Source organism: Nuphar pumila, chromosome 14 (genome assembly GCF_984573655.1).
Source record: "Nuphar pumila chromosome 14, dmNupPumi1.hap1.1, whole genome shotgun sequence".
Lineage (NCBI taxonomy): Eukaryota > Viridiplantae > Streptophyta > Magnoliopsida > Nymphaeales > Nymphaeaceae > Nuphar > Nuphar pumila.
The window spans coordinates 85,829,118-85,973,296 of NC_143262.1; the positions used below are offsets into that span (position 1 = coordinate 85,829,118).

Genomic DNA, 144,179 nt, shown 5'->3' on the forward strand with positions numbered 1-144,179 from the left:
GAATCTAGTAGGCCTCTCAATCTCTCTTCCACCACCACACTTTTTTCTCTTCCTTTCTTTTCTTTCTTTCTTCTTTCCTTCTTCTTTGCATCTTTCCTCCTCTCCCTCTACTACTACAAATTTAGGTGAAGGCGACCGTTAAAAAGTATATATAGAGAGAGAGAAAGAGAGAAAAAAATTTAGTAGGTACTCAATCCCTGACCATCCATCGTGCACGTGATGTACGATCAGCACACAAAAACAAAAAAATCATGCAAAAAATACACAAAACATTCAAAAAAATCTCTTTAGTGGTGGTGCTTCAAAACACCACTAAAAGCACAAAAATAAAAATATTGCATGTGTTCCCACTTGGCTTTTAGCAGCGTTTTCAAGCACAGTAAAGGGTTAAAAAAAAACATGATTTTGTATTTTTTTGTTCGTTTTTGTGTGTTGACCTTCAGTCACAAGCCTACTGTAGATAGTCAGCACAATTGAGTGTGGGTTGAGCACATATGAATTGAGCAGCTACCAATTTTTATCTACGTAAGCGGGCAGGTCCCAGACCGAGCTGGCACAAAGCACACCTGCTAAACGAGTGTTATTAAGACATGTCAATCATAGATTCCCTGCTCTCATCACTTCACAATGCCCATTAATAGCTATATATATATATATATATATAATTTTCAAATATGAGATTAAAAATGAATTCAGTTTGAGTTTCACTTTTTTTTTTTGTATTAATGAAATTTTTATTGAAAAACCTATGCACTCAAAAAGGAAATGAATGTGAAACATCATGAATATAAGATGGCTTGTAATCTAGCCCTAATGAGGCTCGGGAGACAAACGGGCAGGTCATGGGCTTTGTATTTGTTCCATGTCAATGGGCCGAGCTTGACCAAGTCCGTTGCATTGGCGGTTTTGTCAAGCCCGTCCACTAACCAGGCCAGGCTAACTTGGCTGCCAGCCCTGCATAATAATAATCATGGCATCTTTGGCTGGGGGCGTTGTGCAAATCTTGTAGAATGAGTACTTAGGTCCATGAGGCACTGACCTTGCAAGGTCTAAGTCGAGCTGAGTTTCTCATCCTTGAGGTCAATGCCTACTGGTTCCAGGCGCATATCTAAATTCGGGGCCCACCCCCATTAAATCACATCAATGTGTCGTTTTGATGTGGGGGGGGGGGGGGGGGGGGGGGGTCAAAGCTGCCGAACATTATAATGCCTTGAGAACGAACACCTTAAATTCGTTAGATTTTGACAGATTGGAGGGAAGGTGAGTTGAATATGTAATTGCACATATTTGGTGTGCTCCATCTCCATGGGCTGTTGGGCCCAGTGTTGTGAGAGGCTTACGCCTCAGTACTTGAAGCGTACGCCTCACAGGCGAGGCACACGCTCAAGGTACTGAGGCGCCCCTCAGTACCTGAAGCCAGCCTTCTGGACTTGCTTTGAATACATAATTATCTAAAATAATTTCAAATATAACACTGTTTGGATTGCCCTCACTATGATTTCAGCTAAATGTTTGATGCAAGTTTCAATAGCATTAATAGCTCCCGATTAATTGCGTGGTGGTAAACCACTAAAAATCTTTCATTAGTATAACTAACTTAAATTTACATATATACTTGTATATAAGTAAGAGATCGTGCGCAAAAGTGCATTGCTGAAAAACTATAGTATCATGATAGTTCTATTGCATGTATGCATTTGATATGTCCAAGAAAAAAAATATTTATATGCATCATTAAGATTTTTTTTTGTTTAGGCTGTTTTTGATGGAAACAAATTCAAGGTTATAATTTAAAAAAAATTGGGAGCTATTTATTTTTTAAGTCCTTCAAAAACATTATATTTACTAAATCAACCATCAAACAAACTCATATATGTATATAACAAACTCATATATGTATATTTATATTAAAAAACCATTTACCAGTGCTATTTTATTAATATTATATATTTTATTATTTTGATCATGAAGCTTACGCTTCAACGCCTCGAGGCTTACGCCTCGCTTCATAACATGCTCAATGCCTCGCTTCGCCTCATCGCATTTAACAACCTTGGTTGGGCCCACAGCTGATGGGCTGTATCCCAATGTGATTGCACACTTTTTAGTCTTATTTTAGTAGTAGGTGCAGTCGCAATTGCAGCAATGTGATCTTGATGGGGCTGCTTTATAGCTCATCTCACTTAGAAAACTCTAGAGCCAGGATCGGGTGCCATCACATGGTACACTTTTGAGTGTGCCTCTACACGAAGCTGCCTTCCATCTGCTTTTGAGCCTCAAAGTGTGTCATGTAATGTCACCTGATCCTAGGTCAGGAGTGGGGCCTACACACATCTCCATCAAGTGTCCCCTGCTGTGGTGACAGAATATGATGTTTATGACAATAATTGCTCTCTAAGATTTATTTAAATATTAAAAAATATGATATTTAGGTAAATTCTTTTTTGGATTGTTCACATATGTTGATTTTTCTGTATATATTACGGTGGGCTGTTGATTTTTGAAGCCTTTAAAATCCTACTTACATGTCATTATCACACAATTCAAAATTCATTTTCTGCTAAACAAAAACTAGTGGATCACATTCATAAGGTTAAGGGAAAGTGATCTGTGCCCAATAGTTATGTGCATTTAATAACACCAAATATCAATCCTTTTCTGATGCATCTTTGAGATGTGGACGGTACTGGTTGGTTCCCACGAGCAGGTGCTGAGCCTGAAATGGTGCAATTTGCTTAGAACCAGCCAGTGAAGGTGTGCTTAGAGTTGTTAACCGCATCAAATGGGTATAAAACCCTGGAGTGGGCCCCAATAAAATCTTTATGTCAAAGCACGAAGCTAGCCTAGTGGCCTTTGCCTAACTAAGTCTGTTAATTGCAAAAGATTAGCATTTTGAAGATATTACTTTTCCATGTTGTCCAAATATTTCAATCATCTAGATATAATAAATAAATGGTCTGCATGAGATGCTCTGAATGCGAAGAATCAAGGGACCTTACTTGACAGAGGTGTACAAAAATTTTGGTTTCTGTCTCTGGTTTTTTCCACTCATGATGTTCACACTACATTTCTATGTTCACACACAATTGGGCTCTCTCTCTCTCTCTCTCTCTCTCTCTCTCTCTCTCTCTCTCTCTCATGAGTTATGGTGATTTTGTTTCATAGGAAACATGACCAAGCCCAGGAACTCCAGTATCTCCACTTCTTGTCATGTCAAAACATAACCAAATTCATTAGTTAAAACCTGGTTTATGAGTTCAGCATCCCAAGGGTCTAAATCAGTGAGCCATATAGCAAGACTCAGTTGTTAGGAAAATCACGAGCAAGAAACAACCAAAAGGAAACAAAGAACAAGAATGATCAAACAAAACACAAGATGAACACAAATTTACGTGAAAAAACCTCTCCTCAAATCCGAGAGAGTAAAAAACCATGGCCGCCCAAAGAGAAATCTTATTACTCTTATCCAACAGTTACGAGATGAGAAAAGAAAAGCGAAAATATAAACAAGGCAAGGGCGAACCCCCGGACCACCCTTCCTCGAGGGCAAAAACAATGAATCGAGCTCCACAACTCATCATCAGTATGATACTATTGTGCGTGGCCTTGTTCTGTCTCAAAGCTCTCAGACAAATAATTTTGAAAATGCTGTTTTCATCTTAAGCTCACACTTCATATTATTGACATTTTTTTATTTCCTCTTAATAAGAGATTATTAAGCATGAGTGACCTAGGCCTGAAATGCGTGGTTTTCAAGAAATCCTCTTGTGAGAAGGATTTTATTTGTGTAAAGTAATTTTCATACCTAACGTGTACCTCTAAGATCTATATAATGGAACCTCCTCTCTCTACTACAATTCTTTTCAAAAGGTTGACACTTGAGAGTTTTGGATTATTAGAAAGGTTATCTGCAATGCCTTTTGACTTCAGAAATCTTGGGTGGTGTTTGTTTCTGTAATTAAAAAAAGAGATAAACCAAAGACTGTCTTCATGTGAAGTCCTAACCATCCTTGTTAATTCCAATATTAGATTTCTTAACATACAAGTTGCATTTTGATCCATTTAACAAAGACTAATTGGGTCATGGGAGTGGGGAAGCTATATATTTATCACTAACCACCATAGCTTTTCAAAAGGGTCTTGATTTATCACAACTTCAACAGCTAATGTTTCTTATTTAGAAGATTAGTAGTCTACTAGATGATGATGATGCACTTAACCAAGGTAAGGTACATGAGGTGTCATGGGCTTAGAAGCGAAGGCCCCAGTGTCACAAACATCCTCTCATGTAAAGGTTCCTCGGATTTTTCATCAAACAGGCATCCTGTTGGTCCGTGAGTAGGGGTGACGCTATCCTGATGCATACTGGGGTGGCAGGACAGAGCCATATTCCGGCCCGGCCCGGTTGTAATTGAGCACCGGTCAGCTCATGCCAGGCCCTTTAGGACCTACCAGGTTAACAGGCCGGGCTTGACGGGCCCTGTGCATTTTGCACATGGGCCCGACCTGTTTCAGGCCCGATTAATCAATCTGGCTGGGCCCGGGCTGCATTTTGTAGCCCGAGCCCGACCCAAAATGGGCTGGGTACTCGACAACCTATTGGGCGCCTGGTCCGATGGCCATGCATCCCTAAGTAGGATGTACGTTTGGTAATAAGGAGTTCCTATTCAGAATTCGGTTTGAATCCACATTACCCGATTAATATAAGGAGCTGGGTGAGGTTGATGAAATTTCTTTGTTTTTAGAGAGAGAGAGAGAGAGGGAGTTTAATATCAGACCTGGGTCTAACCCGAGTTATGATTAACGTTCACAAATTTTCATTGAAAATAACATAAAAAGCGTTATTTTATTGTGTGTGCATCAAGTTTGTTTGATGTTAGACCTTATCGGACCTGGGTTTGGTTGCTGTTTTTTCTGCGGTAGGTACAGCCGGACCCGGTAACAGCACCTCAAAGTCAAATCAGGACTGGTCCCACCGAATATGCTAAGGTCGATCTTCCACCGACTACACGTCTACACTTGGCACTAAACAGTCTAAACTCTTTAGTTTCAAGAAACTTCAAAGAAAAGTCTGCTTTGACAAATGGGTACTCTCTATGCTTATATATGCCACCCTTATGCGCCATAGCCACTAGTAATTCATCCATCTCCTCCCTTTCTTGGTGGTGGTGGTGGTGGTGGTGGTAGTGGTGGTGGAAATGAAGAAATGCAAGAGGCCAAAGAGGGGTGATGTTAAGCAGAAAATTTTCTCTGTTATTTTCTGCAAGCTCCTTCCATTGCTCAAGCCATGCCATTAGTTTCATCTGCAGGGTTTGCTACTAGTTAGCACGGACCCAACCACATGATACGGGTTTGTCTTTTAGACCTCCATCATGTGTGACCCGACATGGTCTCGGGCTCATGGATAGTGACCGGCTGACTGCTCTCCGCACCCTGAGTTCAAGTCTCCTTGTGAGCATTTGGAACGACGATCGTAGATATGACAGGCCAACACCACCACAGCCAGGTCTCTCATCCCGAGTGTGGTTTCTTCGTGTAATCAACAGAAAAGACTTCCATGCAATAATGTGCTGAAATGGAATGACTGGTTTTTGCTTGTCTTAGGTGCTAGGTGTATTTTATCAAATTGGCAGCTTTCAGGAATTGGATTGTTAGAACTGAGTGTTATCGACTCATAGATTTATGTGTTCTGCTCTGTTCAGGATAGCATTTGCATTTTTGAAATAATTGTCTTTGCTTTTTCTCTGTGTATATGCAAATATTTTGCTAAATAATAATTCTACGATAAGTAGAAGGGTCTGCTCATCTGGAGATCTAGAGAGAGAGAGAGAGAGATCAGAGGCAGCTGCCTTGGATGTCGTTTATCTTAAAAATGAACGACACCCATCAAAACAGTGAATCAGGTTCATTGTGAACCGTTCATTTTAAGCAAATGCTGTCCATCCGAAAAAAAAAAAGTGGGGCCCATCAAGCAATGGGCAACTTATTCGTGCAGGTTTTGGATGCCATTCATTTTGAGATCAACGGCATCCCGAAGCGCTCAGACAGATTACTGTCAGAGCACACTCTGATCTCATAAAAAAAGGACAACAAAAAGAAAATTGTCACTGTCATCATCTTTTATCATTATTATCACTTGGGCTTGTACGGATTTTTTTTTAAGGTGGCAGACCTCTACTCTACCAGTTATACAAAGATAGCATTGGGATTTGAACTTGCAACACCCCAACACAAGGTGACGTGCACTAGCTGTTCCTACAGACACGGTTGGTGTGTTTGTAGAGAATTGCTAAAACTACATTATGGCCATTAATAGAATATCCCATCTTATCTCATTTGTTTGGATAAGTGTGCATCCAAACACCAACTGAATAGAAATATGGTATCATTCCTATGGGAGAGAACTTGAAACATAATTGACTGCATGTTTGATCTCCTACTTTAAGATCTATAAGACAACCATACAACTTTAGCTTGGCAGAATTGATAACTAGAGATGGTTTGGTGACTTTATAAAATAAATTTTATAAAATCCTGTAACAGAGATAATCAAGATCATATTTCATTATGGACTAAAGGAAATGATCACATAATGCATTAATTGATTACATTAGGGACTACTATAACAAGTATAAATAGTTGAATTCTAGTTTAAGGAACTACAATCAAAATAGAGTCAATCGAGATTAACTGCATTATGGATTAATAAGGCAATGATTTCACAATACAATAGGAACTAAAGCCAAGCGAAGAAAATACATGGACAAGAGGAGGGTGAGGGATATAGCCATCGCTAGCTACCCCTTCAGGGCAAGGCCTGAGACTAGGAGGTCAACACCACGCTTAGTCAACTGAGCCGCATTATGACTGAGGGATCCGCGCTTAACGCACCCCCTCTCGGGCAAGTGAGCCTCATGACTCACTAGTCTTGGCTTCTTCTCCATCCTTGTCTCGACCACCATTTCAAGGGACCAACAAAGAAAGAAGAATCAAGAGAGAGCTGAGAAAGGACGGGGTGGTTTCACTCAGCATTGCGAGCAGGTTGTATGTTCCCCCCGCGAACACGGGGCTGCATGTTCGGGGTCCGAATGAGTGCCACGTTGGCACTCATTCGGGAGTTATGTACGGAGGAATATCTTGGGATCTACAATATTCCTTCGTACACACCCAAACTGACGAATGAGTGCCAACGTGGCACTCATTCGGACCCCCAAACACGCGGCCCCCGTGTTCCACTGGGAACATACACCACCCTCTCCTCAGCATTGGGTGGTCATATACCTAAATAGTCAGGGTAGTTGGCCTATTTCAATGGGATAAAGAACACCATAGGTAACCAACGGGGCTCCGCTTTGTTGGTAGGAGCAGTCAGTGCATGTCTCCTTGTGGTGGGACATCGCAGGTTCAAAACCCAGTGGTACGTTGAATAATAACTGGGGGGTCTCCCTAGCCCCAGCTTGCCTTTCAAAGAAAAAGAACACCATAGGTAGTTAAAATTAGGGATGCAAACCGACCGAATCCAGTATGAAAGTTTTGTGATTTTTGGCTTATTCCAACCCAATTGAGATTTGATTTTTCTATGTATTTAATTGATCTGGATCCGATCCGTTTGCATCCCTAGCCAAATGGCAGCAAGAGGTAACATGTGATATCTTTAGTTGGGCTGGGACAGTCTTCTAGAATGAGTTGTTAGGTCAAGACCAACTTAGGCCCATGGCTTATGTGCAAGGGTTTAGGGTCAAGCTGAGTTCCACCCCCTTGAAGTCAATGCCAACTGGTTCCAGGCGTATATCTGGGGCCGAACTCCACCAGGTCACATCAAAGTATCCTTTTGGTTTTACTTCATGTGGGCTCAGACTGGCGTTTAAGTTTCTAGACACGCCTTTTTTACTTTTGTCATATGCCAACTCACAACAAGTCTTTATGGGCCCACACAACTGCCACACAAGCACCTTAAATGTTGGCTTGGCTTATTGGGCCAAGAAATGTTGAGATCAAGGGGCTTGGGTTTTGAACCTGCAACGTCCCAACACAAGGTGACGTGAGCATGAACTCAGCTTGGTTCATAAGAATGAGTAAAGCTTGAACAATTCAAGTCCAGCTCGTTTACCTAGTGTTGAGCCCCAAATATACATTTTGCTTGGAATGAGCTAATGAAGTAATTAGAGATGTTAACAATTGCATCAAAAGGGAATAGAAACATTCCTTAAAAGAATTTCTATGCAACACACTTCAATAGCCTAAATAGCAACTTTTCTAGTGGCATTTACACAAATTATGTAGGTTGATTGTAAAGGTTTATCATTTAGAAGCGATTCCTTGTGTAAAGTTTTGCATCACCTAATGATAATAGTAAAACGATTTGTACCGGAAGAATGGAATGGACCTTTCCTTGCCAGGTGCACAAAGAGAAGAAAATTTTAGTTTTCCCTTTCTAGTTTTTCCACCCTTGTGATCACACACTCTTTGTTCATTTCTTCTTCCTGCAATTTGTATTCTCTCTCTCTCTCTCTCTCTCTCTCTCTCTCTCTCTACATTAGTAGACACACAAATTGCAACTTATAATCTAAGGAAAGTATTTGCTATATCCTAGTGGGTAAGGAACCCCTAGTTTGAACTCATAGAGAGTTTTTTTTTTTTTACTAAATCTGTCCCCATAGATGTGTTCAACTAGGACAAAATAGTAGAAACCAACCTTTGGATCATAATAAACATGATTTTTTGGGGATTCAAAATTCGGTACTATTATAGTCTGTTGATTTTTCATCACCTGAAAAATCTGACATACACATCAGAAAAATATGATTCAGGACTGGTTTCTACTAAACCCAAACATGTAGAAAAATGCAGTTTTTCACTAGGAGTTCCTTACCTACATGGGTAGCAAATATTACCCCTTCTCAACAATGACTTCAATATAATTTCCTTATTTGGGCTGATGAGACAAGGTTGATAACTCGTAACTTGGATTGGTTTGGCTTGATAATTAGCACATTCAGACTTGTGAGAAACAAAGTTATTAAGTTTGTCATTAGCTTGTAATATAAATGAATGGAGATTTTTGCCTCGATTAGGTTTGCATAAATTTTTATTTTTATTTTTCTGGTTTGCAAGGAAAAACCACCTTACTTTTTTTTATTTTGAAATAAAAATAAGATTATGAAATGACTCTTAAGATGAAAAGAATTACATCTAGGATTCTAAGTGATGAGATATCACTGAGGATGAGATGATAATGCTCACTAGTGGTAAAGAGCCAATAAGATGAAGATTACAATTGTAGACTAAGTACATCTTGAGGTCCTATTCTTTGAACACCTAAGACATGTTGGAGTTCATATTTAGCATCTGGCATACACACTTTTTAGCGCTCTTGAGCACTAGCTTGATAGGGGTAATGAAAAAACCACTTTACTCACTTGCGAGCTCATTATGTAAAACCCAAAGATCCCCTTTGCCCACAAGAAAGTACATCCAACTTTGGCCTGATTATGTTTATATTCCAAATCAGTCGGCTTGGCCTTGTTTTGCATTGTGATTAGGGATGGCAGTGGACCGGGGAAAGCCGGGCCCCGCCCCACCTCGCCCCGTTTGGACTGGGGATGAAGGGTATGAAACGGGGGTGGAGGTGGGGACGAAGGTTAAAATCCATCCCCGTTCGGGGATGGAGGCAGGGATGGACGTACACTTTTCCCTGCCCCGCCCCGCCTCATCCCCGTTTGAACCGGGGATGGAGGACATGAAACGGGGATGATGGCAGGGGTAGAGGTTAAAATCCATCCCTGCCAGGGATGGAGGTTCTAATCTTGAGGCGGGGCGGGGGTGGAGACCTTGTCCCCCACCCCACCCCACTGCCATCCCTAATTGTGATGAATGCCAGTCTCGAACTCCTTTTTTAGTAATTTTAGATAACCAAGGAAAACCACTTATTCATAATATAAAAACCTTAAGTCTCCCTTGCCCACCAAGGAGTATACCCAGAAGTGAAACCTTAACTAAGCATGTTCGGCAGATTTTCGAGTCGTAGATGTGACTGCTCTCCTCTTCATGTACCACTGTGGGGACCAATATCCACCCATGGTGTCTGAAATAGTGCACCAAGTATGACAAAAGCTTCTTATACATACTTTCATGCTAATCTTGGTTACAATTTAACCAAAACTTCTTTAGTGTGCCCTCAATAGTTTCATGGTCCAATGCCCTAGTTTGCATATTTTGGATGTTAAACTGGGAATTGTGAGAAACAGAATAAAAACTCCAATAACTTTCACCACCACCAGTATGGGCAGCAATCATGGTCTGCTTGTTAGGGATTGGATCTTGGATCATGTGCTTTTTTTAACATAAAAGCTGGATTTTAAAACCATAAAACTTTGGTAGCTTGAAAGTTGAAACAACTTTGTTACACATCACAAAACATGAATCAAAATCCATTTCTACTAAATAAATCATGTTGATCATCTCTACATATAGTGTTTGATCTACCAAAACTAAATCTAAAAGGAACAAACAAAACAGATGGATTCTACGAAATAATATCTTGTAGCAAAGACTTTTTTTTTATAGGCATCTTGTAGCAAAGACTTACCACTATAAACATATAAGCTACAAACAGTATGAACTGTGTATCAACTGAGCATTTCTAGTATTTTTTTTTTTTTTTGCAAATGTGACCTGATCCAGCAGATGTGTTCAGCATGCACGCTCCATTTGCAAGGAAAAAACATTTTTTCGCTAAGAGCAAGGAAAAGATACTTGGATTGTATTTTTTCCATGAATAAACACAGCCCTTTGAGGCTTGAATAAATATGAAAAATTCTATGTTATTTATTTTCAAGCCCCAAGAAAACTACTCCATTGTCATAATCCAACAATACAAAAGTAGCCCACAAGGGCTCCGCTCATCCGGTAGGGGCAACTTTTGAAAGCCAATAAATTGATGGGACATCACCAGTTCGAAGCTCATGGGGAGCGTCCCTTGGTCAAAGCTAGGTGTACTCTCCGGTGGGCAGGGGTACCTCAAGGGTTTTATCAACAAGAGGTCGGCCAACCCTTGGCTGGTGAAGGGGGATTTTTCCCTTGGCCAAACCCCAAAAAAATTAAAGTATCACTACAAAATCGCGCATTTAAAACACATTCTCATGGTCAGATTTCATAAAAAATGAAAAAGACCCTTAAAATCCTGGTTTGTAAGGCAGTTTGTAGGATCCAATCATTATATATATATATGAGAACTAAAGTGTGAACGGAGATTTTTATGGGATTTTTTGTTTTTTTTCCTTAAATCTAACTACAGAAATTTTCCGTATTGTATGAAAAATATGACTATCCTGTAATTTTAGTTATTCTCCCGATGTCCAAATTCACAAATATCCAACTTTACTATGACCTTTCTAAACCTCGCATATATATGCGAAACCGGCGAAGTTCACACAATATATCGCTTTGCTTCTCGGGTAACTCAAATATCTGTACGTTTTTTATTACCGACATCATAAAGGTTGCATAAAATTTATGTGCGAACTTCTTGTTAATCTCGAACTTTGAAACATCGCATATACGTCACAAAGTTCGCACATATGTTACAAAGTTCGCAAATAATTTTATGTGAACCTCATTTTACTCTCAATTTTCAGAACATCACAAAATACTTATGAAGTTCGCACATATTTCACGAAGTTCGCAAATAATTTATGTGTGAACTTCGTAAGTGTAAAAATGAAACAATGTAATCCAGAATTTCTAGGGTTATTTATGGTCTTCAACTAGCAGTCCCCAACTAGTGGTCCCATCCTGCTTCCGGATGGTAACTTTTTCAGCAACTATTCCAATGGAACTTCATCCTCAACTATTCTAAAATCTTCGACGGTATTTTTTTTGGTAAGTACATATTTAACTGCTTAACCAGTTTTTTTTAAATAGAATTTGTTAGAAACATGATTTAATGCTAACATGTTATGGATGTTTATATGTATATATTTATTTATGTTTGGTTGTTGTTTTTTATTTTCTTTTTTTTCTTATATTTACCATTTAGAGTTTATTATGTTTATGGTTTTTTTCATATGTATATATATAGAGAGAGTAATGTGTTCCTAAGGCCTCCTTTTTTGTTAGGTCTCATTAGGCTCCTTCAAAATTGTAGTTTTAAATATTTATTCTCATGTCTAACACTGTAGATGTGATCTATAGGTAGGTTTTGTTTAGTGAGAACCAGCTTTTAGATCGTCAAAATCTGGCATGTATACAAGTTTTTTCGATGATCCAAAATCAATGGCTATGAAGGTACTAGTTTTTTTTTCTTATAAAATCATATTTTTTGTCAAAAAACATGATTTAAGAGTCGATTCTCACTAAATTGATCATGCTAAACACATCTAATAGTTCAAATCTATCATAAAATACTTAAAACCTATAGGGAAGAATGGGTCGAGAATTGGGGCCTAATATATTCAGTGATCTCTCTCTCTCTCTCTCAATATATATATATATATATGTGTGTGTGTGTGTGTGTGTGTGTGTGTGTGTGTGTGTGTTTTTCTCACATGCTAGTTTTTTAAGACAAATGATATATGTTTTGTGGTTGTTATAGGCACATAATGATGGCCTCTTAAAGGATTAAAATATACTATTATAGCAATTATTGTCCTACTTGGAGATCGTCTCCAAAAATAGTAGTTATAAGAAATTTGTAGCTTTGATGTCTTTTAAAACCAGATATGTAGAAGAGTGAATTAGCCTTTGATATATGAGAGATGTCAAATTAGATGGCCAACATTTATGGGTAGTTGTCTTGGATGATAGCAATATACAATCCATATTATTTAGTGGCAATGTTTATGTAGTTACTCACAAAATAAAAAAAAAGTTGTTGCTTTGGGAGTTAAACAAGTAGTAGTTAATGAATGGAATGATGGTGATCCTTTGGAAAACATACATCTATTTAAGGCACCATCGATCAAACAAGTCCTTTAGAAAATATGGATTTTTGATGTGCAGGCAATGTAGAACGAACAATTTATATTATGCATGATCAAAGGATCACTACAGAAGATGGAGAACCATATTGGCAAGCTAGTGTTAATGATAAATCTAGGTACAAGTTTTGATTTATACTTAAGATACATGTGCAATTATTGTAATTTTGCATATAAGCTTAATTTGGAATATTGAAAATGCAGGAATATTGAATGCATGGATGGGTTGAAAGCAATAAATATGATGAATCTTGACTTAGTTTGTATAACCAAACAGTCAATTAGTGGTAGTAGTGAAGAATCATATGATATTTATTATGATGACTATATCATATCGATGAGAGGGGATGAAGACGTTGATAACATGAGACAAATAAATTTGGGTGAAAGCGATGCACGAATGACATTTGAGAAGTTGAAGCCTTGGTATATTGTAGAAGTTATATGAACATTTGTTGGCATAAAAACTTTTTATGTTTTTACACTAATGTGACATTGTTCAATAGGTTCTCATTCAATGGATTCTCAGACAATGGAGAGTAACTGAAAATCATTAAAGCAGAGACATCTCATTTATATGAGCAATTGCATAATGAACCATTTAATGATTGTAAACAATTTCAATGGTTAACAATAAGATCAAACAATCGAGAAATTGTTATTAGCAAAAGGTTTAATGATCTTCGGCATTGTTATCAGTCTATGAAAGATTGTGTCATCAGAAATAACTATAAAACAAATTTTTTGAAGAGATGTGATAACAGAGTCATTGTCGTATGCACGAGACCGAACCCGCAGAATACAATTATTTGTCTGTAAAAGATCTATTGTGCAAAGGTACACGAAGCTGGGTTCTTTTAAGTGAAGAAGTATCAAAGCGAGCATACATGTGATGGATCATTGAAGAACCTTGTGGTGGAAAATAATTTTTCCAAGTGAATTTTAAATGTTATTCATAAACGTATATATGATAACCCGAAGATAACTCAAAGAAAAATCATTAATGACATCAGTCGTGAGGAAGGAGCGAATGTCACTTATAAACAAGCATGACATGGACAGGAACAAACTATAGGGGGTGTTTTATGGTTCATTCAAAGAGTCCTTCAAGATGCTTCCCGTCTATTTGGATCACTTGATAAAGGTTAACCGAGGATCACTAGGGTATATTAAGATCAATTGAAAAGATCAATTTCAGTACTTGTTCTTATCCTTTCGGCCAAACATCGATAGGTTTTTTAAAGGATGCCCTTTACTTCTTATGGTGGATGACACTTTCCTAAAATGAAGATATGTTGGTATATTGTTGTCATCACATGATATTGATTCTTGCAGTGAGATATTTTCAGTAGCATTTATAGTTGTTGATAAGGAGTCGACGGATTTATTAACGTAATTTTTGAAGCATATAAATAAAAAACTCATATGCTACGATGAATATAAATATAGAATAGTGCTTATTGTTATCTCTAATAGGCATAAAAGTCTAAAGTATGTTGTCTCCCATACATGACCTACATGTCACGTTGGATATGCATGAAGCATTTGACAAAAAAAATATTAAAAAATTTGGTTCACCACTCAGTGTATTTTGGTGGAGTACATCTCGAGAAGCCATGATACAATAATGCACTTATTTTATTCAAAAAATTTGAGAGCAAGACGAAGTTGCATACAATTATGTTTTCACTGACGTGCACTCGAAACATTGGGCTAATAATCACTTTTCAGTGAAAATATAGTGTTTAATGTCTAATATAGCAAAGAGCTTTAATGCGTGAATTCTTACCATACGTGATAAGCCCCTAATTCTTCTTATTGAAAATCTTTGTCTCATGGTGATGAAACTTTTTAAGAAAAGAAAGAATGCCAGACAAAATATGACAAGCATTGTAGTGCCTAAGGTAAAAGAAAAGCTACATGAACTCTCGAGGAAGGCACAACAAGTTTGTGTGTAAGTAGTGCATTGTCACCGAAAGTGATATGAAGCATGTGACTGATCTAACAGTTACAGTGTTGATCTTCAAAGGCACTTATGCTCTTGTTAAGAGTGGCAGGTTAAAGGGATTTCATGTGAACATGTGCTTGCACGCATTTTGTACGAAAAAAACCTACCAAGAGATTATTGTGATAAGTTCTTCACAGTTGAATCATATCGAGTTGCGTATAATATATTTTCATTCTTTTCTATGGTGAACAATATCTCACGCATTGTTTTATTGACTCTTATACTTGTTTATCCACCAAAAGTGGTTCGTAAAGTAGGGCAACCTAAGGTGAATAAATGAAGAATAGAACACTAGAATGTTATGTCATAAAACTGTAGTGTATGTGATGAGGTTGGTTACAACAGGTGAAAACACGAATAACAATATAAGATTTGTTAAGAGTTGTTTAACGAATTACTTCTTTGTATTTATCTAATATTTTTTAAATGAATTACTCCAATGTATTATGTATTCTATTTATTTGTAGCAGCTTAGAGCAAAAATGTATCAACCTATGAAATGTTTCAAAAAGAAAACCAAATCTCCATCGAGAAAGCAATGAATTGAATCTATGTCTCGAAGCAAGGAACCAATTGTAGTGCCTTTGGTATAATAAATGTGTAGAGTCATGTGTCCATTTGTCCTACTACGAAGATATGTGTTTATATATAATTTTAGTGATGAGATCAAGATAATGAAGAACTAGTTACGCTCATGAAAGACTATGATTTTGATGAAGAAACTCTATTGGCAAGTGACATAAGTGTTAGATTTACTTATTTTTATAGTTCTTACGTCAAACTGATTTGAATATGACATGAATGTAACATATTTTTTTGTTATGTACCATCTAGCAAGATTTGTAGAAAGACTCTAATTAACGAACTTCATGACATGTGTAATACTCCAAAGTTCAAGATTAACAGGAAGTTCGCACATAAATTGTATACAACCTTCATGATGTCCACAAGAAAAAGCATGTAAATCTCCTTTTAAGTGATTGTTTGTGTTACCTGAAGCAAAGTGATATATCATGTGAACTTTGCCAATTTCGCACATGCGAGGGTTAAAAATTGCAAGGCATTTCTGAAAACATGTTATATTTTTCGTACAGTGTGGTCATTTTTCAAATCTAACTGTACAAATGTAATCTACATGCTTGGTTTAAAGGGACTTGCTCTTAAATCATCCAATTGTGGTGAAGGATTTTTAAGGATTGAAAATTGATGGGTCAGAATTTTTGTAAATAAACATGATCCAACGGTCAATTCCTAGAAAATGAACCATTTTGAATAACATTTGGAGGGTCGGATTTACAAAAAAAAAATTAACAAAAACACCTAGTTCACTCTCTAGTTCTCGTATTCTAGTGGTGCACACACACACACACACACACACACACATATATATATATATATATATATATATATATATATATATATATATATATATATATATATATATATATATATATATATATATATATATATATATATATATATATATATATATATAGAGAGAGAGAGAGAGAGAGAGAGAGAGAGAGGTAATTTGATAACTTAAACTTTGCTACTAGAAAATTGGAATATGAAAGTTACATGCATACATTTTGGTATGCTAAAGAAAAAAATCATGAATAGACGTAGTAACACCAAATAGGAATGGAAAACTAATAGCACAAAATAGGAGACTAGAATGTTTATACATGAAAAGCCCACTAACTGATGCCTCTAGGGTCGACCAAACAACTAGGGATGCAATTAATGGTACCACTGATCATGTGCTTTAGAAAGCACAGATTGATGAGAATATCTTACGCCTGATTCACCCCCCCCCCCCCCTTTGGCCCCTTGCTCTTCCCAATTGTCTTTGCTTCTCCCTTGCCTGATAGTGTTGAGGTTTCCCTTTTGTCCATTATAGATTGCAAATAAGAGAAGATATGTAATTGTGGTTATGAGCATACACCTTTAAAGATCAGGGGAGGACACTTTGTTATATATAGATGTTTCATATTGGCCCCCAAGTGGGAAATGCCACCTTCACTTATCTTACCACAGAATTTTGCTAAGAGCATAAATAGCGAGCAACACTCATGTCACTGTCTCGTGCCTAAACGTGGTCTTTCATCTTTTTGAAGTCTCTCACTCACACTCCATTCTCGCGTACTGTTTGATGAAATTCCCATAGAAATTGTCACGTATTTATCTAGCAATACCATTGGAAAGTAAATTCCCAATGAGAAAAAAATGTAAAATTGTGACGTGTCTACAGGTTTTTCAAGAGATTCAAAAGATCAACGGTCCAGAATTCAGATGACAAATAATTTAATTTTCTTAAGCATCAGTGCGTGTAACATGAAATATTTGAGAAGTCCAAAAAGTGTCGGAGAAAGAAGACTGTTCTGTTCAGTTACTAGTTTGATAACATTTAATCTTTATTTCTTTTTCTCACTCATCTTATCTCATTATACTCTTTTTTTGGAACTTAGTGACTTGGTTATTGTCAAAAAAAGGATAATAGAGAGATTAATGTTCACAAGGCTGGTAAGCAGTTAACAATTTGTACAAAAAACTATGAAGATTCAATCACTATTTGAAAGAATAAATTCTCTTGAAAAATTGAAGCACTAATGTAACATGCATTTATGCTGTGTGTGTGTGTGTGTGTGTGTGTGTGTGTGTGTGATACCCTATAGTACCTTCCTAATGAAGAAACAAAGTTTCTGTTGCATGCGTGCATGTGCATGCATAGGTGGGTGTATGTGCGAATGTCTGCATGTATGTGTGAGTGTGTTTGTGTATCTTAAGCCATAATTCCCTTCCTAATAGGCAAAGTTTATGTCGCAGAGGAAGAGGTGTGCACGTGTGCCTGTGCGTACATGCGAGCATACGTGCATGCATGCCTATTACCATAATGTCATATTGCTTCTTTTCAAGTTAAATTAAATGGCAAATTCAAATGAACTTATGCCCTGCATGATTCCACTAACTTGGTGGCACTTCAGCAAATCCTGCACAGGCCGAAATTCTAAAGATTACGGGTTCTAATTGAACTCGAGTTTCAACCCAAGTCAGAATCACTGTCTGTGTGGTTTCTTGAAGCGCCCTTAGAATCCAGCGGTGCACTAGTTGTGTAGATTGTTCCTTGTAACTACAAAACAAGATTGACTTCAGAAGATTATTCATAAAATTTACACAGCAATGTCATTCATAATTATAACTATACAAGCAAACACATTAGTTGCTTATGAAAGCAACGAACTCATGGACATCATAACCATACACCACAAAACAAAGGTCCTTTTTTGGTTATATTTTTTTGGTTATATATAGAGAAATAAATTCATAAGTGTCTGTTATAATGAACTCATCAACGCAAAAAGCAATAGGAAAACTATAGTAACCGAACTGCAGAACCTGCATCAAGATGATCTAGGACTCCTAGATTTTGAAGAAGAGGATTTAGCCTTGGCAAAATCAACCAGATCCTTGAACAGACTGTCTTCAGGCTTGGCTTGCTTGGATGGTGTTGATGATTCCTGTGCACCTGAGGGATTTAGTGACAGATTCTGGGTTTTTCCTACTAATCCAGCACTAGAAAATTCTGAACCATTATGTTTCTGCTGCTGTTCAAAGAACTGCTGTCTCTGACTATGTTTTGAAGGCGGTGGCGGTATGCACTTTGATGGTACCTCCCTCGAAACAACTGGAAGCTTCTCATTGTCCTTCGAGTTCAACTGAGGTTCATTACTGGCCCATGGGTTCACGAATGAAGAATCTGTGTCTGATTCAGTCCCATGAGATGGAAGGGAAGATAGAAATGGTGCTGGTGGGGATTGTGGGCCCGATTTGGGATTGGTGCTGGACGAAGGTGGGCATGGAGCAGGCTGCTGGGGTCGTGTCACTTCTGGTGCTCCATATTTGTACATATCACCACTGAGATAATCAACGGCACTAGCACCAGGTATATTCACCTTCTGAGATGGAGGTGGAGGCAACAGTGGGCTGATCATTTTAGGCTCATTTTTTGCATTGGCAGACCTACTCTGTCCTTGTGCATTGTCTCTTGAAGACCTGGAATAGCCATATTAACAGGCTTTGAAATGGTTTTGTAGATCAGACATAAAGACACTAATTATAAAATATAAGCAAGAAAAGGACAACTGTCCAACAAGTGACATTCAGGAGAAATGAGTACACTTATCAACCCACTAACATCAAAGGTACATTGACCAAGGTATTCAACCTGAGCCACTGTAGTGGGTTTGCTTGCCTTGTATGGAGAATCATGAGCTTGGTTGTTGTGTTTCTATGTACTGATATTACCTATGTGCCAGCTGGGAAAAATCATCATCAAACTCCTCTTCCTCATGGTCAACATTAACAGGAGAGACAGAAGTTTTTGGTGCGTTAGGTCCACTAGGAGTCCCTCTTGCAATCTCATCATGCTTGGATAGCACACGCTGCAACTCATCATTCAACATTAAGCCACGGCCCAGCAGTTCCTCATCTCTGCCAGAATATCATGTTTTTGTGTCAATCACCAAGAATTTTAATCTACTGTTATCAGAGCCAACATGACAGAGATTATCCCTACGATGTGCTGTTTACAAGAATCATGACACGCTTTTGGTAATTACGACACTGTTCAACAAGATCAATGATCACTTCTTGCTTTATTCCCTGCACGTGGAGAAACAAATAAATTAGCACCAGGACATGACATAAAACCAGTGCCTGAGATAAATGACCAGGTGACAAATTGTCTCTCATTCCAATTTTTCACATTAGAGAATGGAAAAAATACTAAAGGAGAAAATTAGTTTAACTTGACTAAAGAGTACACTTGTTTTCTCCTTTAGTATCCTGGACAGGTTGATCCAGTGACTGGAAACGGCCATGACTTTCCTAGTACCATGTCTAAACAGAAAAATGCTGAAAATAGTGGGGAGAAAAGGCAAAGCAACTTGGGCCTTGCATAAGAAATATTAATTTAACTTGTAAGCACACACAAACACGCATAAACATATTGAACAAATAAACCTAGGTTAGTTGGTCCAATATCTGATCAATCTGTGGTGTCTTAGAAAGAGGCTCATGTGAAATTTTTTCTAACTGCAAGTAGTTATTGATCATTAAACACAACTGTGCATTGATAATGACCTCCAAAGCTTCTGTAGGATATACTAAATTGATCAAACTTGGCAAGGAGAATTAACATCAGGCTATAAAAGGAATGGAGTAAACTTTCAGATCCAATAGAAAACTTTAAGAACATAGTAGACAAGATAACCTTAAGAGACAGATATGGTACATGTGATTCCACAAATGTGAAGAAAACAAAAACAACACTAAACAAGATTTTTTTTGTTCAATGCACAATGATATCTTCTCCAAATCTAGTGGATATTGTGCAAATCCCTAATAGACATTATTCAAATTCTATAATATTGACTACAACAATAACTTCAAAATATGTGTTTATACTAAATGGCCTGTAACCAGAGTATGAATGAAAAGACTTTCATCACCAAAGACCTCAAGAGTGATCAACTAATACCAGGAATCTTTTTGAGAAGAGGACAAAGGAAACTGCTACATCAATACAACCGGGAAACAATTAGATTGATTGTGGCACAAATCACAGGTTCTTAAGTAAATCCTGAGTAACGCTTAGGATGGTCATGTGGAGAAATGACATATAATTTGAAATCACTGAATAGAAGTTTTCTACTAATTGGATAGCATGTCACGAATAAAAAGTTGCAGGAACTAGTAATACCGTTATCTAAGTCAGTAATGACCAACGGAGAATTGGCTTATGTGTTCAAACATTCTGATGAACCACTGGTTGCTCATAGAGAAAGCTCAATAGCCAATACCTACCTCAGAATTCTGAGGATCCAATACAGTGAGCATCTCCATTAATACATCAGCAATTCCTTTAGCATTTTGAATTTCTGCCAAGCTGCATTATCATACAATGACAAGATAGTCAAATGCAGGCAGGCTTCAAGAAAACCTCCTCGAAAGAAGAAAGTTTAAACACATTATGTTAAAAGGAGACAACTTCATGTAGGATAACAACAATTTAACTATGGCACAAACAGCGAAGGAATTGGACTAATATTAAGATGCAAAAGGTACTAAGATTTCAAAAGTGACATACTACATTTGCAAGAGTCGTGAAAACTCATAAATATCAAGATGAAATGCATAAAAGACATATGCTTTAAAAGGGATTTATGGCTAAAAATATTGTCTAATGCCAAACATTTTTTTTTCAAATGGCATCACTACATTCAGTATGGCATGTCAGAAGTATGCAATTTATATGGGCACATTCTTTTTAGAAGGCTGAAACCAGATGATTTTTGGAAATAAACACATTCACTACCTATTTAGTAAATGTGCATGTGTATTTAAGTTGAAAATGAATAATAAACATATTTACTACCCATATTTAGTGCATGTACATGTATACTTAAGTACATAACAAGTTATACAAACCAATTCATATTTATTTGGAACACAAAAAGTTGAAAAGTATTTTAATATCCAACATTTCCACTCATAACAGACTAAAAGTGACCAACTTTATGAATACTAACTAATCAATGTGAGTCCTACTACCATTTTATGTAATGTCAGTTCATAAACTGTGGCTGTGCACCAACCTAAATTTGGTATTTCATAACAAATAAGACAAACAGGAGCCTTTTGCTTCATAAATATAAAAGGTGTCATTATATCCATATATTGATTTAACCAGAGTTACCGGAAGCGCCTATGTAGTAGGGGAAGCTCACTTTCCTGATATGCGTTTCGGAAGCGCGAAACATCGTGCTTCCAAAATGCATTTTTGGGGAAGCGCGCTTCCCACTCGCCTCCCTCTTTTTTCATTTTTTTTATTTATTTTTCTTCTTCTTTCGCTTCCCCCTTGCTTCCTAGGTTGCTTTTGAGACGGTTCGTGATTCGCTTCTAAGTCGTCCCATGCTTCCCGCTTCCTAAAATTTTGAAAGTGTCTCGCTTCCCGCTCCCGCTTCCTGTATCGCTTCCCGATCCCGCTTCCTCGATTGGCAACCATGGATTTAACACATCTTTCAGACCGATACTGCTGGCACACAAGCTGAAGGAAACACCACAATCTCAATCTATTACAAAATTTTCTTGAATCATTTCATTGATTTTTCCTTTTTCCCCTGATAGGGGCTGGGGATAACCCCGGGTGGGATTTGAACTTGAAAGTCCTTGGTTAAAGATGGTGAGAATCTACTGGTCCAGCCATCACATCCACCCTATATCATTTACATTTATCACTTTAAAAATCCAAATAGGAAACAAAAATAAAAACTAAGAACATCAAGTACATTTGTCTCATGTCCAATGTAGAGCATGGTTTATGTTGCTTTTTGAGTTTATATTTATTCACTTTTGTGCAAAAAAATTATCAACATACGTGAATCTGATGGAACAATTAATGTAAAGTCCGTAAATTTCTCAAAATTTTGAAATAAATAAAGGGGGAATTTTGTGAACAGTTCTGATATGTAACTTTGATTGAATACCTTTTTCTGGCAAATTATCGGTCAATTAATCAGCAAATTCATTATCAGTTATATTTCAACATTTATTCAAGATTATTAGATGTTAAATCAAGGAAATTTATGAAGTTTTTACAAGGTATTTTATGCTTCAGATCAACCCAAATGGATTTGAGTAGGGTTTAGACCTATATAGGGGTTTAAACCAAACATAGAAAGGATTTGGATCCATTTGAGATCCAAATGGATCTCCTCTAATGTAGAAAGTATTTTGGATCCATTTGAAGATCCAAATGAATGCCACTAAGCAAAGTGAGTTTTGGATCCATTTGGATCTCCAAATGGATCACTCTAAGTAAAAAGTATTTTTTATCCATTTAGAGACCCAAATGGATCCCACTATGAAAATGCAATATTGGATCCACTTGGAGACCCCATTGGATCCCACTAAGAAAAATATATTTTGGATCCATTTGGAGACCCAATTGGATCTCAATACGTAAATAAGGTTTTTGGATCCAATTGAAATCCAAATGGATCCCACGAAGGAAAAATGAATTTGTTTGGATATTGATGCAGCGGAGGGGAAAATCCGAGGTCGGCCTTCACGTAATGGGTACCGGACACGCTTTCGGTGCAACAAAGGGGTCGACACTGATACACTAATGGGGATGACGTTGATGCTACTCGATTAGCACACAACCCACGTTAATGGGTGCCGATGTGCTGCAGTGAGGAGATCGGACTCCAGCGAGGCACCCTGGCAGAGGGTGAGAATCACGACTCTAGTAGGAGATCGAGTTCTGGGATGCACTTGGGTGCAACAAGTAGGGGCACGATCCAACGCAGCGAGGGGTTGACGTGATGTTGGTCTTCCAACACACAGTCAGTCGAGCAGCCACGAGTATTCACAGGAAACATGAACTAGAAAATCGGATCAATCAATCTGAGCGATACTTTATTATGAGATCGGTAAGGGAGCACAATGAATACGACAAGTAATAAGTAAAACTGAAACTTGCGGCTGGAATACCAAATAAACAAAGTGAAGAAAGGTTGCAAAGACTGATGTGAAACTGAAAAGAAACAATGGAAATAATAAACAATAGGGAAGAAATGAAGTAATGACAAAAAGAAGTAAAGGACTGTTGCAAAACTGACGTGACAGAGGAAAATCAAAATAAAGAAAACAGGAAAAAAGTAAAAAGTTGCTGCAATCTGAATATTTTCTTCTTCTCACGCAACCCTAGAATAGGGTATTTAAAAGGTTGCTAACAGATCTGGATCTCGGGTCCAATCCTTGGACCCGAGACAAACCCGATTTTGCTGACGTGCTGAAACGATGTCGAGCTGGAACATTGTTGACGTGCGTGTGCATGCATCAGACCTTCGTTCTGATGAGTCTCCACCATCCCATTGGTGTTGGCCTGGGTCATTCTGTAGAGACCGGACTCGGTTCTGCTCTGCATCATATATGAATCCAAATGCGGACCCAAATAGATCCTACTTAAAAAAAACAAGATTCGGATTCACTTAAGATCCAAATGGATCTCCTTAGTGTACTATGAAATTTGTTTTGATCCACCTAAGGACCAAATAGATCCCACTTGTATGGATATTTGGGTCCACTCAGGACCCAAATGAATCTATATATAGGTTTGATTTGGATTTCATGAGACCCAAATGGGTCTCACCAAAATCCAAATCCAAGTTCATTGGATTTCCCCCTAAAACCAAAAACAAAATTTCCTTTTCCCTCTTCTTTATTTTCACCCCCCCCCCCCCTCCCTTAAAACCAATTTTCAAAACCCAAAAACTTATATAGATTTCAAATTTTGAAAACCCCAAAATGAAATTTTCATTTCTCCCCCAAAAGGCCCTAAGTCACCCCCTCCTAATTTGACTTTCCCCCCTCATTTCCCCCTCTTTTCTCCTATAAAAACCCCCCTCTCATCACATTAACGCATGCCCCATTTCATTCCTTCTCTTCTCACCCACGAAGCCCCCCACCATGCTCTCTCTCCCCTTCCCACCCTCCCTCTATCGCAACACCCATTGCTGCCAGCCACCAGTACTGCCTCCATTTTAGCCACCTTGTCACCATTACCACCACCTAATCTTCACCATCTCTGCCACCACCACCCACTGCCATCACACCACCTTGTTGCTGCCATCTCTGCCACCACCACCCATTGTCATCACCTTGCCAACCCCAGCCACCATCGACACCACCACTGCCTCCACCAGTCTTCCTCTCCGCTGCCACCTGAACTGCGGCTTCTCTCTGCTGTTGCCTGAACCTCATCACCACTGTCGCCACCCTCACCTCCTATAAACACGGCACCCCACGACACACACTAGCAGCCGGCTGCTCCGCATCCATGACCCTGCTATGCGCAGTCACCCAGACGCCATCATCCACCACCTGCTCCCTTTTCCGGCAGTCACAGCAGCAACACCAGCCGCTGCTGCTTGTTTTCCGACAACAGCCCTGCCGCCTGCCATCTCTTCTTCTTCTCCTTTATTTTCCGGTAGGCCACCTGCCGGCCGCTTCTTCCTTTCTGGTTTCTGCTAACAGCAGACCAGCCAAAGCCACCGCCCAGCCAGATCAGCCCAGCCCTGCTTGGCCGAACACAGTTTCAGCCAAAGCCTCAGCCCAGCCCTGCTCAAGCCAAGTTGCAGCCAGTCAAGTGGCCCTCGGCTCAGCCGAGTGCCGGAGAAACCACCGTTCGCATATCTGTTGTCGGACCATCAGCGTACATGACATGCTTACCAAGGAAAATCCCGAAGGGTATTTTGGGATTTCTTCATTTCTCGTAAGATCACACACACACACCGATGTAGGTTTACGATAACTTACATACATGCATAGTTTTGTTAAGATGGATATATTTCTTTGTAGATATATACGTATGTATGCGTGTGTGTGTGTGTGTGTTGACTTCTAGCCGTTGGACCCTCTCCAACTCCTAGAAGGAGCTCTCTTCTCTTTTTACTCTCTTCTCCCTTCTACAAATAAGTGGCATGTGCATATGTAAGGTTTGAGAAAGTGTTGTTAGAACGTCACATGTTATATATATATATATATATATATATATATATATATATATATATATATATAAAGCATATACATATATAAAAAAAATACATTTTGTAATACATCCTTTTAATCTTTTTTATTTTTAGCTTTTTTGTCTTTTTAGTCAAGTCAAAGTCAACATAGTTGACTGTTTGAATAGTCGTTGGGCTGTTCCCAACGGCTTTAATTAGAGTCGTTAGTCTATAAATAAGGGGTCATTACCCCATTGTAAAGTATCTTTTTTTAAGGTTCCTCTCTCAATAATATTTGATATTCTTGTCTTAGTGCACGTTTTGATATTTGTGCCTTAGAGCACTTTGTGTTATTTTCGCCTTAGCGCATTTGATGAATGAATGTTCTTGTCAAGGTTTTTGTAAATTTGATTATTTGTGAGATTCTTCACATGGTATCAAAGCAAGGTTTATAATTACTCATAAAGTGTGCATTGGTGGGCTGCCTCATGGAGTGTGTTCGTAGTTCCTCCTTAGTAGTGGTCATCTTATTCTCTTTGTTCATCATAGGTGAACTCTTCCCGCACAATACAAGTAACTCCAACTTTATTCCGTCATTTAAGCTTGATGAAAGCAATTACATCATTTGGGCAAGACATTTGAAAACATTCATAAAAGGTTAAGGTTTGTGGGGAAACGTGAGAGGTACTATCTTGAACCCACTCCTAAACTTACAATATATGAAAATGGTGTCGAGACAAGTCTCGAAGAAAAGGACAAAGCAATGAAAGAATATTACAAAAAATTAGACGAATAGGACATGAAAAATGCCAATATTCTTTCATTGATGCTAAGTGGTATTGAGACAAAAATTGCCTCAAATCTTTTGTGTTACAAAAAGGCAAATGAAGCATGGGAAAAAGATATGGCTCATAAGTATTATCTCCAAGAAAAAGCTAGAAATATTAAACAAGGAAATAAGAATGTTAGAGATTATTTTATGGAGTTATCATCTATTTGGACTCAACTTGCTCAATTTGAACCCAAATGACAAGGTAAGTGTATTGAGATACGGAGAGTTCAAGTTGACTCTTTGCTTTTCTTTATGGATTGAGACCCGAGTTTGAACAAACTAAAGCTTCCTTGCTATCATCCACATTGTCTCTTCCTATTCATGAGATCCTCACTAAACTTAGTGGAGAAGAGACTAGGCTAAACATGAGTAAGAATAATAGTGTTCTTGTTACCTCTAGCAATGGTCAGGAAGAGGATTGCGCACTTGCCGCCTCCAAACTGGGACATTATATCAAGCCATATAGACCTCATCATTTTAACAAGAATAAAGGAGAGTCAAAAATAATTTGTCATAACTGTCATGAGCCCAACCATATTAGGCCTCAATGTCCTAGATTTAAAAAGGACTATAGACCTCAAGAAAAATGAGTTGTCGCAACCCCGTCAAAACAAGACAAAGCATGTCTTATAGCTATTCATTCATATTTTGAACGATCCTGTTACAATATGGCAAAAAATTTACCTGAATGGGTAAAAGTTATGCACATAGAATTATATGCTCTTGACGGAGCCAACACTCGAGAAATTCTAAATCTATCCATCAGAAAGAAAATCATAGGCTGTAGATGGGTTTTCAAAGTCAAGACAAAAAGTGATGGATCCTTGAAAAGACATAAAGCCAGGTTAATTGCCGAAGGTTATTCTCAAGAATATGGAGTAGATTACGAACAAACATTTGCCCCTGTTGCCAGGATGAGCACTGTTCGAATTGTTGTAGCTATTGTAGATATTAAAAATTAAAATATATTTCAAATGGGTGTTAAAAATGTTTTTTTAAATGAGAATCTCAATGAAGAAGTATACATGAATGTTCCACCTAGATTGATATTTCCTTCAGGTAAAGTGCTTAAATTAAAAAGGGTACTGTATGGTCTCAAATAAGCACCTAAAGCTTGGTTTGACAAATTCAATAATATTATTACAAGATATGGTTTTAAACCATGAGCTTTATTTATTAAGAATTCTTCTCCAGGTATTATAATTTTACTTTTATATGTTGATGATATGTTGATTACAGGAAGTGACAAAGAAGGAATCAAGAAAGTAAAACAGTTTTTAAAAAATTCTTTTGAAATGACTGATCTTGGGTTCCTAACATACTTTCTTGGTATAGAAGTATCATATTCTAACAGAGAGTATATATTGTCGCAAACAAAATTTGCTTTAGATATCATTGACAGGTAAGGATTATCAGATGACAAAGTTGTTGACACTCAAGAGATTGTCGGAATGAAGATGTGATGTAAGTTGATAATGGAGTCCCTTTGGATAAATCAACTCTCTTCAGACAGCTCATGAGATCTCTCATGCATTTGAGTATTATAAGATCAAACATAGCTCATATTGTACATATACAATTTCAACATGCTCCAACATCAGCTCATATAAGTGCAGTCATGAGAATTATCAAATACATCAGAGGCACAATAAACAAGGGAGTTTTTCTATCCTCTTCCTCATTAGATCTTATTGCATACTCAGATGCTGATTGGGGAGGAGATCCAAATAATAAGCGCTCAACAACTGGATTTTGTGTGTTTTTAGATAAATCATTGATTTCATGAAAGTGCAAGAAACAACAAAAGGTGTCACTATCATCTACAAAAGCTGAATATAGAGCAATGACAACTACTACCATGGAAATCGTGTGGCTCAAAAAACTAATTTCAAATATGATAATTCATCTTCAGAATCCTACAAGATTATGTTGTGACAACAAGAGCTTTATATACAATGCTCGAAATTATATGTTTCATGAAATGACTGCATATAGAGATGGACTGTCACTTCGTTCGTGAAGAATACTTAAAGAAGACCATTGATCTTCCCTATATGACATTAGAATATCAACTTGTTGATTTCTTCACCAAGGCACTTTGTTCACCAAGAATCAATTTTCTACTTGACAAACTTTCGGTGATTGCACCATAAGTATAAAGAAGACTGTTAGAACGTCACATGTTCATATATATATATATATATACTCTTTGTAAAATAAGAGTATTTATATATACGAATATATATATATATATGTATTTAAAGTATATATGTATATAAAACAAATACATTTTGTAATACTTTGTTTTCATCTTTTTTATTTTTAGCTTTTTTGTCTTTTTAGTCAAGTCAAAGTCAACATAGTTGATTGTTTGAACATATTTTCAAGTTTATAAATAAGGGGTCATTACCCTATTGTAAAGTATCTTTTTTGTGAGGTTCCTCCCTCAATAATATTTGATATTTTTGTGCCTTAGAGCACTTTGCGTTATTTTTTCCTTAGAGCACTTTGTGTTATTTTCGCCTTAGCGCATTTGATGAATGAATGTTTTTTTGTAAACTTGATTATTTGTGAGATTCTTCACAAGTGTATGGGTAGTTTTTTGTTAAATAATACGTAATAAACTAGGCTAACTAGGAATTACTTTTTTCTTTAGTTTAGTTAGAATAGGATTTTTTTTTCCTTTTTATTTTTTACTTTTTCAGCTTTTTGACTAGTCAACTTTTGACCAAAGTCAAAAAGCAAAGAATCATTGGACTCCCAACGGCTCTAATAGCGTCGTTGGGAGCCCAACGACTCCCTTCTCTAAGCCTTCTATGATGTATATAAATATGGGGCTTTGCCCCCTCTCATATGTATGAATTCAAGGGGTGTTTTCTCATTCAAATAAATATATTTTTTCCTCTTGTTTTGTATACCCTTTTTCGGGTATTGTGTATGAACCTTTGTGGTTCTTGTGAATGATCTTTCTCGGTATTTTGGTTGGAGCTACTTGAAGCTTCGTTTGGTGATAATCCAAGAACTCATCTTCTTACATGATATCCAAGCTTGGTGATCAAGATAAGTTTATTTTTGGTGCATCGGGAAACATGCCATTCAAAATTTGGAAAAGAAGCGAAGTTCTTTTCAAAATCGTGATCGTGTGAAGATCTTGGAGGAGGACTCATACTCATTATCGATGGTGGAGTACTTACTATCATCTCCTTTATCTCTTCTCCCTTTTCTATCTCTCTTCTCTCTTTATTTATTTCTCTCTCAAAACCTTGTAAAATGGATGACAATGATAATGTCACCATTAAACCCATCAAGCTTAACGATTATAACTATGCTACATGGGCTTCAATAATGAAGCACCTCATATGGGGAAAGGGATAGTGGGGATTAGTTGATGGAACAAATTTGGAACCTAAGCTAATCCTTACAAAGGTAGAAGGAGAGAAATAAATACCACTTACAAAGGTTGAGAAAAACAAAGTCATTACCACTTACGAAAAAAAAGTGGAAAGAATGAAGAATGGGACATGCCACGATTATGTCTTGGCTCATAAGTGGTGTCGACATCAAAAAATGTTCAAGTCTTGCAAAATTTGAACATGCTAACGATGTTTGGGACTATCTGAAGCGAATGTATTCTCTTACAGACATTGCACATTTGTGCAACTTACAAGATAAAGTAGAGCATTAGAGAGTACTACAATAATTGGCTCTCCTTGAACCAAAGTGGCATTGTCCACAAGATATAGAACTCCATCAAAATCAAATAATACGGAGCATTTCTTCCAATTTATTAGTGGGTTAAGATCGAAATCTGAATCAACAAAATATGTTCTTCATCGAGGAAAGGTTTCTTCCATATAAGACACAATAGAAGAATTAAACATGGAAGAGAATAGGCTTAAGAAGAGAATTTTCAAGTGTGATGATGACTCGATTCTAGCCGTATCTAAACTGAGAAATCACGTTCGTACATACAAACCTCCACGCTATAGGAGGACAAATGATAAGAGGCAAGGGAACGAAAGGAAAGTCATTTGTTACTATTACCGAGAACTGGAACATGTAAAGACTTATTGTCCAAAATTGAAGAAACCCTATAAAAAAAGGGTTTCTTCTGTCGAATCTCCACAAGAATCAAATGAGTCATTCATTGGAAGCATGTCCTTAACGCAATTAGTGGAGGCACTTCAACCACTACTCAAAAGAGCATCTTCATCCACAGGAGCCGCAGTCTCCTCCGTTGGCATCTCCGATCTCGGTAAATCTCTTTGGCTTCTTGACTCAGGTGTTTTCATATGACACTAAACATAAATATGTTATCCGAATGTCATAACTCAAATAGGTCGAATGTTTTTACCGCTGATGAAACATTTCTTGAAATCAAAGGAATAGGAAATTTCAAAAATATTTGTCAAAACTAAAAAAATTTGTATTCCACAAATTAGATATATTTCTAAACTTAACCTAAATCTTTTATCTATCTCGCAATTATTTGACCATGAGTGTAATGTTTTATTCTCCTCTCGTGGTTGTCGAGTGCAGGATCACTAGTCAGGGAAGCTGATTGGAAAAGGCCATAGAGAAGAAGGTTTGTATTACATGAATTTTTTGAAAATACCCAAGAGTACATTATATTGTAATGTTTAAAAAATGGACTTAGATCTATGGCGCAAGAGACTTGTCCATCCTAGTATATCCAAAATCTCATTTTTTCTAAAAATGATTTTTCTTTTACTTTTGAAACCTTTACATATACAAAATATATTCTTGAAAAAATGAAGAGATTACCTTTTCAAAAAAGAACGTTTGTCTCTTCTCGACAACTTCAGTTAGTACATTCGGATGTATGGGGACCAGCACCTGTTATCTCAAAAGGTGATTTCATGTATTATGTAATTTTTTTAGATGACTTTCCAAGACATACTTGGATTTATTTTCTTAAACATAAATCTGAAGTTTTCTCACAATTTCAAATATTTCATAATTTAGTCAAAAATCAATTTAAGAATGACATTTCAATCCTTCGCACTGACTCAAGGGAAGTGTTTTTATCAAATGAATTTAAAGATTATTTGAACCTATACGGTATTACACATCAAAGATCGTGTCCCTAGACTCCTCAACAAAACAGTTTAGCAGAAATAAAACATAGGCATATTATAAAAACAACAAGAACTTTACTCATTACACATCAAGTACCAAAACTTGTTGGGTCGAAGCCACTCTTACTGTAGTTTATCTTATTAACGGGATGTCTTCCTCTTCACTAAACAATATCTCTTCTGTTGAAAAACTTTTCAAGCAAATTCTAGATTATTCTAGGTTAAGGGTTTTTGGGTGCAAATGCTTTGTTTTTACTGATAAAAATGATAAACTATCTCCTCGTGCTATTCTTTGTGCCTTCTTGGAATATGCAAGTCATCAAAAATGATATAGATGTTTTGACCTTAAAACTAAAAAGTTATATGTATCAAGGAATGTATCATTTTTAGAAAAAGAAAGTTTTTTTAAAGTGAGAACTCTAAAGAAACAGATGAGTATTCTTTTTTGTTGGACTTAGTTCAAAAGATTGATGAAGGTGATATTGATGAAAGTCAAGAAGATCAAAATGACATGATAAGCACAGAACCATTTAATGCTCATCAAGATTGTATTCAATATTCTAGGCGGGGTAATCTAGAAAAACCATGTGCTCTCGAAAAATATACTGAAGAACAGGAACAAGTATCAACTAGAAAGTCAACTAGAGTGTCTAAAGTTTCATGAAAAATTGTGTCCTATGAGTCTTTTTCACCGAAGTAACAAACCTACATTGCCTAGATACACTCCTACGTAAAGCCTTCTAACTATGTTGTTGCAAAGGAACAGTCCGAATGGGTCGAAGTAATGACAGCAAAATTAAAAGCCTTAGAAAAGGCAAATACCTGAACTATCCAAGATATTCCACCAAGCAAAAAGCCTATAAGTTGTCGATGGGTGTACAAACTTAAAACCAAAAGTGACGAAACTCTTGAGAGAATTAAAGTCTGATTAGTTGTCAAAGGCTATTCCAAAGAGTATGGAATAGACTATGAAGAGACTTTTGCTCCAGTTGCTAGAATGACCACAATTAGGATTTTAATAGCCCTTGTCTCTATAAAAAAAAATGGCATACATATCAAATGGATGTTAAAAATGCATTTCTCAATAGAAGCCTAGCCGAAGAAGTGTACATGAAACCACCACCTGGCATTAATATTGTCAAAGAAAAGGTTCTTCGTTTAAATAAGGCTTTGTATGGACTTAAGCAAACCCCAAAAGCTTTGTATGATAAGTTTAGTCAGGTTATACTTGATTTTGGTTTTCAATCTTATTTTACTGACACAACTTTGTTTGGTAAGAATTCTAATGCAGGTATTATTATTCTTCTCCTTTATGTAGACGACATAATCATCACCGAAAATGATAAACAAGGAATTGACAACATTAAAAAGTTTTTCAAAACACATTCTGAAATGAGACTTGGGTTTTTTAAGATTCTTTCTTGGCACAGAAGTTGCTTACTTCTCTAGAGGCTATTTGCTAACTCAATCTAAATTTGCTCTAGATATTGATGATATGTCTGGTATCTCAGATGAAAGACAGGTTGACACTCCCAAAGTTGTAAATGTCAAAATGAAGATTGATGATGGAGAATCGCTTGAAAATCCAACACCTTACAGACAACTTGTCAGGGCACTGTCTTATCTCTCCATTACAAAACCTGGCATTGTGCATGTCATTTACACAGCAAGCCAATTTCAACATGATCCTACCACTGTCCATATGGAAGTTGTTTTACATATTATCAGATATATTAAAACTTTTATTTTTCAAGGATTTTTCTTGCCTGCTTCTTCCTCCTTAGATTTAACTGCTTATACTGATGCAGATTGGGGAGGTGATTATTATATATATATATATACACACTCCAAAATACCCGATATGTGTATTTTGGTCTTTTCATAGTGTAATATAAGTTGCATGCAACTTATTTAGGTTTTTTTCTATTTACTTATTTTTTTATTTTTATTTATTTCCTTTTGGGACCATGGGGGGGCCCACTTAGATAGACGTTGGGGCTCCCCAACGTCTATTAGTGGGAGCCCCAATGGCCCCCTCTCTCATGCTTTTTCACTTTGTATATAAAGGGGTCTTTTCCCTCATTCTTTGAAGAGTTTTTACACTCTCTTAATAATTTTTTTTTTTTTTTTGCCTTTAGGCATTGCTCCTTTGTGGGTTTATGTAATTGCACTTTATGAGCTTGTCATTTCGTCTCCGTTATTGGACCTTCAAGTGTTATCACTTGTTATTTATATTTCCGCCTATTTCCTTACATGGTATCAGAGCTCGGTTGTTATCAAGCTACTCTTTTGGTGCATCGGGAAGTGTATCATTCAAAATTTGAGAAGGTGGCGAAGTATTTGTTACCTCTCATTTATTCTCTTCTCCTTGGATTTACTCGGTATGTATTTTACTTTTCTTAAGTATTCCTTGTGTTATTTAGCTCATGCATTACGCATGAGAAAAATATTTATTTTCTTTAACGTTATATATATATATATATGTATGTATAACTTATTTTCTTTATCGTTATATATATATATTATATATATATATATATATATTTATCTATGTTATTTGTTAAACTAAAAATAAAAACAAAATCCTCGACTGGCAACTCTGCTCCGGAGTGCATCAGGATTCGCGTCATTCTCATGACATGGTATCATGAGCTTGGCACCTTGGTCTTGGTATCTTGGACATGTTTGTTCCTCTAAAGAAAACTTTGATGAATGGCTTAGACTCGATGATCTCTTATTCTGGTATGTGTTTTATATTTGGAAAAGTGTCTATGATAAAATTTCAAAAGTTGTTTTTGATATGTTATGTTGAAAAATTGGACGTGTTTTTCAAATTAATTGAAATTAAAGCTTTCTTTTAAATCTCCTTTTAAATGTATTATTATTTTGTTAGCTCTTGCATGAGCATATTGATTCGAAGTATATTTTGAGTTCGAAGAATATTTTGAGTATGACAGTACTTTTGTTTTAACAAAACATGTTAAAAATGATGTACTACGCAAATATGTGATTTCTTAAGGATTTTAAAAATTATGATTACATGTTCTTTATTTTTCTTGCTTTGGTGCGTCCTTAGACACTTGTTGTGTTTGTCCATTTAGAATTTTAGTGGATACTTTTGTTCTATCCTATCATCAATAAAATATTATTTTGTTGTGTTAACCACCTTAGGTGGATTTAGTGTGTGAGCTCATCTTGTTGCTTGTGCTTGTTCTTTTGATGCATTGGTGGAACTCTTTGAGTGCCCACTTTGTTGATTTGGTGAACATCTTCGGAAAACCTTGCTTCCTTTCATATTAAACTTATTTAAAAAAAAATCTTAATGTTGACTCTTAAGTAACTTTATGTGTTTTGCCCATTAATGATTTATTAACTTGGGTACTTGTGCCCTCTTGCAACTCTTAGTGGTTTCTTTCTTGATATTTTATATCATGATTCTTAGAGATTTTACACTTGTTGCAAAATTTCTTGTATGACATGTAAGTTCGTGATTAGAGAAAATTATGTATTAACCACCTATACAAAAGATCTTCATAAATCTCTACATGTGTGCCTTCATTCTCTCATAGTAGACTTATGATTTAGATTAAGCTTCTTAAAACTATTATTTTTCTCTTTTTATTGGATCTTTGTGCCTTAGTGCACATGTCCCTTGATTGGCGAATTTATGAGGTAATCTAAAAATTCCATCTTCTTTGTGTTGATTGCTTGCTTATTCAAATTTGTGAAAATGGTCATTATGTATTGCATATAATTGCATCAATTGACATATTATTGTGCATATGATAGCACTATAATCATGCTAAGGTTTTTTCATCTACTTTTATTGAATTTGATTTGAAACTTGTTTTTTCAAATCGGTTATTTGATATGAACTCACACTATTTGAAAATTGATTTCAATAAGTATTTATTGCCTTCTTATGGCATTGATTTTGTTCATCACAAAATTTTATATGATGCATCATCTCTCTCTAGCCATTGGACCCCTCCTTCAACGGCTAGAAGTCAACGTATATTGACTAAACATATATATATATATATTATATTAATATATATGTATACATACGTATATATATACAAAAGAATACATCCATCTTAAAAAGTTTTAGGTTATTTGAAATGTTGGATTTCCATATATGTGAAGTTAAATAAATATATATATATATATATATATATAGTTTCAGAAAATTGTTCGTATTAATCAATTTATGAGAAAACGGTATATTTATGAAACCATTGGATTTTACGAGAAAATATATATTTAGTTCCAAAATTGTTCGTGTTGCACAATTTACGAGAAAAAAGGTATATTTACAAAACCGTTGAATTTTTACGAGCAAAATTATGTGAATAAAAAGTTCTAAAACTTTCTATACGCAAGAATTCCAAATATGTTTCAAATGAAAATACATATATGTTCAAGTTTACGAACATATTCCGATGAGTGTATTTCAGAATTTTATGAACAAATGCATGTATGTGGTTCATGCTTTTAATATGCATATTTCTGAATTATTAAGCAATGATATTTGTCTTAAAGCCTGCATATGAATGAACGACCACATTTTGATGCATGAGTACAATAAAGATTTATGATACATGTTAGCATGCTTATGCAATGATGTTTGATGAAATGAATATTGAAGGATGTATGATTTGCATAATATCCATGATAAAGAACGTGTTATGCATTATTGTTTTACGAAGGCTCGAGCCCCAATGGGTGGCTCCCAACCTTGTGCACGGTCAACTGGACCGATGTGTTAAATGCCCCAGATAGGTGACCGAGAACCTTATGATGGGTTAATTGAAATCATACGTTCTTGAAAATATGTAAATTATGCATTTATGTTAAGAGAATTAAATTAAATGATAAAGAATGTATATATTAATTCTCTTATAGCTTATAATGAGAGGACAAGCGGTACACTAAGCTCCGTGAGATATTGTTAAGCACGAAGGGTTGCTTCCCCAGCTACGGAGATAGGGGATAGCTGCCACTGGTGTCACAGGGTGGTAGTTAGATTGTTTCAGCTGAAAGAAATTTTGATATATCAGGTTGGGGGTGGTAGGAGCTCTCTCTCGACTATATTGTCTTACACCTAGAACTGGAAAAGATGAACAAGGCCAAGATAATAAGCCACCAATTGATTGAATGCACCCCTTGGGTCATGCCTCTAATTTGAATATTGTATGTGTTGTACCTACGAAGTATTGTGAAAGAGAAACAAAAAATGCATTATGTGTGAAGCATGACATGCATCTTCTAAGAAAGCAAAACATAAATGAAAGAAATATAAGCTATTCATGCTTATTTTGAACACTTTGCTTACACAGGTAAGTCATGCATGAATTGAATGATCACACATGAGTATGGTTATTGCATGTACTGTCACATTTCAGTTATTGACTACTGAAAATTGTTTATTTATATGAAAAAGAATGACATTTCATGTATGCATGTTACTATGCAATTTTGTTCCTTTTATTGTATTCCTAGGGGGAGGGGGCGCTTGTAGATATTGACCTCCTACAAATTACATGTATTGAATAGTTGCAGGAGCATAGCGGGAAGATGTGGCGACGTCGAGGGTCAGTCATCTTTCTTTCTTAAGGATGAGAGTTTTTGACTACTTGTTTATACTAATTTTGTAAAAACCTTATAGTTCATTTTGGAATGAAACTCTGATTTTGATCTAATATCATTTATAAGTGTTATTTTGTCTTACTGTTATCGATCGATTTTGTAACCAGCCCGAGGTTTTCAACCGGAATCAAAAAGCTTGTTTTTCCGCTGCTATACAAAAAAAAATTACGTGTTTTCTGGGTTTTAAATCTTGGGGCGTTACAATTAACCAATTTCGGATTTTCTTATTCTTTTGGCTCAAGATGTGCTTTTAATGCTTATTACACAGTGACAGATAAATGGAATCATGCTGGCTCCTTTGAAACATAGGCAAAAGGCAAGTAGGGAAAGGAATGAAAAAAGGATAATTAGATCCATATTCCTAAGTACATGTCGATTTGACAAGGTTTCACATAATGTCTATCTAACACAAAAAGGTACATAAGAAAACATACTTAAAAAGCTAAATTACAGAACAAGTTTTAGTCCAAACAACCAGAGTAAGAAAAAGAGGCACACTAAAGTTCTCAAGGCATTTGATGCCTCTCTCTGTCATACTATATCAGTAAAGCATAGTACCTGAGATCAGAAGCATCTGAAGGCAAAGATGCCACAATAGTTGAATCTTCGTATCCTGATGGATGAGATGAACTTGATACTATAGGCAGTGACTGGGGAGGAGTAAATAGAGGCACTGCATTCTCTATTCGTGGTGGGAAATCTACTCCAGCATTCTGTAATTTAAATCAAAAACATCCTTAAACATAATTTGGTTGGAACTGTAATAAATTTCAACCACAGTTACAAATATCTGTGAGGATTTAAATTTCTCTCCAAAATTTTTAAGATATCCTGGTTTCATCAATGAAATGTTTAAAAACAACTTCATAGAGATATTCAAGAATTTGAGTTTGTGACATGATTTGTAAATCTTGGACTAACATCACAATGTTCTAAAGATAATTCATGAGATTATTCCAAGACCAAACTCAAAAAAATGTGGGAACATGTTTGAGTTTCTTTTGCTATAAATCATGTCCCCTTTATTTTTTGGTAGATTTTCCTACAGGACGGAATATTTCCTAAGAACTTCCTTTACAAGAACATCCCACAAATAGGATTTGTTCCCATATTTCTCAAAAGAATTAAGCAACTCCTTTCAGAGAAATGGTAAACTGAAATTGTCAGCAACATTTGAAATCCTCTAATATCTCAAAGCTAGAAAATTAAATGCAGCCATCAAATCTGACTCCAAACTTAAACATAAACAAACACATTCATCACCAATCATGAAAAAACAAAAGATGATGTTGAAAAGAAGAGTACAACCTAGAGAACTATCTACTACAGCATGCATATAAATGCAATAATGCAGTAGTAAATTTAAAGTTTGGGAGTAGCTACATATTTTCAGAGACTTAAATATGACCCTTACCATTGAAAAGTAAATGTTAACTCTACCACATTCGCGAAAGATAGCAGAATGTTGACCAAAAAAACAAAACATGGAATAAAAATTGTAAAAGTTTGGAAGCTTAAAACATTGAGGCTATGTCACATGAGTGCAGGTGCGGGTGCGGGAGTGCGGCACTTTCAAAAACCTTGGGTGCGGGGGTGCGGCAAATATATATATAATTTTTAAGTTTTAACAACATTAACACTAATGAATGTTCATCTTGGGCATGACCGAGTCAAGCTAGGTCAATTCGGGTTGGGTCAGGTCTACCCAGCCCCACTTTCATCCCTACACTGCAGGGCGTAAAACATAAATGGACATGATATTTTACCAGTCAAAGCAATTAACTTTTCTAATGCATTTATTGATTACTTATATATATAGAGAGAGAGAGAGTAATTAATAGGAACTTAGAAGTCCGTTCCTTTGTAGAATTAATTCCCAAGATAAAAGTTAACTAAAAATCATGTAGAATTAATTCTTCTTTCATTTTCCATGAAACCCCTTTAAGTAACCATTAGTGGTAATGTCCTTATTTTTTCCATGATGCCTAGGAACATGCATCAGCTAGTATTTACCAACCAAACACAGGTTACAAGAAGAAAACACAAGTTACGTTAAAAAATTGGACAAAAACGACCTTGGGTGCGTTGACCGCACCCAGGGTCATGTTGACCACACCGGGTGTCGCACGCGCACTCGCGTTGCGTCGAGGCGGGTGCGGCACGCCGGCACCTGCTTTGCCGAATCCCTATGACTTAGCATTGAGGTTATAACTCACTAATGCACAACATAGTTTTAGTTCCCAATGGTGCACTATGAATTATGCATCAGATATATGCAGGCCTTGGACATGCGTCAACATATTGCAAGAATATTACACGTTACTTTTCCCTATTTACAAAGTACAAACTTCAAGGTATCACTTCATCAACATTTGACTCAGATGATTAAAGTCAAGCTCAAGGCAAGCATGTTGTTTAATTATGTGAGATTGTCTACAAAGATGATATCATCATCAACTCTCTGCACTAAATTGGTTCCTTAACAGAATCTAACCAAACTTTGGTCTTACCACTGATATTTCTATTTTTTGCACTGATTTAAGGGGAGAATTCTTATCAAAAGAGTTTAAAGATCAGAAAATGATTGTAATGTACGAAAAAAATGACGTGGTTCCAAAAATGCCCTGTAATTTATCAAATCCATGGAATGGACAATATTACATGTTCTCAATTGTTTCTTGATGCTTTTACCCCTCACAGGTGCAAATTCTCGATTTGCATATGTCATGGCGCTAAAATAATACAGCCATAGAACTCGCCAACAAAATCTCATATGAGGTTGCGATTTTCCAAAAAAGATTGTGAAATTCCAAACAATTTGTAAAACTCATGATGAATTTAGCGTGATCATGCGAAAATCATAAAATTTGCGGAAGTGCAATAATTGTGAAATTATGAGCGAGTATCTCATGAAGTATTGCAAAATTCCAAAATATTTGTGAAATCTGATATTGTGAAATTTCTTATTTGCATCGCACGTGTATTGCGAAATTCCTTTTTCTTGCAAAATTTTGTTCCATACAAAATACATTTAGTTTTTTTTCTTTTTCTCATTTGTATTGTGAAAGAGCGATAACCCAATCCTCCTTCCTCTAGAACCACAATTCTTCTGGTAATTCTCGTGAAAGTTGTTCGCTCCACCTCATGCAAGGTGTTAAAATAGTATATATAGATATATATACTATTTATAGCATGTAATTTACTTTTTGAGTCAGGGGTATTTTTGGTCTTTTCCCCTTGTAATAAAATCATTACTAAGGACTGCGTGTAGCCCCTTTTATTTTTTTATTTTTGTCCTTAACCAAAAGGCTAAGGGCTCTTTGATCTTTGACCAAAGATCAGTTGGGAGGCTGCCTAAGAGTCATATTTATGACTGTTGGGAGCTCCCAACAGCTCTTTGGAGCTCCCAAATGGTCTCCCCTCAAGAGGGAGTTGTGTATAAATAGGGGTCGAACCCCTCTTGTTTCTTCAATGCTTGTGTTAAGCATTTTAATCAATAAAGGGTTATAATTTTTATTTTGTTGTTGTTGTCTTGTTAGACTTTTGTATTATCACACAGTGGACTTGTGCATATGCACTTGTATGATTGTGATCTTGTGAGCTCTTAGTAGCTTGTGTTTTGTACTTTCGCATATTTGCTTACATGGTATCAAAGTCATAGTATTCTTGGACTTGTGGAAGGTTGTCATCAAGTGATTGTGTTCGTGACAAAGTCTCCTAAGGGATTGTGCTCTCCTCTTCTCATTTACATTTTCTTCCTCTTCCTCTCTTGCTTACACAATGGAGGCCAAAATTGACCTCTCATTAAAGCTCAATGAAAAAAATTACATGATGTGGGCTTCCGTCATGAAAAAAAATATTAAAGGAAAAAAGCTTTGGGGGTATGTGATGGGTGTTAGAATTTCATCTGCACCTACATTAAGAGAGAAAACAGAGAAAGAGAGGGAGAGAGAGAGAGAGAGAGAGAGACGAGAAGAGAAAACCAAAAGGGGCCTCTGCGGCTGTCACGATTTCTGTATATCAGAAATCGTGACCTAATGCATTGTATAAAGCACTTAAGTGTACATGGGTCGGGTCGGGTCTAATATAATATCTGAACCCAACCCAAAAGAAAAGAAATACATTTAAGTTTTACAATGAACTCGGGTCTGGTATAGGATCCAGACCCGAACCCGAAACAATATACACTTTTTCACCCCCCCCTCAAGTTGAGCATGGTTGTGAACCATGCACAACTTGCCTTTGAGCGTCCAAAAACGATCCTTTGTTAATCCTTTCGTAAATAGGTCCGCAACTTGTTGTTCAGTATTGACGAACTCAGGCTCTTCAACTTTCTGTCTCACAAAGTGTTGGTCAATCTCAATGTGTTTAGCACGACTGTGATGTACTGGATTGAATGACATGTTAATAGCACTTTGGTTGTCACATAGCAAGGTAGTGTGGGAGATCTTTTCTCCTACTTCAGTCAGTAGATGTCTGATCCATGTGACTTCGGCAGTGGCAGCAGCCATAGATCTGTATTCAGCCTCAGTACTTGATCTAGCGATAGCTTTTTGTTTTCTACTGCTCCAAGAAACTAAATTTCTTCCAATGAAGACACAATATCCTGATGTAGATCTTCGTTCATCAGGATCCCCAGCCCAGTCTGCATCACAATATACAGTGAGTCAATGCTCATCTTTTCCATATGACTGTGGTGAGTATGTCAATCCATCCCCAATAGTCCCTTTCAGATATCTAAGGATCCTCTTGACAGCTTCCATATGTCCAGTACGTGGCGCATGCATAAATTGAGATACTTGATTAACTGAATAAACAATATCTGGTCTAGTGAAGGTCAGATACTGTAACATTCCTATTATGCTTCGATACCTGGTGGGATCATCACACAAATCTCCATCATGAGCACTAAGTTTTTGATGCAGCACACTCGGAGTTCCCAGAGGTTTGCAGTCTTTCATACCTGCCTTGCGGAGAACATCTACGGTGTACTTGTGTTGTGTGAGTGTCAAGCCATGAGTTTGATTATCAACTTCTACACCAAGAAAATAGCGTAGAGTTCCAAGATCTTTCATTTTGAACCTCTGACCTAGTAAGTTTTTCACTTCTTGGATGTGAACCACAGAGTTTCCTGTGATAACAATATCATCAACATAAATTAATAACAGAGTGGTCACAGTCTGACTTCTAAAAAAGAACAATGAGTGGTCCAGCATGGAACGCGAAAATCCATGTTTCTGAATCTCTAGTGAGAAGTTATCAAACCAAGAGCGAGATGCTTGTTTCAAACCATAGATAGCTCTCTTTAACCTGCACACATGGGTTTTACAATTTTGTTCTTGATATCCAGGGGGGTGATCCATATACACTTCCTCCTTCAAGTCCCCATGCAAGAAGGCATTCTTTACATCAAGCTGACTCAACTTCCACCCATGTTCAACAGCCAGAGAGATAATAATCCGAATTGTTCCCATTCTTACAACCGGACTAAAAGTCTCATCATAGTCTTGCCCTGCTTCTTGAGTGAATCCTTTTGCTACGAGCCTTGCCTTGTATCGCTCAATAGTTTCATCTGGCTTGTACTTTATCTTGTAGACCCATTTACATCCAACAACATTTTTGTCAGGCGGTCTGGAAACAACTTCCCAAGTTCCACATTCATGCAAAGCTTGCATTTCATCATTCATAGCTTCTACCCACTTGATAGAAGTGGCTGCCTGGTAGTACATAGTGGGTTCATCTTCTTTATTGAGAGCAGTTAAAAACAGCTGAAGATCCAAGGAGAAGTTATAGCTGACCCACCTGTCAATGGGATGTCGTATGCGGCTTGATTTTCTGATCTCAGGAGTGTGAAAAGGGGTCAGATTGTTGACTGAAGCATGATCTGAATGGCTTGATGTCATCGGTCTCTGTCCGGAATAGACAATGCCTTTATATCTACCAGGTATTTTTTTAAAATTCTGTGACCCCGATGTCTCAGTGTTTTCAGACATCTCTTCTTCTTGTTGCACGCAATCTGGTGAACATGCTTCGCTGGCGCTAGCAAAAAGTTCTGAGCTCAACCAAGGATAGTAAACTTCAGTTGGTATATTGGTTGCATCAGCTTTGTCATCGAAATTTTGCTCATCAAAGACAACATTTCTTGAGATTCTGATGCATTTGTTGGTGGGATCATAGCACCTATATCCTTTGTAGTCATCTGCGTATCCCACAAACCTACACTTTTGGGCCTTGTCTTGAAACTTGTTTCTCAGGGACCGATCAACATGCACATAGCAAACACATCCAAAAACACGCAGATCATGATAACTAGGATGAGTTCCAAAGAGACAGTGATAAGGAGACTTGTTTTCCAGAATGACCATTGGCAATCTATTTATCACATACACGGCAGAATGAAAGGCTTCTGTCCATAGATTGGTGGGAAGATTGCTGTCATGAAGCATACTCATGGCACTTTCAACGATATGCCTATGTTTTCGTTCAGCAATCCCATTGTGTTGAGGAGTGTGAGGGCAGGACACCCTTCTTCCTATTCCGTTATCTCGAAGAAAAGAAATAAAATCATGGGATGAAAATTCCCCACCTCCATCACATTGGAAAAACTGAATGGACTCAGAAAATTGGTTTTTGACCAAGGAAAAGAAGTTTTGAAACAAAGAGAAGACTTCTGACTTATTTTTTATGAAATATATCCAAGTGTATCGAGAATAGCTATCAACAAAGATTAGATAATATCTGCTTCCAGACCCAGAGACAATTAGGGCGGGTCCCCACACATCAGAACAAATGATCTCAAAAGGTTTTGAAGCTCTCTTATTAATTGAATTGAAAGGCAATACATGACTCTTGCACAAAAGGCAACTGGAACATTTATGACTACTCTCATCCCCTTTAAGACTTTCTTTTGGAATGAGATTATTAGAAACAAGTTTCTCAATAAAATGACTCCCACAATGTCCTAACCTACTATGCCATAAGGATGGCTTATTGCATTCAGAGATACTAAAAACACTAGCAGAAGAGGAGGAACATGACTCTGATGAAGACTTCGAAACCAGGTGGGAAGGGCGAACATCACGACATGGAGCTTCTTCAAAGACATACATGTTGCCTCGTCTTTTTCCTTCAGCGAATGTTTCCCTCGTGCGTAGGTCCTTGACCTGCACAGAGAAGGGAGTGAATTCAACTGAAGCATTATTATCATCAATAAGTTTAGAGACGGAGACCATATTTTTCTTAATGTCAGGAGCATGAAGAACGTCAGAAAGAGTAAGAGTGGAATGTGACATGGGAATAACAGTCTTTCCAACATGGGAAACAGGATGGTGGGATCCATCTCCAGTGACAATCTTACTTTTTTCCAAAATAAGGAATAGGATTAGAAATTTTACCTGCATCGCCTGTCACATGAGTCGCTGCCCCGGAATCGACAAACCAAGTGCCTTCATCATTCTGCTTCAATTTTAACTCTGACAAGGCAGATATCAACAAATCTTTAATCTCTCCATTGTCTCTGGTATTTGTGAACCTTCTCTTGATTTCTATCTGTGGACTCTTTCCTTTATTCTCTGGATTATGCCAACAGTTCGCCTTGATATGTCCCTTTTTGTTACAAAGGAAGCAAGTAGGGATGGATCTTGTTCCCTGCGCATGAGTAAACGTGTTTGGAGTGGGAAGCAAACCACGCCCTCTGTGTCCACTTCGCCCTTGTCCTCCTCGTCCTCGTCCTCTACCATAGGTCACTCCTGTAGCAAAAACTTCTTGAGAATTTGAATGATTATGAGTTTCTTCAGAGAATCCCTTCAGAGTCATTTCATATTGGATCAATTTGGCTCGTAGCTCATCAAAGGTAGGAAGAACAGGGAGACACAATAGTGAAGTGACTATCATGTTGTAGTCAGATCCCAATCCACTCAGGGTTTGTTGCACCATGTCACTGTCACTAACGACACACCCTATAACTGCAAGTTGATCTGTAATGGTCTTCATCTTGTTTAAATATTCCATGATGGTCATGGAATCTTTCCTTAACAACTGAAATTCTCTTTTTAAAAAAACTACTCTTGCTTGAGAAACCTGTGAATACGTCTAAACCAGTCGTTCCCAGAGTTGTAGAGTTGTACAATTGTCAGGAATGGCAAGTAGGATCTCTTGAGACAGGGTGGATGTGATGTATGCAACAACTGACTGGTCTTTTCTTTCCCAATTGAGAAATTCAGCATTTTTGACATACACGATTGAACTCACCCCTTTGTCATCTTTTTCTTCTCTCGGGCTAAATTCTGGTGGAACTGAACTGGTTCCATCCAGGTGACCTAAGAGGCCTTGACTCTTTATGAAAGGAATAATCTGCCTCTTCCAGATCAAGAAATTTGAGGTATTCAACTTCTCATAAACAAGTTGGTTGAGAAAACTTGAAGAAAGATTTGATTGAGGATGGTAGGGATCCATAGAGAATAAGAATCAACAGACAAAAAATCAACCTTCTTCCAACACTTTTTTTTTTTGCTGTCAGAGAATCGTAGTCTGTTGAAATCAGAAAATGAAGAAACTTTGGTCCTTTCTGTGCACCAAAAGAGGCTTGCGCGAAAGAAAAAAAAATAATCACACATTAAGAAACCCCTCCCTTGACTGTTTCAGCAAAGGGAAATCAAGAATGATAAGGTGCAGCAGAGCACAGGGAATCAAAGGGAAGCACTATAACATCCGAATATGCAGAGATATTTTGGAAAAGACAGAATGAAAAGAGAATCAAACGATTAATAGGAAAAATTTAATATCTTACGTGAATCAGTTCACGAATTCACGTGAAAAGACGTTAACCCACGATCTGGGAGAAGACCGATGCTTCACGTGAACCAGTTCACGTGAAATGTAGTCAATCTACGATCCGGATTCACGTGGATAGAGGGCCCGTGAATCACAGATTTACAAAAATGTAACTCACGTGAGGTGTGAGTACACAGGAAGATTCAGAAAGGGGGAAAGAAAAGAGGCGAAGGGGAAAGAAGAACAGAAAGAGAATGAGAAGGGAAAAACCTCAATTTTTTTATCGTGGTCACGAGCCAGAGTTCCTTTTTGCCTCTAGAAGGATCTACGCTCTGATACCATGTTAGAATTTCATCTGCACCTGCATTAAGAGAGAAAACAGAGAAAGAGAGGGAGAGAGAGAGAGAGACGAGAAGAGAAAACCAAAAGGGGCCTTTGCGGCTGTCACGACCTAATGCATTGTATAAAGCACTTAAGTGTACATGGGTCGGGTCGGGTCTAATATAATATCCGAACCCAACCCAAAAGAAAAGAAATACATTTAAGTTTTACAATGAACTCGGGTCTGGTATAGGATCCAGACCCGAACCCGAAACAATATACACTTTTTCAATGGGCACTATCTCCGAACCCCAACTCAAACTCACAACACTAGAAGGAGGTCAAGAGAAAGCCTTAGAGGGAGATGTTTGTTTCAAGGCCATTAAAGATCATCGTAAACAAGTGAAAGATTGTGAGAGCCACCATGCGAAAATTCTTGCATGGTTCATGAACAATGTCGAGCTTAAGGTATGTGCAAACATTGCAAAATTTTGAAAAGCCAATGAAGCTTAGTTTTTCATGAAGGGTATGTATACCCAAAAGGATCTTGCAAAAGCATATTTTTGCAAGAAAATGTTAGAACCACCAAGCAAGGTGAAATGAGTATCCAAAAATTTTATAGTGCTTTGAATCTCCTATGGGATGAACTAGAACTTTTGGAGCCTAAGTGGGTTGTTATTGAAGATGTGGAACTTGGCAAAAACAAATAAAATAAGAGAGATTCTTTCAATTCTTGTATGGGCTCTGTCCTGAATTTGAGCAAGTTAGATTTTCTCTCCTATATGGATCTACTCATCTTCCTGTTGAAGATGCTATTACCGAAATTGTTCAAGAAGAAACTCATCTTGGTATGAGTAAAAGTTGTGATGAAATATTGGCAGTATTTAAACTTGGCAACCATGTTAAGCCCTACAAGCCTCCATACTTTGGGAGGCAAAATAAGTATAGTAATAATAATAACTATAGTGGTGGAAGAAAAATGATTATTTGTCATCATTGTAATGAGTTGGATCACATTAAACTCGCTTGCCCTAAGTTGAATGGAACCTTCAAGTATAAGGTTGGTTTCGTTGAAGAATCTACCCCCAAGAAGGAAGAAGAAGGCAAAAGTGGAGCGGACCTTAAAGACACACTTGGCCAAATATCCATGACGCTTCAACAAATTCTTAAAGTAACTTTTCCTACATCGATTGTCGTCATCGTCTTCTCATCTTCACCTGGTACGTATTCTTGGATTCTAGATTCGGGAGCATCTTTCTATATGACTCCTCATGAGAATGCCTTGTCCAGTACATGCACTAACTCAAACTTGTCTTATGTTTTTATGGCCGATGGAACCATTTTGAAAATTTAGAGCATAGGAATATTAGATTCTAAAGATTTTCAAAAAAAATTTGTTCCAAAAGTTAGAGTTTTCAAACTAAATTTAATTTTTTTTTCAGTTTCTCAAATTGCCGACCATGGATATGAAATATCTTTTTTATCTAAGAGTTGCTTTGCTTTGTGCAGGATCTCCGATCCAGGAAGCTGATTGGGCAATGTCATAGGTAGGGAGATCTTTATTTTATGGACTCATTATCTTTTCCTTTAAGACATTTTGTACTTATGTCCAAGATAAGGGTATTGAAACTTGGCATAAAAGACTTGGACATCCAAGTTATTCTAAAATGTATTTTTTTCCTTTTGAGGATAAATTTTGTAATGAAAAAAATATGACTTGCAAAGATTATAATATTGGAAAAATGAAATCTATCCCATTTCCAAATAGAACCTTTGTTTTCACAAGACCTTTTAATTGGTGCACTCGGATGTATGGGGTCCTTCTCTGGTCATATCTAAAGGTGGTTACTCCTATTATGTGATTTTTATTGATGTCTTTATTAGATATATATGAGTTTACTTTCTTAATTTTAAGTTGAAAGTCTTTTCTTTTAAAGAATTTCACATAAAAGTTAAGAATCAATTTCAAAACAATAAATCTATTCTTAAATCGGATTCGGACGGGGAATATCTATCCAATTAATTTCAAAACTATCTAAAACAAAATGGAATTTGCCATCGCAGATCTTGCACTAAGACACCACAACAAAATGGGCTAGTGGAAAGAAAACATAGACATATAATAGAAACCACTAGAACTTTACTTATTTCTAAAAATATTCCCCAAAATTTTTAGGCAGAAGCCGTTTTAACTTCCACCTAATTAATAAATCGAATGTCATCATCCACTTTAAAAAATGTTTCACCATATAAAAAACTTCTCAAAATAACACCTGATTTCAATTGTTTACGAATTTTCGGTTATAAATGTTTTATGCTTATCACCGAAAACAATTGAATGTATTTTCATTGGATATGGTGAAATTCAAAAAGGATATAGATGTTTTGATTTCAAAAATAATAAACTTTCTGTTTCCAAAAATGTGACATTCTTAGAAGATAAAAATGGTTTTCAAGAGTATGATAAAAGAGATGAAATAAACTATATGTTTTATATGATCTCTCTCCAAGAGAAAATATACATACTAATGATGACTTTTTGAATCATCATGAAATTATAGATGATATCAATCATGAATACTCTAATATTGAGACATCACCGAGTAGTGATAATGTCATTAATAGATCTAAAAATATTCAAGTTTACACTCAACGTGAGCAAAATAATCCTACTAACGCCTTAGAAAAAATTTCTCAATATAGTAAGCCTATAGAAGAAACTCCTCTTAGAAGATCTAGTAGAGAATCTATTCCACTAAATAGGTTTGTCTCTTATGAGACATTATCTCCCAACTATTGGACTTGCCTAATAGCATTACATTTGTACCATGAGCCTTCACATTATAATGAAGCTAAAAATATGCCTCATTGGATTGAAGCCATCAACATAGAACTAGATGACCTTAAGAAAGCAAAAACTTGGGCAATAGTTGAGTTACCTTCAAATAAGAAACTTATTGGATGTAATGTAAGGAAACGGCTTTGAATATATTAGGTTCAATAATGAACCAATACACATGCACATGAAGTGCGAATATACCCACTAAAGGGGAAAACACAACACAAGCTCATAATGTGCTAACACATAAACCCACAAAGGGGCAAAAATGCCTATAAGGCATAAGTTGATATTATTGAAAAGAGGAAGGGTGTAACACCCATTACATGGAGCGAAAGCTCCTCCAAAGGAGTGAATAAATTACAAGGGGGAGACCCCTATTTATAACACAAGAGAGGAGCCACATAGGGGGCTCCCAAAGGAGTCGTTGGGAGCCCCCAACAGTCACATTTGTGATCATTGGGGGCTCCCCAACGACTCTTTGGGGAGCATCCCTAGGTGGCGCAAACCACAAAAATGAAAAAAGAAAAAAGAAAAATAAAAATTAAATTACAAACACATTCCAAATGAAATATGCGTAAAAAGGGAAAATGACTAAACTATCCCTATGCCTAATAATAGAGAAATATATATTTTATATATATAATTAAGAACATACATATGCATATATACCATATATGTATATGTATCATCCTTTATATATATAAAATATATATAAGATTACAAAGATTGAATGATACATTTTAACACCTCCCCTCAAACTTTGCATGGGGGAACGAAAAGATTGAAGAATGCAAGAGGAAGACTCTCAAGGCTTCAAGAGCCTTCAGTTCGAATGTCATTGAAATTTGCAAATGTCTTCCTCCAAAGTCTTTAACGATGAGCACCTTTCATGATCTACCCAAAGTACTTCTTTTCCTCTCATCTTCAAGATCCTGCGAAACAAATCAAGAAGAGGTCCAAGTAAAAGATATCTTTGCACTTTAATCAAGTGAAATATTCCAAATAAGATGAATTAACCAAAAAATCATATTATATAATTCATCCAAAAGTAATGGTGCAAAAAGACATTATATGCATAATTCATTACAGGATTTGATGGAACAAGATAATTACTTATGTATGCAAAGCGATTTTAGAAAACCAATTTTTCATAATCATATACCATGTTGAAGAGGGAGCGAAAACAAATTACAAGAATGCATAACGCATTCATAAAGTCCAACATTGGACAAACATAACCTCATAACGAGGAATAACATAATGATCCACAAGGGACACCACAAGAAGCCTACGAAGAGGCATAAGATGCACATAATTTATTGAATGAGGGCCAAAAGGCCATAATGAGAATATGGATATAATATCATGAAATGAATTAACACCTAAAAGAGTCATTAATGATTATGCTCCAATCATACTTTAGTCACGTAATATTATATGAGCCGATAAGAAAGAAAGACAAGTGTTATTGATTTTAGCAAGTCCTTTGAAAGCGATTTCAAGAGGAAAATGCTCAAAAGAGTGTATAAAACACAAGAGTTCAAAAGGTTTTAAGTTCACTTATTCTACATATAATAACACTCAAGACAAGTGTGTTCAGCTACTAGACCAAGAGAACAAAGCCAACAAAGAGCTACCAACACACAATGGTGTAATAATGTGTCTTGTCTACATATGATGACACTTAGATAAGAGGTATAAGAGCAGAAGACTTTTGAGGCAATAAAACTTGTAATGACAAACATATAAATAAAACCTTGGACAATATTTTGAAAATAAATAGGTGCACATACGCACAACAAGAACACTTGGAACATTTGTGCACAAAAGCATGTAAAAGTATCTTTAACAAGATATTATAATCGATGGAACGATATAAATGTAAGAACATACACACACCAAGAACACTTGGAACACTTGTGCACAAAAGCACAAAACACGAAATCACAAATGTGCAAAATGCACTCATAAGATTCATAAGCAATAAAAGGTTAGGCAATAATCTCCAACACTCTTGAATTAAATATACCTTAAAACATTTAAGGTTCCAAGACACCATATATTCATCACATTTACATATAAATAAGAGCATCCATAAGATCAATGGCCAAAAGAAAACGAGTGACACACTCATAATTAGAGATCATATAACAAATCATTCTAGAGTCCCAAGATGCCCATAACTCACCTCAACAACCATCTTTAATATGGTAATTGGACAATCTAAAATGGCATAACACAAGGTGCCCTTAACTCACCTCAACAATCATCTCTAATATAACACTAAGGCCATACAAAAAGATTGATGCATCATATAACTTGTGATGGATAAACATAAATGTCATAAAAAGGCAATGAGCACTTAAAGAAATCATCTTCCAAATATGTGATTTTACAAAGAGGGTCGATTCAACATAATTAATCACAACAATATGCCTTTTAATAATTTTGCATAAATACGAAATTATGTTCAATCATGATCATTATCAAAAGACTTAATAAACACAACATGAAATATTTAAGCAATGTCATGTGTGAGGACGGATTTGGAATAATCCAAGAATCAAATCAAGTTTTTATAAATTGCAATTATATGCATACCAAGATGTAGAATGGCAATAATCTTAAATGAGCAAATTTAGGACAACATGTAACAAGATATTGCGGAAGCACTTATAATGATAAAAGAAACAATCTCACAAGTCCACTAAGGGACAAAACAAGCCCTAAGGAAGGCAATATATATCATCTCTTTATTGAAAAGAGAGTACCATGTGGAAATGTCTATGAATAGACAATACGCATACAAGCATGAATACTTTATAAAAGAAGTGTATGAAGACACTCTCATAACACTTGAACAAAATACGCAAAAAACATAATAATAGCAAACATGCAATAATGCATGTATTTTATAAAAGGAGCAAATGCTTGAGACCCTCAAGTTTTCACAAAGATGGTAATATTAAAAAATCTCATAAAAAACCAATAATAAAAAGAAGCTTATAACAATCATGAAATCTTCTCAAAGAGTATATACTCATAAGAAGATTCACAAGGATCAAAAGGCCTTTCAAAGAGAGATCCAACAAACAAAATTCTCAAATGAGGGTACATACGAAAGGAAGAGGGAAAACTATTAAAGTGGAGAAAATCCCAAAGAGAATACTAGGATTGCGTTATGGCATAAATCTATAAACAAAAATTCATAATATTATATGACTTAATAGATTATAACCAATGGCATGAATATGTTTTAAATAAACACAACATGAAATATTTAAAACATATGTAATAAGTATGCAACATTAATGAAGACCATAAATCTTATAATAAAACATATTCTTGAAATTGAATTGAAGAATGAAAAGAGAATAACCATATTTTATGAGATCATTTTTAAAACATAATTCAACCGATATTATAAAAATGCCTTCTTAATCAAACATTGCTCGTATGAAAAGGAACTCATTAGGTAGGAAAATAAAACATCATTTTTCAAAGACATGTTATTATGAAAAAACCTCATATAGGACATTTTAGAGGGTAAACACATACCTTTAATATGAAATGATTATGATGAGAGTATGTGAGCAATGCTACATCTCTCACAAACATTTTACTTCTAACATAACTTTCTTTAAAAAACTTATTTTTCAAGAAAAGACATACGAAAGAGAATAATATAAAAAGTTCAATGGAATTGTTAAGAATTCAAACTCATAATGACATGAAGAACACATATGCAAAAACATATCTAATTCTTTATAATGCTCAATATTTAAAGAAATATAATGCATACCAAATATTTTAAGAAGCAAAAGAGAGAAACATGTATGCAAAAACATATCTAATTCTTCATAATGCATAATACTTAAAGAAATATAATACATACCAAATAATTTTAAGAAGCAAAAGAGAGAAATGAGAACTTCACCATTCTTCTTTAAAATTTCTTGAATAGCACGCTTCCCAATGCAACAAAGAGCAACTCGATCCCAACCTTGCGCTGATACCATGTAAGGAAACGGCTTTGAATATATTATGTTCAATAATGAAGCAATACACATGCACATGAAGTGTGAATATACTCACTAAAGGGAAAAACACAAGCACATAATGTGCTAACACATAAACCCACAAAGGGGCAAAAATGCCTATAAGGCATAAGTTGATATTATTGAAAAGAGGAAGGGTGTAACACCCATTACATGGAGCAAAAGCTCCTCCAAAGGAGTGAATAAATTACAAGGGGGAGACCCCTATTTATAACACAAGAGAGGAGCCACATAGGGGGCTCCCAAAGGAGTCGTTGGGAGCCCCCAATGACTCTTTGGGGAGCATCCCTAGGTGGCGCAAACCACAAAAATGAAAAAAATAAAAATAAAAATAAAATTACAAACACATTCCAAATGGAATATGCGTAAAAAGGGAAAATGACTAAACTACCCCTATGCCTAATAATAGAGAAATATATATTTTATATATATAATTAGGAAGATACATATGCATATATACCATATATGTATATGTATCATCCTTTATATATATAAAATATATATAAGATTACAAAGATTGAATGATACATTTTAACATGTAAATGGGTCTTTAAAGTTAAAACCAAGGTTTTAAAACCCGTGACTCGGAACTCGACTCGTGACTCGACGGGTCAACTCGGTGACTCGAACCGGGTTTTGTTAACTTTTGATTTTAAAAGAAAAACAATATATAATTTGTCTGAAACCATGTTTTTGAGTAAACATAGTCTCCAAATGTCTGTAAGAATATAAAAACAACTGCAAAGAGCTATAGAGGTTTGCTTGAATAATTGAATTTGATATCTATACAAGCACTTTGACTAATTCATGACTTGAAATTAGAGGATGTGGTCACCATGAGTTCAGTCTGCTACTACCTAAGGTTCCTAAAATGGCCAATCATATATGCTAGCTTGTTTTAAAAGTTTTAATTCCCTCTCTAACAAATCCATAAATGTAAAATAGGGATATATGTGTATATTGAAAGTTTACAGAATGCCCAATATCAACATAAATAAGCAATTTTCTCATGTATGAAAACTATGCAGGAAATATATTAATGGCACAACTATAAAAAGACTACTAATATTTGAATCTGTACAATGCTTGTTCACATAACAAATGGATGATGAAACCTAAATGTGACTTCCCATAGGCACATTTGACCCTCCATATATAGTGAGAATCATTTCTTTAAAATATTTTGCTAGAATAAGTTGATAGCACAGGGTGAACAGTAGTTCAAACAACATGGCAATTTTATTCTATGGATTTAAATGATTTTTTTTTATCTTTAAATGATTTTTATTTTCTTTTTATACAAAATCTGAGGGTAACCCTTGTTAAAATATATGTACTTATATATTTCGAAACTGTAATTTGAAACTCAAAAAACAAATTTCAAACATCCCAGAACTCGCCCGAGTCAGGCCGAGTCAAGCTGAGTCAGGCCGAGTCAAGCCCGAGTTTTGGCAAACCGAGTTTGCCTTGTCGGGTTAACTCGCTGGAGGGCCGAGCCAAACCGAGTCAGTCGAGTCAACGAGTTGACTCAGCGAGTTTTAAAACACTGGTTAAAACCAAGAGTGATGGAACTCTAGAAACATATAAAGTTAGGTTAGTAGCTAAAGGATACTCCCAAGAGGATGGAATTGACTATGAGAAAACTTTCTTGTACCTAAAATGAGTAGTGTTAGAATTCTAATAGTCGTTGCATCAGCAAAAAAATGGCCTACATATCAATTAGATGTTAAAAATGTCTTTCTTAATAGAGAACTAAATGAAAAAGTTTATATGGATCCTCTACCGAGATTTGATATTGAAAAAGAAAAATCTCTTAAACTTTTAAAAGTTTTGCATAGTCTTAAACAGACCCCTAAGGCCTGGTATGGTAGATTCAGTAATGTTATGATTAATTTGGGTTTTCATTCATGATACACTGACATTGCTTTCTTTGTAAAAAGTACAGGTATTGGCATAATTATCATTCTACTTTGTGTAGATGATATGATAATAACAGAGAATGACAAAAAAGGAGTTAGTAATGTTAAAAATATTTTAAAAGATAATTTTGATATGTCTGACCTATGATTCTTACGATATTTTTTAGGAATTGAAGTTACATATTCTCTTAGAGGGTACATACTTTTTCAAATAAAACTTGTTGTATATATATATGTATATATAAAATTTGGTATTTCAGATGATAAAAAAGTATAAACTCCTGAAGTAGTAAATGCTAAATTAAGACTTAAAGATGGGGCTCTTCTTGAAGACCCCACTCCTTACAGACAACTAATTGGGTCTCTCACTTATCTGTCTATCACTAGACCAGATATAGCCCATGCAGTTCACTCTGCTAGTGAGCTTCAACATGCTCCAACAACGGTACATATGAGTGTTGTGCGAAGGATCGTCAGATATATCAAGAATACCATAACTAAAAGAGCTCTTTATATCCCCATCCTCATCTTGATATTTACTTGCTTATACTAATGTTGATTGCGAAGGAAATCTCAAATATATAATCTCAACTACTGATTTTTGTGTTTTTCTAAGAGATTCTTTGATTGCCTGGATATGCAAAAAACAATCGGTCTTATTATCGTCTACTGAAGCAGAATACAAAGCTATAGCAACTACAACTATGAAACTTGTATGGTTAAGAAATCTTTTCAGAGATATGGGTATTGACATCTCCAAACCTTCGAAGATGTATTGTGATAATAAAAGTGTAATTTACATTGTCAGCAACCACACCTTCCATGAGTGCACCATGCACGTCGAGATGAACTGTCATTATGTTCATGATGAATTCTTGATAGGAACTATTGAGTTGTCTTTTGTCACATCAGAGTTACAGCTTACGGACTTCTTTACTAAAGCTCTTGTTGCTCCATGTTTTTTGTTCTTTCTCAACAAACTTTCAGTGTTAAAAAATTAAAATTGAAAGTTTGAGAGGGGCGTTAAAAATAGTATATATATATATATTATTTATAACATGTAATTTACTTTTTGAGTTGAGGGTATTTTTGGTCTTTTCCCCTTATAATAAAATTATTACTAGGGATTGTGTGTAGCCCCTTTTTATTTTTTTATTTTTCCTTTTTGTCCTTGACCAAAAGACCAAGGGCTCTTTGGTCTTTGACCAAAAAGATGTTGGGAGGCTACCCAACGAACATATTTATGATCGTTGGGAGCTCCCCACAACTCTTTGGAACTCCCAAATGGTCTCCCCTCAAGAGGGGGTTTTGTGTATAAATAGATGTTGAACCCCTTTTGTTTCTTCAATGCTTGTGTTAAGCATTTTGATCAATAAAGGATTATATTTTTTATATAGGTGTTGTTGCCTTGTTAGCCTTTTGTATTGTCCCATAGTGGACTTGTGCATATGCACTTGTATGATTGTGATGTTGTGAGCTCTTCGTAGCTTGTGTTTTGTGCTTTCGCATATTTCCTTGCAGCAAGGTTATGGTATCCTTCTCTTCCACTTGTCCAGTTAGCTATTAAGGTTGCGGTATCTTTTTATTTTTCGCGTTTACCGCTTAGGGTTTACAATCTTTAGGGATTTTTGTATATAGTTATTTTTGTTTGTTGCTTGTCAATATTCCATGGTTTGTCAATATTTATCTATGTTTGATTGGAGCTAGGGTTGACTATGTACAAGCATTCAATTTGGTGTTGACTATGCACAAGCATTGAATAGGGGTTAGTTGTGGGGGTATTGTGGGTTGTTGGTTTTCAGAGTTGTTAACTGAGTGATACGTTGTGTGGTTGTAGACAATTATGATGCCTGATGAAATGGTATTTATAAATTTCTGTAGCATTGAGCAACCCCTTTGGAGATCTATAATGGTTTATAAAAACAACAATTATAAAAAATTTATAGCATTAATGTTTCGTAAAACCAGATATATGGAAGAGTTAATAGTCCTCCAATATAAGTGAACTCCAAAATTAGATGGTGAAGATATATGGATACATTTCTTGGACGACGATAATGTCTGGTCAAAGTTATATAGGGGCAACATTTGCTTAGTTGTTAGTAAAGCTACACTATGCCCTTTCTTGGGTTTTGTGAGTTAGCCTTTTTGTTGCTCTTGTGTGTCCACTATGGTGATTTGGTGGACTTTGTTGGAGGCCTTCATTTCCTTTCAGATTCCCCTCATTTTATGTATGCTTCTTTGTATTATTTTCATCAATAAACACTATTATTTTTTATGTTATTGTGTGCCCTTGTGTGGGTTTTGTGAGAATACCCTTTTGCGGGTTTTGTGAGTGAACTCCATAGTGAGTTCATTCTTGGTGATTGTCCACTTTTTGTATCTATTTTGTGGACATTGTTGGTAATATTTGAAGACCACCATTTCATTACAAGACTTGCAACAATTCCCACTTCATCCATACAAAACTCTGTTTCCCAACTGTGTAATTATTCTTAGTTCAACCTTAAATACAAGACAACTTCCATGAACCTTCAACAAGATATATAAAATAAAAGGATCCACAATAGAAAGAGGATAGATTTGCATGGAAAAACCATCAAAAGATTGAAATTATACAAAAGTGAGGATCCTTGTATCTAAGGTTCCATACCTTTAGTTCATTATAAGCAGCATAGAACTGAGGATACCTTCCACCATACCCTCCAAAAGCTTCCTGCCATGTGTCCAGAAGAAACAATATCTTCTCTCTCACTTGCAAATCTAGCTGCAGAACATTAAAAATTAAACATAAGCATCACAACAATTTAAACAAAACAACCAAACACGGAAACGTAAATCAAGTTTCAGTGGAACCATACACCACCTTCTTCTTAACTATTTTCACCATTTCAGGCAAAATTTCTCGCTCAACAATTTGTGAATGCACATAGTCTCCACAGTTCTTGCTAATTGTCTCCAGAACCTGCACCAGATATTTAGAGAAGTCATCTGCAATTGTAATGAGGAGAATCATCATACTACATAGAAACAAAAAGAAAAAACTGATAAATATAATGAGTTATCTATGAATATGTAATCAATACAATGTGTTTGATCTCTTAAGTTAAAGGACCTCCACACTTTCAATACACTGCTGCTATCTTTTATGAACCTAGGGCACCTCAGTATGTCTGTACTTTTATACTACGAGGATTAACCAAGATAACTTAGATCCTAGAATCAAAGCATTTAACTTTATTGGCATCTTACCCCTTAGAAGTGATGGAAATCTTATATCCCACCAATAAGAAGAGATGGCTCTATGTTAATGTTATTTTAGAAAACAAACCCACTTTTCCCTTTAAAAGATGCACCATTCATGGTCAGGGAAAGGCAGAATAAATTGCCATAATCCCCTTCCAACAAAAAAAATGACTTTCAGAAAAAACGGAGACTTGTGAATGGGAAGCCTCCATCTTACTGAAGGCAGGTCATCTTTCTAGCTCCGTGTGTACCAAATAAATACATCCTGCATATATTTTGAAGAAAATAAAATCTTTTATACTTGAAATGCTAAAAGATCTGATAATAGTATCCCAAACAATCAAATGTAGCAGTAGTTTTACATTTGATTTGCAAGTACCATTCTGGTGGCACAACTTAGCTCAATGGCTAAATGAAATATGCAACAAATTTAAATTATACGAGGTTCTATTTTCTGGCCAATTAGAAAATAAGGTAAATAAAAAATTCACTAGAGTACAAAAATAAAAGAAACAAAATACTCACAGTGAGAGCAAGAATCTGTATTTTAGGGTTTTTATTTCCAAGACGCTTCTTGATTGCTTTTATGGCATCTTTAGCCTGCCTGCAATCCAAAAATAAAATTGTGTTCAAAGATATCAAATCCATAACAGATTTTTACTGAGAACAAAGCAATGAAAGTGCAGAAAAATACAAGTGATTGAACAAGAGAATATGTAGCAGTGACAAAGAAACTACCTCTAAATAATCCAGATGAAATTTTGCATGATGTATAAGGCTAATCTCAAGCAGTGCACAAAAAACAGAGGAATAGAATAATAATCTCAAGCAGTACACAAAAAAATAGAATAGAATAATAAAGAATTAGATAAGCTGCAGTTGCAATGAGTAGAAAAGTACTGAACCGAAGTAGCAAATAAAACCTCCCTTGAAGAGATTAGTCATTCATGTCCTTCATCTTAAACAGCAAGGACAAGTAAATGAAAGTGTTCCAACATAGTTCTCAATGTTTATTGATCCCAGATACATTATAAGGAACTACTGGTTGGAGGCTCTTCAAATAACACGAAGTTGACACTCTCCTGCTTCATTTGAAGCAGGCCACAACAAGCCATAAAATGCCAAAAAAGTTGCAGAATGTGGTCCAAGCAGAAGGTGTCGAAGAAAAGGAACCAAATGAGTGTTCTGTCTGTGTTTTTGCGTGCACTCACATGTGTGCCTGCACAAACACATGCTACTATATGTACAATTACTTGTATGTGTAATTTGATATTCTTTGGGTTTGTTATTGTGTCCAACAAAACTATGCAGGTCAAATATTCTTTAGTCAAAATGATGGGTTTATTATTAAATAAACTGAACATGCTTTGGCATCTGAGTATGTGTTTGTACATGTGAAAGCAATGAGAAAACCTGTTTAATAAGTCTTCTGGTATCCAAAATGGGGTAAGATGAGAAAATAATGTTTACGTCTGACCGTTGCAAGATCCTTATACACCCAATAAAAGGTGAGATTTCTTGAATGCACATTGCACTGGCATATTTGCATTTAGCTAGATAATTTTTGCAGTAGATCAATATACTTGTGCTAAACCTTGTAACAAGTACTGAATGGATCAGGTAAGTGTATATGTACACTGACAGATTTATCGACCCTTATGCCAATGACAACTAAAATAACACCTAAGAAAAATTTTAATAAATGTATGCAACAAAAAATAAAGCAAGTTCTTCATAATACAGCAACCCCACTCAGATCAAGCAAGATAATAAAACAGTTAACCATGATCAGGAAGATATACGATATACAAAGTATGCAAAACCCATGATTTATTCACCTACTACCAAGAACTAAACTGCTACAAGTAAAATGACAATCCATATATGGTTCTAACTTTAGATAAAAAACAAATGATCAAGCTCAATGAAATGTTTAAAAAGCATGCAACAACAAGCTACACCACCAAAACTAAAATGTGAATTAGGTAGGTAATTCTAACTTCTTGCAAATAACATGATGAAGATCAAACACATTCAAAGAATATTCTCAAAAAAACATAACTAGCGACTTGAACATGTAAGCAATATAACAAGATCTAGTGAAGTATACTTCAAGTCTTCAAGAGATATATAGGTGTTAGGAGTTGGTACCCTGGATCCGAGTTGATTATATCACAGATCTCAATGTTCACTGCCCAATCAGGACCAATCAGCATGTCACTGGTTGCCCTTTCGATAAATAACACAACCGTCGACATACTTCACCCACCAATTGATGTATCTCCCCTTCATAAAAGAGCATCCAAAATCCAGAATAGCATCAATCAACAAATAATCAAATTTGATCGAAACATACATAATTATTCTAGCCTTTCCATGAAAAAAATGAGCAAGCAAGGGAGAGCTTTAAAGTTTTTTAAGTTATTCCAAATAAATTACCAACGAACAGAGAACCAACATGTGCAGGAGTCCAAGACTAAAAAGTCAAGGATGACAAGGAAGAGGCTTCTTCTTGATAACCATACGATTGGCTCATACTGAACAAATCATGAACTTGATTTTCGAATTAACAAACTATGATGTGGTCACTCATAACCCACAAGATCAAACGTTGACCACCATGACAAACAATGGCTTTCAAGCAAGCAAAGCCATCTTATAACTCAACAGCAAACAAGAGTATATCCAAGCCCAACTGATCATTTGTGCAAATGACTACCCATGCCCAACTGATCAGGCTTTCACAAGCATGGAATGGCTCGCATCAAACCAACTAATCTCAATATTCAAACAAGATGGGCCAAGTCTACCATGCAGCAACCAACAATAGAATCCACCAACATCACAAAACAATGGTTTCATTTTAACCCATTAAGCTCAAGAACAAAAACAAAGCCAATCATGCGTTGCCCATAATCAATTGATAGACAACTTAGCTGAACTTTGGTCGCATGAAAATGCAACTGCACCAACAAATCAAGCAAGAAGAAAGATCAACAGAAAAAAACCATCAATCCCATCATAAGCAGGCATACATGTACAAAAATAAAACTCATGCATGCAAATGGAATTTCTTGATCAGAAACAGAACTCAAACATTGGAAAACTCTCAAGAAACGAACGATTGGATATTTTAAACAAGAAGAATCATGACCAATCTGTGATTTTTCACTTTTTGTTCACCTTTTAGCACAATTTTTTGAGGAATTCACAATGAAATAGTGGATACCCAATTGAGATAGGAACCCAATGAGTCCAAAACCCTTTTTTCTTTCAATTGGAATCGGAAGGACAGCGTGATCCATGGACTGGTTTTTCTTGTACAAACCATCAAAAGATCAACAGAAAAAGGCTCGGAGAATGAGATGATTGGGAGAGTACCTGAACAATTCACCAAACGGGCAACGCGGAATCTCGTCTATCGGCAAGTAATGAGGACAGAGGACGCGTTCTGATCACGGTCGCCACCTCGTTCGGTTTCTTCGTCGCTATGTCGGCTCTCGGAGATTCTTTTCAAACCTGAGGACCTCTCTGAAATTTATCTGATTTTTCCTTTTCCTTTCCTTCAATGGAACAGTCATATTCATCCCTCACCTTTTGCTCAAATGACTAATATGTTTCCTTCTATTTTTAAGGGAACCAAAATTATTTAACATGCTTGGATTGGACCCAGTTCGGGTCTATTCATGTGTGACACTAGGTCAGCCATTTGGGCATGGTTTCATTAAGTGAAGATTCTCAACTATGTTTGATTGATTCACCGGAGTTAGACAATTTGTCAACCAGAATAGTATTAAATGGATCCAAACCAACTCGACAAATTCAAATCCATTTCGAGTCTTAACTAAGTTTCAAAAGTTTTGCACCAACACTTTTTTCATTTAAACTTTTTTTTCCCAATTGCCTCTAATATATAAACCTAAGACCTTTTAGTTAGGATAGTGCAACTTTGCTGATCTAAATAGCACATAATGACACAACTTTGGATCAACATATTCTTAAGAAGTGTTATCCTATAGAACACTTTATATGGCCACAAGGCTTGATGATGAATGTTACCTGTAGATGTAAAAGGCCATAGTTGATTTAGCAGCAACAATCATAACCTTTTATGGGCATGGTATTATTTGGGTCCAAATGCTTTTGATGGTACTCTAAGTACTGCTAGACAACAGCAAGAACGGCCTTGACTTATGGGACAGTTTGGAAAATCAATAGACTTTTATATGTTATATTTTTTTTTTATTTACACCGAGTAACCACCCCCAAGATCAAAGACCTAGTAGTGTTGGCTTTGTCTGCTGTATTTATGATCATTGTCCTAGTAAAACTTAGCGAGCTTATTCCTTGTCCTCGTAGAGTAGTCATGCTTGGGTAGGGATGGCAGTGGGGACGGGGCGGGGCAGGAGACAAGGTCTCCACCCCCGCCCCGCCTCAAGATTTTATCCTCCACCCCCGCCTCCATCCCCAGCGGGGAAAGGATTTTATCCTCCATCCCCGCCTTCATCCCCGTTTCATGTCCTCCATCCCCGGTTCAAACGGGGATGAGGCGGGCAGGGCGGGGATATTGTGGGGAAAAGTGGTCGGGACGGGGAGGGGTGGGGAAAAATGCACGTCCATCCCCGTTTCATACCCTTCATCCCCGGTCCAAACGGGGCGGGGCCCCGCTTTCCCCCGGTCCACTGCCATCCTCATGCTTGGGCTTGCACAAGGGGGTAATACCCATGGGATTTGAACTTAGACCACCTGAGTGGCCTAAGTCCTATTCCACTGCCCCCGAACCCTTTTGTGGCTAATATGTTACGTTTAAAGTTGAAGATGCCATATATGTCTTTGATGAATAGGATTACAACTATTAAAATGGATTCGTTGAATGGGATTAGCTGGTAATAGGGGTGGCAATAGGGTCGGGTTGGTGGGTTGGCCGGTCAGCATACCTCAACCCGAACTCAACCCGTTTATTAAACGGGTCGGCTGTGGCAAACACTAACCTGACCCATTTAATAAATGGGTAACCCGACATGACCCGTCAACCCATTTAATAAATGGGTTGGGTCAGGAAAATGGGTTGGCAGGGATCGGGTTGGTGGGCAGGTTTGTGGACGGGTTGGTGGGTCGGGTTGGTGGGTCGACGGGTCGGGTTAGCAGGTTGGTGGGTTGACCCGCCCGCCTAACCTGTTTATTAAACGGTCAGCCAGGTTGGTGGGTTGGCATACCCCCAACCCGAACCCGACCCGTTTAATAAACGGGTTAGATGGGTTGACCCGTTTATTAAATGGGTTGGCTTAAGCCCAACCCGAACCCGCCTAAGAGGCGGGTTGTGTCAGGTTTTGCCACCCCTAGCCGGTAATCATTAAACTTGTCATTTTAGTGTTTGTTGGAACCAAAATTTTATATCCTAATAAATCCTCACCAAGTTCAAGACTTTTTTCCCCATTTGTTTATTGTTCTTTTGGTAGAAAAGCATGGGAGAGAAATTCAACTCTCTCTCTCTCTCTCTCTCTCTCTCTCTCTCTCAGGCTGGTTCCGGGTTGATCCTGAATCGGGTCCAAGTCTAAGTTGAGGGGCTAATAGTGATCAAAGACTTGGAGGAGTATTGATTGATTAGAAGGTTGCCAAAGCCAAGTTCTCCAACGACCTAGAAAGTCTTACACGGTAGGCTTGCATGGTCTGAAGTGTTGAACCACAAATTTTAACCATGTTTAGTTCCTTCTTTCATAGATACAAGCTCTATGAGTTTTATGCTGCTAAGACAGCGACCGTAAGCACAGTAGGCAGAGCCAGCGCGACTAAGTCTCTGATCTTGTGAGCAGTTTCTCCGTGTAAATATCAAAAAAATAGATGCACTTGGTCCTAAAATCACTTACCTAAAACAATATCTTGTGGAAAAAAAATGAAATGGGCTCAAAGGCTTCACCTTTCTTGCTAGTGGCAACCGTAGTTTGTCACCTGACATGGGACAACCATGACTCGAAACCCGTGCAAGGCATCCCTTGGCACAAGGTCGGTGTATTCTTTAGTGGGTAAAGGATGCCCAATCAGGGTGTACTCTATAGTGGATAAAAGGGAACTCAAGAGTTTTTACTAACCAGATGCTTGTCAAGGTGTAGTTAGTGATGGAAGTTTTCCCTTTACCTTAAAAAAGTAAAAAGCAATAAAAATGCCATATGTATTTATTTTCTAACAAAATCAAATAAGTTGTTTTGTTAACAAAAATATATGTATTTTTATTTTGCACTTTTCACCATAGGCCCCGCCGCACCGCATTAGCAAATTAGGCAATTGAATCTATAATTAAAAAATTGAGCTGTTTTTTAAATCGCTGATAGTTTGTGCATTTTTTTTGTAATTTATTATTGTATATTACATTTTAGATTCTTATAAAACCAAATTTCTCATGTCATGGGATTAGCATCCTAAGGTCAATCCAAATTGATTTAACAAAAAATGATCTAAATGTATGGCAAAAATGATACTTCTTGAAAAAACTTGAAATTTTAGAATTTCGTCTGTGGTCCAAAATCGTAGATATTGTTATTTTTATGACTTTTTAGCTTTTGCATCCATCATTTTTTGTGTAAATTTCCTTTATATGTGAATTTTCTTTGTCTCCACTAGAAACGTCTTAGCCGACCGCCACCGCCTTAGCTGACGCTTAATCTCCATCACCCTATCAAAAATCAATCTCTGATGGATCTTCTGGTGGTATGGGTATGATGGATTTTGCAGGAATTGGAGGAGCCACCACTTAGCGGCGGAGAATAGCCCGTATTTTTTTATGAAAACTCGAACCTCAAAACCTTGCAAATATTTGAATTACCTCGCATCAAAAATATAATAACATTACATAAAAAATTAACATAATTTTTTTTTTAACTCGAACCGACAAACCTTACAAACACTTGAGTTAACTCGTATAAAAAATTTGTACATTTTTTTTAAACTCAAATCGATAAACCTCACAAATATTTGAGTTACTTCGCATAAAAATATAATAACATCGCATAAAAATTGTGAATTCCCTAGTAGTGCGGGTATTTACGCAGTTTGTCGGATCGAGTTTAAAAGAAATTTTATAATTTTTTATGGCAATTTAAAAAATTTGTATGGTGACTTAAGAATTTTTTATGCAAAGTAACTCAGGTATTTGCGATGTTTGGAGCTTTGAGAGTTTAACAAAAAGTTCTCTCGCACTTATTTTATATAAATTTCACAAATTGTTTATGCGAGATAACTCAAGTATTTGTGAGGTTTGTCGATTCAACTTAAAAAAAAATAGTTTTTTTATAAGACGTTATTACATTTTTTTTATGCAAGGTAACTCAAGTATATATTTGCGAGGTTCGTTGGTTTGAGTTAAAAATAAAATTTATAGATTTTTTATATGATATCATATTTTTTATATGATGTTATTATAGTTTTTATGCGAGGTAACTCAAGAATTTGTGGGGTTTGTCGGTTTGAGTTAAAAAAAATCACAATTTTTTTATGCGATGTTATTACATTTTTTTTGCAAGGTAACTCAAGTATTTACAATGTTTGTCGGTTTGAGTTTAAAAGAAAGTTCACTTGCACTTATTTTTTGCGAATTTGGTAGATTTTTAATGTGCAATAACTTAGGTATTTATGAGGTTTCAAAGTTCGAGTTTTCATAAGAAAACTCAGGCCATTCTTTATCGCCAAGTGGTAGCTTCTCCAGTTGCAGTAGAATCTGCTATACTCGCACTACTAGTGAATCTATCAGAGACTGGTTTTATGAATTGAGGAGGCGGTTGTCGGTGATAGCGGCATCTAAGGCATTTTCAAAAAAGATAGAGGAAATTTGCACCAAAAATGATAGGTGAGAAGACTAAAAAGGTTTTAAAAATAATAGTATTTGTGATTTTAGACAATAGACGATTTTTTTAAGATTTCAAGATTTTTCAAAAAATATGTCAGTTTTGCTGTATAGTACGACCATTTTTCATTGATTTAATCATATTTTTAATGTTCAATATCTATCACTAAGGGGTGCACATGGTCTAGCACAGCATGACTTAAGGCGATTAGTGCCCAATAGCCGGATAAAGGCCTGCTGAAAACCTGACCAGCCTCTTGTCAAGTTAGGGCCAAGCCTAGTTCTTATCAGGCTGACCGCCAGCTAAGTCCGGTCGAACCCTTTAAGCCCAACAATGAAACAGGTCAAGCCAGGCCGGGCTCCATTTTTTTATGTTACTTTGGCCTTGTCCAGACTTGTTCCATTTACCAATTGGACTGGGCCTAACATTTATCGGGTCTCCGACGAGGTAGCCTGAACCTAGTCCATCTTAAGTCTAGTACTTGACCCAAAGTTCACATCTCTCTCTCTCTCTCACACACACACATAATGTGTGTCTTTGTGAATCAAAGAAGCATACATCAGCCCACAAGGCTCCACTCATCTGGTAGGGGCAACTTATGAATGTCACCAAGTTGCGGGATGTCACAAGTTCGAAACCAATGGGTGCCGTCCCTTGCCGCAAGGTGGTGTACTCCCCGGTGGGCAGGAAGACTTTAAGGGTTAGCCAAGGTGCGGTAGGTGATTGGGGTTTTCTCTTGTATTATCCCTAAAAAATGCACACATCAGATATCAGATCCAACCCTCCTTGAATGAGATTTTATTCCTTAGGCGATAATTTGGCACTTTATTTTTGGGAAAACATTTGTCGGAAAGCATTTGTTAAGAAAATTGTTACACCTTGGTATTGAAAATGACATTACAACTACTATTCCATACTGCATAATTTATTTGCTTATGAGATCAGGAACCGCATCTTGAGATGGACGGCCGTGGCGGCACCGCTGTTCCTTTTCATTGAGCAATCGTGTCCGTCCATATAGGGATGGACGGTTCATGTTCACCTAACCCTTAACAGCCCGCTTTTGAGGTGGGGCCCACGCGCCAAGAACTTTCTCCCATAAATGGGGGTCAAAAAAGTCGCGGCCCCCACCCTGCGATTCCCCCCCCCCCCCCGGAAAAACTTTCTCAAGATAAAATGATAAAAAAGAAGAAGCAATCGGTGTGTTACAGCCTTGTGGTTGTGGGTGGGCATACGAAGGACCTCACAGCCAAAGGGAAGCCATTGATGCCGGCCGGAGACCGGTCACCGGCGATACTCTTCTCCCGTCTCCTCCACCTGCATCTAGCGGCCCCGCAGCCGATCGGTGAGTCTCTCTCTCTCTCCAAACCCCCTCTGTGTATAGCACGGAGAGGTTTGTCTCTCTATCCTCTGTCCTCTGCGTGTAGGCTGGAGGGGGTCTCCAGAACCCCTCCTTTGTCCGCCAGTTGGGCTCACTCTGGCCACCGACTCTCTACGGAGGAAAAAAGGAAGAAGCTGCAATGAGAAAACTGCTTCTCCTTTTTTGCTTTTGGTGTTCCCTTCTTATTCCTGTTGCTCTTTTCATTTTTCCTATTTGATGAAACACTGATATCTGAAGTAGTAAAAATTTGATCTGATGATGAAGATTTCGGTGTACCCAATTGCATTTCCTCTAGTTTTCTCAACGAAATTGGTTCCCTAATCATAATTTGTTCTTCTCTGTTTGGTATTTCTTCTCCATACAAGGTCTCTCTCTCTCTCTGAGTATCAATGGTGGTGAGTTCCACCACAAGCACCATCTTAAACCCTAATCCGTTCCCCCCTCCAACCCCAAAACCATAACCCTCCATCACCAAAAGGCCCTCCTAAGAAGCCTTATTCCCCACTCTCAGTGCCCTCCTAAGAACCATTTTTCTTGTTTTGTTTTCTTCCCTTTGTGCCTAAAATCTTCTTTTATTCTTGTCGAGATTAACCTAGAAGCACGTCTTGACAAAGTTTGTGTCCTCAGCTATGGAATTTCAGTCATGATTAATAATTATCTGAAACATGTTTCAGGTTATGGCACTATTGTGACTGTTACTAAACCATAGAAGGGTCAAAGTGTGATTGTTTTTAACTTTTTAGCATGGGTGTTGTGAGCCTTGCTATAAGTGCTTGAATGTAATAGTAGCACATCGAATTAATTTTTCTTTCCCAAGATTTCCTTTATTCCTTTATTTTTTTGTTAGTTGTACTAATAATGCCGTAAATTGTACTTGATTTCAGGTTATATTCTAGACATATGTATAATTCGATGTTATATTCTATACACCTTATTGCTATTCTAAGTTTCTAATAATCATAAATATATAATTCAACACCTATGGTATAAGGCCTTGGGTGAAATCTAGATTAGCAGAAAAGATGTCAATTGACAGCTCCCTCACTTATCAAGTAGCTGCCAGACAGGGAATCACAACATTTCTCTTCTTCATTCCATATGGGAAGCACCACAATTACTTCATCACCCTCTTTCTACTAGCCTTATTATCAACACCAATATTGGTGGCATCAACCGATCCAGATCCACTTCAAGACTACTGCATTGCAGACACAACCAACACATCCTTCCCCTTCCTCAATGGCATTCCGTGCATGAACCCAGCAAATGCAATGGCCTCACACTTCAAAACATCTGCACTGGCCACACTTGGGAACACGGTCTCGAAACGGTTTGGATTCAATGTCACCCTCACCAACACCAAGAACCTACCCGCGGCGTAAACACTCAAGGCCTGACAATGGCTCGGATCTACATTTCACCTGCAGGCCTTGTTCCACCCCATGCACACCTGCTTGCAGCCGAGGTCACCATGCTGATCAAAGGGTACCTTCTAGTCGGTTTCGTCCTGCCTGTTTATGCAGTAGCTGAAGCCGGGCGACATGTTTGTGTTCCCAAAGGGAATTCTGCATTTACTGTACAACCTTGACACAGAGCCTTCACTAGCAGTATCTGGTCTCAACAGCCAGAACCCAGGTGCACAGCTCTCGGCTCTAGCGGCATTCACATCCAAGCCTGCCATCATAGATGATGTTTTGAAAAAGGCTTTTCAGATTGGTGGCCAAGATGTTCAAAGGATAAGAAAAAACCTTGGAGGATAGAGTGATCAACCATAACATGCAAGTATTCTGAATTACTCTGTTTTTTCTTATTGCTTCATGCAAGGCCACATGATACGTGCATTTTCAAGTATCAATTCCAGAGTAACAGTGATACAAGCATTTTTTCAATCCAATTATCATTAATTTTAATAGTTAGCCCAATGTACTGGCTCATGGATACGGTGATAATATCTATCGTGCTCATAGTTTTTCTTTTTTTTTTTATTTTGTATAATCCAAGGGAACCCCCCCCCCCCCCCTTTACATTGGCTAGCATTCTGTTGGTAAAACCCTTGAGGTCCCCCTGCCCACCGGGGAGCACACTCAGCTTCGACCTAGTGGCAAGGGATGTCACCCAGGGGTTTCAAACTTGTGACATCCCGTCAACTTGGTGACATTCACAAGTCGCCTCTACCAGATGAGGGGAGCCCTTGTGGGGCATTGTGCTCATAGTTAGCAATATGTGAAATGGCAAAAAAAAAGGTTAAATATTAAACACATTATATTTGAAAGGTTTTGCATTAAAAAGAGGCTGAATAAAATGGCATAATAAATGTATTGCAAAAAAAAATCAGCATGCATTTAATTGGGTTTTGATTTTATGAAAAAAGGGGTAAAAAGAATGGATATATATATGAGAATTTTCCTTGAAAAAGAAGTTAGGTTGTAAGAATTATGATATTCAGATTCAATAATTATTGTGATCCGAACCTGAAATCAGATCCAATGGGAATCACAATGAATTTTTTAAAGTAAATTTTTAATATAAACTTTTGTGTCCTAAACATTTCTCCCAAAAGAACGAATATTTATGCTGATGTTTTGAAAAAGATGGAGTTTCAGTTGTTTTTTTCATTTTAAAAGTTTTATTGAAAAAGATGCGTTTTAAACAGAGTTTTACTAACTACAGTTGTGCTTCTAAAACAAAAAAAAACTACACTTGTGCCTACATTATCAGTAATCGTTATGTGTACTTTCAAGAAAAAGGCAAATGTATCCTACAGGGGTTTGACCTGAAGTTCAAAACGTTTTTCAAAAAATGGGATACGAGGATGCAGAATTTTTTAATAAATAAAATGATTTCTTGAATATTTTAACATTAGAAATAGCTCTTTTATTGAAATAAAATTTATTAAAAATATTAAAATAATGACCATACATGTCAGTTCAGGGTCTGCACTCTGCATGTCTGCGCTTGTCACAGGGGACGCCCAACCAAAATGGCGTGTCCTTGTGACAAAGCTAAAAAAGTATTAACATAGGTCACCTAGTATCTCTAATTGTGTGCAGTTCCAAAATCTATTAGTCAAGCCAAATCACTTATAAAATGCATTATCTTCTCATCTTATTTGTATGTGCGAAACTTCTTCATTGCTTGTAAGAAGTACAACAGCTCTTAAATTTCTCAATCCAATTCCAGCAAGAAACCCCTTGGCAGCACAAATCTGAGCTTATGCCAGTTTATCTGGATAAGTGGTTTCAACGAAAGGCATGCTTAGGCTTCGGGCAACAAGAATATTCTGCTCAAGAGCTGCCTCAGTCCCTCATCCAGAGTGTACTCTTTTGTTGCTTCAAGTTTGAGAAGAAATTGGTTTGTTCCCATCGTTTCTGTTTTGGTATCCTTCTGCTCAAGTTATGAGGGCATCTTGCCCAAACTAAGAAAATAGTCTTGACCTTTTGTTAAAACTTGAGCAAAACCAGACCCTCGGTTAAGAAGAGCAGATAGTGATCAGGCTTGAGTACTTCTACTTTGGGAAGTACTGAAGCTCTCAAAGTACTGGTGATTTTCAAATAGCTGGTATCTTCAGAGAGTCTCAGGGGACAAATGCTGTTGTGATTAGCAATATGTGCAATTTCCTAAAATTGTTTTCAAGTTAGCAATTTTCAAGAGAATCACTGTTAAGTTTAGGGATTTTGGAAATCACTGGTATGCTAAGTGAAAACATTAGCAATAACACCTATGGCTCCACACACCTGGTTAGGTGGGTTGGCTTAAAGCTTTCAAGTTCAACTAACAATTTGCAACACATCCAAAAGGCCCCATATACATGCAGTGCATTCGTAGCATAAAAAAAAATTGATAGTATTTTTAGACCATTGACCAAACTAAGATTTCATCAGATTGACAATTCCAAATGAATATATGAGGAGATAATTCAAACAGCAGAATAGTGAACAAATGTTTCAAAGTCCATTGATGTACGAGTAAAGAAACAAAAGTATATGAGAATTGCCATACTGAAATCCTACTTGCTACAACCCTGCAAATGATATTTACGTCAAATTACTGTGCAAACAATGGCCATAGCCACAATAGAAGCGTTTGATCCTAACAGTACATGTGATTTCCAGTATAGAGATGACTATAACAAAAACTGCATAGCTTCAACTGTCAGCAATGATCACAAAACAAGTACTGCTCTTTCTGAAAATAGGGTTCAATGGTGTACAGATCTGTGGATGAATTACTTTAAAACAGCTGAAACCGACATGAACAATAGTTTCCAGTGATGTCGATTGAGCCTTTGCAGGATCAAAGTACCGCCTGCTAATCTATAGCGATAATGAGGAAGCCAACTGAGATATACATGAGGAAGACTGGGTACAGGGCAAGAGCTTTTCTTCTGGGTGAGACAGCAGCACTCATGAAAGGATAAGCAGCCCATGAGCTCCATGCCAGTGTTATCGACACCACTATTATTTTAAGTATCGCATTGTCTTTCAACATGCAGATAAGAGCTCCGAGGTCGAGGGGAAAGAGGCAGTACCCCAAAAGGCTGAGACTTTGAAAGAAGATAATATGCCCGCCCTAAATGAGTAAATACATAAGTTATCAACAAGAAATAGCATTTTCAAACTATCAGAACAGAGAAAAAGGATTTCAGAGCCAGCAGTTCATTATATTCATAAAACTAAAAAAGAGGGACAAAAGAACAAGAATAAAGTAAGCCAGATTAACACTTACCAGAAGAAGCACATTCAGTGTTAAAATAATGGCCCCTGCTGCAAGGACCCCAAAAGCAACAGCAAAAACCTCAGACTGCCAAGACAGAAGCAGAATTAGCTCATTATGTCAGAAATTTCAAGTAAAGAAGCAGAATAATCTCATTATGAAGCACTCCAAAATGGGCCAATTCATTGTCACGAGAAAAACAATCAACTTAGATTGGCCTTAGGGAAGGAGGCAACAACATTTTTCATAGACAACCCTTGATTAATTAAGAGAGCAACCATTATTAAGCCCCTGCAATAAAGAAATGTCATTAGTGGATGGAGGTGTCCACACATCTTTACCTGTTTTCTAATATTATGTTTAAAGTACGTAAATGAATCAAGAAATAACTATTTATTGATTGGAGAGCAAGGCATTATCAAATGGCTAGGAAGAACAAAAACTATGAGCGCCAGTTGAGAGGCCTCCACTGTGCCAGGTAAAAGGAAAATGGAGAAGCGATGTTTACATTTGAAGAACTGCACCACCAAAATGAAGTTCAAGCAATATATAATCACTGTGCCCATTGTGATGAGTGGTAAAAATGAACATGAACATATCTAAGCAGGATCAAGCTTGCATAGTGGATCAAGCACAATGACAGCATCCAAACCTCCAAAAGATCTCATACACTTACATTAAACTATTCAACATTACAAGCATTAAGAGTGCCATATACATGCCACAGCAACACTGCACTGTCAACCCAAACCTTAAAACCTCTTTTAAAGCTAACTCAAGATGAGCCAGCCTTGCAAGTAGCCAAAAATACAAAATCAGGATATAAATAGGTCCCTAGTAACACCACAAATGCCTTCTACTAGTGGGCTTTCTAGAACACATCTAAAGTTAGCTGAAGTTTACTTTAAGCAGAGACTTTTTATCTCACTGGTTTGTAACATTAATAACCTACATCCTCCCCTGATTGGAGAGCAACATTTTATCAACTTAATCAACTACCTCCAATTGCCCATCAACCTCCTCTAGGTTATTAAATAGTCACTCTTTGAAATCCCAATTCCAAAACACAGGTTAGAGCACAAGAGGCAAAGATGATTCAAAACCTGTCACCCAGCATACCGCCAAGCTACAATGAAACATCAGGAAACAATGAATATAAAGAAGATGGAGAATACAGCTACAGACAACTATGAAAGGGGAATGACCTATCAAGCCTGTTTGCTTAAAAACTAATTTAATACAGCCATCTTCAGCTTCCGCCACAAATTATTTCTGTATGACCTTTTTGTAAACGGGTATTGTTAATGTAAGTGTACTTCTTAGCTGCATTAGTAGAATGTCTGACCTCCTTTGCTTATAAGTTTCGGTATCCCCATGCATTCCTCATGTTAATTTTAACATAAAACAGCTAACTTAGAAACAAGCTTAGTCTTGAGTTGCTTTAGGATAGTGACTGGATAACAATGTTGTTGAATCCATGTTGGAGGAAAGGTCCCCAACATTTTCTGGTGCCACGCATGAAGTGGTGCTGAACTCTTTAAATGTGTGAACCTTATTCATGGTGACTTACTCCATGGCAATGAAATATTTGTTTCATAAAGGAGATCCCTGCAAGCCTACATAGTCCTGATGACTCTCAAGCGACAAGTACCTTCTCTAATAGCAAACAAAGGATGCCACTTCACAGCACAACACAATTGATAATCTCTATTCTTCTTATGCTAAATCTACTAACTGTGAATCAGGAAAGTGCTCTATGTAGTCAAAAGCGCCGACTAGGCACTGACTAGTCTGCATAGCCAGCCTAGGTGTAAGTAAAACACCTAGGCTTTTGCAATTCCTAGGTGGGCACCTTAAAAGGTACCAATTTTGCCAACTAGGCGTTGACTAGAGCGCCCAGTCACTGACTAAGCTGCCTTCGCCTAGGAGCAATGGCAGTTTAGTTTTTTTGTTTTTTTATTTTTTTAAAAACTGTGTAACGAGAGAGGGTTAATTTTAAATGATATATGTTTTTTATATGTATGTGTTAATTTGTTTCTGATGAATTTTTCTAATAAAGGCTGAAAGTGATGGATATATGTATGACTTTTGTTTGTATATATGTGAGTTTTTGTAAATTTTTCTATAAAAGCTTGAAAGCATGTTTTTATATTACTGATTATGTAATATGTTATTTACATATGTATGTGCTATTGTGATTCTATGAAAGGCGGAAAGTATGATTTTTGTATATATATATATATATTCTGATTATGTTATGAATGAGATATGTGTGTCTGTTTGTTACAATCAATTTTTCTGCGAAAGTCTGAAAGTATGTTTTGTTGATTATACTTAATATGTTATGAATAATTCAACATATATATCTATATTCTGGTTATATTTATTTTGTGAAAGCATATGCAATTGTGTACTTGTCTGATACAAATATTACCAAAAGAATTAAACATATTTTTATGTACAATTTGTATTTTTTATTTTTTAATTAGAGCACCAACTAGTCCTGCCTAGTCCTCAACTAGTCTTTTTAGGGGTCTACCGACTAGGCACTGCCTAGCGCTTTTGACTACATGGAAGGTGCTCAAGTTTTTTAAGCAGCTAGAGAGAAACTTTTCTCCATGGAAGGCCCAAAATTTTTGGTTAATCAATTGAAAAAAGAAATACATTGGTTATTCCGAAAGAACGTGCATAAGGGTATCATCCAATGAATTGCACATCTCTCAGCCAATACACACATCAGGTCAGAATTGATTCGCTGAACTTGACCATAACATCAACCTGAACTTTGTCCCATGTGAATACAGAACCCAATGGCAGCCTCAAAATCAAGTCAACACCACTAAGTCTCAGTTTTGTTTAAGAGAATATGTGCCAACAAAAAACTGTCATCATGAGATTTGAGACTGCTAGCATTCCCAGTTCTGACTTTTGTGCAAACATAAACTACTCAAGAGTTATTCGTATACCTTCAGCTCACTAATATTAGAAAGCTATTGATAACCAACATGTATTTCACCCAACAAAAGTAACTTGAATTTTTCATTTGTTGCTCAGCTTCATTAATTGTTGCACATAATGTTTGTCACAGACTTCTATAATTTCTTGTGTTAAACTATTTTATATACTTTAGTTGACAAGGCTGCCTTCTTTTCCCATGTTTGTGTATATTTTGTACACAAGAACATCATGGCTCATTCTTCGTAAATGAAAGCAACTTATTCTCAACATAAAGCTGCATCCTTTATACCCCAAATACCTCTACCAATACCCCCCATTCTGTCCTTACCATATTCACTTTACCATACGCACTACACAACCAAACAATAAAATATGAATACAATGTATGCACCAAGTTGCAATTATACAACGCGAAACAAGATAAAATATGTCATGATTACCATAAGGAAACTCACATATGCCCGTTTATCTCATGCTCAAGAATACCTGAACATCCAGTCATTAAGAAAACCAAGTAATTTACTTAAATTCTCCTTGGTCTGCAGGGCAGACGAGTCTAGATTTCAAGAATAACAAATTACAATAGGCATGATAATGACTCTATAAACAAAGGGAGGGAAACGAGAACATCCGAAGTGAGAACCAAAGAAATCCGATACCTTCTTCACGGAGGCCGACCACGACAACGTGAGACCGAGGAATATGATGAAGAAAAAAGGGCCCCAAAGATCCCAATCCCTCAACGCCTTCCCGGGATCCTCACGATACGGATTCGGGAACACCACGAGCTTCAGATTACTCACTATCCTCGACAGATCCCGCTTCACCGTGTCCCAGACGGGCTCCGTCAGAGTGTTCGGAGCCGGACCGAACGCGTTCGACGCGATGTTCTGCCTCGCATTCTGGTTCACGCTCGGCGGCACGACGGGCGGGGCGGGAGCCGCGGTGGGCTTCTGGAACGTCCTAGGGATCGATGACGGGATGAATGGCGACGAAGAGACCGGGATCGAGACCCTGGGCGGGCTCGGCGATCGGGCGACGGGGACAGTCGCGGAGCCGTGGAGGCTGGCCGACTGGACGCTCTCGTTGATGAGGTTCTCGATCTCGTCAATGTCCGATTGAGATGAAGCGTGGAGAGGGACGGTGTCGTTGTGCGACATCTCGGCTCCACCGTCGAGAAAACCCGAAGAATTCCCGAGAGAGAGAGAGAGAGAGAGAGAAAGAAACCCTAATTCTTCACCCAGAGAGAGATGCAGAGCTCCTCTGGGACTCTGATTGAGGGGAACGGCAGAAGGGATTCCAGATCGATCGAAGGAGAGAGAGAAACCCTAAGCCTAGTTTCTGCTCGTCCGTACACGGAGACTTGGCGAATCTCAGTAGGGAGAAGAGAAGAGAAGAGAAGAGAGAGAGAGAGAGAGAGAGAGAGAGAGAGAGGAGCCTAGGCTGTCAACGGGTCGGGTTTGTACCTGACACCCGATCCGATGCAAACCCAAATTCTCGGGTAGAGGCATAAAAGCACCGACCCGAATAATATTCAGGTCGACCCGAATAATATTCAGGTCGACCCGAATAATATTCTGGTCTAGGGCTGCCAATGGGTCGAGTTTGTATCGGGTAACTGAGCCGACCCAAACCTGAATTCCCAGGTATAGACATGAAAAACACCGAATAATATTTAGGTTGACCAAAACCCGACATGAGCATTATGTGGGTCAAGTTTGGGTCATGATTTTTGCCGGGTACTTGACTCTACCTGGCTTTTTTGTCGCGTCTCACTCAACTTTAATATTTTATATATATTTTTAATGAAAATAAATTTATAAAATTATGTAGGTCCAAGTCTAGGATTTCATTTTCATATCTCGACAAAACCCGAACTCGAATGAGACAATATGTTATATGGGTGGGTTCAGGTATTACCCTAATGGGCCAGATACTGTTGACAGCTATATGCAGGTTGGGTTTGGGTTATGAATTTGACAAATGTCTCGTATTTTAAAATGATTTATTTTGCATTTTAAAATAAAGACAAGTTATTTTTAAATTTTTTTCGAAAGCTCAGTTTGACTTGCAAAAGTAAAATTTTGCAATGATAACAGTTGCAAGTGAAGATATTGAACTTAAAAGAAAACAAATAAAAAAAAACATTTTTTTCAATTTCTATATGAGCTTAGGCCTGAATATAAACAAGTTAGATCATTTCTCCTTCATAGATCTAAGCCTCTTCCCTTAGAGGATGTCGTTGCCAAAATATGCCAAGAGAAAACTCATTTAGCCATGATAAAAGGAGGAGATGAAGTCTTAGCCGTATTCAAGCTCGACAATTATGTTAAAACTTATAAGCCTCTACACTTTGGGAGACAAAATGACTATAATAAAAATTATAGGGAAGTCATTTGTCATCATTGCCAAGAACCAGGACATATAAGGCCAAATTGTCTCAAGTTAAATGAAGCTCCTAAAAACAAAGTTGCTTTCGTCGAATAAACTACACCAAGGAAAGAAAAATCAACCAAAGAAAATGATTCTTTTTTACTTGCTTAACTATCAGAGGCACTATAAATTCTACTCAAATCTTCATCTATATCGGGTGTTGTCATTGCCTCTTTATCTCCTCTAGGTATGTCTTTTAGGATCCTTGATTCAGGGGCTTCTTTTCACATGATACATCTTGAGAATGGTTTATTCAAATTATGCTTTAATTCAAAAACCTCTTGTGTTTCAACTGCCGATGAAACATCTTTATAAATTAAAAATGTTGGAACTTTAAATTCTTCTAAAACCTTTTTTATGCCAAATGTTAGAGTTGTTCCATAACTAAATCTAAATCTTTTTTTTGTTTCTCAAATATTCGATCATGGATGTGGAATCTCCTTATCATTTAAGGGTCCGTGTAGGATCTCCAGCCTGGGAAGCTGATTGGGCAAGGCCACAGGAAGAGAGATCTCTACTACATGAACTATTTAAATTTTCTTACCAACTCTTTTTATTATTATGTCTAAGATAAAAATATTGAAACTTGGCATAAAAGACTTGGACATCCAAGTTTCTCTAAGATGTATCATTTTTTCTTTGAGAAAAAATTTTGTAATGAGAAAATTTTTGTTTATAAGGATTGTTTGAAAAATGGAATCTACTTCTTTTCCAAATAGAACCTTTGTTTCTAAGAAGCCTTTTGAATTAGTTTATTCAGATGTTTGGGGACCTTCTCCCGTTATATAAAAAGGAGGATATTCATATTATGTGACGTTTATTGATGATATATATATATATGGATATACTTTTTTAGTTTAAAATCCGATGTCTTCTCATTCTTTAAAAAATTTCATATGATTGTTAAAAATCAATTTTCAAACAACATCTATATCTTTAGATCCGATTCAGGTGGTGAATATTTATCAAATGAGTTTCAAAATTATTTAGAAACAAATGAAATTTGTATTAAAGATCATGTCTTAGAACTCTCCAACAAAATAGATTAGTCGAAAGGAAACGTAGACAAATTTTGGAAACTATTAGGACACTACTTATCTCTAAGAAAATTTTGAATTTTTTGGGCCGAAGCCGCTCTAACATCAACCTATTTAATAAATAGAATGACCTCATCATCTTTGCAAAATATCTCCCTATAAAAAAATATTTAAAAGAACACCTGATTTCAATAGATTAAGAATTTTTGGTTGTAAGTGCTTTGTGTTTTTTCATAAAAGAGATAAATTGTCTTCCAAAGCTATTGAATGTGTATTCTTAGGTTACAGAGAAAACAAAAAAGAATATAGATGTTTTGATCCAAAAAATAACAAACTATATATTTCTAAAGATGTAAACTTTTTAGAAAATGAAAGTGGTTTTGAGAAAAGACAACAATGAAGTTGAATATACCTTTTTATTTGATCTTTTACCATAAGAAGATTTAATCTCTTATGATAATTCTTTGAATGATGAAGGGAATATTCCTCTAAATATCAATGAAAATGATAATTAAAATATTGAGAAAATAATACATATAAGTGACAACATTGTTAATAGACCTATACAGACTTATATCCGGTGTGATCAAAGAAATCCTATAAATGCTTTAGAAAAATATTCTCAAGGTTCAAACCTAGACGAAACTTTTCTTAGGAGATCCAATTGTATTTTCAATCCCCCAAATAGGTTCGTATCCTATGACATATTAGCACCAAAATATAGGTCATGCGTAATTGCATTAAATTCATTTCATGAACCATCTCATTATAACGAAGCAAAAAATCTTCTCCAATGGGTTGAAGCTATGAATTTAGAACTTAGTGCTCTTAAAGCTAAAACTTAGGAGATAACTTTGTTACCCATAGGAAAAAAATCTATATGATGTAGATGGGTTTTCAAAGTTAAGATTAAGAGTGATGGGTCCTTAGAACGTTACAAAGTTAGATTAATGGCTAAGGGATATTCTCAAGAATATGGTATTGATTACGAAGAAACATTTGCTCTCGTTGTCAGAATGACTAGTGTTAGGATCCTTATAACTATTTCATCTATCAAACAATGACCCATTTACCAACTGGATGTAAAAAATTGCTTTTTTGAATGGTGAATTAAGTGAAGAAGTTTATATGGATCCTCTGCTGGGGGTTTGCATTGGGAATAGAAAAATTCTTAAACTTTAAAAAGCCTTATATGGTTTAAAACAAGCTCTAAAAGCTTGGCATGATAAATTTAATAATGTGATGACTCATTTGGATTTTCATTCGTGTTATACTGACACTGCTATTTTTGTAAAAAGTACAGGTTTTACGGTGGTTATTCTTCTACTTTACGTAGATGATATGATTATCACAGGAAGTGATAAGGTAGGAATCAATGACATTAAGAAAAACTTAAAATTAAATTTTGATATAGGATTCTTAAGATATTTCTTAGTTATTGAAGTTGCGTACTCTCTTAGAAGGTACATTCTTTCTCAAATGAAACTTGCATCTGACATTTGTACTAAGTTTGGTATTTCAGATGATAAGAAGATAGAAACCCCTGAAGTCATTAATACCAAATTGAGACTGAAAAATGAAACTCTACTCGTAGATCTTACTCCTTACTGTCAACTTGTTGGATCTCTTACATACTTGTCCATCTTTCGGCCAGACATAACTCACGCAGTTCATTCAGTCAGTTAATTTCAACATGCTCCTACCATTGTGCACATGAGTGTTGTCTTAAAAATTATTAGATATATTAAGGATACTATAACCAATGGGGGTTTTCTTTTCTCATCCTCTTCACTTGATTTGTTTGCTTATATTGATGCCGATTGGGGTGAAAATCCCAATGATAGAGTCTCAAGAGTCTCAACTACAGGTTTTTGTGTATTTTTAGGTGACTCGATGATGTTATGGAGATGCAAGAAGCAGCATAAAGTATTGTTATTCTCAACTGAAGTTAAATATCGTACAATGGTCACTACAACCATGAAGCTTGGGTGGCTTCAAAGTCTTCTTAGTGATATGTGTATAGTCCTCTCCACACCTTCGAAGATGTGTTGTGATAACAAAGTGCAATTTACATTGCAAGCAATCATGCATTCCATGAGTGTACTAAGCATATTGAGATGAACTATTACGTCACATCAGAGTACCAGTTGGTAGACTTTTTCACCAAAGCTCTTCCTGCTCCTCGTTTTATTTTTCTTAACAAACTTTCGGTCATCTCCCTAGAAAGTTTGAGGAGGGCTATATATATATAAAATCTTTTTACATAATTGTTTGTAGAAACAACTATTTTAATTAGGTAGATTCTTTTTTATATTTTTTACTTTTTATTTCTTGTTATTTTCACTTTTTTAAATAGCATTGGGGGTCCCAACATAGAGTCATTGGAGGCTCCCAACGACTCCATGTGGGAGCCCCCAATGGCCTCTCACTCCTCTTCTTTTGTATATAAATAAGGGTCTTCACCACTTGATATGGCATTCTAAGGCTCTCTCTAATAAAGATTTTATTTCTTTTCATGCTTTGTGTGGCCTTTTTAGGCTTTTGTATTGTCCCTTGTGAACTTTTTACTTGCTTGTTCATTATTGGACTTTGTGAATGCTTGTTGGTTCTTGGGTTATATTTTCACAAACTTCATTATGGTACATGCATGTGAGTGCATGCTTTTCTTACACATAAAATGTGCATATACATGTACAACTTTCAAGACCTTCCACCTGATGAGACATCCTTTCCATCTAAAGAGAACAAATTTTTGCCATGCATTTATCCTTTATAAAATTTAGCTGACCTTCTTTTCATACTTTTGGAAGTTTTCTGTTATGGGGCTTGGCTATGAATTATTAGTTGTTGATTCAAATATAGCATTTAATTTTGTACTTGTTTCACGTAAAATGTTGTATTTTTATTTATCCCAGTTGAATCATGTCACTAGTGGATTACTAAGTTCTTCTGTGCATAAAAGAAATAATTATTTCGCAATTAACTGAGACGTCCTTTTTTCCATAGGACAAAAATGATGCATTGAAAGATCAACTTGTGTCCAGTAAAAAAAAATTACGCAAGTTGACTGCTCCAGATTCTAAGTCTCTTGCTGATTCTGTTTCTCACAGTAGTTTGGATGCACCGACAAATTCAGAAACAGAAATTTCTGTAGGTGAGTCATCTGCTTGTTCAAGGAAGTTGCTGTCAAAAATGTGTTATAACTTGCTTGTCTGGTACGTCAAATTTAGCATGCTAATATTTCAAATGACCTTTTTCTCTTAATTTCTTTGGAGTATGTAATTTTAGCAATTTTGAGATATCATATTTTATTGGATAATGTTCACAAGAAGCATTTTCGTACTGTGCATCTGAGACTTTGATTCTTTGGGTGTATTTTTATTTAAATAGCGTGTAGCACAAACGAAAGACAAAATTGACTGCCATTGAGATGGTATTGGAATATTATGAGATTTAAAATTTTAAATAACACCAATATGAAGGCATGATAATCTGTATACTTATGGAGCTAGAAAATAATTAGACCGATATGAACTGTGGGTGTAACAATAGGCAGAGAAGGAAAAATGTTATATGGGCACGGGCACAATCTTGTATTTTTTGCTTTTGTACAATAATTTTTTTTTCATGACGAGGCACCCTCGCCTAAAGCTGGGTCACTTAATGGGCCCACCCACCTACAAGGTAATCCCCGGGTGGACTCACTGACTCCCAAGCCCTTATGGAGCCCATCAGTTAAAGGCACCCACACATCCGGTGGGAGTTGAACCTAGGACGAAGGGGTCAACACCTTCTCCCCGGGATCGCTGCCACTTGGGCGACCTGGGCAGGTGTACTATAACTGGTTATTGTTGGGGCAAATTTTATGCGTATGCCATTGAACAATCTTCTTTTGTGCTCATTGGTACTCCTATTCATGGTTGCAGATAAGCAACTTATTCAAAACTTACCTTCCCCACCTTCAAATGTGATCAATCACAGAGCAATTCCTACTGTACACAGGTAAACACAAAATTATTGTTACTCAGAGTTTGGTGATAGCTTCCTAATTCTTGTGCAACGTCTTTTTTAACAGAGGTAACAAAACAAGAGGTGCCATCTTATCTGACGTGGATGTTGATGCTGATAACTGATCTGATTGGACCCTTCTTATCTTCCTCCAATAGAGGGAGAGTTTTCTTATTATACACGTGAAAATTTTTCATTTGGAAAAGTTCTTCTATCAAAACTGGTAGGCGAAATTTTCTTAGGAGATTTTTTCTTGCTTCCAAACGTGGCCTAAATGTTGTCAAAACAAATCGCCATGATGATAAAATTGGTTTCCAGCATTCATAAAGAATGCTTGCTTTTCTTTTCTTTTGTCAACATATCTCAGCCATTTATTATAGACATCAACTATTCAAGGGTTGTTTCTCATCTATTTTTAATGTTCTAGAATAATTGTGCCATCATCCTGGTGCATGTAATTCACCATGCTTCATAGGTGTTGAGGCTGTCAAATCTATTCGGCAATGCAGTGTTTTGTCCACTCCATTCCTCCCAAAAAACAGAGCATGAGAGCAGTTGTGGAAGCCACAACGCACCTCCAGATTCATGGTTCCCAAACTGTTTTTGTAATTTCATGCCTTTAGCTGCGTCAACCCTTTTCTACTATTGTGGTTTCCATGACGATGAGTCGAAATTTTTGAGAGGTATTTTTCAGACTGCTTTTGCTGTTATTTTCTTTTATTTTCTACCAAAGTTGCATTTTGAAAAGTAGGAGTGTTTTTTCTTGCAATAAAGGCAAGACAGAATTTATCAGAAGACTTTTCTTTAGAAAAAAAGAAAAGAAAAGCAATTTAGATAAGAAATATATTTGCTTCAAAAAACAACCGAAGATAAAGAATATACATGCATCATTTCCACTGATTCTCGAATTTGATAAAATGATGAAAGGATGCTTTAATCGAAAGATAGAGCAAAGCTTCATTTTAAAATGGACTTTTGAGTATGTTATTGGTAATGTGTGCATTGTTAGTTATGCTTGCCTATCATTTAATGTGTAAAGTTACTTGGTCTTGGTGAAGGGTCAACCATGTCTTTGAATAAGTTTAACTGGTGGGCTCCGTTTTCTTCGTCATAAAAAAAAGTTCGATATTAGGTTAGTTACTATGTGTCAAAGTTTTTCAATAGAATATCTTTGATGGGTTACTTTTTATAGATTTGGTTATTAGTAATTACCCCCTTCCTCTCAAAAAAAAGAAGAAAAGGTTATTACCCCTTGCCTAATAACTTTACAAGCAAAAAAAAAATTAAAACAGTTATGCTAATAAAGTAAAAAAGTCAGTCACCGTCAACCTTTTTTCTTTTTGGGATTTAGATTAATTAAATCATTAGCAGAGGCAAAGGTGCATGCACTATTATAACTTGGAAGTGGAATTCCAAGATCTTAGTAGTATGGGAATAAAATGTGATTATCAAAACGTCTATTATTTCGGAAAATATTGCATTTTTATCATGTTATTATCACAAAAAAGGATTTGTTATGTTTTTTATATTGCTCACATTTTTTATTTTTATATGTTCACCTTTCTATTTTCCTGAAAATCAATTTTCAAAATATCATAAGATTTTCCCTTGCCAAGTTTTTTCCAATCATGTTGGTGGAGAGTAGGATGAGGAGGCAAGCTGGTAGGGCAAACTGAGGTGGCTGGGATTGCCGTTGATATCCCAATTCACCGATACAACTAGTCTTACACCCAAGTTACACCATAGTAGAGTTGAACATCAATTCAAGTTGGTCTGACCATGATCCCAAGTTGTGAACCTGCTGCATTAGTTTTTTTTTCATGAGTAGGGGGAAACCACCCTGGAGACCTAGTCGTGCTGGCTATGCTTGCCATACTTATGGTCTCCTTCCCATTAGTGTAATCATATGGTGCACCCCTAGCTCCTAGGGAGTCACCTTGCTTCGGCACAAACAAAAGACATAATGCCCTTGCCCCTTCTCTTATATGCATGGAGAAATTTGTGTGGGTCAACTTGCATGGAGAAATTTTTGGGCTCTATTCATACATCCAACGCACGTTCATCTGGTTTGCCTCTTCGATTATTGGGTCGCCAGCACGATCTTGCTTCTGAGAGGTGTGCTGCATTTATCGACCATGATGGATCCGGGGCTCGTTCTTTTTTTGATGATCGTGGAATCTTTTGTTCTACTGATTCTACCCGTTGTATCTTGACGAGATTCTTACCACATAAAGGCATCCTGGTTTGCATGGGGTCTGCCCCGACGTGTTTTTTTGGTTTTACCTGCGTGGTCTCGATTTCTCCTTGCATGTCGCAACAAACTCAATTTTTGTGTTCGACGGACTGCCTGCCCAATCAAGACGGAGGCAGTTCCGTGGAGGTTCTCAGAGCACCTGTTCAGGGGGTCTCAGAGGTCTCTTGCTCACAACCTGTGCATCCACAACCTTGCCCAGATTTGTTACGTTCGAAGTGTGGGTCATAGGGGGTCGATGACAGGTTCGTCATTTGGGGTATGTCCTTTGCCGAGGCTGCGCGGGCATTAGGAGTGCAGATTTCACCCGGGCAGCTTTCTTCGATCCAGCAGCAGATTGTTCCTCGAGTACAATCGGCGGACAAGGTTGCAAATAGCCTTCGTAGAGCAAAATCATTGGCCCATTCGCAAGCCCAGTTTCAAGAAGATGGATCAAGCTCAGTGCGACGCTCAGTTAGGCAAAGGCGCACTAGGGTGCTCCCTAATTTCTTATCATGAAGATGTGTATTTGGAATATTAGGGGCATGAATTGCTCTCGTAAGCGCTTGTTTTAGCTAATTGAATTAGATATGAAAGTCCGGACATCGTTGCAATTTGTGAAACCAAAATGGAAGATATTTCGTTATCAGTGGCGTCTTACTTATGGAGAGGTGCAACATATGCTTTTAAACCGGCCGTTGGGTTTGCTGGGGGCATCTTGGTTCTTTGGAAAGCTTCTCTTAAGGCGACAATAGTGGATATTGGACTCTATTCCATCTCTCTTTGTGAAAACTTGTTGCCATCACTACAAGATGTCGTCTTCACCTTTGTGTATGGTCCTGTTGTGTCATCCTCACGACCAACTTTCTGGGCTGACTTGGACCAAGTTTTGGTTACCTTTGGAGCTCTTCAGTGCTTAGGAGGAGATTTCAATTGCCTATTGTCTACTCAAGATTCTAGTCTACCGGTTCTTCTCAACTCCTCTATTAGGGGGTTTCAGGAGTTTGTTCAGTAGAACCAGCTGTACTCGGTACCTCATGTGGGGGAGCAATTCTCGTGGTCAAATATGAGGTCTCGCCCTTGCTTGCGGATACTAGATCATGTATTTCTCTCACCAGATCTATTTCGCGCAGTCCCGGATGTCACTGCTTGCCTGATGCCGCGGACCATGTCCGATCATGGACAACTAATTGTTTATTGGGGCGCAAGCTTTAAAGCGTGTCGCAGGTTCTCCTTTGAGGAATGGTGGGTTTGTGTGCCAGACTTTCAACAGCTGGTTGGTCAATCGTGGGCTCAACCGGTTTCAGGATCTTGGGTGGCCATCCGCATCCATGCAAAGTTTCTTCGTCTTCGACATCGTATTAAGGAATGACTCAACGTTAACAACCTGAACAAGTTTAGGTTCATCGGTCAGTGGGAAGCTGAGCTCTCCTCTTTGGCCCAACGTCAGGTCGATCTTGTTGGTGTGCCGGAGGGTCAAGTGCTTCAATTGTAGGAGCGTATCATTGTCCTCTCTGCCCTCGTTGTAGAATGAAGAGCGCGAGATGAGCTTAGATGGAAATTGAGGGCCAGAGTTGCATGGTTGGCAAATGGCGATGATAATACACGATTTTTTCATATAAACACATCAAATAAGTACAGAAAGAACCGGTTTCTCTCGATCGAGATCGATGGATGCCAGTTTAGGCAACATAATTGTCTGCCAACTATTACTTCTTATTTCTTCAGGCTGTATTCGACTGACATAGGCGTTGGGGGGGTCATCGACGATATATGTTATAAGCGGTTGGCGGCAAACCAATCTGTTCCTCTGCAGACTAGATTCACCGAAGCTGAGATTTCTGATGCTATTAGCAGCCTCTCAGGATGGAAGGCCCCAGGCTTTGATGGTTTTCACGTAGACTTCTTCAAAGCTTTTTGGCCAATTGTTAAAAGCTGACCTACTCCAGTTGTTCGATGAATTCTATCGTAATGCCAGACTGCCTAAACCATACCATGTGGCAGTCATTTCTTTGATTCCTAAAAGGCAAGGGGTGTCAGACATATCCAACTTCAGGCCGATTTCGGTGATGGGTGCTCTGTATCACATTATATCTAAGGTGTTGGCTAACCGGTTGCGCGCTGTCATTGATCAACTTGTCTCTCCGAATCAGGGGGCTTTTATTCCAGGTCAAAGTGTGCAAGGGCCATTTATTTGTGCAACTGAGCTTCTTCACTCTTTACAGTCGACTGGAGCACCGTACTTCTTGTTAAAATTAGATTTTCACAAGGCTTATGATAGTCTGGCATGGGATTTTCTGTTTGAATCTCTAACAAATATGGGGTTCGGCAACCGGTTTATTGCATGGGTTAGGGAGCTGGTCACGAAATCAGTGTCGTCGGTGTGCATCAACGGACTAAGAGGGGAAAAATTCAAGTTGGCTAGAGGCGTGCGACAAGGTTGTCCCCTAGCCCCCATCCTCTTTAATATCGCGGCAGAGGGTTTACCTATTCTCATAAAAAGGGCAGAACAAACAGGCTTCTTGAATTCGTTGGGCATTCCTGGTTTTGTTGGTCACACAATTCAATATGCAGATGATACTATAATATTTGGTCATGCGAATGTTAACCAAATGTCTAGGTTGTGCTTCATTATTAAAATATTCGCTGCAATTTCTGGCCTTAGCCTGAACGAGAGTAAGTGCGCTCTGGTCTTACTCAATGCTGACCCTCTCCTCCAATCGGCTGCTGCAAAGATCTTAAACTGCCCGATATCCGACCTTCCTGTTAATTTCTTGGGTCTATCATTGCACTCACTGCAGCCGTCGAGAACTTCGTCTTGGACGTTTACTATAGAGCGGGTGCAAGGGAGATTGCAGTCTTGGAAGACCCGATATTTATCTTTTGCGGGACGATTGACGCTCATTCGCCATGTTTTGGCTAGATTACCAGATTTTTGTATGAGCATGTCCATTATACCGACGACAGTAGAATGAACGATTAACCGTTTGCTTTCGCATTTTCTTTGGTCTGAGAATGCGTCTCACAAAAAGTACCTGCTTGTTTCTTGGCAGCAGATCGTTCTTTCGAGGCAGCGAGGCAGCTTGGAGATTTCGGCTCTGAGAAAAAGGATCATCGTTTTAGTCTTGAAGTGGGCATGGGTCGCTTCCACATCTCCATTTTCTTGGGCTACGTTTGTTAGGAAAAAATATGGTAGTTTACCTGACTCCCTTCTTTCGACGTCCAGTTCAGTGTGCCATTCGTCCCTCTGGTTGGAGTGGCGGAAAACACTTCGCTCCTTCAGTGACAGGGATCTTAGGCCTGGCCATGGCCGCCCGTGGCTTCACTGGGCCATGGCGAGCAGAGATAGGTTCTTTATTAAGCAAGTTTACTATTCCTTGTTGCCATCCAGGATGAATTGGTTTTCCATTGATTGTATATGGGGTAAGGGGCCCGCTCCAAGGGCAAAAGCGTTGGCGTGGTTAGTGGCTCTGGATCGTGTTCAAACCCAGATTAATGTTAGGAAACAGGGGCTTCAATTTCCAAGCATGTGTGTTCTTTGCGAGAAGGCGGTAGAGGACACGACTCACCTATTTTGGTTTTGCCTGGTAGTTTTAGACCTATTCTTTCAAACTTGGGGTGCACCGCCTGTTCAAACGCATTCGAGTTCTGTTATTTGGACCTCTTGTTTGGTCCCATGAGTTTACGAAACAAAAAAAAGGGAGATTATTGTGGCAGGTATGGTTGTTTTCATCATGGTGGGTGATATGGACTGAAAGAAACAATATCTTTTTCAGGGGCATCAAATTCAATTTTGGAAGGCTACGTCAGCGGGTTATGTTTGATGTGTATCTGACTCTTTAATTACATAGTAGAGACGGGGGTTTGGATCTACTTTCACCATCTAGATGGTGGCTGTCTTACTCTTATGTTCCTCTCTCATCCAATATTCGGTTGGATGTATTTTGGTAATGTTGAATGATAAATGTTTTCTCTTATATGCAAAGGGCTGATGCCCATGGGAATGAAACCCTGACCACCAGTCTAGTAGCTAAGCCCCCCCTCAGCTGCACCAAACCTCTTGCAGTAGTTGAAGCTTGGTTTGGTTGAATAAAATCTTTACAACTTAAGGCAATGGTCCAAGCCCTAGTAGGGTGAGGTTCGGGAAACTTGCTCAACATGCACTTGGTTCTTGGCTACTCTCTCTCTCTCTGATGCATTATTGAAAGGTAGCATTTCCTTTGGTCAGCCGCAATGTAGGAATGAAACGAAAACTTCCACTCTTTCCCTTGGGATGGGCTACAACTGATCAGACAAGGGCTCCACCTCATCTGGTAGGGGTGACTTGTGATTAATGGCACCAAGTTGAGGCCAGCCAATGTGCTGTCAGTGATAGTTTTTTTTCTCTCTCTTAGATTATCCATAAAAAAAAACTGATCAGGATTCTTAGATAAACCTATAAATCATCTGCTCCATGAATAATTATAGATCAATGTTTGGGAGCATGTGCAGCTCATAGAAACTAATGTTGTTAGAATGCCAACTGGGCTCTGGTTGTCTGGCAGGAGCAGTTAGTGCATGTCACCTTATATATTGGGACGTTACAAGTTCAAATCCCAATGTTATAGTTACATAACTGGTAGGGGTCTGACTAACCCCAACTTTCTCCATTGAAAAAAACTAATGTTAGAATCAGTTTCAGACCTGAATTGATTTTCAAAATGTTTCAAACAATGAGCCAATTCAAACAAAAATCAAATCGAGCAGTCAATTGTATTTTTCTAATTAAAAAAATTCATATACATAAAAAGTAAAAATATTAAAACGCCGTTCCTGCCTGTTTCGAGGTGAATAGAAAACGAATCGGCTGATTTTATAAGGAGGCTGAATCGATTTTGTACTCATTCAATAGGATTCTCAACAATTCCAAAGGCATTGATAGATACTAGAGCCATAACGAGTTTCTTTTACTCTCCCTCCCCTTTAATCACCAACAGAATATTGGCAGGCCTCCAGTGAGTACCTTTGAGGCAACCCCTGCTCACTAAGTACACTCAGCTTTGACCTGGTGGCAAGAGACGCCCCTCCCCCCCCCCCCCCCCCCCCTTGAGTTTTGAATGGTGGTTGTCCTATGTAATGTGACAAACTAAGGGGGGTGTTTGATTCACGGACAGCCCAGGACACACAGACAGTTTTTTTTTTTTTTCAAAAGCATCCATACTGTCCTGTGCAATGCTATTCCAGTGGGGAGCACGGAACAACACGAGACAAGAAAAAGCATTCTGCGGGGATACGCTATCCCGCCTGTCCGTGCATCCCGCATTTGCGTGGGGGAATAGGCTGGCGTAGGCTCCGTGGGGCAGGTGCCCCGAAGACCGCCGTCGGTGGGATCAAACGGCCCCTCAGCTCACCCCCAACCAGCAAGGCAGAATGCTTGTGGGCAAAGGCCATAACGAGCTATAATACAGCAACCATTGCAGTAAAACCTTGCTTGACCATTATGGTGATTGAAAAGCAAGGCTGTTTAAGTAGGGGATTCATGCATGACCTTAACATGTTCTCCTCTACTTCAATCTTAAGTTCCCATGCAGATGACAGAATTTTCTAGATAAATGACCAAAATGGAGTAAGATTTGCTACTTATTTCACTTTCACACCCAACATGAGAGAGAAAAGACAGAGCCAAGTCATCCAAGGAATTCCAATTAAAATTCACCCAATGATCTATTTCCGGGTCACAGATCATGGTGGGACCCTTGAATCAAACATGATAAGACGTGACCGACTCAAAGACAAAATTGACCAGGGACCTAACTGACCATGTGGCATAGTTCACACTTGACAGGAGTCTCCAATCAAATTCTTAATTCCATGGTAGTTGGTTCCCTAACATAGATGGTGAAAAGATGTATTATAATCTCCTTTTCAATGGAACGGCAAGACATTCCAATTCCCCCAAACTTGTTACACAAGAATGGCCAAAAATTGTACTTAGAAGTCTCCTCCAACAGAATACTTGTGGGGGCTCCCATGGCGGTATCAGGCCAATTGCCATGATTTTCCAGTATACTTTTTGTTGAAAAAATGATAGTGTAAAATAACGTGATTCATAATTTGCTGAAAATTTGTTCGTGATTCTCAAAATTTTAAGACATTTTTACCTTTTATATTTGTGCAGACATCTTGTTCACACAAATATGTTGGGAACCTCCTAATGTTTGTACAAATATATTACAAATTTCATGAATTATCACGCAAATATCTAAGTGATTTAACCACATTGGGAGGTTCACAAAATGCGCACGTCAAAAAGTCCACAAAAATATGTTATGAATCTCGTCAATGATTTTAAACATATTCAAAAGTTTGCAACATATTTGTGTGAACGAAAAAAGGTTTATAATATATTTGTGCAAACATCAAGAAGCTCGCAAACATATTTGTGCAAAAGTTAGGAGGTTCTCATGCTAATGCCAAGAGGTTTGTGACTATTTGTGTGAAAGTGCAAATATGTTGTGAAAGGTAAATATATTTTAAAAAAGTCGGCAATCAAAATTTTGGGTACATAAGAATTTTGAAGCATTTTCAAAATTGAACCTTTTTACATGGACAATTCAATCATTTTTCATATTTTTTTTCATACATGTAGACCACATCTGAAGGGTGGTGAAAAAAATAAAAACATTATATTTTTTAAATTAGAGGGTCCCTTAAATGTAATATTTTTATTTTTTTGGTTCTATTGCATGTTTATCCTTTGATCTACATATTAACTTTAATAGAAACATACCTTTGGATCATGTTTTCTTGAGGTATAATTTAATAAGGTTGAAAAAATCAACAGCCTCCAATGTACCAAAATTTCAAACCTAAAAAAAAACATATTTTTATGTCAAAAAATTATGACCCAGGGTCCGATTCTTGCTATTTTGTCTATGCTGAAGACATCCATGATGTCAGATTTGGTCAAAACAACCTCCTTCAACTAACCTTACCAACTAGGGTAGCAAATGTTATCCCTAGTTATAATACACATTCTCACTAAGAAGGTTTCTGCTTTAATGCCCTAAAACTGTCATATGTGAGACAAATATACCATTAACAGTATATATACCAAAAAAGCATGTAGTACATTTGAGGTAGGGTACATAAAGATAGCAACCCATGCCATTAGCGCAATAAACATATTGTGAAAAAGAAAAGAACTAATTCTGCTCTTTTCATTTCTATTATATCACACAAATTGTTTTCAAGGAGTTCATTTATGCATGTGGAATGGTGGTACATTGTATTATTCATGTCAGAAGGATTAAAAGAACACCTTTGGCCACTCATTCTCTACTGGATTTGCGTTTGCTGGGGCACAGGAAAGACCAACAGCCGGGTAGGAAACCATCTGCATGCCTGCATTAATTAGAGGATTAACTTGGGAAGGAAGGGCTTGGAGAATGAATTTCTTCACACCATCTCCAGTAATGTCAAGAAAATTATAAACGCCCGTGTTTCTCGGGGAAGATGAGAATTGTATCCTATGATTACAGAGTAAAACAGAGTAAAACCTGTGATAATAGAGAAGAAACCAGACGTTTTAAACCTGATAACAAGAAAAGAAGAATTCACACCCTTTCGTGTTACCATCTTAAACAGAATCTAAGTTCCTTCAACATTCAGCAGGTAGAGGGATTCTCAAATACTTTCAGGTCTTCTCAGTAAGAAGAAGAATAGATTGTAGAGCCACTAGAATACGAGGACTGGAAATGTGAGAACTAATGTGTTGGACACAGCTCTTAAATCATCCGATTATGATGCATACGCAAGATTTTTTTAAAGCTTTAAAATCAATGAGTCACAATCTTCATAAGTATTCAAGCATCCAAAAATCTTATTTTTTAGTTGAAAATAGGCGATCCAACAGTCGATTCCTAACAAATTCACAAATTCACCATGCGGAAAACGTCTCTGTGGTCGGATTTGAAAAAAAAAGTGTTGGAAATGCACAGTTTGCACAGTAGTTTTCATATTCTAGTGGCCCATAGATTGTATATCAGGAAGAAACCAATAGCATCTGAAAAGAAAAACAAAGATTTCCACTTTTCTCAATAACAAAAAAAAACATTAAGACATCCATCGCTTAAATTTCCAAAGCATCATAGAGAAAGCAGGGAAAACCATAAAGAATCTACCAAAAGATAAAAAAAGGGAAAAAATGGATCGTCTAAATTATACCAAAAGAAAAAAGGACTAATCAACAAAAGAAAAAAGGCCCCCCAATTCAATAAAAAGGCAAAATAAAATTTTAAAAGAGAGTGCCCGCTTTCTTTCTCAACAAGAAAAAGGAAATGAAGCCATTCAATTACTTCCCTCTCTCTTCCAAAACCAGTAAATAAATAAATAAAAAACTGGGAAAATCTTAAAGGCAAGCTTTATTCCTTTTCCTTTTCTTCTGTAAACAAAACAACCACCAAAGACACTGTTGCAATATAAGCAGAACAAAGATTAAAAAAATAAAAGAAACGAGAGAGACAGAGAGAGAGAGAGACAGATTCTACCACTCCCATAAACCAGAGACAAAAGCCCAAAACCCAAAAGCTGGGAATCATTTCCATCTCGTAACAAATCAAACTCATGACCAAAATCTTCCAACAAACCAAAACCAATAAAGAAAAGAAAGAACCAACACCAAATTGAACAACACACAACCAACTACGATAAACACAATTACCTTGACGCAGAGCTACCTCCATTGCTGTTGCTATTATTACTGCTACTCCCAGAGCTACTACTCCTACTGTTCCTCCTAAACCCCTTCCTCCACCACTCCCAATTCTCCCTACCACCTTCCTTCTCCTCCACCATAAACAGAGGCCTCGGCGACACCCTCCCCGACCCTGCCCTCGGCTTCGAAGCGAGATACGAGCTCGGCACGAACATCTTGAGCAAGAAGCCCTCGTTGCCGTAATTCTGTTCCCACCCACCACCGTTTCTCTTCTCCCTCCTTTTTTTCTTCTTCTTTTTCACGCCTCTACTGGGTTCCTCCTGCTCCTCTTTTCTGGCCGGAAATCGGTCGACGAGATCCTTGAGGGAGAGCTCGTAGGACGACTCGGGGACGTTCTTCAGCATCTCCATAAGCTCCCATCGGCCCCTCGCGATGGCCTGAGACCGAGAGGAGGTCGGCCGGAGGAGGTGGGTGTCGTTCGACCACAGTGGTGGGGAGGGGGGGCTCGGTGGGTCATCGTTCTGGTGGCCGATAGCGGTGAAGAGGATGCCGGAGGAGGCGGAGCTCGAGGATGGGCTGTTGTTTCCGGAGAGGTCGATCTTTCCGGCGGGTTCTCGCCGGAGATTTCCGGAAAGTGGGTGGAATTCCGGCATGACAGTCTGGTGGAGAGTGAGAGAAAGAGAGAGGTTGTTTATTAGAAAGGGGTTGGGGGTTAAATATGGGTGGTGGGGGTTTTCCAGTCGATGCTGGCACGGGGCACGTCATCCTCACCGTTGATTCAGCAGCGGCGTCTCTTCTACGGTGGAAACTCAAGGGGCCTTTACTTCATGGGGTCAACCAAGTCTTCTCTCTCCACATCCGTCAATCTCCTCTATAGACCAACCGTAACTGCTTGCATCTACCGACTCTCCCTCTCTCGTTCCACATCCATCACTCTCTTTCTCTCTCTCTCTCTAGCCTAACACACCCTCTCCCACATCCGTCAATCTCTTTCTCTATCGACCGACCGTAACTGCTTTCATCCAGCTATTTCTCTCACTCTCTCTCCCCGCATCCTTCACTTTCTCTCTCTAACCTAATATTCCCTGTTCCCACATCCATCACTTTCTCTCTCTAACCCAAGTTTCCTTTTGTCTCTCTCTCTCTCCACATCAGTCAATCTCGTCTCTAGACCGACCGTAACTGCTTGCATCTCTACCTACACTCTCTCCCCTCTCACCCCCACATCCTTCACTTTCTCTCTCTAACCTAACACACACTCTCCCCCACATCCTTCACTTTCTCTCTCTAACCCAACACTCTTCCTCTTCCCACATCCATCACTTTCTCTAACCCAAGTTTACCTTCCTCCCAAAGCTCTCTCTCCTACACCTAATTTGAAAACCTAAACGTAAACTCAGTAGCTTTAACAAAGTCTAGATAAAAAAAAGGAGGGTCGGCAATAGTGGCTACCAGTCGTAAAACTTTTAACTTTAGAAAGTTGAATCCAACTCCTAAGAGCCTTAATAATGTCTAAAAAACAATATATTAAGTTACAAGCATACAAATTTTTTAGCTTATAATTGATAGGCTAGGTTAATTAAAGATGCATTTTATTTGTACATGATCCACTTATGGACCTCAAATGTAACTTCCTTTGATTTGGTAATAATGGATACTTATTGGGCCACAAACATGACATCCCCATTTTCCTTACCAAAGGGGCATTAATAGGCCCGTTTTCCAATTTTCCTTATGGGCCATTAATTGGAGGGCCATACTCTATGAAAAAATAAGTGCACGAGATGCTTAAGGATATTTTTGTCATTAAAATTTGCCTTGTCGTTATTGGCACTTCCACGTGTGGATCACGGCCCATGCAATTGCAATTGCAATTGCAATTGAATTGCAATTGCATGGGCCATGTTTTGACTCAATAGGCACCAAGGGCACGCCATGTCTCTAGTTCTCATAACGCCCCCACATGCTATGAATTTTCTATGCCAACTTTTTAACATTGTATGATTAGAATCATAAAGCATGTTAAAAAAATTTTATTACATGAAAAAACTGCACTTGGGATCAGAGAGGCTTGGTTGTGTGTTTGGGCCGAAGAATTTACAAGTGATTTACCCTTGCGGCAGTAGTCAGCCCCCCCTCCTTAATAGCCCCCCTCCCCCCCCCCCCCCCCTTCAGTTTTTTGTTTTTGTTTTTATAAGGGTTGAAACTTTGCCTCGATCCCCATCCTTTACCACAGAGAAGGGGAAGTCTTTTTGGAAAATTTTGAACCATTTTAATAATGCCTTAACGCTTCGCTTTGCTAGTGCTTTGAGAATGAGCGAAAATTGCTGTTTGATTGATCTCGGCATTCCTTGCCATTTCTTCATTTGAGATGTTCCTTGGCCATGCCTTCTTTTTTTTCGGAAGCAGATCAGGTCATGCTGAACATGAGCGTTTTTGTTATGCTTGGCCGTCTGTTTGCATTTTAGATGAATGCCACGTGGTTTTGTTGACTTTTGAGTTTTTAAAATGCAAATCGGATGGCCACGATGTCAGCATGAGAAAAAACTTTCATGTTCAGCATCCCTTTTTTTGCATCGTTCAAATATCACTAAGGAAATCACATGACAGCATTCATTGTGGGTCCTGCAATCTGCTGCTGTGGCCCCTACTAAGTGACTTCTTAATTAGGCAGAATACTTTATAAAGTGTTTTGCTACGAACACTAAATCTACTTTGGAGGCGAGCAGGTTATATGTTCTCTTATGAACATGCACTGTAGCTATAGTGCCTGGGTCCCCACTGAGCACCGCGTGGCACTCAGTGGGGTGTATGGGGGAGCTGTACACTTCCGTACATCCTGTAAGCTGATGTACGACTCCCCCGTACACCCCACGATGCTCAGTGGAGACCTTGGAACACGCACTGTAGCTACAGTGTGTGTTCCGGAAGTGCACACGCAACACCCTCTCACTTTGGAGACTGAATTAATCTTAGCATATCGCACATGCAGACACCATCCCGATGGGATAAAACTCAGTAGGGCCTCTCCCAATCCACAAGGAGCTTGCCGTTTTGCTTTGAGGTAGGAGGCACGCCCATGCAAGAACTCGAACTAGAAGTAGAGGAGTCCCATGTTGGCAGCCCCTTAGGGTTTCACAAAGCATGAGCACTTGTATCGTTATATTTTCATGTCAACAAACAGTTTGGGCTGAAAGAATTATGCTCAGGACATTAACCATATTGGAATATGATAGGTAAGACTGAGAGTGAAACACTGAGTATTTATTCAGGTTTGCGCCCGAAAGCTGGATCATTGTGCATGTAGACCAAGAAGGGGAAGGTTTGGAAAAAACAAGACGAGTCACTTTAGTTTGACTCATGCCTGGCTTGCAAAGAACTCATTTAGGGTAGGTTCGATCACATGAGATTCACTTCCTAATACACTTCCTAATACACTTTAGAAAGTGAATCTCATTTGAACGTACCCCAACAACAATCAAACATAAAACTTAAGCAAGCTTAATAAAAAGTGAAACCAATTTAAAAAGTGAATCTCATTTGTATGAGATTCACTTTCTAATATGGTCTCATGTGAGACTTTAAAAGTGGATCTCTTTTAAATAATATTTTCACTTTTCAAAAATACAACCAAACGGACACTTAGTATCAAACAAGCTAAGCAAGGTGAACATGAGAAATAATTGTTCAGCTAGGCAAAGCTCATATAAGATCCTTCGAGATGTATCTTTGTTATGGGGCAAAGTTCATCAGTGATGCGAGTCTAGTGTCAGACCTTGACTCGAGAAGCGGTTGAGTAGATTTGCTATTTGCTTTCAGTTTAATTGCTTTTCCTGTTTTTCTTTTCATGCTTGCGAATAAGTCATTGATTGTGCTTTTGAGGGGACTTGAATTTGAGAGCGTTAATGAGAAGCCCCTTTTGCCTTTTTTCTTTTCTAGGGCACAAAATTTTTTATCATATGTTGGGCATGCTTTTAGCAATGCTGAACAGTTAAACATGGTAAAATGCATGTTGTTGAGATAATTTCAAAATGGCCTGCATCCTAATTATATATATAGTGGGCTCTTTTTTTTTGTTAGGTTATCATTAGGATATCCAAACATCATACTTTTATGTGTTTTTATGCTTTATTTGAACCTATTTATTATTGCTTATTTATTAAGAAACATGCTCATGCAAAGCATCCTGAGGGTCCGTGCATTGAGAACAAGTTGGACTCATATCCAACTCATCAGATCCGAACCGGGATGCAATCCATGGTAGATCCAATCATGCAGAACCATCTAGGTCCAGTTGGATTTCTGAGTATCCAGATCCGCTTTGAATATCATGTTTCAATTTTTGGGATATTTTATTTTTTTTCTCAAAAATTGTATTTCTATGTTTGATTCCATTTTGTACGTCTGAAATCATTTAAAACATTTTATGTATTTTATTTATGTTATTTTTAAGTGTCGGATTCTACAGATCCGGATAGTTCTGGTACCCTATAGGATTCTTTTGTGGCACTAGAGGGTGTATGGAGAACACAAGTATTTTTTTTCCGTAATTATATTTTTCTAATGCGTTTTTGTCCCGAATTCAATTCGCCGCATAATCTGGATCTGGATCTTGATCCATTTCAATGGAGCCCTAGCTGGCACTATTTGGAATGAACCATTTTGGTCATCATTCAAAATTCAACATTGACTAGTCCAAGTCAATATGGTTGTTGGTCACTTAATGACCTTTGACAAAAAATAGCCCAAGTCAAACTCATTTTTGGAGCAAAGCTTGAAAGAAGGCCATACCATCTTTATGGTGGCTCTTCCCCAAGCTCCAAGGCTTTTATGAAGTGGAGGTTGACCAAGGTGCAGGGGCTGCTTCTCTTTGAAAAAAAAAACTATTGTGTAGCTTCTTCATTTTTGAAATTTTTTTGTGTGGCTGGGTTTGAGAAAAGCTTCTTGGTGAAAGAAAATCGATTCTTCTCTTAGGCGTGTAAGGTTATCTTGTCTAGATCGACCATGAGAGCTTTGCAATCATTCTTTGTTGTTCGTGTTGGCTGGTGATTCAAGCTATAGTTTGTGAGGTTTCAGTTTGGTGTCGGTTGCTTCACAACGACATCCCATTGTTCACATCTTTTGGATAAAAATCACTGGTTCACTTATTCCTTCATTTTCATTTTTTTTTTCATATGTGTTTCTCGTTAAATATTGCTTGTAAGTTGCAATAGGGTATGTGTTATTTTTCGATTGAATGAATAGAAGTCTTTCATGTTACAAATTGGTTCTGCTGCTCACAAGAAATATCCAGCTTTATTTGATATTACACAACTCAATTTCCTGATAAAAAACCCAAACTCTCGAATTCTGATTTGTCAAAAATAACTCCAAAGAAATGATTGCATCAGTCTCGATACTGATTGGTTTCTGGCATTCTTTAGCTTCTTGGAAAGCTAAGACAATTATCTAGAAATTTTTAGTAGAGGCCATTGCATGAATCAACCTTATATATCCCTAAAAAGTGCTGACAAAGTCTCGATTTGTCAGGAATCCATTGTCACATGTTTGTCATAGAACATACTTGAAGGTGTTCGGTATTTTCTAATTATCTTGAGATTCTCTACAGCAAAAATCGATTTGTTTGATTTTGTGGAAAGCTAAAACCTAGATCTAAAACTTTTGTGTTCAAAGTCATAGCTGAATCTTGGTTTAGATATCTCAAAAATATTAATCTTTTTACTATTGTCGAATAGGTGGAAATTTAATTCACTTGATAATATCTCATACAATTTCTAGAATTCAAAAATTTGTAGAGACTCATAAAAAAAATCAAAACAATCCAAAATTTTGTTCGTTGGAAAGGTCTAGATCTGACCTACGTTTTCTCAGTTGGTGGTTTCTATAAACTCTACTGTCTGAAGGGTCAAAAATCCCTTCGAACAGACTATCCACAGAGTCCAGAAGTCTGTCTTGGATTTGCTGAAAAGGTGTGTGAATCGCGCACAACTTCTCTTTGGGCTGCCTTTGTCGAAATAGAGTGCACGGGTCCCGAAAACCTTATTTTCTCGAGTCCTATTCAGACTCATCTTCGTGAAAGCTTCCACGTATATTAAAATTCATTTGGATCTTGGATCGTGAATCAGTGTTCACATCATTTTGGTATTAGAGTCAGGTTGCCAAATTTCTCAATCCAACACGATTCTGGTGTAGTGGGAAGTCAATTTTTTTTAGGATCCATGCATCATGTCTGGGTGAATAAAAAGTAGGGGTCAAAATGCGTATAACCCTAAAAATAAAATCCGTGACCTTAGGTATGAGTCTGGAACTCTACAGCATAAAATCAAAGATCTAAGTCGTAGGATGAAAGATTTTACCAGAGAATGGGAGAGAGCCTCTCAACACAACCAGCGTGGCTCACAAGGAACACGTAAGACATATTATTATGGCTCTGATTAAGAATTTGAGTCATAACGGGATAAGAAAGCTTAGAATCGGCAAAGTCAACTTTGCGTTGATCAAATACGAATTACAGGGATAAAATCGAAGCTTTGTGAACTAAAATTAGAGTAAGAGATTCATCATAGATCGGATCTGCTTCGATCCTTGAGGGTGTATGGGTGGTCTGAGTCCGTTCGTGGGTCTGACCCACATCAGTACCAGTATGCGAGTAGAAAGATGGATTCACCTAGAAGATTCAGTCGGAAGTCTGGTGTTCCAAATCTGAAGGTCCATTATGTGAATTTTTCACAAAGGGAATTAAGACAGAGTCCTCGTTTGCCAGTCTCATCCTTTAGTCCTCGACCCAACTCCACCTTATTTAAATCTGATAATTCTAAGGTTAGGTTTGAGGAAATCTCGTGTGTGAGTTGCGAGGACAAAGAAAGTTATGTTTCTTCTGACTTACGATCTCAACAATTCAAAGAAGTCATAATGGAAAATGAAGATTGGGATAACGAAGAAGAGTCTCAGTACAAAGAAATTAATTGCACTCTTGTTATTTTCATAAAGGATCCTCTCGAGGAGCCTTTTCGTGAAATGGTTGGTGGGAAAATTTTTGATAAGGAAATCGAGAAGGAATCCTCACCTGAATTTGAGGATGTTCCTATGAGTATGTTCATTACTGATCGAGTCTTTGAAAAGATGTATGAAGAGATGCCCCACATCTCGTCATTTTGAGAAATAGCACCTCTAGAAGACCCATCTTATATCAGTCTTGACGATCCGGTCTTCGAGAAATTTTATGATCTCATAGAAGGTATGATTTTGCCTCGAGATGCGTTTGACATGATTGTCAATATTGATTCGTCAAGTCTCATTAGTGTATCCATTATTGAGTCAATTGTCAAAATTGAACAAGTGGATTCTATTGATGAGGAACGCCAAAAAATGCATGATCGCACTTAGATATTGAATATTCTCTTAGTACACCATTAGAAAATTCTGAGCCTCGTGTAAACTCTAAATACGATACGGGTAAAGCTGAAATGACAATCATGCATACCCCAAATTTATTTTGAAAATATCAGGATTTCATTGATAATGTTGATTTTGTATCCTTTATAAATCCTCCTAGTAAGTTTGAATTATTGCTATATTGTCTTGCTTGTGACTTGCCTTAGAATTGCCAAAATTTTAGTGAAAATTTTGAAATATTGAAAATAATGATAAATAAGCAAATTTTATCTGTGGTTGACCCAAATTTTGCCAATATCTGTAGAGCGTTGATGCAAGGTAAGATTTTTAAATATAATATTTTACATGCTTTTGAGCTTCAATTTCATTGTTCTACATCTAATTTTTTAGAAATTTATTTTGCTGAGCATATTGAATTACATCACATCAAATATTATTGTCATTCCTCTAAAGAATTTTCTGCCTTGTTTAATTCTATTCTTATTACCTTGAACAGTTTCTGCACTGATTATATGTTGAATTGTTGCAGGGATTATGGAGTTGTGCTTGAGCAAAAACAAACTCCGAGGATGAAGCCTTTCGGCTCAGGAGGGAATGATGCAAAGCATCATGAGGGTCCGTGCATTGAGGACAAGTTGGATGCATATCCAACTCATCAGATCAGAATCGGGATGCGATCCATGGCAGATCCAATCATGCAGGACCATCTGGGTCTAATTAGATCTCTGAGTACCCAGATCCGCTTTGAATATCATGTTCCAATTTCTGAGATATTTTTTTTCCTCAAAAATTGTATTTCTATGTTTGATTCCATTTTGTATGTCTGGAATCATTTAAGACTTTTTATGTATTTTATTTATGTTATTTTTTTATTTTTAGGTGTCAAATTCTACGGATCCGGATAGTTCTGGTGCCCTGTAAGATTCTTTTGTGATACTAGAGGGTGTATGAGGAACGCGGGTAGTTTTTTTTTTCTTTGTAATTGTATTTTTCTAATGCATTTTTGTGCAGAATTCAATTCATCGCATAATCTGGATCCATATCTCGATCCATTTTAATGGAGCCCTAGTTGGTGCCATTTGAAATAGACAATTTTGGTCCTCATTCAAAATCCACCCTTGACTAGTCCAAGTCAATATGGTTGTTGGTCACTTAATGACCCTTAGCAAAAAATAGCCCAAGTCAAACTCGTTTTTGGAGCAAAGCTTGGGAAGGTCATTCCATCTTTATGGTGGCTCTTCCCCAAGCTCCAAGGCTTTTATGAAGTGGAGGTTGACCAAGGTGCAGGGGCTGCTTCTCTTTGAAAAAAAAAACTATTGTGTAGCTTCTTCATTTTTGAAATTTTTTTGTGTGGCTGGGTTTGAGAAAAGCTTCTTGGTGAAAGAAAATCGATTCTTCTCTTAGGCGTGTAAGGTTATCTTGTCTAGATCGACCATGAGAGCTTTGCAATCATTCTTTGTTGTTCGTGTTGGCTGGTGATTCAAGCTATAGTTTGTGAGGTTTCAGTTTGGTGTCGGTTGCTTCACAACGACATCCCATTGTTCACATCTTTTGGATAAAAATCACTGGTTCACTTATTCCTTCATTTTCATTTTTTTTTTCATATGTGTTTCTCGTTAAATATTGCTTGTAAGTTGCAATAGGGTATGTGTTATTTTTTTATTGAATGAATAGAAGTCTTTCATGTTACGAATTGGTTCTGTTGCTCACAAGAAATATCTAGTTTTATTTGATATTACACAACTCGGTTTCTTGTTCAAACCCAAACTCCTGAATTCTGATTTGTTAGGAACAATTTCAAAGAAACGATCGTACCGACCTCGATACTGATCAATTTCTGGAGTTCTTTAGCTTTACGAAAAGCTAAGACAATTATCTACAACTTTATAATTAAGGACATTGCATGAATCAGCCTTCTGTATCCCTGAAAAGTGATGACAAAGTCTCGGTCTGATGAGAATCCACTCTCACCTGTTTGTCACAGAACATACTTGAAGGTGTTCAGTATTTTCTAATTATCTTGAGATTTCATTCATGAAAAATTGATTTGTTTAATTCTATGAAAAGCTAGAACCTAGATCTATAACTTTCATGTTTAGAGTCATAGCTGAATCTTCATTTAGTTGTCTAAAAAATATCAGTCTTTTTACTATTGTCGAATAGGTAGAAATTTAATTCATTTAATAATATCTCATACAATTTCCAGAATTCAAAAATTCATAGAGACTCATAAAAAACTCATAAAAATCCAAATCTTAGTTTGTTGGAAAGGTTTGGATCTGACCTACATTTTCTTAGTTGGTGGTTTCTATAAACTCTACTGTCTGGAGGGTCAAAAAACCCTTCGAACAGACTGTCCGTAGAGTTCGAAAGTCTGTCATTGAGTTGTATGTCCGTCTTAGTCTCGAGTCCGTGGAACAGACACCTATGATCCAAATTCAGTGATTTTAGATTTGTTGGAAAGGTGTGTGAATCTCACACAACTTCCCTTTGGTCTGCCTCTGTTGAAACAGAGTGCACGGGTCCCAAAAATCCTATTTTCCCGAGTCCTGTTTGGACTCATCTTCGTGAAAGCTTCCACACGTGTTAAGATCAGTTTGGATCTTGGATCGTGGATCAGTGTTCATCGAGTTCACATCACAAGCTCTCTTTCAAATTGCTTTGATATAAAAATGTAAAATTTTTATTACAACATTAATAATTGTTTTTTTTAACTTTTTTAAAATACACATATGAGCATAAAAATCTTAATCAAATATATGTTCTCTATTGAGTAAACAATGATAAACACATCTAATGGTTCAATCTAACATAAAACACCTAAAAGGCTAAAACTATGATTTTTGGAAGGTCCTAATTAAAAAGGATCAAGGATATATATAATGGAGAGCCTGCCACAAGCAAATGGGTGTTTTCGAGTTGGCTTTTACAAATCTAACCCTGCAGATGTATTCTAAATGGTTGATTTGCTAGGAAACACACTTGGATCATATTTTTCAATAAAAAATATGATTTTTAAGCCTTGAATATTTATAAAAAGTTAGATTGCTTTTATTAAACTTATAAGAACCAAAAGAATAAGACCATCCAAGAATCTATTCCTATCTATAACACATATACTGTCAGATAAGGAAAACATGAAAAAACTCTTCAAGAGTCTGATTGACTGGCAATAGGGCAGAAAAGTGATAGGCAGCTACCACTTTTTCACACACACACACACACACACACACACACACACACACACACATATATATATATATATATATATATATATATATATATATATATATATATATATATATATATATATATATATCGGGGTGTATCCGCTACCAACTTAGACCATAACCCATCCAATATGAATGTACTTCTGTTTTTTGTTTTTCATTTTTTTATTTCTTAAAGATGAATCTATAAGCTGAAGAAGCTCAAGCTTGTCCTAAGGTAATTCAGGCTTAATCAATAAGACAAGCCTAAGGTAATTCAGGCTTAATCAATAAGACAAGGTGAGCCATATGGACATGAAACAATTATTTAGCATAGAGTCTGTAGACATGTTACATGGAGCCCCTTAAATAGAAAGGAGAGGGGCGGTCTTCCGCCCTCCTGAACAATATTGGGCTATTAGTTTGTCCCTACTGAAGTGTAATACATTGCCTATATGCAAATGCTTAAATATCTGAACACAGACATATTATGTATTTATTTATAAATGTTTTTCAAATTTTTTTATTTTGTCTAATATCTTACTCATATTCAAAGGTGTAATAGCCCTACCAATACTACTTACTACCAAGAAAAAAATTATTATTGTATTTTTAGTAAGCTATATTTGGCCTAATTTTGCAACAATCTCCCGAGATTTTCTCTTCCCGAGAATGTTATTTGTGACTATGTAAGGGGGCACGACTATATATATAGTTTATATGATACATAAGTGAAAAGGTATAATATAATTTATAAGTGAAAATGCTTACAGGTATAGGTGTCAGGGACCTGGCATCATTCTCATGAAGATAAACCATTGGCCTTGAACATGATTTCTCCTAGCTGAACAGGCGAACCTAGTGCAATGCCCTTTGTGTAAGGTTGGACCAAAGTTGCCAACGAGGGAAGATAATTAAAGTGATAAGGGAAGTGGAAGAGAAAAGTGATTGGTTTTTAGGTTTATGTGAAGTAGGAAGCAAGAAGTGACTCAGAAATATGAAAAATGTGAAATAGAAAGTTTTTTTTTTAATTCATAAGAGTTAGAATTATCATACTATGCCATAGTACTATTATATGCATGATTAACTAAATAAAGTTTCTTGAAAACATGCTCATATAGTATAAATATTTTTAATTATAAAATGTAGGAACCTTTTTATTATATGTTTATTAGATGTAAGGACAAAAATTGGAAAAAATATCTTAAATTTGAAAACTTCATTTCTCTCTAATGTTATACATGAAAACAAGTATATGATAACGTGTGTGTTCTACTTACAATGAGAGAAAAATCTTAAATACTCTGACCTCGACTTAGTCTTATACATGAATTAGCTAAAATGCACTTAATACAGTAAGAAAAATACATATTTTATGTGAAAAAGGGTAATCCTATTTAATTTATCCCTCAATTCAAATGGAAATGGTCAACTACAGTTCCCCTTCTATTGTCATCACAGTTCTTTAATTGTGCGAACATGGACTTTTTGAGAAAGTACAATTTTTGTATAAAAAAATCTCATGGACTTGGAGATGTGATTCCGATAAAATGAGAAACGAGCTTCAGAAGCATTTAGTTTCCGGTTTCTCATGCAACTTCTGGAGAAGTGAGCTTCTAAGGATAGGTAAAAGCTCTTGATAACCATGGGTTCGACTCATGACCTATCCAATATATGAAATAAACAGAACTTGACATCTGTACTTTTCATATGGTTGCATTTTGTGATGATTTTTTTGAATGATTGTAAACATAAGAACTCTGCACCTGCATCACTTCCATCTTGAGCTTAAGCTGTAGCAGTGCAGGTTAATTACATATGCACATAGCCATTTTTATTTACTCGAAGGAATATGCTAGAAGTTATTAATTCATGATGCATCAGATAACACTTTCAATTAGTTACTGCTCTAAATCATTTAAAAAGTAAAACTATCTTATGTTAGTTTATATAAATGAAAAGGCATGCCACACCTATATAAAAGAGTGAGCTTCTTTTTATACAACCTTCCTACATGGTATATGTGCATGCAAAGGCACATGTTCACAGTTGGAAAAATTACTTGTCATATCTAGTATAGCAAATAAATCCAGAAAATTTTGGCTGAATGTATTGGTAAAAGTTGTACTATTTTAGACAGAGGGTCTCAAGTTTCAAATTCCCGCTGGGCCTTTCCCCCATATTGCCTATGAATCATAAGAGATGTGAAAATGAAAAAAAGAATACTAGCAGAGGATTTGGGCAACTCTGCATTTCAGACATCTGCCACTTTCCTGTGTAATAGAGGCTCTCGGCCTAAATTCATGTCATAGATGGTCACGTTAGTAGGGTAGGTTGTATGTCGAACATTTCGGATAGATATCAATAGCAGCACGCCATATGTGCTTAACCAGCTAGCAAATGGATCTTGTAATGATAGTTGTCATTTTCCTGAAAACATGAACTATAATGCTTAAACACATCCTCAAGACAAATGAACACATCCTCAAGAAAAATGATGCATTAGATTGACCCTGACAGAAAGACATAAACATCACCAGTGGTTAGAATAAATATTATAAACAGAACAGTTTTATCTCACAGTGATAAGAAAGACATAACAGCTTACAGTTTCCAATCATACACACGTGAGCTCGAATTTCTTACACTTGCGACTCGCTTTATTACATCCTCTAATGGTTTAGAGAGAGAGAGAGAGAGTACAAGTCAGTTTAGAAGACTCTTTAGACTACCTTGAAAACACCTGCATCTGAGAATGATGTAAGAGAAGAATCTGTAGGCCACTATGAAGCAGACCATGAACATCACATTCCTCCATCTTCCTTCCTGTTCCAGGCCTTGTTCTCTTAGTACATCCTCCCCATTCATCAAGCACCTCCCAAACCTGTAATCTAAGCATCCCTTCCAAGAAGAAAATTCATTCACCAAGAATCCTTCAAAGGGATACTTGAAAAGTGAAATATAATGCATGAAGATCCAGTATCTTGGTATTTGATCCTTTGATATAAAATATCCAGAAAACAGAAAGAATGATCCCATGACACCTGCAATCACTGAATTCCCAATGATGAAATTTGGAACTAAGGCACTGAAGCATGCGACAACAGAATTTGCTGTATACAATATTAGCCAGATTATCAAGAGAAAATAGAGGAAAGCTGAGAAACTCCTACTCAGACCCACGAGCCAATAGAGTGGAACGGCGAAGAGCAGAGCCAAGATAAGCAGAAATGGCAGAAAAACTAATCCATTTGCAATGACATATGATGATATCCTGTAGCTTCCACATGAAATCTCTTTCATTAGGATCTCTCTTTCCTGCAAAAAGATTGGTAGAGCTTCTGTTGTACAAGACAGCAGGAATGTCAAAATGAAAGCAAATAGGCCTATTCTTTCTTCTGCACCAGTTCTGTCTCCCTTGAGATCATAAAAGATGGTTCCCAGAACAAGACCTGCTATTAACATTTGCAAAGTTCGAACCGCGAAAAGCTCCTTGGTTCTAATTGTGCTTTTGGTGAATCGCTGCGTTAGGATGATTATCTCTTTGAGCCTAGAGTTAGCACATACCCAATCAGAACTAAATCCACCTCCATCATCAAAGCCTCTCTCAGCTACCTTGTTCAGTTGAAACAGCTGTTGCAGAGTTCCTTTGTTTCCAGCTTCTTCGCGATGTTTGTGTTGAGGCAGCTGTTTTTGGAGATCCTCGACCGCATCGATCGCAAATTCTATGATATTTACATGCATAGGGATCTGCAGGCCCATTGATACCAAATGATTTTTGAGCTGATCGGTGGTGCCATGATGGAGCACTGATCCATTGGCCAATAGCAGGATAGAACTGAAAAGCTTTATGATCTTGAACCCAGGCTGGTGTATGCTTAGAATTACAGTTCTACCGTGGATCTCGGCCATGAGTTTAAGCATGTCAATGATCTGCAGTGCAGATGTGCTGTCCAAGCCAGATGTAGGCTCATCCAGCAAAAGCACCGAAGGATCATGGATGACATCAACACCAATTGACACCCGCCTTCTCTCTCCACCAGAGATGCCTCTGGTCTTCTCATTGCCGATTCGCGAATGCGCGACGTGTTCCAATCCGAGTTCTTGAATCAGAGATGAAACTTTATCAACTTGTTGGGAGTAAGGGAGCTTGACCCTGAGCCTGGCACTGAACAAGAGTGTTTCTTCCACTGTTAGGAGTGGAAACAGAGTGTCTTTCTGGGTCACATAGCCTGAAATCTTCTTGAACCGGATCTTATCGATTGGTTTCTGGTTGACTGATATGTTTGAGGTTTGTGGGATGATCCTTCCTGCTAAGATCTCCAGGAGACTGGATTTTCCGGCACCACTAGGGCCAACAATGGCAAGTATCTCCCATGGCCTGGCTCTGCAACTCACATTCTTGAGAACATGTTTAGTCGTCTTAACAATGCCAACAATTTGTTCTTCATCTTCTGTTGGTTTAAGTGAGCTGGGCTCCTCCTCTCTGCTCCATATCCTGAATGGGTGGCTTGTTTTCTCCACATCAACCCTGTAGTTGATACATTTTGCTTCTATTTCACAGCCCTTCTTCTTCATGGATTCGCCCTTGTTCTTCATGGATTCCCTATTTGCTGATCCTTGCAATCAATCTGCTGGTACTCTCACACGGGCTGTGTAGATGATGTGAAGACAGACTGCTGAAATTAAAACTTAGCCCCATTCTTTATTTACTGTTATAAACATCCTCATTAGCTCTGAAAATTCTAAATGATATAGCTTGAGGCCCACTTTAACAAAATGACTAAAATGGCCTTTGTGCAGCTAGATTGATTAGACAAACTGATTCAGATCCAATTCAAGCAAATCAGACTCATTACTCAGTTAACATTTAATGTGCTTATGAATATTGTAGTTGGAAATTTATTTGGTTCATTGATTCAATCATCCTATATCCTGATCTATCCCATAAGCAGGTTTGACTTATTAGCCGCTTGTTTCTTGAAATTTTGGTGCATTGTAAATAAAATAACATTTTCATATCAATTTACTCGAACCCAGCATTGACCATGCTGAATCACAGGCTTCTCAGAAAGGTTCGGACTGCCAATTGGATCTGGCTCATTGTTCTAGTTGTGCTTTTCCAAAGAATTTGTATATTGTGAATGAAGTTTTGATTTATCTTACTGCCAACATGTTCAAACTCAAGTTTCACAGCGAGTTTCTGAGTACAAATTGGATTGAAACCTTTCAACATTGTGGATAAAGGTTTGATTGGTAAACTGACCTGTTTGAACCTAGCTTTGAACCATTAGATTTTGGCTTTCAATGTTGGCTTAAGCTCCTCTAGGTTATAACCAATTAGTCTCTTCTCATTAACTGAGCTGAGTGAGAATCATGTTCTGATTGCAATCTTGATAATTCTGTTAAAACACACACACACACACACATTGGTTATTTCACATATTAGTACTGCAACATTTTCATGAATGGGATAAGAGTAGGCCAACATTTTCTTGAATGGATGCAACTTTCAAGGATTGAGAACAGTAAGGGACATTTCCGTCATTGGTGTCTGTCCAGTAACGGTTATCCTTCAGACAACTCTGGTTCTTTTGGCTGAGGCATCTTGGTTCTTCTCTCAGATTCTTGGTAGCATTTTTCTCAGTTCTTATGAGTATTTTTGTCATTTAACCTAGGAGCAATAGGGGCCTCTAGAATATGCCATGTGGAAAGTTGCAGGTTTCACGTCAGACCTAAAGTTGGAGGCTTGTGGCCAGGATTGCTCCAAAAGATACTGGTTGCCATCCGAAGAATTCTGTGGTTCAAATTGGTGTATACGATATAGAAATGCTCCTGCTATTTGATACAATCACAGTTTTGCCACTGTCTTATTGCTTCAGCTCTACTGCATTTGAACAAAGCACCACTCACTGAGTCCACTGTCTTGTTTCAGATTTTTGTCATATCAAACAAAACACTGCACAGGACCAGACTGAACTGAACCAACAACTGGTTGGATCAAGAAACAGTAAACTTGTTGAGCCAATTGTAATGTCTCTCGGAAAGTAACTGTGATTTTGGTTCGACGAGTCACATGATTCTTCAAACTTTGATTTTTATTGGACTGTAATGCAAACTTGGGTGACAGACAATTTTTGTGTATTATACAGTGCATCTAGCAGGGAAGTGGGAACTTCACTGCACTGCAACCAATCAATAAGCTAGCGAAGAAATGGCTGGCCCATTGAATCGCTCGTAGTATGGTTCGGGAAGTGCTGATGGATCCGGCTCATTGAGTGTCATGATCTGTTGTGCCATTGTTCCATGAAGTGGATCAGATGACTATGATAGCTCACAGAATAGATCATTTCTTGTTGGATAGAATGCTCTTTTTAGGCGTTTAGCATCAGTAATTTGGATGAATGACTATACTATGTAAATAGAGATTAAGCATAAATCCCGAATGGATTAATCCCCTTTCTTCTCTATTAAAGAACAAGTTAGGACTATGTAACAGAGATTTGAATTAATCCCCTTTGTTCTTTAACAGAGATTAAGCATCTCTCCCTCACTAAAATTAGGATGTTTTAACAGAGATTTGAATTAATCTAATCCCCTTTGTTCTTTTCAAAATTTGTTCACTTGCCCAAGACTATAGTGGCAGAATTGTAGTCTTTCTTCCTTGTGAAGGGTACTATTGGCATTTTCTTCGATAAGTGGGCTGACGTGGATGAATTCGTGGAGGAGAATGTGAGGGGGCAGGTCTTGGGCTGATGTGGCGGGGCCTGATTACCTGGCTCGAAAACCAAAGCAAATGGCGCGTGGGGACCACGACACGGTTTGGAAGGCCCGTGACTTGTCTTCACCAAGCCCGTGACTCTCTCTCTCTCTCTCTTTTTGTATAAGTTAAGCCCGTGTCCTTTTCATGCGTCTGTGATTATAATTTAATATATTTGATAAAAATCCACTTTCCAATGAGTTCCATCACCACCACCCTTTTTTCAAAAAACTCACTCTCTCTCTTTATATATAAATATAGGGTAAATATTGATTGAAGGTAAGAAACTAACGACTATAAATTACTTTTTTCTTTAAAATTTTTTTAAGATCAAATGTTAAGGATGTGATCTACATGGTTTGTTCCGTAAGAAACTTGTTTTGAATCACGTAATTATTAAAATTTGGTAACTCAAAAGATCATATTTTTACATAGAAAAAAAAGCACAATTCAAGGCTTGATCCTTACCATGTTAAACACATTTATGTAGTTTGATTGAGCGGATAAAATTGACACATATGATTTGTATATATATATATATATATATATATATATATATATATATATATATATATATATATATATATATATATATATATATATGAGACAAACCAAGCTGCTTAATGCTAAGTATACATCCAACCCCCTCTATTCAACTGTTGATATTTGAAATAGTTCATTTACTTATTTGATCGGTTAATAACATGTAGGAGTTTGGGCTGGTATTGGTCATTTGCTGCGAACATGTTAAACTCTAGTTTATATAAAATTTTGAACCTTTTGTGTGTGAGAGAGAAAAATAGATTAAGTTGCAAATGAAAGGTGCTTTAGTTGGAATTGTGCAAAAACTTTTTTTTATTTTTAATGGGAGAAACCGCCCCCGGCACATAGACCTAGCCGTGCTGGCTCATCCTACCGTACTTACGATCATTGTCGTAAGTCAGCATAAAACTCCGAGAGCTTACCCCTCGACTCCAAGGAGTCGCCAAGCTTCAGCTTATGCATGCTCATGGGATTTGATTCTAGGCTGTTCATCAAACATTGTAGGCCCTATCCCACTACGCCAAACCCCGTGGGTCTATTTGTGCAAAAACTTACACAGACAAGATGTCTTTAGTTTTAATTCTGTTCGCATACCATCATAATACAGCTAAACAAGGAGAAATGTTGTAGTGCATTGGGAGATTTGATCTAGAAGGTTCTGCACCCCTTTGTCTGTTCCACTCAAAAAGCATTATTCTCAGTTTCATTTCTATATGCAAAGGAAGGAAAACTGAAGTCTTATACGTCCTTTTCAAATGTTCACCGTTCACCTAACCAAACAGGAGACATAGGGTTGGCGGCCTCTATTTCCTTCTGACCAGAGAGAGAGAGAGAGAGAGTAATTAAAATATATTTACCAACCAAATATGTTTATTGCTACAAACCAAGATTTTCATAGGTTTACTACTTCTTTTCTAAAATTTTACCCCACAAATATGATTTAAACCCTTGGTTTTATAGAAACAAACTCTTGGATCATCCAATTAAGATATATAAGAAAAAACTTTTAAGGGTTGAAAATCAATGGTTTAAAATTTTCATAAATATTCAAGCATAAAAAATCACATTTCTTGATCGGATTACAAATGCTGAATGCATATGCAGGGTTAGATTTGCAAAAAACCTATATAAATCTCAATTCATACCAGCAAACCTATTTGGTTAATAAACATATTTCAATTTTCCTATATATATATATAAAACCTTGTTAGCATCCCATGATCCCAGTCACAATAAAAGATATGTATATGAGAGAGAGAGAGAGAGTAGGTGTGCATGCATGCCCATAGTTTGCCAGTGAAAGCTACTGTTTTTCGGCAATCTGCTAGGAATTGACTCTTGGATCATATTTTTGACAAAAAAACTTCATTCTGATCACCCCATAAATTGACTAACAGATGTGTATGGTCAGATTTAAAACTAAAATGATAAAAAATGGCGGAAATGGCCATGCAAACCGTTTCAATCCTACCCTTTCTCTATACGTGCGCATGGATAAATCCGTGCAAACCTACCTCTCTCTCTCTCTCTCTCTCTCTCTCTCTCTATATATATATATATATATATATATATATATATATATATATATATATATATATATATATATATATATATATATATATAGGACTAACCAATTCATTTTGGTGCTGATCATTTGCAATGTCAAATGCAGATCCTATCCAGCATAGGCCTCAGGGATTGGGTCCTAGCCTCGAAGTTTCACGACACCGGCATGATGACCATAAGTATAGCAGGCTGAGCCAGCACAACCAGGTCTTTGTGCTGGGTGTGATTTCTTCTTATAAATAAAAAAGAAATGTAGATCCTATCCAATTAAGAAATTTGTAATCATGCTTAAGCTCCACAAGCTTGCTAAGATTACATCTAAGCTTTAATGTCCGGATATTCATAGGTCTAGCTAGTTTAAAGCCCTAGCTAGGACCAGATGAAGGCACAAACCTAGACTGAATTTTCTATTTCCCCCTATTTTTCCAATTTTTCCTTTTTCCATTGAGAATCCAGCGAACAATTTGTTTTTTTATTTTTATTTTTTATTTTTTCTATTACAACTGCATGGTTTTCATCCATGCTTCATAAAGTCCACAATTCAGTTGGTGCCTCTTTTAAATTTCCTAAGGCATCACTTCCCAATGATTTTTTTTATAGGCAAGCTGGGTTAGGCAGACCCCTGCCAGTTATACAACGATACCATTGAGATTCGAACTTGCTACATCCCAACACAAGGTAATGTGCAGTAGCTACTCCTACCAGACAAGCAGAGCCCCAGTTGGTATCACTTCCCAATGAACATGGAACCATTTTAAAATGGATATGATTAATTTAAAAAAAAGAGAGAGAAGAGAAATATCTTTTTAGAAACTATGTCACAAGGACACGCGCGCAAACTCGATACTTGTCTGAGATACGAGTATGCAATTTGTTGAAAACTAGGAGCATGTAGCTTGCACTTTTCTTGTTGCAAATGAATCAAATGTGTAAATGAGACATTTACCAGTTGGAAAATGAAATTGTGATTCTATTTGACATTGATTCCCATATGAAATTGAATCGCACCAAATGTGTGTAAATGATTCACATTTGATTCATTTACACACAAAACCCGTTTTCACACGTTTGCAACCGGTGTACAAATGCCTCATTCACATGTTTGTATATGCATGTGAAAATTTGTCACCGTGTGAATCCAATACAGATTTAGGGACAAGCAAACGTATATACGTACCCTTAGAAGATGAGGACGAGTATTTTTTTTTAATTAGGAAAAGTATAATTTTTTGCTATTTTAATATGTAAAATTATATTTATCATTCAAAATATTGTTAAAAAACAATCACATAATAATAAAATAATGCACAAAGAATCATAAGGTGTTCAATGACGTGTCTACGTTAGGGGTTGGCAATAGTGTCGGGTTGGCGGGTCAGCATACCTCAACCCAAACCCGACCCATTTATTAAACGGGTCGGTTGTGGCAAACACGAACCCGGCCCGTTTAATAAACGAGCAACCCGACACGACCCGCCAACCCATTTAATAAATGGGTTGGGTTGGGTAAACGGGTTCTCAGGTTCGCGGGTCAGGTTGACGGGTTGATGGGTCGGGTTGGCGGGTTGGCAGACGGGTTGGGTTGGCAGGTTGACCCGCCCGCCTAACCCGTTTATTAAACGGGTCAGCTGGGTTGGCGGGTTGGCATACCCCCAACCCGAACCTGACCCGTTTAATAAACGGGTTAGGCGGGTCGACCCGCCCGCCTAACCCGTTTATTAAACGGGTCAGCTGGGTTGGCGGGTTGGCATACCCCCAACCCGAACCCGACCCGTTTAATAAACGGGTTAGGCGGGTCGACCCGTTTATTAAACGGGTTGGCTTAAGCCCAACCCGAACCCGCCTAAGAGGCGGGTTGGCGGGTCGTGTCAGGTTTTGCCACCCCTAGTCTACGTGTCTCCTTATGTCAAATAAAGTGTCCGTATGATACCTCACTGTCCATGTAAAAGAAAGGTGGCCAGCTATTTTTTGTCATTTTGGGAGGTACAGCTACGTTACGTGGTCCTGTACTGTCCTTTTTGTTGTCATATCATTATGGGATAAAGAATGGTATGTGATAGATGGATGTGTTCAAGACATCCAAACACACTCTCAATGACAAATCTACCCCCAAATATTCAAAAATTTTGGTTGAAATATGCTTATGTTTGGCCCAGGGGACCTCTTAAAAAAAAAAAAAAAGAGATGAATGATTCATCCAATATCCAACCATTTTTTGGTTTAATTTGTCAGGGACATTTCTGTGGTGTAGGATTGAAGTTGGTAGATATTTTGTGAGGATGGGTTTGATCTTGACACAAATCTGACCCAATTAATAAGAATGGGCATGAACTTATCAAACAGTGCTTTGACATGGACCAGAGCACATGACACGACATGTTCATGTCCATAGAGGTGGGCAATGGACTTGGTTTGGGCCGGAACGGGGCTTTTGGCCCAGCCCGAACCCTGCAGGTATGCGGCTCGTGTATAGATATATAACATAAAATATATATATATATATATATACATGTTTTACATATTTTATATATAACATAATATATATAGACCCAATTAGGCTCATGGGCCGGCCGTGGGCTGGGGTTATACCAGCGGGCCAGCCTGAACCGGGCTTTGACTGGGCTGGCCCGGTCAGCTCAGTCCATTAGGGGTCAGTGCATGTTGGACCGAAGTCTGTCCTTGCCCAAGATTTGCCTACACATCTTGTCAGTAAAGTTTGTCAATGACCACGATGTGTCTGACAAGGTCAGACTTCGGTCATGCCTAAGCCTTGATGGGTCCTGATATGTGTTGGATCTAAGGGTGACAATGAGTTGGGTTTGATTGGATCCATGTGAAATTAGACTCAGACATGATTTGAGATTATGGTACCGGGTCCAATAGAACCAACCATAAGAGAAATCATACCCGAATTCTATAAAGATTACATAAACCAGACCTCTACCATACCTTGTAAAATAATGAATTTTTTTATCTTTTTTTATATTGAAAATTTGTGGATCTTAGTCGAGTAGGGCTTGGGTCTGGTATGAAATTTCACTAACCATATCCAGCTCCATATATTAACCGGACCCTTCGGGTCTGACCCGGATTCAAATCTGACCTTATTTATCACCAAACCCTGACCCTATAGGGTTTGGTACATGTTGGCTCTGGGTCAAACCCAGCTCCATTGACACCATGAAGGTTTGGTTATGCATCAAAATCCATGGGAATCTTGCAAAAGAGAATTAAGGAATGCAAACGATTTGGATCCAGAAGAACTAAATGCATGAGGGAGTTGGATCTGGTTGGATGGACTTGGAACAACAAAAAATTGCAAAGCGTCCATCCAGGATCCGACCCATTTGCATTCCTAGCTGATGGCACTGTATCCCTGTTTGCCACTTGCAAGGTCTTGCGTGTTTGTACAAGCATCTAAAACTCAGTTTGCAGGGTTTGTTTCAAGCATGCACAAATTCTGTCAAAATGATGCCCACAGGCCACAAGAACACCTTATACCTGGCTTAGGCGGGTCGTTTAAGGCTTTCAAGTTTAAGAGGTCAAGTGTTCAATGCGCGAAATGTTCATTCTTTTATCGCAACTGCCTATCATTTTTTGAAATGAACAAAAAGACATTTTGTTCATTCTATAACAATTGTACCAATCTCAACGTTTGTTTGGACTGTACTTGAATGCTGTGACGTGTTTCAAATGTCCGTTGTTTGATGATAATTTGGACAAACATGAATAATGGGACAGTGACTCGGTCCCTCCAGAATACAAACAATTTTATACTGAAAATCATATTACAAAATGCAGAATCCAGCTTCTCCCTTCTATCTGCATAAATCCAGCTTATCCCGCATCCAACGTTTGTTGCATTCAACTTTCTTTTTGTATTTTTTCATCCCACATCATCAAACTTGCCCTAAAGGATCAATGAATTCACGATCAAATCCCGGGCATGCATATTTCTAAGCATTCACAGTTTTGGAAGCAGTTAGTAGTGACCATCAAATAAGTTGCTTCAACTTGAGTTGGGTTGAACCGTTGAAGGCACTGTCCATATTATATAGAGCTACTTGGGATTTTGTAATATTTTCTTTATTAATATTTTTCATTTTTCATGTAAAGATCATTTCCTTCACAGTGCTAAAGGCAACAGAAAAACTATGGCCATAGAGTTTTTTTAAAAGACAAGCTGGAGTTAGGCAGACCCCTACTAGTTATAAAACAATATTATTGGGATTTCACTACAAGAAATATGTGGATTAGCGATGGTCGTAATCCATCACAAATCCGTCGCTGAACAATTTAGCGACGGATAACTTTTATCACAATTTTCTAGTCGCTAATTAACGACAAAAAATATTTGTCGTTACTTTCATCGCCAATTTACGATGAATTAGCGAATGCCATGATTCGTCGCAAGGACATCGTTAATCCCCAGAGATTTGGTTTTGCGACAGATACATATCCGTCGCTAATTCTATCGCTATTATAGCGACAAAATTGCGATAGATACACATTCGTCGTTAATTCTGTCGCTATTATAGCGATGAAATTGTGACGGATTACAATCCGTGGCAAAACATCGGCCGATTCAGTTTTTCGAAGGATAAATATTCGTCCCTAATCTGTCGCTAAATTGGAGGCCGATACTAATTAGCGACGGATAATATCTGTCGCAAAAAATAAAAAAAATTAAAAAAAAATTGTTTGAAATATAAATATAAAAAAAAATCTCGTTATACAATTTATATATCTTGTGTATAAAAAATAAAGTACACATAAAAAATACATATACAAAGCAGCTGAAACAAATTTAACACAAGATACAAGGTAAAAAAATTTATCGATCCACTATAATCCTCGCTAAGTTCTAATTATTTACAAGTGAACATTTACAAAGAGTTTCTTTAAAAACAACAAGGTGCAACAAATTCAACACATGAATCTAATCAACATCAAGATTCTGAGCATCATCTTCTTTATTGTCTCGATCTACCCCTTCATCCACGCCTCCAACAGCTCCTCTACGCTGATTATCTTCAACATCCTACAAGATAAAAGAAATGTTAGTATTGATAAACAAAATATAATGAAATAAATTATATGCAATGCATCTAATCTAAGACAATCAAAGTAACATGAATGAATTACACATAGACTAGCTAGCAATAAAGTGAAGGACATTAACAAAATTCAGATATGTGTTCTAAGGCTGACAAAATTTTTTTTATAGTGATTCAATCTATGTGTTCTAAGGTTGTTAAAAAATATCATAGTGATTCAATCATGCATATATGTGTTATAAGGCTGTCAAATAAATGTCTTATGTATCACAATCATACTTATATGTGTTCTAATGTTGTCAAAAAACTCTCATAATGATTCAATTATGCATATATGTGTTCTAAGGTTGTCAAAAAACTTTCATAGTGATTCAAGCATGCATATATGTGTTTTAAGAGAGTCAAACAATTTCATAGTGATAAAATCATGTTTATATATGTGTTCTAAGGTTGTCAAAAAACTTTTATAGTGATTAAATCATGCATATATCTGTGTTTTAAGGTTGTCAAAAAACTTTCATAGTGATTCAATCATGCATATATGTGTTATAAGGTAGTAAAAAAACTTTCATAGTGATGAAATCATGCTTATATGTGTTCTAATGTTGTCAAAAAACTTTCATAGTGATTTAATCTTGCATATATGTGTTATAAGGCAGTCAAAAACTTTCATAGTGATGAAATCATACTTATATGTGTTTCAATGTTGTCAAAAAACTCTCATAGTGATGAAATCATACTTATATGTGTTTCAATGTTGTCAAAAAACTCTCATAGTGCTTCAATCAAGCGTATATGTGTTCTAAGTTTGTGAAAAAAACTCTCATAGTGATTCAAGCATGCATATTTATGTTTTAAGGTTGTCAAAAGCTTTCATAGTGATGAAATCATGCTTATATGTATTCTAATGTTGTAAAAAAACTCTCATAGTAATTCAATCATGCATATATATGTTCAAAGGTTGTCAAAAAACTTTCATAGTGATTCAATCATGCATATATGTGTTATAAGACAGTAAAAAAACTTTCATAGTGATGGAATCATGCTTATATGTGTTCTAATATTGTCAAAAAACTTTCATAGTGATTCAATCATGCATATATGTGTTATAAGGCAGTCAAAATATTTAATAGTGATGAAATCATGCTTATATGTGTTCTAATGTTGTCAAAAAACTCTCATAGTGTTTCAATCAAGCATATTTGTATTCTAAGGTTGTCAAAAAATTCTCATAGTGATTCAAGCACATATATATATATATATATATATATATATATATATATATATATATATATATATATATATATATGTGTGTGTGTGTGTGTGTGTGTGTGTGTGTTCTAAGGTTGTCAAAAACTTTCATAGTGATGAAATTATGCTTGTATGTGTTCTAACGTTGTCAAAAAACTCTCATAGTGATTCAATCATGCATATATGCGTTCAAAGGTTGTCAAAAAACTTTCATAGTGATTCAATCATGCATATATGTGTTCTAAGGTAGTCAAAAAACTTTCATAGTGATGGAATCATGCTTATATGTGTTCTACTGTTGTCAAAAAACTTTCATAGTGATTCAATCATGCATATATGTGTTATAAGGCAGTCAAAAACTTTCATAGTGATGAAATCATGCTCATATGTGATGAAATCATGCATATACTAGCTTGAAATCTAACAACATGAAACTTTCATACCTAACAAATGATTTATATGTTCCAAACCTTGATTTATGATTCACCTCCATAATGCCTAAGACTTTGTCGACTCTTGTTGTTGTGGGATCAAACCAATGACACTTGAATAAAGTTACCCTGTTATTTATGCCTAAGTTAAGTTCATTATTTTTTCTACAATACCATAGTCGTCATGTTCATTTTCACCGTAGCTGCTACCCTTGACACACACGCTACTATTCATCGTTGACTTTTTTACACCATAGTCTTTTGTATGGAATCAATAACCATTTACGATGTACTCGTTGTAACATTGCACAACTTTGGTCGGACCATTTTGTAAATCACATATTCCTTGGTCATTAACATCACCATGGCAGACCTACAAGCATAAACAATGACTATGATCATGACCAATTAAGTAACTTATTGTTGTTTTCATGAAAAGGCTATATGTCATCATCTTTACCAACTCTTTCAACCATGCCACAAACTTATTTTCTCGTTCATTCTGTACTTCTAAATCAGTAAATTGTGGAAGTTCTCTTCACAACTCCAGATCAAATCGTTTGTACTTAACAAATATTTATATTATCGAACCATGTACGCACATACAAAACTTAGTGTTACATATTAAGTATACTTACTCAATGTAGGGGTCGATCGCTGAGCAATTAAAAAAGATATAGATCTGTGCTGTGTCTTGCTTTCGATCTACCAAGAGTCTTGAACGGCAACTGCCAAAGGCATGCCCAAGTGGTTGAAATATCGAGAGTTTGTCAGCTAAAGTAAATTATTCTCCATCATCATTACGAGGTGGGCAAGTGTAACATGTTAGAATGTGAGGTTCAAAGTACATAGATGAGAAATTTGAAATCTCTTCTAAAATGTATGCCTCACAAATAAAACTCTCTACTCTTGCTTTATTTCGAACCTTTTTTTGAGGTCAAACATGCATCTGTCAACAATATACATCTCATAAAATAATAAATTCCTAATAGCATTAAAGAGAAAAATATAAATAAAAATATACCTTTCAAATTGGTACACACACCGATATTGCACATGACCACCAATCCTAAGTTCATATGGCAAATGTATGATCATATGTTTCATAACATCGAAAACTATTGGCAGAAGTATTTTCTCTAGCTAACAAATAGTAGTGACGATAGAATCCTCGAGATTCTTTACCTCAGTTACTACAACTTCTGATGCGCACAATGTTCTAAAAAATCTACTCAACTCAGATAATACCCCCCATATAGGTTTGTCTAACATATCATGGAATGCTAGGACAATCAACCATTGCATAATGACATGACAATCATGGCTCTTCAACCCATATAATTGTCCATCGTCTATCTTCACAGCCCGAGCAATGTTAGAGACATATCCATTTAGGAATCTCAACTATCTCAACCATTGACATACCTGCTTTACTTGATCTGGTCCAAGCACGTACCTTGCCTTTGGTTTCAGTACCTTGCCTTTGGTTTCAGTACTTTGCCATTGTACTCTTTGAGTTCCAATTCTGGTCTTTTACATGTTACTTTTAAATCTATACGGGCCTTTAGATTATCTTTCATTTTTTCTTTGACATTTATTACCGTATTGAACACATTATCAGACACATTTTTTTCCATATGCATCACATCCAAATTATGTTGTATTGATAAGGTCAGTCAATATGGTAGTTCCCAAAATATGGATTTCTTTGTCCAATTATGATCCTTCCCAAATCCAAAGAAGGGCATCGAACTACGGGCATCTATCAGTCCATATGAAAAGTATCGCAATCGTCTTAAAATTTCTATGCCAGACAATCGTGTAGGTGGACCTTCCATTTCAGTTGTTTCTGCTCAGAACACATTCCTTTATTGTCAAAACAGATGGTTGCTGGGTAGAAATCGATGGTGACAATCAAACCAACACAGCTTCCTTCCTTGTGTCAATCTAAAAGATTTTGTATCCTTCAGCAGTACGGACATGCCAATTTCCCATGTGTGCTCCAACCATATAACATACCATATGTAGATAAGTCACTGATTGTCCATAGAACAATAACCTTCATATTGAAGTTTTGTTTTTTATGGGCATCGTACATGAGAACACCGTCATCCCACAATATTTTCAGTTCATCATTCAATGACCTTAAATATACATCAAGATTTTGGCCCGAAGAGGTCGGACCAGGGATCAATAGAGACAAGAAAAGATTTTGATGCTTCATACACAAGCTTGGAGGAAGGTTGTATGAGGTGGCAAATACTGGCCAACACGAGTATGAAGTTGATCTACCCCCAAATGGATTAAATCCATCTGTATATAAACTGAGCCAAACATTTCTCACTTCCATTGCGAAGGTTTGATGAGTACGATCAAAGTGCTTCCAAGCTTCCGCGTCAACAGGATGCGTGATCTTGTCTTCATAATGTCGAACTTTATTTGCATGCCATCTCATGTGTTTAGGTATCCTCGAAGACATATACAATCGTTGCAATCTAGGGGTGAGAGGGAAGTAGCGAAGCGACTTGTATGACACTTCTTTTGACCTCGTGCTACCATTGCCTCTTGTCTTTAGCTTGAACCAAGAGTTCCCACATGACGAACATGATCTGCTATTTTCTTAATCTTTGAAATACAACATACAGTGATTTGGACAAACATCTATCTTTTGATACCTCATACTTAAAGCGTTGACCATAACCTTCACACAATAAGAATTTTGTGATAATTTCTCATCTTTGGGCAACATACACTTCACAATATAACACAGACGGTCAAAACATGATGGATTCAAACTGTACTCGGACTTCAAATTCAATAGTTGAAGAACTGCAGACAAGATAGTGTGACTCTCGCAACCATTCCAAAGTGGCTTATCAGCATCTCTAAGTAAATCATAAAATTTACTAGCTGCAACGTTTGCTGCTTCTTCCTCTACCCCAATTGGTACATCAGTAGGACCCATAGCAGAACCCAATTCTAGTCCTGCGATATCAAATATCAAATCCACATATAGATTATCGTGCACCATATCTACCTGTGCGTCAAAATTATTTCAAAATTCTTCATCATGAAGCGTCTAATTCAGATAATCACTCATAAAACTCATCCTGTATAGGTGATGTCTAACACCATGAAGTTCTATAAATTGATTGTTCTTACACATCGTGTAGGGGCACCTAATCCGACTTGTGAGATCCACTGTACTGACACTTGCCATTGCAAATTCAGTAAAACTGTCAACACCATCCATATATTCAGACAATACCTCATTGTCAACTATCTTACGGTACATTCATTCATGGTTTGCAGCCATTTTGTCCTATGATGTTACAGATATTATTCTAACCAGTTAAAAGAGAATCATAAGAATGCTATGATGAAGAAAATATCTAATTTATCATGCATTCATGGTGGATGTAATGATTTGATATATATCACACACACACACACACATATATATATATATGATGTCATTCAATCACAAGAACTATGATACATGCATTAATAACTTAATATTTTCATGTGCAAAACCATTCATTTGAAGCATTGATAACTTATCATTCATTTTCATGTGCAAACCCATTCATAATACAATACATTCATTTGAAGCATGTTTTCATGAAATAATTTTACGTGAAAGGCATAATCAAATTGAAAATAACTTCATGCAAGCATGAATACAGTCACATCAAATATTGTAATATATTTAAATAATTCATATCAAAACAATGTCAAACATGTACTTGCAGCAAACACACTCCAATATCCCGCTAACTACTACCATGACTAACATAGAATCTGAACTCTAAAAATAAGAGCATTTCTATTTTCATACATAAAAATCATGCTCAGCATGATCTCCAAATTCTATCAAAGCAGTCCTAGATATCCACAACTAAGTGAGTATGTGAACAGACAAGTGTTGCATCCAAGAAATTAAATAACCTGTGATGTGCTTGCATCACTTACTCACCACGGGTATTTACCCGATTTGCATGCTATTGCCTTTGCATTTTTTTCTTATTTCTTTTTGCATGCATTTTTAGCCGCATGCGATGCTTAGCACTAAGCATCACACAATTAGCTCAGCTACGCATCTGCAAAACATATTTATATACGACAAAGTAGCAACCCATCAAGAGGCGATAGGGGCTTTGCCACCGCCTATCAAAGAGAGAAAGAGGCAGTATACCTGCAGACTCACCGACGAAGGAGATCCGATCGCGGGTCGGCTGCAAAGCGAGGCTACCAGAATAGAGGGGGGGGCAGGGGTCAAAGGCTCTTGCGACTCTTGAAAAGGAGGAGGCAGGGGCCAATGGCCCCTGTCATCCTTGAAAAGAATCGGGGCAGGGGCCAATGCCCCTACCAACTTCAAAAGAAAATTGGGGCAGGGGCCATTGGCCCCTGCCGGATTTTGAAAAATGAAGCAGGGGCCAAAGCCCCCTGCCAGAATCTCCAAAACAGGCGGAGGGGGGGGGGGGGCACCAACCCCTTCCGTCGGTCCGCTGAGTGACAGAGGGCAGAACGAGAGAGAGAGAGAGAGAGAGAGAGAGAGAGAGAGAGAGAGAGAGAGAGAGAGAGAAGGAAAAATAAGAAGGGAAGGGAGGAGATGTACCTGGGGGAGGAGGTTGTCGGCGTCGGCAGATGAGCAAGAGGTAAGGAGAGAGGAGACGAGCAAGTGGGGGTGAGAGAAAGGTTGGATGACCAACGAAGTGGTGCCGACAAAGCTGTTGGAGAGGGAGGCGATCACCAAAATGGGGAGAAGGGAGGGCAAGCAACGGGGTGAGAGAAAGGGCGGGGGTGTGCGATGAATGAAACAGAAAGGAAAAAGAAAGGGGGCTCACATTAGGGTTTTACGGAAAATTTAGCGACAGATTAGCGACGGTAAAATTTTGTAGCAAACACAGTCGCAAATTTGCGATAGAGTAGTGACAGAAAAATGGTGTCACTGATCCATCACGAAGTTGCGACGGAGTGTAAGATAAAATTTTTTCGCCGCTAATTTGCGACAACGTTTGCGACGAACATTTTTCATCGCTAATTCCGCAGCTAATTCCAATTTTAGGGACAAATAGTTTTCTCTCGCTAATCCGTCGTAACTTTGCGATGGATTATTTTTATCGCAAATTTTTGTTCCTAAATAACGTTTTTCTTGTAGTGTTTGAACTTGCAATATCCGAACACAAGGTGACGTGCACTAGCTGCTTCTACCAGGCATGCAGAGACCCCATTGGTATCATCATACAGTTTTACACTGCAGACACTAACTTAAGGCCGTGATCAATGTAACCTCTCTTGGCCCATAAATTGACATCCAAACCAATGTTATTGGTATTAGTGCATATCGACTTGTATCGCATTGTATCAGCAGAAATTCAATATGCTTCACCCTGAATCAGTTATTTTTTAAATAATTGAAAAAATATTAAAATTAAATTTTCATTATTTTAATAATATTTTAATGGTTTAAACACATCATGTTATGATTGACATATAATATTTTTTTATTATTTCCTGGTCGATACAGAAAGACTCACTTATCGATGTCGGCCGATACAGTTGAATCGGTGACCCAACAATTCAGGGCCAATACCGATACTGACAACATTGATCCAAACCATAGCAGAAGTTTCTCAACATGTGTAACTGCTTAAGTAAATAAGAATATGCATTTTCAGTGCTATCATAGCCTTTCAAGATCCAACGGCTATAAAAACGGCAATAGAAGCTTCAAATTATTAAAATTTGAGTATTTTTTTCGTTGATCTGACCCTATAGATTTGATCTACAATCATTATTTAGTTAAAAACATGTTTTGGACCATGTGATTATGGCATACACAGGTTTTTTAAGATCTTAAAAAATGAATGGCTCATAATGTACCAAAATTTCATGAGTTAAAAAAACCTATTTTTATGTTTAAAAAACATGATTCCTATCAAATTTACTGTGTTAAGTAAGTTTATAAATTAGGTGGGAGTAGGTATTTCCATAGCACTATATATATATATATGTTTCAATATTGCTGAATGGGGAGAATTAGATGAGCTTGGAACATGTAACCCGCCAGATTCATTTCAACTATACTAGTTATAGTAGTCCATAAACCCATAAAGCCAGCGAAAAGGATGGCACTACTAGTAAATGCACACTAAATACACACTAAGGGTATAATTGGTTCGATCACATGAGATTCATTTACTAATATACTTTAAAAAGTATCTCATTTTAACAGTACTCCAAAAGCAAGCCTCCTAAAAAAAATAGTGAGCACATAACTCAAAAGTGAGATTTAGAAAGTGAATCTCATTTATGTGAGATTCACTTTCTCACAAAGCCTCATGAGATTTGAAATTACATGAGATTTTGAAAGTAAACCTTTTTTATCACTATTTTTATTTTTCAAAAACACAACCAAATATACCCTAGAAGTGTGTAACTACTTATAAAACGCCACAAACATGAATCACGGTGCAGCCTATCAGCTGTGGGGCCCAAGCAATGATAGAAAGTGATTAGGTGCTGCAACACACTAAAAGTGTGCAATTACATTGCACAGATAGCATATGGTGGAGCCCATATGGTGTAAGAGCCAACGATAGTTAGGTCATTTGATGAAAGTGAAAGGTTCCGATAGCTCATTCATTCTTGGCTTGCTTGGAAAAAAAGAGGAGGAAGTTGGGTCATTGTAGTTGCAATCTTGAGGATGTTCCCTTAAACATTTTGATGATACTTGAAAGGTTCGTATTTAGTGCTATTGAAAGCACCAAATTATATGGAACTATTGAGTTGAAAAACACAGGATCAAGCTTTATCGACTCAATCTGTCTGCATAGATGTGTTCATGAAGGTTTGGTTGCTATCAAAACTTGGATCGTGTTATTTTGACCCAAAAATATGATTTTTTAGTCATGAATTTTAGTGCATTATGGACTGTTAATTTTTGAAGCCCTTAAAAACCTGCTTATGTGTCACAATCATATAATTCAAAACTCATTTCCCATTAAACATTGTAGATCACATCTATCAGATTTAATTTACAGAAAAAATCTAAAACCTATGATTTTCAGCTCAATAGTTTCATACAATTTGGTGCCTTCAATAGGACTTACCAAACACACACATATATATATATATATATATATATATATATATATATATATATATATATATATATATATATATATATATATGATGATGATGATGATGATGATGACGACGACGAGGAAAACCCTGAGTGGGGCCTCATGACCCACCTACCTTACATGACCCACCTTTGAAAGCTACGACCACACCTGTGTCCCAGTCTGTACTTGAAAAATGGAAAAATATTGCTGGATATATTAGTGAAGAGTAGTAGTTTCCACTTCAACTGGTATTGTTTTCAAGAATCAATAACTAAGGCCCAGGCTGAAAACTAATATTATGATCAAACAATCAGCCACCCTAAAAAAAAAAAATTGAGCAATAAAAAATTGCCCAGCATCTGTGAAGAAATGATACAAGACCAGTACTAATGCAACACTGGACATAAGAGGACAAAGGACACCATATTATAGTTTAGTGACAAGGCAGGCGAGCAGGTTGTATGTTCCCCCGCGAACACGGGGCCGCCTGTTCGGGGGTCCGAATGAGTGCCACGTTGGCACTCATTCGGGAGTTATGTACGGAAGAATATCTTGGGATCCGCAATATTCCTTCGTACACACCCAAACTGATGAATGAGTGCCAACGTGGCACTCATTCGGACCCCCGAACACGCGGCCCCGTGTTCCAGGGGAAACATACAACACCCTCTCACAAGGTAGAGCCAGCTTTGTAGCCCCTAATCATAGATGCTCATCTAAAATGGAATGCTAAAACCAGAATTGGATGTAGAGGTTGTAAAGCCCCAAACAATTGATCTACACACTTGAGCAGTTGTGAGCCACAAATATTAGTCACTGATAATGGCATTGATACTTTTTAGTCAACTGCTCTTGTTTTTGGCTCAAGGGTGATGTTCCAAGCAATTGTAGACCCTTCTTTTTTTAGGGTCTCTCTCTCTCTCAGACAAGTAAAACCACTACACTAGAACCCCGTACAAACACGTTTTACTTGATTCACCTTTGAACCAAATCGCCAAGAAACTGAAAAAATTGGTTTTCGTACCAGAGGTGCTAACTTAGAAGTGGATCGAATTCAATTATTCAAATAAGTTTGCCATCAGATTCAAGATGTGCACTAGGTTCAACACTATAGCTGGATCTAAGGGAACAGAAAGTGAACTTTATCACGGAGAAATAAAAAAGTTGCAGCTATAAATCTTTTATGAAATTCCTCAAGCACTTTATGGGCTCAATCACATAAACCTTCAAATCTATGTCACAATGATTGGTGGCCTCGAGGACATAGGATTTGGGTTTGACTCAAAAGTTTGAAAAAAATAAAAAAATGAGAAACAAGGACATATATTTTTTAATTTTAATGAATAAAAAACTAATTTTAAATATTTTAATATTTAAAATTAGCTTTTATTGAAATAAAAATAAAAAGTAATAAAATTATTAAAATTATCAACATAAAGATTGTGAGTATCAGAGTCGAAATCAACGTGTCCATGCATGCCTCCCGATTCCTACTAAAAAAACTTTTAAAACTAGATTCATTAAATGTCTTAACTCAAAAGGTTTAGGCTGAGTTTGACCAATTTAAAGCGAGTTGGCCGGTTCATGCCAAGTAGATGGTGAGTTTAGGCAAAAAAAGTCATTCTCAATTGGTGACTTATTTGGTACCTATTTTGAAAAAAGTCACTTAGTCAAGAGAGTTGACTCGACAAGTTTGCCAACCTTGGTAGTGGTGGTCATTAGTGTAATGGTTGTGATGGCAACGACAATGATGATGGTGGTAGTGATAATGGTGGAGAAGTGGTGGTAGTGATGATGGTGGTGGTGATGGGGATGGAGTAAAAGAAAATAAGTAGTTGTAAAAAGAAAAGTTTCACAACCAAGATTTGTTAGTTTTGTGGCAACTAAACTGAGTTTCACTATTTCAATGTATAGGCTAATCTCAAATTGAGTTTCGCTGAAATGATGAGTTTCACTAAAACTGTATAGGCAAATCTCAGATTCACTAGTGATGAGTTTCACTGAAATGGTGAGTTTTGTATAAGCTAATATATATTTTGTTGGCGACAAGTTTTGCTTAAATAGTGAGTTTCGCTAAAGTTTTATAGGCGATTCCCAATTTTGTTGAAATGGTGAGTTTCATTGTTTCATGTTTTAGTGGGAGGATAAAATTATCAGAAATGCCCTCATATTAAACGAAAATCAAGCGAGTGGGTATTCAAGGAATATTGTGATATCTTGCAGCTATTCTATGAAACAACATTATTCTTAGAGGTAGTACGATTATTTTTTTGCATAATAAAAGACATTCTTCATCAACACACAAGGATTCATTCTCAAGTAAGCAACACTAATAAAAAAATAAGCAATATTCATCAAATAGGTTCCCTATTCCTATTTTTAAAGAGGAGGAATCTGATTTCTTATCCATTTTGGGCACTTGATCCCTCGAACTCAAGGACTCTTGATTTGAATTCTGAGGTGTCCACAATCCTTCTTCTTGGACAAACAATTTTCTTCCTTCTACCACTTCTTTTTCTTCTTTCCGTATTTTTTTTTCTATTTCTTTTATATCCCTGTGAAACTTCCTTTTCTTTCTTTTCTTGTATTCGAGGTTGGGAATGCTGAGCTTCTTCTTCTCGATGACAAGCTTGATAATCCTCAATATTTCTGCCCCTAGCTTGGAAGGTGTTCTGGTAGACTCAGAACGAAGTTCTTCAGTACTCAAAACTTTCTTCTTCTCCTTCTTTGAAAGATTCAAAACCTTCAGGATAATTTAGCATTTATGCTATTGTCAGTTGTAGGTTTTCTTCCTCACCTGATTTTGAATATGAATTTTTTTCTTTTTTCATGCTTTTCTCATTTTCTTCTTGATTTTCAAGATTCTGAATTTCTTTTGTCTTGACTGGTTTACTGTCTTCCCAACTGTCCGCTTTTGAGTTGTCATGTTTACTATCATATTTCGAAAACAACAAGGACTTCTCAAAGTTTGAACCATATGCTTGAGCTTCATCTATAGAATATTCAAGCTTTTCTAAGTATCTCTCTTTTCCTACTTTTGTCTTTTTATCTTTTTCTTGATCTAGGACTTCTTCTTTGTTTGGCTCAAAGGACAAGAAAGAATTTTTTCTTGGAGGAGTTTTAGTGAAGGGTTTGGAGCTACTTTTATGATTGGGATTTGGGTACATCAGAGAATTGAAACTTCGATGTCAGGATCTACAATAACCTTAGAGGTAATTAGGATTTTGGACAAGATCTTGGGAAAAGGTAGGACTTTGTTTTGATTTTGGTAGGCTTGATTTGGATTTTTGGAAGGTGAAAGAGTTTCTTCTTGAAAGAGTTTCTCTAAAGAATAGGATTCATCAAGACCATTTTCCTAGACCATCGTCTTGAGGAGTCATCATTTTGATAGAAGTTTGAACAAAAGACTTTTGCATAGAATTGAGAAGTTGCCAAGCAACCCCAAAATTGTTGACTTTGTCCAAGGGATTGGAGAAGGGATTTTGATAAATGTCTAAGTCTTGGTTGGAGGTTGATGATTTTTCATTTTGAGTCAGTATCAACTCCCCTTTCTCTAAGTTATCTTGGATAATGTTTTTCAATACAAGGCATTATTTTGTATCATGTCCAACCAATTTGTGAAATTTGCAAAACTTGGATAGAACCTTCCCTTTTAGGGCTAATGGATTTGGGAAAGCTAGCAATTTTAGAACTCCTACCTAGCTCAAAATGTTTATCATTTCTTCATATGTAGCAGATTTTTATAAATTTTTTATTTGGGGACTAGTGAGGGTTGTACTATTTTTTCTTCTTAGATGGCTTGTTTTGTTAGGGGGCACTTTGAATTGTGGGCTTCTTACTATTTTCTTGGTCTTTGAGTTTTCAATTTCTATTGTTATTGTTGTTGATGAAGCTCACTTCTCCCTTAGAATAGTCATTTCTTTTATAACTACCTCCTTATTTTAGGATAATCTCTTTATATAGTTCTCTCTTTATCCATATTTCAACCCATTCAGTCCTCTTTATTAGCTTCTCAAAATTATTGGCTTGGACGATGCTGATCAAGCTCTTAAGTCATTGATAGAAATTATCTAGAATAATTGGAAGCACATTTTTCTCAAAAATTGGTTCAACCATATGTGAATATGCATATTCATGGGTTTTGACAAAGAGAAGTTTTAAACTAAATCTAGATTTAATTGAAGGAGAAGTGGGATCCCTGCTTGCAAGTCAAGCTCATTTCCTTCGCTGGTGAGAAATGATCAACTTCACCAGGGATGTCGTCTCCCCTCGATCTTGAATTTAGTGTGCAACACCACATACCTCATATATGAATCCTAAGAAAAAGGTGAGCATGATGATGTAGGAACACCACCAAAGCTCGAAAAGATCCAAAAGACATAAATATATGAACCATTAGACAAATCCACACTTATTTTGAATAAACAACAAATAAAACAAGAAAAAACAATGAATATGAATCACACCTCAGGATTATATAGCCCTTTCTACGATGATGAGCACGATGGCAAACAGATAAAACTTCAGCTAGGCAGTGGCCCCAGAGACAGGTGAGACAAGGATTTAGATATAGGGTTTAGGCTCCAATACGATATAGATATGAGTGCACTGAGCTAGGGTCAATTTGACAAAGTATGGTTACTAAGGCTTCAAGATCATAGATGTTGGATTAGGGGGGATGGATACCTATCTATAGGTGTAGGATTGGGTCCTGAACCTAGATTTAGGGTTTTCTGGGTCAAAAGATCTTGATCCAAACGCCATGCAGAAGCTAGAAGAATGATGTGGCAAGCTTCTACTCTCTAAAAGCCAAGCTTAATGGCTAAAAAACATATTTGATAAGTCTTAGGGGCTAAATTATGGGTTTTAGGAAGGTTTTAGGGCGAATTTTGGAGTTTTGACAAGTTTTTTAGTGTGAAATACCTTCCAAATGTGAACCAAACCCAAAATGACAAGTTTCAAGTTCAAATGGCTCCTATTTAACATAGGCGACAACCTAGGTTGTTATTCTAGTAAAATGGATCTGAAACTAATTTGGATCTATTCCCTAGAATGACAACCTACATTGTATGGGTGACAACTAAGCGAGGATCCGATCCAGATCCAAACAACATGGGCGATAACCTAGATTGGATCAGATTTGGATCCAACTAGTCTAGACAACAACTGAGTAAGGTTGACAACCTGGTTTGAATTTGATCAAGATCAAATAGCAAGGGCGATAATTGAATTGGATCTGATCCAGATCTATTCAGTTCAAATGAAAATTTGGGTCTATATCCAAATTTGGAAAAATAATTAGGATCCAGATCCAAGTAGTAAAGATGACATGTGAGCTTGGATGATAATGTATGGACAACAAGTGAGTTTGGCTGACAACTTTGGATGTATATGGACCCAGAACCAGATTCAAACAAGTTAAAAACCTTGTTTTGGTAATAACTTTTGATCCCTAAGTTCTGTTTCTGATGAGTTGTCATATATCTTTCTTGTTTTTTTTGTTATCCCTTTATGAGTCCTAACACTTTTTCTTATGGTATTTATGTTGGACATTTTGGGTTTTACGGGTCCAACCCGCAATCTGACCCGGTTTGACACAACCATTAGTGGGTCAAGTAACTGGCCAAGTAATGGAGATAGTGGGTGGGAGTTACATGAATGTGGAGAGACCACATTCACGTAACTGCCTAATCTCCCATTACAAATAAGGGGTTAGGGGCTACTGGGATGATGAGTGACTTGTAGTTGTTTCCCTGCCCAAATTCTGCTCCGCATTCGGACGCTGCGGAAAGGGTCCTGCTCACCGTCGACATAAGGCCTGGGCTCATTGTGGGCGTCGACCGGCTGAGGAGAACGCCGAATCACCTACACGATCAATGGCGAATCAAGGTACGCTCCCTGTCTATTTGTTTTCACAGGGGTATCGCCAACAATGGGTTATGGGCCCACGCTACCACGCATTCCCGCTGCGCGTGGCCGTGTAGGCTGAAACGGCGTTTTGGCGTCGGTGGAGTCGCCGTGGAGCGACAACCACCGATTAGCCAAAGACTGTCGCTGTGAGGCGACAGTCATCACCGGCAAATGTCACCGGAAAAAGGCGACTTAATATTCCCGGTTCAGGCAAAAAAAAAATCGTTTTATACCTGTGGTCGTTGGGCTGCAGAGAGGGTTTGCCATCGCCGGGTTTCATTTGCCGGAGATATTGCCGGGGTTGAACGCCGGATGGCCGACGTCAAGGGCTTTTGCCGAAAAACAGCAGAACTGCCACTGCAGTCTTGCCGGCGCCCTGGTTTTCCCACCTCATCGTCGGAGTTACCTGTAAACCGGCGACAATAAAAAAAAAAAATTTTTTTTTTTTAAACCCTTACCTGTCGCCGGGGAGGGGGTGGGTTTTCGCCGGGGCTGTCGCTGGATTGGACCATCGCTGTAGGGCGATATGCCGGCTGAATCTTCCGTCGTTCGCCGGCGATCTTGCCAGCACTGTATTTCCGGCCGTGCCCTTCAGCCATCGGTCGGCACCGCCGCAAATCGTCGCCGTGGGGCGACGTCTTTTGTCGGGGTGGATGACGCCGGACCGGCGTCACTGTGGAGTGACGCAGGTCGCCGGCAGCTGCGCCGGTCGCCGTGACGGCGACGTGGGTTGCCGTGAAACCGAAAAAAAGGGGGAAACCGATAACCCCCTTTTCGGTTTCCCTAAAAAAAAAAAACTGAAACAGAAACCATCGGGTTTCTGTTTAGGTTTTAAATTTGGACCGGATCGGGTCCGGAGAGGAAACCCGATGACAGACCCGATCCAAACCCTTTTGGGTGGATCGGGGTCTGCTTTTTTCTTTTAGATTTGACCCGGACCCATAAAGGTACCGGGTCTGGGTCTGATCCGGAAAGGATCGGGTCCAATCCGGACCCATTTTTAGATCGGGTCTGATCCGGACCCATTAAGAACCGGGTCATACCCGGGTCCATATAGGACCGGGTCATACCCGGGTCTATGTTGGACCGGGTCGAACCCGGTATTCGATTTGAACCGGGTCGTACCCGGGTCCATGTTGGATCGGGTCGAACCCGGTATCCGGTCTGAACCGGGTCGTACCGGGGTCCATGATGGAGCGGGTCGAACCCGGTATCCGGTCTGAACCGGGTCGAACCCGGTATCCATTTTGGACCGGGTCTAACCCGGTATCTGTTTTGGATCGGGTCCGACCCAGGCCTGTTTCGGACCGGGTCTAACCTGGGTTTTGGTTCGGGCCGGGTTCGACCCGTATTAAGTATGGGTCGGGTCAGACCCGGATCCCATTTGAAACTAGGTTGGATCCATAAAAAACAGGATCCAAACACTATTGAGACTGAATCGGATCAGGAACCTGATCCGACCCCTTCCGGAACCGGTTCGGAGCCATTTTTGACCGGTTCTTTCCAGTTTTTCACCGGTTCCGGGATGCTGAGACCCTGTTTTCATAAATATAAAGAAATATAGGGATTTTGGCATACGGTTATAGGGTTTTATGAACTTTTGTTCATATTATGTATTGGTTTATAAGGTTCAGAACCGGTTCGGACCCTTAGATGACCGGTTCGGGGCAGTTTCAGACCGGTTCAGAGTGTTTTAAGACCGGTTCCTACATGAGGTCCCTGGGTTTTACCCATATGAGCATGCTTTTGTTATTTTTCATGCTTTATAAAGTATTTATTTTGAATAATGCATGACTTATGCATGTTAATTCATGTATTTAGCGTTGGTTAAGTTATGCATAATGATTTTAAGCATGAATTATGACTAAATTTATGGCAATTAGTTTATGCATTTTTGTTGTAGTATAAACTGATATTAGGTCATGAATATACATGCATTAAAATGTGTGCATGGGTGTGCTCCATAATACGAATAAATTTTTCGGTAAAAGATTTTGATTAACCGATTCATCAATCACCAAAGTGATCTGAGTCGTGTTAATTGAGGATTCTTTGAACCGTATTAAGATTCGTAATTATGATTGTGTGTGAATTTATGAAACATCGATTCTACCCAAAGGTAGGTCGTTGTGTTCCAAATTTACACAGGGTGTGATAGTAGATATGAATTCCAGCCCATGAAGCATGTTCGTACCCAAAGGTACAGTACTGAATTGCCTCTGGATTCATGATCTACTAGTTTCACCAACTGAAGTCAATTCCTTGGGAATTGAAGAGATGGAGCAATCATGAGTATTATCGTTTTCACCAAAGTGAAACGATAATGGCTCAACTATGCTTGTCTCAGAAAAGGTGAAAATAAAGGGTCTCACTTTTACCTTTTCAACACGAGTCTCGTTTGAGCAATAATAGTAACATCTTTCCGTTTTTCGTTCCTTTTATCAGGTTCCTTCCATATCGACGGTTCTAGTAGTATCCCTATCTTAGACGGATCAAATTTTTCTGATTGGAAAGAAATTGTGTTGTTCACTTTGGGCTATATGGATTTAGATCTGGCCCTTAGAATTGACGAACCTCCCACTCTTACAGAGCAGAGTACAACTGATCAGAAAGCTGCCTCTGAGAAGTGGGAGCGCTCGAACAGACTTAGCTTGTTGCTTTTGCAATCTCGGGTGGCTAAGAACATTCGAGGTGCAATTCTTCACTGTAGGACTGTGAAGGAATTTCTGGGAGCCATTGAGGCTCAATTCGTCACTTCTAATAAGGCAAGGGCCAGTACCCTTATGTCCAAATTAGTGTCTATGAAATATGCTGGTGACAGTCACATCCGACAGCACATTTTGGAAATGAGGAATATTGCGACTCAACTGAATGACATGAAGTTCGCCATCTCTGACTCATTTTTAGTCCATTTGATCTTAACCTCGTTACCTACTGAGTATGGACCCTTTAAAATCTCCTACAACACACATAATGATGAGTGGTCTTTTAATGACCTCTTGAGTAAGTGTGTTGAGGAAGAGGAGAGGTTGAAGGGTGAGAGGGTGCCAAGTGCACATATGGCCTCTCATAAGGATAAACAGAGGTCGAGGCCAAAGAAAAGCTCTTTCAAAAAGAAGAATCAGAAGAGAGCCACTGGGGAGAGTTCAAACTCTCAGGCGAAAGCCAAATCCCAGTTTGGTGGCCCTTCTATAAAGTGTTTCTTCTGCAAAAAGAAAGGGCATAAGAAGGTGGACTGTTTGAAGTTCAAGAAGTGGCTCGAAAATAAAGGTAATAAGTCATTCGTTTCTCATAAGTGCAATTTAATTCATGTTCCATTGCATAGTTGGTGGATTGATTCTGGTGCCACGATGCACATTGCCAACTCTTTGCAGGCATTTCTGAATAAAAGGGAACCAACGGAGCATGAAAGAAGCATCTTCTCAGAAAATAAGATGCGTTCGCATGTCAAAAGCGTTGGGACCTGCAGAATTGTGTTGGAGTCGGGATTCATGTTGGATTTGGTCGATACATTTTATGTTTCATCTTATAGTCGGAGCCTAATTTCAATTTCAAAACTTGATAAGTTTGATTTTGTATTTAAATTTGAAAAATCTGAACTTATTATTATGAAAAATTCAATGAATATAGGTTCTGCATACATGTGTGATGGTTTGTATCGATTAAGAACCAAACTCCAAATTCAGGAATCTCACTCCATTGAGAACACAATGATTGGCAATAAACGTGGTCTAAAGGATGATCAATCCTATTTGCTTTGGCATCGGAGGTTAAGACATATCTCGAAAGAGAGAGTCCAAAGACTCGTAAAAGAGGGAATCCTTGGATCCCTTGATTTTACGAATATAGAGCCATGTGTTGACTGCATAAAGGCTAAGCAGTCTAACACATATAAGAAAGATGCCAAACGCAGCAATGGAAAGTTAGAAATAGTGCATACGGATGTCTGCGGCCCTTTTTCACCGTGTTATACGGGTGAAAAGTATTTTGTCACCTTTATAGACGATTACTCACGGTATATGTATCTCTACTTATTATCTGAAAAATCAGAAGTCTTTCAGGTTTTTAAGGACTTCAAGAAAGAAGTAGAGAAACAAACCGGTGAAGTTATTAAGGTTGTCATGTCAGATAGAGGTGGCGAATATTATGGTTGTTTCACTGAGATGGGACAAAAGGAAGGTCCATTAGCGCGGTTTCTAAAAGAGGAAGGCATTGTACCTCAGTATACCATGCCTGGTAGTGCTTATCAGAATGGTGTAGCTGAGAGGAGAAACCGTACGCTTAAAGAAATGGTTCGAGCGATGTTGAATCACTCAAACCTTCCTTTAACCTTGTGGGGTGAAGCTCTTAGAACTGCAGTGCATATTTTGAATAAGGTTCCTACGAAAGCTGTTCAAAAGACTCCTTATGAGTTATGGACAGGTAGAAAACCTTCTTTGTCATATATGCACATATGGGGATGTCCAGCAGAAGCTAAATTGTATAACCCACATATAAAAGCTTTTGATCCTAGGACAACTAGTGGTTTCTTCATTGGTTATCCAGAAAGATCAAAAGGCTTTAGGTTTTATTGTCCATCTCATACACCACAGATAGTGGAAACAAATAAAGCAAGATTTCTTGAAAATGGTTCTGTTGGGATAGATGCATCTCAAAATATTAATTTTGAGGAAATGCAGGATTTAGGTTTCTCACCTGCTAAGGATAATGACTCGACTTTCTCTATCATTGTTCCTTCGAGTAATGTAAGAGAAAGTCCAGTCAATGAACATCAATCCCAACTAGATCCGGTTGTTGATGAGGATATACAACAACAACAGGATACAGAGGTTCATTTTGACCCACCTGTAGCACCTGTATGGAAGTCCACCAGAATTAGGAAATCTGCTATCCATCCGGACTATGTGGTGTATTTACAAGAGTCAAATGATTTCATAGACATTGATGAAGATCCCTTCACATTTGCAGAAGCCATTGAAAGTGAAAGATCAACACATTGGATTAATGCCATGAAAGAAGAGCTTGACTCTATGGCAAAGAACCAAGTGTGGGATCTTGTACCTCGACCTGATTGAGTTAGACCTGTTGGTTGTAAATGGGTTTACAAAACCAAAACAAACTCTAAAGGTCATGTGGAGAGGTACAAGGCTAGGCTTGTTGCAAAAGGTTTCACACAGATAGAGGGCATTGATTATAATGAGACTTTTTCTCCTGTCTTAACTAAAGATTCATTAAGAATAATCATGGCCCTCGTAGCTCATTTTGATTTAGAGCTGCATCAGATGGATGTGAAAACCGCCTTCCTAAATGGGGATCTAGATGAGGAGGTATACATGCAACAACCTCCTGGTTTCAGTATAGATGACTCAAATAACTTAGTTTGCAAATTGAATAAGTCAATTTATGGACTTAAACAGGCCTCCCGCCAGTGGTATAAGAAGTTCAATCAGGTTATAATGAACTTTGGATTCACTGAAAACATTGTTGATCAGTGTATTTACATTAAGACTAGTGGGAGTAAGTTCATAATTTTGGTTTTATATGTTGACGATATTCTTCTTGCAACTGATGATTTGAGTCTTTTACATGAAACAAAAGATTTTCTTTCCTCTTATTTCGATATGAAAGACATGGGTGAGGCTACTTATGTCCTTGGAATTGAGATCCGTCGTAATAGAACTAAAGGTGTCCTTGGCCTATCTCAGAAATCCTATATCCTTAAGGTTCTTAAAAGATATGGGATGAAGAATTGTTCTCCTAGTTTGGCACCTATAGTGAAAGGGGATAAATTGAGCTTGAAGGACTGTCCTCAGGATGATATTGTGAAGGCTCAGATGGATGCTGTCCCATATGCTTCAGCAGTTGGGAGTTTACAGTACGCGCAGACCTGCACTCGACCTGATATAGCATTTGCTGTGGGAATGCTTGGTAGATATCAGTCAAATCCAGGCATTGCGCACTGGAAGGCAGCGAAGAAGGTCATGCACTATTTACATGGAACGAAAGACTATATGTTGATCTACAGGAAAGCTGACCACCTAGAGGTCGTTGGATACTCTGATGCGGACTTAGGAGAGTGTATTGACAGTAGAAAATCCACTACTGGATACATTTTCCTTCTAGCGGGTGGTGCTGTCTCATGGAGAAGCGAAAAGCAGTCTACCACTGCTGCTCATACCATGGAGGCGGAATTTATTGCTCTATACGAGACTTCGTCACAGGCCATTTGGATAAGAAACTTCATTATGGGTCTTGGTATAGTGGACTCTATTGAGAGACCACTAAAGATCTTTTGTGATAATGAAGCAGCCGTGTCTTTTTCAAATAACAACAAGAGCTCAACATCGTGTCGACACATGGAGTTAAAATATTTTGTTGTTAAAGAAAGAACTGAGAATCATCTGGTATGTATTGATACAATTGGGACGAAGGAAATGACTGTGGATCCCCTTACTAAAGGGCTAGCACCGGGATTGTATTCCCAACATGTAAAGGGGATGGGTCTTTTTGATTCCTTCTGATGTATGACAATACATTATGTAATCACATTTGTGTTTATGTTTTGATTCTCTAAAGTTTTGTGTTATTGTTGATTTTGCATAAAGAATCTCTCATATGGGTTAGAGAGAATAGCAGAATAACAATATTAAAGGACCAATAGAATAGGTGAGAGACCAACCTATTCATAAAGGTAATTACTTTACATGCCTAAGCACTGAAGGTGAATTGTAGTGTAGTACAAGAAAATATGACATTTCATAAAGGGGTGTTCATATCCTTGACTCATACGATTTATCCTTGTGATAAAGGGTGGCATGTGAACCCCCATGAAGAATTAAATTGAGATAACGGTATACACCTCGATTTAGTACACTTTTGGTGTCAATGGGTCAAGTGGGAGAATGTTGGACATTTTGGGTTTTACGGGTCCAACCCGCAGTCTGACCCGATTTGACACAGCCATTAGTGGGTCAAGTAACTGGCCAAGTAATGGAGATAGTGGGTGGGAGTTACGTGAATGTGGAGAGACCACATTCACGTAACTGCCTAATCTCCCATTACAAATAAGGGGTTAGGGGCTACTGGGATGATGAGTGACTTGTAGCTGTTTCCCTGCCCAAATTTTGCTCCGCATTCGGACGCTGCGGAAAGGGTCCTGCTCACCGTCGACATAAGGCCTGGGCTCATTGTGGGCGTCGACCGGCTGAGGAGAACGCCGAATCACCTACACGATCAATGGCGAATCAAGGTACGCTCCCTGTCTATTTGTTTTCACTGGGGTATCGCCAACAAAAGCTTCTTTGTTTGGACTTCTTCCTCTTCCGAGTATGAGTTTTCCTCTTCTCTAAGTTTATTTTTCTTCTTTTTGATGCCCCTATTAAGATCTTTCTTATGATACTTTCTTTTCTTAGGGACATAGAGCTCTTTCTCATAAGTGGAAGAACTTTTATAATCAAATCAAACATAAACCTTGACGGGTTTCTTCGTTTTCCTCATTTTCTCAAGTTCTCATCTTCACCTGATGGGTCATCATCCTAAGAGAAATATCTCCTTCTTAGGGTTTTCATTGAACCTTTCTATTCTTTTTTGGCCTCTCTAGATTTTTCATTCCTGTGGGATTTCTTTTTCTCACAGATCTGCTCTTCTTTACATTAAAAGTCATCATCTTCTTAAGCAATGTTGTTAAAAAATATGCCTCAAGATTTAAAAAACGCACCTTGCCCTAAGGCGAGACCCTTTGTGCCTTGAGGTACAAATAAAAAACATTTAAGCCATAAGGTGTATGCCTCAGGGTGGGGCACACCCTTTAAATTATATGGCCAAATGAGGGTCAAAGCCTCCCTGCACTCTCGTCTCTCACTTAGTCTCTCCCTTCTCTTATCTTTCCTTGCTCCCTCGTCTCTCCCTCTCCCTCTCTTTCTGTCGAAAGGAATAAGAAGAGAGGAATCACTCTTCCTCTCTCACTGCGAGAAGAAGGACCCCGTCAACCTGAAGTATAATCTGTTTCTTCTCAGATATATATATGTTATATATTTAATTAAGTAAATAAATTTATGTGTATTTGTGTGGAAAATAAATATACATACACGTTAGGATGTTACCTTTTGTTGTCAATCCGGTTGTGATGTGTAGTTTTTTCTACATCGATATAATCTGTTTCTAAGTTATATAATCAGTTTCTCAATTATGTAATCAACATTTCAGTTATATATATACCCACCTCAATCCGCATACAAGCGAAAGCAGGTTACATCATCATTAATTATGTACAGATGTGAACTTTTCTTGTTGCTACATGACCGAGTGATGATGGGCAGTCTAAAAGCAGTAACTCCTGTAGTACAGGAGCCAGGGCCTTTGTGATCTGTGTATATGTTGCCTTCTGAGTAGACACTCGAGTTTTTACCCTTTACTCACCGTTTCTCTTGGTGATGCATCGTGGGGACTATATCTGAGAAATGATTGGTGGAAATTCGAGTAGGATTTTTTTTTTTGGGACTGTGGTCTCCATCGCTACATGTTGCTCATTATCGGTGGTGGAGCAGATCGGTTCCAATCATCCCTTATGCCACCCCCCACCTTCATACCCCTCTTAAATCTTATGATGCAAGTTGTTTTGATCAAATCTGACCCAATAGATGGATTCAGCAAGAATCCACCCTTGGGTCGTGTTTTTTCAATGAAAAAATGTGATTTTTTAAATAACAAATTCTTTTGTGCAGCATCGAGTTACAGTTGATGAAATACTCGTCTACTGTATTAGCTGAAATTATAGACTCGTAACGGTTGATTAACATTTTTTATAAGTGAACCAGATCCATACTTTATGTAGGCTAATGATAAAGGTTATCTATTTTTTATTGTGATTCATACCATATAACCTAACACTTGCATATGTGGACCATCTTGGGAGGCAAAGTGCATGGTTAGAAGTTTGAACCAATACTCCACCTGCCACAAATCCACAGCCAAATCCCAATGAATCATATTAGGGTCTCATTAGTAACTTTTTAAAATCCAAATATAGTTGAAATCCAAATATGGTAAGTATTTTGCATGTAAATATTTGGTCTAGGAAAATTGTGGGTGAATTTGTTGTATGGTTCATACAAGCTGTGAACAAATTAACATAGGTCTATGAATATGATGTGGACACAGGTCGACTTTTGAAGGCCACTAAGACAAGTTGCATTTGAAATTCCAACAAAAAGAAAAAATATTAACCAGGTCTCATGGCTCATGATAATGTAAGGGACGGTTCCATGAACAAACCCCACAAATACTTTGCATTTTAAATGAGAATGATCACCAGTTGGACCTCATTAACTGAATGATTGGAAGATCATCGAATATCCTCAATTCGTTTGGATCAAGCACCAAGGTCCTACTGCATTCACTGTAGTTTTCTTTTTCACTCTAGTCAAGATGCCAAGCGGATATGAACGCAAGTCATGTGCTTGATCACCTCTCTCTCTCTCTCTCTATAGGAAAATGGTAGCTGCTTGATCCATAGCAGCATAAACAAAACGCACAAGCGCTGACCAGCCATTGTGTGTGTGTGATGGACGGTCAGCATGCAAAACAGCAAAGAAGCGCAAAAGCACATTTTTTTGCTAAAAACTAAGCGGCAGTACGAAACACTGCCACAAGCCAAGCGGGGGCACACATGGCATTTTTTTATTTTAGTGGCGTTTTGAAGTGCCGCTAAAGGTTCCATCGGAACTGGTCCTTTATTGGCGACGAAAAAACACTACGTATTTTTATATTTTTTGAGTTTTTGCACATTGAGCGTTCATCACGTGAGCGATGAACTCTAAGCAAGGGTGTGTTTTCACCAAGCACCTATGGATTAAGTAGCTCTCTCTCTCTCTCTTTCTATATATATATAATAATAATAATAATAATAATAATAATAAGAATAATGATAGATCCATGAAAACATGAAAAACCAAAGGCGCCAGCAAGGTTGGCCAGAAAAGTTGGAAAGAGAGGCAACAAACGTCATGTTACGTCAGAAGCATGCGTGCATTCTTTGGCTCCTTTTGGTTTGACTTACGGTGGAAGGGCCATGTATGTAAGATGTGTTATTAAATAATTTGGTGGACTCAAATTGCATTGAATTTTTTTTTTTATGAGAAGTGGCGTCCTTGTTTTGGGCTGGTAGAACCAGTGTCACGTGAACAGCGTTCAACGTTTGAACATTGTTAGTTTTGGGTCTCTGCAAAAAAGAAAAAAGAAAATTAGTTCCGCCCTTTTGGATCTCCACCCTTGTAGGCTTCCAAAGGTCAAACAAGTTCTAGGGATGGCAGTGGATCAGGGAAAACGGGTCTATGCCCCGCCTCACCGGAACCCCTCTCTTCCCTATTTCTGCTCGCTGGAGGCCGCAGGAAAGGTGTACTCATTATTGGAGAGGTGATGAGAAAGTTACCTTGGGTCTATTACACTCAACCACTTGTACACATTGTTTACATGTGAATTGTTTCACTTGAACTGCAAGAGTGTCTCAATTTTGTGGTTACAGTTCAGTTGTAACTGTCTTGTATTTCACTGGGGTTGGAAACCTGACAAATGGTTTACATTAACGTTCTTAGGATCAGAGTGGAACAAAGTGTTTATGCCCTTCTGTGAACCCGAGATATGGCTATTTCGCGGTACAAAGAGTTTGGCATTCCTTTTGATTGGTTGCAAGATTCAGGTGTTGCATGGTATGCAACATTTCTTAAATTCCTATTTTTATATTTCTTATCAACAACATTAACTGAAAACTTTGTTATGTTTTTTTATGATTCAATGTCATCACTACTGGCCTTTCTCTTTTGTTGGGAACAGTCAAATTCTACTTTAAACCTCAAGTAGGCTTGGTTAGCATATCAGTTACACTATCACTATTGGCTTATGATAGCTTTTCACTGGTTTTGCAGACAAAGCTTGCATCTGTACAACTTGCTAGGAAGTACATGAAGAGGGTGGCATCAGAGCTTGATGCTTTGAGTGGCCCAGAGAAGGAGCCTACAAGAGAGATTTTGCTTCTGCAAGGCGTACGGCTCGCCTTTCCTGTTCATCAGTTTACAAAATTTTATATGAAGTCACTATGAATTCTTAAACAACAAATGCTGCACCGAGACTCACATGACTAGCTTGGCTACTCAAACTGTTGTGCAACTTTGTAAATTTTGAGAGACTATTTAGATGAATGTGTTCTATTCTCTTCTATTTAGAGGTACTAGTTAATTGAAGCTGTGATTTAAAAACGGTTACAGTTTGCTGCAGGTTTTGATGCTGAGAGCATGAGGGCTTTTGAGGAACAAAGAAGCCGTGTCAACTTACAAACAACAG

The 144,179-nt window shown here is 37.5% G+C and overlaps 3 protein-coding genes and 2 pseudogenes across 5 annotated transcripts; 1 reads left to right on the forward strand and 4 right to left on the reverse strand.

Moving 5' to 3' along the window:
- Positions 1 to 18,112: 18,112 nt before the first annotated feature.
- LOC149817224 (TOM1-like protein 3) lies at positions 18,113 to 61,807 on the reverse strand. 2 transcript variants are annotated; one of them, XM_089987482.1, is made up of 10 exons: positions 61,679 to 61,807; positions 60,449 to 60,583; positions 58,823 to 58,901; positions 57,918 to 58,016; positions 57,705 to 57,818; positions 37,698 to 37,852; positions 20,851 to 20,932; positions 19,562 to 19,647; positions 19,291 to 19,476; positions 18,113 to 19,038 (listed from the first exon to the last, which is right to left on the reverse strand). In XM_089987482.1, the coding sequence occupies exons 2-10, from the start codon at positions 60,553 to 60,555 to the stop codon at positions 18,387 to 18,389; spliced, it is 1,560 nt and encodes a 519-aa protein (XP_089843608.1). In that variant the 5' UTR covers positions 60,556 to 60,583; positions 61,679 to 61,807; the 3' UTR covers positions 18,113 to 18,386. The 2 variants fall into 2 exon arrangements, with proteins under 2 accessions (XP_089843608.1, XP_089843609.1); XM_089987483.1 differs by lacking the exon at positions 61,679 to 61,807 and adding an exon at positions 61,481 to 61,573.
- A 5,562-nt stretch (positions 61,808 to 67,369) lies between these two features.
- Positions 67,370 to 69,439, forward strand: LOC149817225 (germin-like protein subfamily 1 member 1 pseudogene; annotated as a pseudogene).
- A 2,077-nt stretch (positions 69,440 to 71,516) lies between these two features.
- LOC149817226 (protein YIP4a-like) lies at positions 71,517 to 76,550 on the reverse strand. Its single transcript, XM_089986672.1, has 3 exons — positions 75,847 to 76,550; positions 72,242 to 72,316; positions 71,517 to 72,085 (listed from the first exon to the last, which is right to left on the reverse strand). Exons 1-3 carry the CDS (start codon positions 76,345 to 76,347, stop codon positions 71,825 to 71,827), a joined length of 837 nt encoding a protein of 278 aa, XP_089842798.1. The 5' UTR covers positions 76,348 to 76,550; the 3' UTR covers positions 71,517 to 71,824.
- A 15,535-nt stretch (positions 76,551 to 92,085) lies between these two features.
- LOC149817227 (uncharacterized) lies at positions 92,086 to 94,260 on the reverse strand. The gene is made up of 2 exons (XM_089987717.1): positions 93,597 to 94,260; positions 92,086 to 92,278 (listed from the first exon to the last, which is right to left on the reverse strand). Exons 1-2 carry the CDS (start codon positions 94,241 to 94,243, stop codon positions 92,206 to 92,208), a joined length of 720 nt encoding a protein of 239 aa, XP_089843843.1. The 5' UTR covers positions 94,244 to 94,260; the 3' UTR covers positions 92,086 to 92,205.
- Positions 94,261 to 106,708: 12,448 nt separating this feature from the next.
- LOC149817228 (ABC transporter G family member 5 pseudogene) lies at positions 106,709 to 108,879 on the reverse strand (annotated as a pseudogene). Its single transcript, XR_016427567.1, has one exon. The product of XR_016427567.1 is annotated as an ABC transporter G family member 5 pseudogene (transcript).
- Positions 108,880 to 144,179: the final 35,300 nt, after the last annotated feature.

Excerpts from the sequence above, each read along its gene's own strand:
- LOC149817224 (XM_089987482.1), bottom strand. The coding sequence starts at position 60,555 with ATGTCGACGGTTGTGTTATTTATCGAAAGGGCAACCAGTGACATGCTG. Across the intron at positions 57,819-57,917 it reads TGAAAATAGTTAAGAAGAAG|CTAGATTTGCAAGTGAGAGA; the intron begins GTGGTGTATGGT and ends AATGTTCTGCAG. Across the intron at positions 20,933-37,697 it reads TCAGATGCTTCTGATCTCAG|CTTGGCAGAAATTCAAAATG; the intron begins GTACTATGCTTT and ends ATGATAATGCAG.
- LOC149817226 (XM_089986672.1), bottom strand. The coding sequence starts at position 76,347 with ATGTCGCACAACGACACCGTCCCTCTCCACGCTTCATCTCAATCGGAC. Across the intron at positions 72,317-75,846 it reads GGTCGGCCTCCGTGAAGAAG|TCTGAGGTTTTTGCTGTTGC; the intron begins GTATCGGATTTC and ends CTGTCTTGGCAG. Across the intron at positions 72,086-72,241 it reads CACTGAATGTGCTTCTTCTG|GGCGGGCATATTATCTTCTT; the intron begins GTAAGTGTTAAT and ends TTACTCATTTAG.
- LOC149817227 (XM_089987717.1), bottom strand. The coding sequence starts at position 94,243 with ATGCCGGAATTCCACCCACTTTCCGGAAATCTCCGGCGAGAACCCGCC. Across the intron at positions 92,279-93,596 it reads GGAGGTAGCTCTGCGTCAAG|GCATGCAGATGGTTTCCTAC; the intron begins GTAATTGTGTTT and ends TAATTAATGCAG.